The sequence below is a fragment of the Lygodium microphyllum genome, chromosome 2 (assembly GCF_053477565.2).
Source record: "Lygodium microphyllum isolate KBCC chromosome 2, Lygodium_microphyllum_v1.1.10, whole genome shotgun sequence".
Classification (NCBI taxonomy): Eukaryota; Viridiplantae; Streptophyta; class Polypodiopsida; order Schizaeales; family Lygodiaceae; genus Lygodium; species Lygodium microphyllum.
Genome location: NC_141136.1, coordinates 72,765,199 through 72,909,377, shown reverse-complemented (window position 1 = coordinate 72,909,377; position 144,179 = coordinate 72,765,199). Strand labels below are relative to the sequence as shown.

General features: G+C 41.9%; 1 protein-coding gene and 1 pseudogene across 2 annotated transcripts; both read left to right on the top strand.

Moving 5' to 3' along the window:
- The first annotated feature begins 61,419 nt into the window (after positions 1–61,419).
- Positions 61,420–110,340, top strand: RH39. Of its 2 annotated transcripts, none has more exons than XM_087695058.1 (9): positions 61,420–62,049; positions 62,295–62,390; positions 62,465–62,653; positions 63,591–63,731; positions 64,088–64,228; positions 101,705–101,847; positions 108,690–108,819; positions 109,312–109,360; positions 109,509–110,340. In XM_087695058.1, exons 1-9 carry the CDS (start codon positions 61,501–61,503, stop codon positions 109,940–109,942), a joined length of 1,872 nt encoding a protein of 623 aa, XP_087551184.1. In that variant the 5' UTR covers positions 61,420–61,500; the 3' UTR covers positions 109,943–110,340. The 2 variants fall into 2 exon arrangements, with proteins under 2 accessions (XP_087551184.1, XP_087551185.1); XM_087695059.1 differs by lacking the exon at positions 61,420–62,049 and adding an exon at positions 62,123–62,163.
- LOC148039886 (uncharacterized) lies at positions 91,007–93,918 on the top strand (annotated as a pseudogene).
- Positions 110,341–144,179: the final 33,839 nt, after the last annotated feature.

Below are 144,179 nucleotides of genomic sequence, written 5' to 3'. Positions count from 1 at the left end.
GGAAGCGTGCTGCAATCCATTGGAGCGAGTATGGGGGTGTGCATCTCCTTTGACCTGGATGGTGCTGGATCATCCGGTTTGGGACACTGAAGGTGTTGGGTGGCCTTAACCATCACCGTTGCTGGTTTGACATTCCTTGCAACATGTGCTTTGCCTGTGCCGATCTGTCTAGCTAGAGTGGGGCTGCTCAAAGTTGACCCTTTTGGGTGTCCGACCTTAGGCACCCATATCCAGGGGTTACCCTCATAGTATCCTTGCGCTCGCAGGAGATCTTTCGACATCCATCGTGGCGTGGTGGTGCACCCATGTTGATGGCACCTGGGCTGCCTCTTAGGCTGCGAGACGACTGATAGTTTTTGCATTTAGGAGCGTTCTTCTGTGGTCTACCAGGAGGCGGCGCTCGCGGTTTTGGCACCCATTTGTGCATGGGCTCCCTAGCCATGTGGATGGCTTGGGTGGGTTTTCTTCTAGTGGTTGGGGTACAGGGTAAGATATCCATGCCCTTCTCCTTAGGCTTGGCCGTGGGGGTCTCTATCGGTGGCTCTGCAGTTGTAGAAGGTGCAAGATGGCCCTTGCTAAAAGTAGTTACTATGCGCACATTGCCCGTGGTCAAGTGAATGGGGTCTAGGTTGTAGTCCACATTGCAGTTTGTCTGCTTTTTGAAAGTGCGCCCTAGTAGTGATTTATCACCGACCCCTTCAGTGTTTAGTAACACATAAAAGACGACTGGGATACTTCCAGACTCGACGGAGATAGCCGCTTGGCATTTCCCTAAGAGAGGGTAAGTGTTGCCCCCAAATGGGCTAAGTTTCGCGTTTGTGGGCTGTAATTTAGGCTGACCAATGCGTGTCCAATGGTCGTGTGTCAAAACATTACGGTCAGCCCCTTTGTCTATCAGGGCATCAAAAGAATATGCCCGTTCCACAAAGCCCGTGATTCGAAGGTAGGCGGGTGCTACTGCTTCTTCATCTTGATTGGTTAGTTCAGTAATTGTGGCCATGCAGATGGTGATGGGGGAAAGAATTTTGGCATGTAAGACCAAAATTTTAAACGGTCTTTGGATAAGAAATTATGGATGGAAGTAGGCAAGAAAAGCAAGAATTTTTTATGGGAATTTTGTGAAATTTATGAAGCTAGAAAGAACTACGCAAGAACTCCCTCTATGGAAGAGATAGTCAGCTGTGACTTGTGAAGATTTGCAGAGTCTATGTATGACACGGAGTAAGAGAGGTTGAAGTTTATTATGTAAGTTAGTAATGTAACTTGCTTAAAAAGGCTTTAAGCCTTTTAAAAAAACTTGACATTTTAGGACAAGAGGACGTCGTGGATGCTGCCATGGTGTCAAAAAAGCCCCCCTCCCCCCATGAAATCAAAATAGAGCTTAAGCTCTTGATTAAGCTTAAGCAAAGCTTTTAATTAAGCTTTAACTAAGCTTACTAATCACTTGAAAGCTCCAATTCTTCACGAAACATGGCGCCATGATGTAGGAGTGGGTCTTCTTCAATGTCTAGGAAAATAACAGAATTTCTTGACTGTGATAGAGGGGTTTGGGGTTTTGAAGGCCTGGGAATCCATCCGTGTAGTCAGTTCGCGATGAGCAGAGGGCTCGCCTTCACGATGCCAGAGGGTAGGTGATTGAAAGCCCACGAGGTAAGCTAGGCTCTGATACCACTGTTGCGAGCAATGGATGCGTGGTTTGCACATAGCGAATGGAAGAAGTTCCATCTTTCTCTCTTTTACTCATAAAATTGCATACGAATCATGAGAAATTAAAAATAGACTAAAAGAGAAGGTAAAGTAAGATGAAGCGACTCAAGATTGGGTTCAATCTCCCCCCGACATGAAGTGGGTAGCTCCTTTCATGCCGTATTTATAATAATATTATGAAATCTTCTTTGCCCAAGATTTAGGCCCCTTACAATCACTCTTTGCATAAAGAGTGAGTGAACTGGAAAAGAGATAGAGTAATCTGAATTAATGGATGCTAGCAGTTGTGCATCCCGCAACTCTCTAGAACCATTAATATTTTATTGGACATATCTTCTAAAAATCTGTTTTGCTAATAAATATTTACATAGAGGCTATGCGCATGCTTTATAAGAAATAGCAGTGCGTCTAATACAATAATCCAATAAATTCTTGAGGAAATAATCTTTAGAATGCTTGCGCATGGCGTGCCTTTCTAATTCTCCTTGCTCTACACATCAGTTGCCAAAAATTCAAAAAATCATGTTAGAATAATAAACAACTGAATAATTGTAGCTAGCCACATAAATCAATCAATTTGGAATTCCATACAACAATTAATTCACGAAGACATTAATACTCGTGTGGATAAAATGGTACCACCCACGTTCACACTTGCATTGATGCCCAGAAAGGATAGGCATCCCCATTGAGCTTCCGCCTAAGACAATTCTTGGGAACGTGCCCGGCATTGACGGAGAACCATTTAAGGCACTCATCCTGCCAACGTACACACAAAGGAGAACCATTTAAGGTGCTCATCCCTTTGCATAGGTGCCACCTCGCAACAAAGTCCCACTGACTTAACCATGGTTAGATCTAGGTCATTTTGATCTTTTGTGTGGATAATACACACAATTGACTTTGGGTGTTGATGGAATGAACTGAGAAGGGAGCATGTCTGTTACCTTTCCTGTCTGTGTCTGAGAGAGAGAGAGAGGAGTTACCCCGAGAGGCTGCAAGGGAGAGAATTAGCTCAATTCCCTCTATTTCGATCCTCGACTTAGACATCTTCTATTACGCTCTCCCATCTCGAATCTATTCCACCTTCTTAATTTCTTGAGTCTACTTGCGGACGATGGCCTCCAAGCGAAGAATGTCGCGTGGTGCAGATGGCAATCCTACCAGCAACAATGAAGCTTCGGGTGAAGACATCACTGTCAATCCAACTGTGGTTCCGTTCATAAGTAATATATTTCTAAATTGATAGATGATTACTTTGATTCTCACATGAGATACATTAAGCTCCATACTATGATGTACGAGGTTAGGTCATGGGAAGGGATAGGCCTCTTCTCACATATTCGAAAGATGGAGTTTGCAAAGTGCATGTATCAAGGAAAGTTAATTACACTTAGTTGCATATGGCTTATTCGTTGATAGAGCAATCGATCAGGGGTTATGAATAGCATAATCATAAAAAGAATAACATTAGGAATTGCGCATACAAGTATTTAAGTAAATTTTGCATAGAATCGCCCTTTGATCCCAATGGAGAGAGCGAATATGCGATGGAATTATTATCGCGTCTATTCTTGTAATCTTTGGGAAAAATACAATTATTTTGTTGGTTGATTGAATAACATCCTACATGCCTTTGCATTAAACTAATTGTGGGATGTGAATTGGATGATTATTTCAAGTGCTTGTGTTTGATGGTAAATGCATGGCAGGGTCTGTAATGACAAGATGCCATGGGAATAAAGGAATGATCTTCTTGGAAGATGACATTAGGTTGATTGCCTTGATTGTGATTGGTTCTTAATTGGATTAATTAAGGAATGATATTTTGTGTAGGTGGCTCATCTCCAAGGTCACGGCGTGTTTCAACCCGAGAGGACACTACTCGTCGAAGGTCGAGTGGTGAAAAGGCCAACCACGGAAGTTGTGTCTCACTCCTAGGTCGCTTCGGGTCAATGGAGCTCTGAACACCCCTTGCCAAGTCCAGAACAAAGTTGTAAACTGCCATGAGCCCAACGTCTAGGGTGTTGGAATATCCTATTCTAGATAAAGGATGGAAATTTTTGTTCCATGTGATTTGGACCAAGTACTTCTATTGGACAAAAGGGATACATAATTCTCCTGTATGGGCAAGAGACAAAGATTAACTTGAAGATAAGTTAAGGAACTTGTTTGTCAAAAGGACTGCTTGTTTTGTTTTCGTGTGTGTGCACTGTAAATTACACAAACGAATCATGTTCCCTAAAAGGCCTAATTAAGGAAGCTCATTGTGAATGTCATACATAAATGTGATAGGACCTATTTAGAAAACTAAAGCTATCAATGGAAGCAAGTGGGGGCAGAACCCCGATGGTCTTGTCTTATGACAGGGTGTTCCCAGAGAATTGGAAGCCTTCTCACAACGTCTTACTGTCATTTGACCTTTAGGTATTGTTAAGTTAGAACCCGATTCATGCTGTTTTAGGAGGGTGGAATGGGACTATGTCCTATGGGCAAAGAGATTGAGCAACGCATCCCTCTCATTTCCCATTCTCCTTGAACCAAGTGTGGCATGGGTATGCTTCGGATTGGGTATCTCTGCGTAAAGTAGGATGTCCAAAACCCGATGCTAGAATGCTGTCAAGAGACCTTGACAAGTAGGAGCCTAGATTTCAGGTCGATCCTAGTAGGTTCGGCCACAAACATTTCGTTGCAAGGCGGACTTAGGAAACCCTAGGCAACAAACCCCGGAACATTCCATGGGAGTCCCGGCGGTGACGCTTAGATTCATTTCTCGATGGACCACTAAAATGTGCTTGGATAGCCAATAGGCAGGCATGTTACACTTGCTTTTTTCCCTTTTTCTCTTTTTGAACATCCTCCATGGCATGTTCAAGTGTAGACCTAGTAGGAGGCGTAGACTGCTCAAGATCAATCCTACCATCCCCTCTAGTTCCTCTCTTGAAAGTCCCTAGATTTCCATCTTTCCATTTCCTCTTGTCCTCAACAATAATTTGTGTTTTGTAACTTTGCCAAATGTGCATAAATTAAATAAGAATTCACATATGAATCCCACCCAAACTCTTCCTTGATACTTCACCCTACATTATTCAACTTTGTTATAGGAATCTTCCCCTTGCTCATCACAATCTACAAGGATGAGACCAAATTTAAGCTTTCTTGCTTGAATTGGCAATATTATCTAGAACTTCTTCTATCAAGAGACCATTGGTTGCAACATCCAATATTGTATAGGCATTCGATATAGATAAATCATCAAGAATTTTCTACATACCTCCCTTCTTGAAATTCATAGCAAGGGGCAATCCTATCTCACTAACATGAATCTTTCCTTCCTTCCAAAAAATCAGATTCTTATGCAAAGCCTCTCTGTACAAATCACAATCTCTATCATCATGATCTGAACTATCATACCAAATACATCTACATATATTTTTTTCCCTAGGTGGAGTCTTTGGAGCCACTGATCTTCTTGGATCTTCAAGCTTTGCAAGCTTAATCTGTCAATCCTACATATTCTTCACAAGATCATAGATTACATCGTCCTTTGAAGGAACAACAAAAGACAATGTCTGCTGCAGTTACCTTAGCAGTGGCTCTGTCCATGATGGACTAGCAACAGCCCTAGGTATAATCAACTACTCTATTCTTCTACGCCTTTTTAGTAATTTAGAGACTGCTTCTTGAACATTATTGTGCTCCATCTTAAGACCTTGCTTTGATATATCATCCTCCAAGAGTTTTCTCAATTCAATCTATAATGATAGATCCATAAGCTACAAGAATAAAATAATCTTCTCTGCCTCCAGAGTAAGTCATTTTGCAACACTTGATTGGTTCATAATGCTATTCAAATTCTCTCTAGAATTCTAGAGTAGAAAGCCCGTTGGTAGGTTTTGCAAGCCACTCAAGAAAATACTTTTTTGTAATCCTATCAACATCCTTAATGTAACATACTCATATTTTAGGGCTTTCCTGAAATCAGCTCCAAGTCCAACCGTGCTTTGTGTAAATTGGATTCATTTAGGTTCATAGCTCATGAGCCACAACCTGATAAAATACCGCAACACATCATTTGTTAAAACAATGGCCATCTCTATTCTACATGGATACAGAGAAACCTGGATAAAGTCCTTCCATCAAATTTCTTCAACTCTGTAATTACTTCCTACGAAGCTTTGGTGACTACCTCTTCATGTCTGATCATCTCATAAATGCACATAAAATTCCTAAGATCTCTTGCTTTGACAACCTCTTCAATTAGCTCTCCCATCTTTCAATCTTGGAGGATTTGGCCTTTCACATTGAGTTTACCAAAATATCGGGGGATAAACTATTGGGGTTTAAAGAATAAGAATTTACAAATGAGAAACGTAAGAAACTATAGGCAGGAGTGTGCAAGAGAGAAACCACACTATATCATGTATTACTTACAAAGAACCTTTACTTCAATTTCTATACAACTTCAATATCACTTTCAGACTTAGAACCCTATGACCAAGATGATACCTCAACAAAACGATGTTTCCAAGACAAGAGTTTAGACAAAAAACTTCCATCCAAAAGATTTATTAAAAGGAATACATCAATCTTTGCAAAAAACAATGTAAGTAGAGCCTTCAAACAAATTGATATAGCCCAAAGACACATTTGAAGCAAATCAGCCCAAAGAACTATGTATTCACTGAGAAAAGCTTCCAAACTCTTTTATATTCAGATAAAACTCATGTTATCTTTACTTAGAGTAGTAGAAAAAGAGAGATCCAAATCTATCCCCAAAAACCTCATTTTAGGTACTCAACATGTAAGAGAAAGCACGTGAATCAAGGCCAAATCCTCTCTAAACTCTTGGTTCAACACTTGAGTCCTATAAATCTCTACATAATGTTAGTAAAACAATCCTAAATTCAAGGAAGACATGTATCTACAAGCATCTAACAGTCTTCTCTTATCTTCACCCTTCTTTTCTCCTCTTCTTTCTTGAGTTTTTAGCCACACAAAAAGCATGACAAAGCATTCCAACATGTTCTCTTTCTAGAGTCTTTGGCAAATGAGATATCTTATACTTGCTTGTGAAGACTTGACTAATCAAGTTGAAGGGAGAGCTCTACATACTAAGACAACAAATGCAATGTGTAATTTTCTCTTAGAAGAGATCTTTTGTTGGTATGGTTTTGTGGGAAAAATTACAGCAAATAGGAGTGAATTGGATGTAGATGAAGCCCATGATTTCTTTGCACAGCTGGGGATAAAGCTTGCTTTAGCTTCAGCTTATAACCTTGAAGAAAATGGCAAAAGTTAAAGAGGTCATCCACCTATTGTGAAGGCATTGGCAAAAGTATGTAGAGAGAAGGTAAAAGATTGGCCATGATTGCTCCCTTATGCTTTATGGGTTTGACAATAGAACAATTCATAGTGTTGTTATAGGATATATGCCTGCTGAATTGATGTATGGTCAAAAACCTATCATGCCAATAGAAGAGATGACAGTCACATGAACACCATATTGGGGAATATGGAAATTTCCCATAAGTTTGGGATACGTGATCAAATCTTTGGATTTGTCATAACTTGAACACTATAACTCCAAATCGAGCGCTCTATATCCCAATAGATTCCATTTTTCAAGTGCTTTCCAATGATAGGTCACATCATATGGTTTTGAGAAACTTATTGGTATGTTATATAGGTGCCACCTTTTTAGTATTAAAATTTTGGGAATTGGGAGATTCCCAAACTCACTAATATTGTGTTCATGGAGTGTGCTACCTTGGGAAGAGGAGTTGTTGGCCTTACGTAGTATTAGACATTTGGAAAGAAAGTCAGAAGACATAGAGGCAGCTACCATAGTCTAGGATCTTGAGTCTTTTTCTTTAGCCTATTTCTCTCCTAATCTCAAGGACACTTGAATTACTTATTGCATCATAGTGAGTGGCAACAGCTTTTTAAGTTTGTGGGGAAAGTTGAAGAAGAATTGCATGAGGAATTCATGAGCCTCTCACTCCTCCCGCATGTTGAGTTCCCTATCCCAATTGATTGAGATGTACTCCCCTCTCTATGGGAAGGGTAGGTCTAGTACTCATTGGGGTGTGGTGATAAGCCTTTGTCTACTTCTCTCCAACCTCTCCCTTCTTATTTGCATGGCTCCTATAATTCATTCCAAAAGAGTGGGTGCCTTTTTAGTTTCTATGGTGGTTTGGTTGTGGAGATAAGTTCCTCGAGTGCCTCTTGTTTCCAATCTAACTCAATGCAAGTAGTGATGGTGATGGCTCTTCCATGGTTTGAGTGCATTCTTCATTGGCTACCAACCCAATTAGCCTCAGATGTTTTGTTGAGAGTCTAATTTCCCTACATCATAGCACCTTCTCTTCCTTTGTCATCCTATATTCCAACTAGGGAACCCTTATTTTTGAACCACACTTGAGTGCTTGGTTGGTGAGTTGCAACTTCTTCCTAAGTTTGTTCACCATGTCCTTTTCATATGGCTCCATACCTCAAGCAATGTTGTCAAGGGTTGTGTGCTTAGCCACAATCTACCAAGAATCAGCTTCAACAGGATAGGTAAGATGCAAGACGAGAAGTAAAACCGATGCCAAGAAACTCTTTGTATTATGAAGACATTGTATACAATGAAGGAACTCAATATACCTTGTAATTCAACTTACAATGAGTCACCTCATTGGGAAAGAGGCAACTCGGCCCTGCTTAAGACCCTTCACATGATCAATTTCTCTAACTCAAACCCTAATTTATTTTCCCAGGGTTTGAACAAACATATCTAGCCCTTATTTATATACTTTTGATCAAGCCTACCATGTTCTCTTTATATGAGTGCTTTTCATGGAAGCCAAAAGCTTTTAAAAATCCCACTTTTTCTCTTTCTAGAGTATTCCAATGTGTTCTCTTTGTCCCTTACCCTCTATTAAGTGTGCTCTTCACTTGTGAAAGCATCATACTAAAAAGCTCCATGGTATATGGCTTAAAAGCTTGAAGAGCCTTCATCTTAAGTGTTGAAAAATGCAATGTTGTAGCTATTTTGTTGATGTTGACCCAAGAAGTGTGAAAAATCAGTTGATGCCATGGAAGGCACATTCAAAGGTATTGCATGAAATGCGGACTACAGTCATTACAGAGTAGTCATTTTTTAGTAGCTCTAAAAGCTTCATTAGAAACTTCTTACTTCTTCTATTCCCTTAATCATTGCTTAATGAGAACTTTACCATTTTTTGGTTTCATACTAGAACTAGATAAGGTGAAACTAGTTCATATTTTAAGGTTTTCCTAGTGTCTTGTAGTGAACTATATATTTTGAAGCCTAAAAGGCTAGTTCACACTCTTCTTCTCAAATTCTCTTGAAAAAGGCTTGATTTCTTCATGTTTCTTCAATCTTTTTGCATGTCTCATGTTTGATCACTATCTACTCTTTCAAAAATTATTTCTTGGCATCTTTTTCATTTTTTCATGGCCACATAGTTAAACACACATGAATATGGGAACGATTCGCATGTGTGATACACAGAAAATAAAATACACACAAGACACTGAAATCACATTGCACAATGTTCCTCTGAGGTTCGTCATAGGTGGACGCATAGCACCATGAAATCCACCCCCTCTAAATGTGCACATCCTCAAGATGGACCACCATTACCCATTCTCATCACCACCAAGATCCATAATTAACATGATCTCCTCATCATGTCGAGAGATAGGCATATGAACCCTATGTATGCAAGAGTGGATAAGGGTAGCTGGGTGTGAATGAACTAGAGGGCAGGGGGCAACCCTAACCCTAGCCATTCAGAGGCTACATAAACAGCCTAACGGTCACTCTCAATGCAAAGGAGAGTGTACTAGTTGTACTTGTGAACAACTCACTAAGCAAGATCTACTTCTTGTACTTGATCTCTCTCTCTCTCTCTCTCTTGTGCACACTCTCATGCTCTCACTCTAATATTATAACATGGTATCAGAGCCATCTTTGATCCAACAAGCTTCCTCCAGCTACATCCTAACCTAAGTGCACAAGAAAATCTCATTTTTTTCACTTTACCTTCTTCTCCACCATAGCCAGCCTTGACCACCTATTAGTGGAGGACCTGGGGTGAAAAAAGAGAGCATATTTTTCCTTTCTTTCTTTTGGAGAGTTTCTCTCTAACTCAGGATGCTTCAAGATGCCACAACAAATCACAATATTCGGCAGCCAAGAGGACACCATTGCCAAAATTCATGAATCTAGTGTAGATTTTGCTGAGGTCAGTTCAACTTGACAACACAGTCTATTAAGAGCACAATCATCCAAGCTACCATAGATCTTTGTTAGCCCCCTAGTGGGCCATCTTCACCTAAAAGGATTTGGGTTAATTCCCTTCCTACTAGCTGCAGCATGCAAAACCCTAACTGTGGGTCATAGTGGCAACCATAGCCACAAGCTTGTAAGCTTGACCTTCTTGCTTTTTTCATCGTTTACTGTCACCATCAATAGTGATTTTAATCATCGATTCACTGTCTCTAGAGTCAGTTAATGTTCTAATGGTCTTCATGGCAATGATGATTCTTCATTTGGTAGGCATCATTAAGCTTGCCAAGATGGATACTTAACATCTCAAATGGCCTTAACTTTGAGATGAGTGCTTCATAGCACCACAATGCATTTAGTTTTCATTAGTTGCTATTGTTTTATGATGAAATAGAAATATGGATATAATTGAAATCTCCTCTAACTCTTCTCCAAGTGTTGAAGTTCTTGATCGATCTTGTTCAACCAAATACTCATCCACTAGACCACAAGATAGGGAGGAGCCAGAAGTTCAATCAAAGTTCACTTTATTAGAGCCTAGGAAGATAATCAAACCTAAACCAAGGGTTTCCCAAAGGAATGGACCATCAAAATCTTATTTTGAAGTACTCCACGTGTATGACTTTCAACCTTTCTCCTCCTTGTAGTTTTAATCTACATAGTTGTAAGGCTATGTGGCATCTATGAGCACATAGATCATTTCCTTCATTTGGTTTGCACTTATTGGCCATTGTGTAAAGGAATAAACACTGCCATTCCCTAGAGAAATCAATAAGACCTTCCTATCAAGGCCATGGCTTATGCCAATGATGTTAGACCTCAAATTCGTAAGCTTGATGGAAAAGACTTTTCATCCATGGAAAGCACTGGTGAAGTATAAAATGATGGAACGGGGGCTATTGGCCCTTCATCAAAGGGACCAAGGTTATTGATCCATCAAACCCATTTGATGTAGAAGATTATGAATGAGCCCAAGCCACAATAATTCTTCATCTAGATGAACCACTAACTCATCATATTGACCAACTCTCCACTGCCAAGGAGAAATGGGATGAGCTTGAAAAGATTTCTAGTGCTACATAAGAAAGAATTCTAATATATTCCTTAAGATCGAATATTTTAGTCTAGGGAGTATAAACAAGGAGAAGACCTAGATAAGTTCATTTCTCGAAGGGGCTCATGGCATAGCTAGCCTCAGTTCAAGCTCCAATTCATGATGAAGTTGCCATTGCAATTCTCTTGAAGGTTGTAAAGAAGGTATTTCCAAACCTAGCAACTACTCTTACCAATATCCCTAATCCAACTTTGGAAAGCACCATTCAGTTGTGTTTAGATGAGGAGAAAAGAAATCAAAAAGAAGGTAGCACTAGTCAAGCATCCACTTCAACAGCCCGTGACCAAGTCTTGGTTCACACTGTATCCACTAATTACTCATTCTGCCACAAAAAGGGACATCTTGTTAGCAATTGTTGGAAAAAATATCCTAACAAAATGAAGTGCAACAAATGTAAGAAGGCATGGCATATTACCAATAAATGTCCTACCATTCTTGAAGTATCAAAAGCATTGGAGGTCAAGTTTGTCTCCAACCCACCACCTGATGATCGAATTTTCTAAACCTATAAATCCTCTACTTGTAAGCACTCTTGTAGCCTGATTTATAAAGGCATCCCACTTTGTTGAGGGGGGGAGGCATTAACATGTCTTATAGTCCAATGCCACTCTGGCTTTGAGGGGGGTGTTGAGAGATAGGCATGTGAACCCTATGTATGCAAGGGTGGATAAGGGTAGCTAGGTGTGAATGAACTAGAAGGCAAGGGAAAACCCTAACCCTAGCTATCTAGAGGCTATATTAAATAGCCTAAAGGTCACTCTCAATGCAGAGGAGAGTGTACTAGTTGTACTTGTGAACAACTCACCAACCAAGATCTTCTTCTTGTACTTGAGCTCTCTCTCTCTCCCCCTCTTGTGCACACTCTCATGCTCTCACTCTAATATTGTAACACATCCTCTGCATCAAGTCTATATGTTACATCATCTGTTGGATCATCAATGTCCTTCTCTTCTCCTACTACATCTCCATCATGTTGCTCGTCCTCCAGAAAATCCTCAACTACATAGGCCTCATCTTCTCTCCTCTTCTCCTGCTACATCTTCATCATGCTGCTCATCCTCCAAAAACTCATCAATTGCATAGGCATCATCTTCTCTCCTCTTGAAGATCTTTATCCTCTTCCCTACAATAGGCACCATCAATACTGTCCCATCAAGCTTGGCTGATACATAGGTAGCATTGTCATAGACATGCTTCACCACATATGGACCAAACCACCTATTCGCCATCTTACGAATGGAACTATACTAATTCTCTAGGCTATTGTCATATGCCAACACCTAGTCACATTCTTCCACAACTCTAAGCAATAGACAATGCTTGCTATCAAATCTATCCTTATTCCTCAATCTAGCTTCCTTCAATCTCTCCACTACCAACTACACATCCCCTAATCTCCCCTCCAACTACACATCCACAACTCTAAGCAATAGACAATGCTTGCTATCAAATCTATCCTTAATCCTCAATCTAGCTTCCTTCAATCTCTCCACTACCAACTAAACATCCCCTAATCTCCCCTCCAACTTTCTAATGCAAAGAGCTCAAAGTGCCTCTCTAGACAAATCCTTCTGCCAAGGCAACACACTCCAAGTTAATGCACAAATCTCAATGGGCATAACTAGTTTTTGTCTATACATCAACTTTACTAGAATGAATCTTATAGTCACACTTCGAGTCATATGATCAGCCCACAATGCAAAAGGTAGCAGCTTTGGCCAATCCGCAATCCATCCACCACACAGTTTGGCCAATATCTTCACTGTATGGATCGTGAAGAGTCACTTCCAAGTGGAATATGTGATGGATGTGGCAATTGGAAATGGGATAGAGAAGAGGATAGATGGAACCATGGAAGACAAGGTAAATCATTTTTATATGCTACACCACGCCTCCATGGAGAAGTAGCATCATAGGTACGAGGCTTCTAGAATTGAACAAGAGGTAGCACAATCAGATTTTCAACGTATTCTAATAGCCTAGAGGAACTACCATGATTCATGCCTATGTCAAGGTGATTGCATAAGAGATTGACAAAAGTATCACATGAGGGTGAGGTAGTCACAAGAGAGAAGTGGAACTTCTCCAAGGGATGTAGTCCAAAGGTAAATGCATGCTTTTTTCATTGTAGTTTATATTAAGTATAAGTGATGATTAATCCTAATCTTTAATCCACATTACAAAGTCTACAGTGTGGCCCGGTCATGTGGGTAAATTATTGAGTAAAGTGCATCAATAAATTATGCTCGATGATGGATTGTGGTGTCATAATGAAGTTTGGAGGAAATTGAGTACTTTGGCAACTTGCAAAGTGTGATTTCAGTATATTATCATAGCTTTTCCATTATTGTATTTAATGTGCAATGGTTTAAACTAGACTTGGAAGAAGCGAGGGCCACCATTTGTCAACTAGGGTCGCTAGATTCCTAGAGGTAGATTCTAAGAAGAAGTGGAATGGTTTGCAAGATACATTTGTCTTGCCAAGTCATCACAAACATGTGCAAATCCTTTTTTAATCAATTGAAGGCCACAAAAACCTTTTAATAGGATACCTCCCTTCTTGAAATTCATAGCAAGGGGCAATCCTATCTCACTAACATGAATCTTTCCTTCCTTCCAAAAAATCAGATTATTGTGCAAAGCCTCTTTGTACGAATCACAACCTTTGTCATCATGATCTGAACTATCATACCAAATACATCTACATATATTTTTTTCCCTAGATGGAGTCTTTAGAGCCACTGATCTTCTTGGATCTTCAAGCTTTGCAAGCTTAATCTGTCAATCCTACATATTCTTCACAAGATCATAGATTACATCATCCTTTGAAGGAACAACAAAAGGCAATCTATGCTACAGCTACCTTAGTAGTGGCTCTGTCCATGATGGACTAGCAATAGCCCTAGGTATAGTCAACTGCTCTATTCTTCTATGCCTTTTTAGTAATTTAGAGACTGCTTCTTGAACATCATTCCGCTCCATCTTAAGACCCTTCTTTGCTATATCATCCTCCAAGAGTTTTCTCAATTCAATCTATAATGATAGATCCATAAACTACAAGAAGAAAATAATCTTCTCTGCCTCTAGAGTAAGTCATTTTGCAACACTCAATCGGTTCATAATACTATTCAAATTCTCTCTAGAATTCTAGAGTAGAAATCCCTTTTGTAGGTTTTGCAACCCACTCAAGAAAATACTTTTTTGTAACTCTATCAGCATCCTTAATGTAACATACTCATATTTTAGGGCTTTCCTGAAATCAACTCCAAGTCCAACCATTCTTTGTGTAAATTGGATTCATTTAGGTCCATAGCTCATGAGCCACAACCCTGCTAAAATACCACATCACATCATTTGTCAACACAATGGCCATCTATAGTCTTTCTACATAGATATAGAGAAACCTGGATAAAGTCCTTCCATTGTTAGATATGATCAATGCCCCACCCTCATTAGGTGCTACCAATGATCCATGGTGCTCAAAGTTGTAAGGCCCCCATTATGAGGAGAAGCCAAATGTGAGCCCGGACATTGGTTGAGTCCTGACTTGTATATCAGATAAGGTCTATGTGACCGGATGGCAAAAAGGTGACTGTTGTGGGTCTAATCTTTGGTTAAGACTGAATATTCCCGATGGTAAACCACTACTATGGTTAATCTTCTCTGCCTGATGGTAAAGAGAATATTCCCTGGAATAATCCCTGGCCGACTAGTGGAGAGAGTTAAAGAATTTACCGATTCTTCTCTTATATGTTGTGTACTCTCTATCTCTTTCTCAGATTCTGTTCGTTGCGCCGTGTAATATTTTACATGGTATCAGAGCCCAAGGGGCTCTAGAGATCGGAGAGCGTGCAAGAGGCAAAGGCTTCAACAGCAAAGAGAAACTATTCGACTTCCGGAAGCGGTGCAGGAGGTGGTGTTGCTGTACCGGCTATTCAAACATTGAGGATTCGTCCACCAACCTTCAGCGAAGGCAAGTTAGATGGTACAAATAAACCTTGTGGAAGTTCAAAATTACAACTATCCTTGATTCTTATGAGCTTCTCGAGACTGTGCTGGGGACTGACGCAGAACCACAGCCTACCCCTGACCCATCAAATCCTAGTGTGATGATTCCTCCAAATGCAGATCTTCTATGAGCTTGGAAACGAAGGTATGTAGATGCATTGTGTGCCTTAGTTACAAGCTGTTCTGATAGTGTTTTGACTTTGATTCAATATACAACCAAAGCGTCAGAGGCTTGGAATGTACTAAGGAGTCAGTATGAAACACGAAACCAAACAAGGATTCAAAACTTGGAGAATCAACTAGCAGCCGAGAAGGTTGCTGAAGGAGAGACGGTTGAAGCATTCATCACTCGGATTAAGAATATGCGCGACCAGATGGCTGGCGCTGGGATACAAAGCACTAGCGAAGAGCTAGCTCGGAGGTGTCTTCGGATTTGTCCACAAAAGTTTGATGGACTAGTAACTGCCCTTAATACTCAGGTGAGACCTCAAGCTTTGACTTTTGAGGAGTTTTGTGCATTATTAATGGAGGAGGAGTTGAGGCTGAAAGCCCGAGAAGGAAGCAACAATGGAGATGCTGCATTCTCTGCCAATGCAAAAGGCAAAGGTGTTTCCTCCACCAAAAATGATGGTGACAAAACGAAGAAGGGCGGCAAGAAGAAGTTTCAAGGAGAGTGCTTCTACTGCAAGAAGAAAGGACATGCAATTGCAGATTGTTGTGTCAAGAAGGCAGATGAAAAGAATGGTACCCTTAAAAGCAAAGGGAAAGAGACAGCCAATACGGCTGAAGCAGAGCTGGAATTATTCATGGCGACCATTGAGGAAGTATGCTCCTCAGCGCAAGAAGAATCTACCACTGACTCATGGGTGTTGGATAGTGGAGCCTCCCGTCACATGACCAACAAGAAAGGTCTATACAGTTCTATGCAGCCTCTACAAGAATCCATCACTGTGACGGTTGGAAATGATGCTAAATGCCCTGCTGTAGGCATAGGTACTATTTCTTTTGTTGCTACAAATGGTAAAGTCAAAAAGCTTTCAAATGTGTTGTATGTTCCCGAAATCAGGAGAAATCTATTATCAGTTGCTGCCATAACTAATCTTGGTCATGAAGTGAGGTTCAAGAAGACAGGTGCAAAAATTATTGATAGTGCTGGCACAATTGTTGGCAAAGGAGAAAGAAGGAATAACCTGTATGAGCTAAGTGCTCTTACAGCCACCGCTGGAGTGGGCACAAGTAAGCTTTGGCATGAAAGGTTTGGACACATCGGATTTGCAGTATTGAAGGAGATGCAAAAGTAAGGTATGGTTGCTCACCTACCTACAATAACTGAATTGAAGGAACCATGTGAAGCTTATATGATGGGCAAGCAACAGAGAAAGGCATTTCCACAAGAAAGCAAGAATAGAGCACAAGCTCCTCTAGAGTTGGTGCATGCTGACTTGTGTGGTAAGATGCCTACACAGGCCTTGGGGGGATCTTCTTATTTTATGTTGATTGTCGACGACTACAGTAGAAAGATGTGGGTGCACTTCCTTCGTGATAAGGCTCAAGCTTTTGGTAAGTTTAAAGAATGGCTAATACTTGTTGAGAATGAAACAGGGAAAAGTGTGAAGAAATTTAGAACAGATGGTGGTGGTGAGTTCAACTCAAAGGAGTTTGAAGGCTTTTGCAAGAGCAAAGGGATCAAGCGTCAATTGACGACGCCTCACACACCTCAGCAGAACGGTGTTGTGGAACGCAAGAATCGCACCATTGTGGAGATGTCAAGATGCGTGCTAAAGGGCAAGGGATTGCCTAACCATTTTTGGGCTGAAGCTGTTAATACTGCAGTGTACATTCTAAATCGAAGCTATACAAAGGCTCTCAAGGGAAAAACACCTCATGAGGCTTACACTGGTAAAAAACCATATGTCTCACATTTCAGAATTTTTGGATGTGAATGTTATGCACATGTTCCAGATGAGAAGAGAAACAAGTTACAACCAAGAAGCAAAAAATGTATCTTCTTGGGTTATAGTGATGAGCAGAAGGCTTATAAATTATATGACCAAGAGGCAAAGAAGATCATCGTGGGCCCTGATGTGGTGTTCAAGGAGGAGCCGCATACAGTGGAGGAGGGGAAGGCAAGTTCTTCCACTTTATCATCAAGCGAAGAAGTAGTCCACTATGAACCTGTCCCGAGAGTTATCCCTATCCTTAAGGAGCAGGAAGCATCATCTTCAGATGATGAGGAAAAAGTTCACCAACCTGACATCACCCCACCGGAAAAGCCATTGCCGCGCTGGGTGAAGCAACTCTATGACCACAATAATCCTATGCCTGCATCTGTTGAGGAGAAGGCAGATGGACCAACGAGGTCTCAGAGAATAGAGGAGCAAAGGAGGGCTTCTGCTCACATAGTCAATATGGCCTTGATGGTTGAGATTATGAGAGAAGTAAAGGAGCCAACTGACTTAGAAGAAGCACTTGCAGATCCATCATGGAAGGCTGCTATGCAGGCGGAGTATGACAGCATAATGAAGAATGACACTTGGGAGCTAGTGGATCGACCAACAAAGCGGAAGGTTATTAACACCAAGTGGATCTGGTAGGTAAAGTACAAGGCTGATGGTACCTTAGAAAAGTACAAAGCTAGACTGGTTGCCCAAGGATTTTCACAAGTTGAAGGGTTTGATTTTCAAGAGTCATTTGCCCCAACTGCCAGAATGACCACTATTCGCACGGTACTTGCAGTGGCTGCCCACAAGAAGTGGCCAGTGTACCAAATGGATGTTAAGTTAGCGTTCTTAAATGGTGACCTCAAGGAGGAGGTGTACGTGGCTCAGCCACCAAGGTTTGAGGCCCCCCATTCTGAGAACAAAGTGTGTAAGCTGAAGAAGGCATTGTATGGGCTGAAACAAGCCCCCAGAGCATGGTACCAGCGGATAGATAAGTTCTTTTTAAACCTAAACTTCAAAAGATGTGCCTCAGATGCTAACTTGTATGTTTACAGGGATTGTAAAAATTCTGTAGTGATTGTCCTATATGTGGACGACCTTCTTATTACAGGTGACTATGAAGATATGATCAACCAAACTCGAAAGGCTTTGAGTTCTGAGTTTGAAATGACAGACTTAGGCTTGCTGCACTATTGTTTGGGGATTGAAGTCTGGCAAGAGCTAGGAAAGTCTCTTCATGCCTCACCTTCTCATGACTCACCTATCACTTCAAAGAGATAAGAGGGGAAAAAGGAAAGCCAAGAGTCTTCATCTCTCAGAATAAGTATGCATGGGAGATCTTGAAGGCATTTGGCATGACCGAGTGCAAGGAGATAGCTACACCTATGGAGGTGAATGCAAAGTTATCCGTCGAGGATACATCAGCACTAGTAGACATTGGGAGGCATAGGAGGTTGGTCGGTAGTCTGATCTACTTGTGTAACACCAAACCAGATATCAGTTTTGCTGTTGGTGTTTTGAGCAGGTTCTCAAACAAACCTCATGAGAGTCATTGGAAGGCTGGGATGCGGGTGCTCAGATACTTGAAGAAAACTCTTGACTATGGTATCACATACAATTTCGAAACTTCTCTTGTGGAAAACTGTGACTCAGATTGGGCAGGAGACATTGATTCCAGGAAGTCAATTTCTGGTTATTATTTCTCTTTGGGTTCAAGAATTTTCTCTTCGATTAGTAAGAAGCAACCAACATGGCATTGTCTTCTACCGAAGCAGAGTACAAGGCAGATTGTTTTGCTACATGTGAGGCCGTATGGTTGAGAAGGATTCTATGGCATATGGGAGTGCAGGATGAAGAACCAACTGTGCTGAGATGTGACAATCAGAGTTGCATCGCCATTGCCAAAAATCCACTGTTTCATGCATGCACCAAACATATAGAGATCCAATATCACTATGTGCATGATTTGATGGAGGATGGGATAGTGGAATTGGTCTACTGTCCAACAGAGGAGAATGGAGCAGATATCTTCACCAAAGCACTTACGAAGGATCTGCTTCAAGTTCATCTTCAGAGACTCGGCATTGGGCCGAGGAGATAGTTCACCTATGGGTGGACATTGAGGGGGGGTGTTAGATATGATCAATACCCCACCCTCATTAGGTGCTACCAATGATCCATGGTGCTCAAAGTTGTAACGCCCCCATTATGAAGAGAAGCCAAATGTGAGCCCGGACATTGGTTGAGTCCTGACTTGTATATCAGATGAGGTCTATGTGACCGGATGGCAAAAAGGTGACTGTTGTGGATCTAATCTTTGGATTAGACGGAGTGGTTAAGCTGGTAGCAACTCGAGGCGCATTGCATCGAGTTAAAAGGGGCCCCTATTGTGGGGTCCGGGGGCCGTGCAAGCGGCCCCTGGCTGGGGGGTCCTAGGGGGGCTAGCGGCCCCCCTGGCGGGGGTCCGGGGGCAGTGCCCCCGGCCTGATGGTAAAGGAAATATTCCCTTGAATATTCCCTGGCCGACTAGTGGAGGCTCATATGGTAGGTCGGTCTCAGCAGGCCTACCTAACGACCTTCGCGGGCTATAAAAGTTAAACCCCTTCGCAGCCATCTCTCACTCATCTTTCACCCAGTCAGAGTTGTTGTTCCAGCTAGCCTTAAGCTCTTCACCTATCTTCTGTCTAGATTGCCATCTAAGCTTCACATAGTGGAAGCGCACGGGTGGACAGAACCATCTTTGTATCAGTTGTTTGGAGTTAAAGAATTTACTGATTCTTCTCTTATCTGTTGTGTACTCTCTATCTCTTTCTCAGATTCTGTTCGCTGCGCCGTGTAATATTTTACATCCATCAAATTTCTTCAACTCTGTAATTACTTCCTACAAAGCTTTGGTAACTGCCTCTTCATGTTTGATCATCTCATAAATGCACATAAAATTCCTAACATCTCTTGCTTTGACAACCTCTTCAATTAGGTCTCCCATCTTTCAGCCCTAGAGGATTTGGCCTTTCACATTGAGTTTACCAAAATATCGGGGGATAAACTATTGGGGTTCAAAGAATAAGAATTTACAAATGAGAAACATAAGAAACTATAGGCAGGAGAAGTATGCAAGAGAGAAACCACACTATATCATATATTACTGTTTCGTGTCCACCTGTCTACTTGTAGGACACGTCTTAGCAGCCCATCGGGAAGAGAATCTAGAAAGTGCCGCCCGGCACTCCCACAGAATGTCATGGGGTTTGCAATCTAGGTCTTCCCGAGTCTGCCACGAAGCAGAAGCATTCCGACCGTTCCCACTTAGGACCGACCTGAATTAGGGTTTTCCTAATGGTCAAGTTCCTAGAAAGTAACTAGCGTCGAGCTACTTTACGCAGAAATGTCAGGGTCGAAGCGGATTCATGCTACACTTGGTTCAAGGAGAATTGGAAACGAGAGGGATGCAAAGCTTGACCTCTCTACCCATAAGGCATAGTCCCATTCCGTTCCCCTAAAACAACATAAATCGGGACTCTAGTATCCTAGATTCTAGGTCATCGTTCCTTGCTGTCAATTTTCTTCGAGAAAAGTTCTCGGGCAACCAGGACCACCCTTTCGTAGGACGGACCCATGGTCACATCCACTGCACTTTCCTCAGGGTTGCTTTAGTTATCTAATTACCTACCACATTTAGTTTGACAAGCAAAAACAGCTTCCTTAATTAGCCAATTAATCACCGGTTCGTTCACGTAACTTAGCACTGACACAAAAAAACAATGTCAAAAAAGTTCATTTTCAACAATTGATCTTATTTATCAGTCTTTGGAATCCATCATATAATCCAGTCCAAAGGCTAATCCATAATCCGCCCGAAGGCAATTCCACAATCCGCCCGAACACAATCCATAATTCTCAGGGATTACTATTCCAAGTTTCCACCCGTAGACTAGTATGCGGGCCTCGAGATCCAATCTCGAGTCACGTTGGCCTCATGTGCAGGACCCGCAGGCAAGGGATCTACGACCAGAGCCCCCCCTGGCACCCAAGCATCCTCCTGCTCCAAGTAGCACCCACGGAGGGACCTCTCGCGGGTTCGGTCCACGTACCCGCGGCGTGGCTAACAACCCCCTTGGATAGGGTCAGGCAGATAGTCGGGGGTAACTAACGGTGCCTCTCCCTCCAGGCCTTCAACCTGAAGCATTAATTATTTTTCCAGCTTTAGTTCATTGAGCAAAGAAGTACAAACAGTGCTCCTAACTATACAAACACAATCAATCCAATGGTCGTTTGTTTGGCCAACTACTAAGGTGTGAATCCTTCTCTCCGAATGCATCCAACATCCGATCCGGGATCAATTGCGACTTGGCAAGATCCCCAAGGGTTCTATTTTTTGTTTACCCTTTTATCCTTGGGTTAGGGTTTATACCCTGTTAACCCAAATTAACAAACACCTTAGGTTCCTTAAACTAAGACAGTAAATCGTGGGCAACCTTCTTGCCCTAACTTGATTGGTCGATTTCTTACTAGACGATACACAACTTCTCTAACTTGGCAAATCAGCCTCAAGGGTGATGTAGCAGGTTGACTACTCATCCTCTTGCAAATTAATTGTATTAGGCCAATTTACCCTAGAGTAAAAACCCTAGATCGTTATTGTATGGGCATCTTACATTCCGTGAATGTGGGTAGGACCTTTGAGGTCGGAATTATCAAGTCGGTTTTTCGAGTGCGATACTAAGCAGAATTTTATCGCGACTTAAATCCACCTAACGGATTGAGGTAATCATCCTTTTAGTTACACTATTGCAAGCAAATTACCTAATCGATCTAATTGTCTTGCGACAAGAGGTGATCTTTCCTTAGAAGAGATGCAAATACTTTTCCTAAGAGAAGTAAATAAATTCAAGTACAACATTCCATGCAAGTATGCCATTCATAGACTTTTTCCTTCTACGCAACTATAAGATGTACAATGACCATTTCTTTTCCTTGCTGAAACTATAATGATTGACAATTTAGGGCTAACTCATATAAAACCCTACGTTGGTTTACATCAAGAATTACGCTCATAACCCTTCGCTTAATACATTGAATTCTAGCTTTAATATGAAATTTCATCCATTCCCAAATCCAACTTCGATAAACAAAGTCCATGCATGAATGTCATGGGACCATTATTGATTTAATTTGTCCTTCAACACTTAGCCAACCTAGGATGCAATTTTCACCACATGCGATTTGCAAGGCACATAAATCCCTTTCATGCAATGCAACTACTTGGACAACATCTAATGGACGTCAATGATTAACTCATATGAATCACAACTAGGAGATTATTATCTAAATGCATTAGGCCCTATTCTTTTTTGCGAGGAAATCAAGGATGCATTTAGACAAATCCACCTTTTTACTTATGCAATATGCGTTCAGGATTGCAACTTGGAAGTGCAAGCAATGTGCAACATGCAACTAAATTCATTAGGTTTAAGCCAATCCATTCCAAGCAAACACTCGTGGATACCTAGGTTCATAACCCTGAATCTAACTTTCCACCCAGCAAGAATTCCACCTTAGCAGTTTGCCTTGTACAAGTGACCTCATGACCATTTGCTAATTCCACAAGTAAGGTAGGTGCATCTATTGTGGCTATTCCTAATCTTCTTGCCCATACTAGTGAAATGAAGGAATGCGTACTGCCACAATCAATCAAGGTTTTGAAGCTTTTACCTTGATAATCCGATGGGGTTTGAATCATCGAGAATTGGCGATTTGGGCCTTTCTTGTGAAGAGCGGCATGGACTGTTGCCTTCTCAAAGTCTGCTTCCATGGTCGAGTCTTCTTCATCGCACATCTCCCTATTGACAACACTGGCAGTTCTTCCTCCAGCCCTGACGGCAGCTCCTTGGCCACGAATGATTCCTTGGGATAGCCCTTGACGTTGTCCTCCGTTAAGCTTAGGACACTGCCTTTTAAAGTGACCGGGCTCGTTGCAATGGAAGCAACAGAGATTGCGGCCATTACCTTGGGTAGGAACGAAATTATTTACAGTGTTGGTCCTAGCTTTCTTCCTTTGTCCCGGATTTTGGCCTTGCGCCCTCTTAGCTTGAGACTTATACACTCCCTTGTCCTGATTCTTATAAGACCAAGTCTTGTTATTTCTTGGCCTGGTTTGCACCTCCTATATTATGGGCGCAGCTCAAATGAGCGCATCCTAAAGGTCTGTTGGGCGCATTGATTCGAGGCGGGTGTTTACGGGTGGGCTTAATCCGGCACAAAACTTTGACACATGTTGTGTCATATCCATCTATTTCAGCTCATAGAACTCGTTCATCTTCTGCGTGCGGTAGGCAGGTGGTAGATATCTTCCTCGCACAGCTCTTTTAAGCTTCTCCCAAGTAACTGACCCTTCCGAGATCCCTTGGTCTCTGCACCATTGCTTCCACCAAAGTCTTGCTTCGCCAGTAAGCTTTAGCTTGGCGAGCATTGCTTGGTTGGTGGGTGCAGTACCTACTACTTTGAAATAATCCTCCATGGATTCGATCCAGATCTCGGCATCAGTTTGGATGGTCCTTCCCTTACCGTCAAATTCTGGTGGCTTGATTTGTTTGAGAAGAAACTTCTTCTCTTAAATTACAATCGTACTTGGTGTAGGGGTCGAACTAGGGATCTGCACTTGAGGTTGTGCCTGGGCAATAAGACTCTTTACGTTAAAAACTTGCTAAGCATTTCTCACATTACATTAACGTGCCCAGTTCAACTTTTAGCCAGGTGACCTCATCACTTAATTTATTTAGCAACACTCGCAGCCAAGACAATAATTGATAAAAAAAGTCTATTTCATTCATATGGGCATAGCCCTTCCGAGTACAATTATTTTTGGGAAGATGGAACAAGCTGATACATTTGGGGAGAATAAGATTGTGTTACATTCAGCTACAGGAACTGAGTAATAATATGGATTGGGGTCATGGATTTTTAGGAATCGATAGGTCATAGGAAGATTAGGGTATCCTTTCCTTTGATACCCGTCCTTTTCATAACGTCCCAACACCTTGATTCTGTCGGCAGGGATTATTCAAGTCACTTTCTCGTACACATACATGTTTTGTTTGACCTTTCGACTGCCAACATGTAGGGTTACATTTGCGTGAGCTTCAACAAAGATGAACAGCTTCACGATCTTTAAGTCTTCCATCCACTTGATTCTCTTCAAGTTGGTTCGAAGGTACGCAAGTCGGTGGGCAGCTATGTAATAAATTCCTAAATCAACCATCCATCTCCGTTCCACGTACAGGGGTGAAGGATTGTAGATGCAATCTAGGATATTCATCATATCGAGCATCCGTCGATAAGTCGAAGCACGAATTGCAATCATAAACATAACCTGGAACACCAAGAATATGTTCCATGCTTCGCGACTCTACAAGCCAGCATCGATAAGTAAGTAAGGAAATGTTCTTAACAACAACATTTTCTCTACTTCACCTCATTAAGTTTCCTTGAAAATATTGGATCCTCATTGGTTCACTCTGATACCAACTGTAACGTATCCACCTGTCTACTTGTAGGACACGTCTTAGCAGCCCATCGAGAAGAGAATCTAGAAAGCACCGCCCGGCACTCCCACGGAATGTCACTGGGTTTGCGATCTAGGTCTTCCCGAGTCTATCACGAAGCGGAAGCATTCCGACCGTTCCCACTTAGGACTGACCTGAATCAGGGTTTTCCTAATGGTCAAGTTACTTAGGTAGCGTCGAACCCCAGGCAAACTACTTTACGTAGAAATGTTAGGGTCGAAGCGGATTCATGCTGCACTTGGTTCAAGGTGAATGGGAAACGAGAGGGATGCAAAGCTCGACCTCTATACCCGTAAGGCATAGTCCCATTCCGTTCCCCTAAAACAGCATAAATCAAGACTCTAGTATCCTAGATTCTAGGTCATCATTCCTTGCTGTCAATTTCCTTCAAGAAAGGTCCCGGCCAACCAGGACCACCCTTCCGTAGGACGGACCCATGGTCACATCCACCGCACTTTCCTCATGGTTGCTTTAGTTATCTAATTACCTACCACATTTAGTTTGACAAGCAAAAACAGCTTCCTTAATTAGCCAATTAATCACTGGTTCCTTCACGTAGCTTAGCACTAACATAGAAAAACAATGTCAAACAAGTTCATTTTCAACAATTGATCTTATTTATCAATCTTTGGAATACATCATATAATCCAGCACGAAGGCTAATCCATAATCCGCCTGAAGGCAATTCCATAATCCACCCGAAGGCAATCCATAATCCTCAGGGATTACTATTCCAAGTTTTTGCCCGTAGACTAGTATGCGGGCCTCGAGATCCAATCTTGAGTCACATCGGCCTCTTGTTCAGGACCCGAAGGCAAGTGATTTACAGCCAGATCCCCCCCTGGCACCCAAGCGTCCTCTTACTCCAAGTAGCACCCACAGAGGGACCTCTCGCGGCGGGTTCGGTCCACGTACCCAGCGCGACTAACAACCCCCTTGGATAGGGTCAGGCAAACAGTCGGGGATAGCTGACGCTGCCTCTCCCTCCAGGCCTTCAACCTGAAGCATTAATTATTTTTCCAGCTTTAGTTCATTGAGCAAAGAAGTACAAACAGTGCTCCTAACTATACAAACACAATCAATCTAATGGTTGTTTTCTTGGCCAACTACTAAGGTGTGAATCCTTCTCTCCGAATGCATCCAGCATCCAACCCGGAATCAATTGCAACTTGGCAAGATCCCCAAGGGTTCTATTGTTTGTTTACCCTTTTATCCTTGGGTTAGGGTTTATACCCTATTAACCCAAATTAACAAACACCTTAGGTTCCTTAAACTAAGATAGTAAATCCTGGGCAACCTTGTCGCCCTAACTTGATTGGTCGATTTCTTGCTAGACAATACACAACTTCCCTGACTTGGCAAATCAGCCTCAAGGAAGGGTGATGTAGCAGGATGACTACTCATCCTCTTGCAAATTAAACTTGTACTTGGAACCTGCCAACCTTGTTCCAAGGAGTGGTAAATCTATCTTGTGATTTAAACACAAAGCCATGCGACGTTGCAACTTGTTGCATAGGAGTCGCATCTGACTTACAGGATTAGTTCTCTCATCAAACGGTACTCTTTGGTCGAGAATACCTCTCGTCAAGATGTAGGGTTTGGGAGTCCTCTTGACCCAACCCAACCCTAACCTTACTAAGCCAACAACATTTGGCCCTAGGGTTTCTAAACTCAATCGGAAGACTAGTATTAGGCCAATTTACCCTAGGGTAAAAACCCTAGATCATTATTGTATGGGTATCTTACATTCCGTGAATGTGGGTAGGACCTTTGAGGTTGGAATTATCAAGTCGGTTTTCCAAGTGCAATAGTAAGCAGAATGTTATCGCGACTTAACTCTACCTAGCGCATTGAGGTAATCATTGTTTGAGTTACACCATTGCAAGCGAATTACCTAATCGGTCTAATTGTCTTGCGACAAAAGGTGATCTTTCCTCAGAAGAGATGCAAATACTTTTCCTAAGAGAAGTAAATAAATTCAAGTACAACATTCCATGCAAGTATACCATTCATAGACTTTTTCCTTCTATGCAACTATAAGATGTACAATGACCATTTCTTTTCCTTGCCTAAACTATAATGATTGACAATTTAGGGCTAACTCGTATAAAACCCTACGTTAGTTTACATCAAGAACTATGCTCATAACCCTTCGCTTAATGCATTGAATTCTAGCTTTAATATGAAATTTCATCCATTCCCAAATCCAACTTCGATAAACGAAGTCCATGCATGAATGTCATGGGATCATTATTGATTTAATTTGTCCTTCAGCACTTAGCCAACCTAGGATGCAATTTTCACCACATGCGATTTGCAAGGCACATAAATCCCTTTCATGCAATGCAACTACTTGGACAACATCTAATGGACGTCAATGATTAACTCATATGAATCACAACTAGGAGATTATTATCTAAATGCATTAGGCCCTGTTCTTTTTCGCGAGGAAATCAAGGATGCATTTAGACAAATCCACATTTTTACTTATGCAATATGCATTCAGGATTGCAACTTGGAAGTGCAAGCAATGTGCAACATGCAACTAAATCTTCTAAGATGAATGAATAAATGCATTCATAACTTCCCCATGAAAATTAAATGTTCCTAATGCATCCCTTTTATGTGGAATTAATTTTCTAAGAACCTGGGCATTGAGGTTCGGGATGTTGTCCACACGCGAACTCGGATTGGAAGCTCCCACATGTGTGCCTCGTGTCTTTTGTTTGAGGGCCATTGGATGCACTAATTCCGTTCCAACAACTCTCCTCTGAGTCACTCCGCGTATCGAATTTCTATCTGTTATCTCCTCCTTCCGCTTAGGACACTGCCTTAGGGACTTGGTTTTAAATTTCCCGGGGAAGCAGGGGGAAACCAGGCCTATGGAGGCCTAAGAGTAGAAGCTTCTTTGGAAGCTTCTAATGCTTCTGAGTCAGAAACGATCATGGAGAGAGAAGATGAGGGATGGAGGTGATGATGAGGAGGGGTGCTGACGACAAAGAGGAGAATTATGATGATGATGGTGCAAGTGGAGACAAGGGAGCAGCCTGGGTGGCAGTGAGCTGGCGATGGCGGCTTCTTCATGGCGCAGGGTGGCAGGGTCACGTCCCTCTCTCTCCCCTCCCCCCAACCTTAAGGGGGAGGTTATAAAGGCCTTTAAGGGGGGGGATCCACACACATGGAGGAAGGCATGATCCCCTCCCCAACTCCTCTCTACTCCACTTAGCTCCAGCCCTTCCCACACTCCCTCTCCCCGCCATGCATCAACTGAGGGGAGGGGGTTATTATTTAAAAAAATTGCCTCAATTTTAACCATTATCCCCTTTTTCCCCTTTGAAGAGGTGTTCCCGTGCGGGCTACGGGTTTCAAGCCTTGGCTCTTGTGCTCCATGTGGCTAGAGTTTATTGACACGCGCGCAGGGTAAGCACTTAACCACCAACATTTACCGATGCGGGAGATTATTTTAGTTTGCTTTTTTGCACGGATTACGGGTCTTCAATATTTCGAGGCAGAATTATTACAATTACTTACAAAGAACCTTTGCTTCAATCCTTATACAACTTCACTATTACTTTCATACTTACAACCCTATGACCAAGATGATACCTCAACAAAATGATGTTTCTAAGACAAGATCTTAGACAAAAAACTTCTATCCAAATATTTATTGAAAGGAATACATCAATCATTGCACAAAACAATGCAAGTAGAGCCTTCAAACAAATTAATATAGCCCAAAGACATATTTGAAGCAAATCTATTGAGATGTTTGCAATCACACCTACTTTAGTCTCTTTGGAAGGAACAGTGAGGGCTCATGACTAGAATCCCATAAGCACAGTAGGAAAAGTGCTACCATCCGATTTCCTATAAAGCATTGTACTTGCTCTCTTTTCTAATGCAATGTCATAGTACTTTTGTCCTTCAGTAAAGTCTCTATGTAATTGTTAATCTATACACAAGATTGTGTTTATGAGTCCAAGCTTCCATCTTGGAGCCTACTTCACTTGTGTAACAGTCAGTCATGTCAGTGTCTTGATGAACTCACTCTTTCTCTTCCAACCTCCATAGCTTCCGCCTCAAGCCATGTTATAGATCCATGTTTTTACATGGTATCAGAGTAGAGCTCAGCATGACTTATCATGTGTTAGCTCCATTTAACTCTCAGCTCAGCTCAGTTTGAGTGCTAAACCCCATCTCCAACTTCCTTCATTTGCATTCCTACCTTCAATGAAGCTTCCATGGCAGCCATAGCCAGTAGCACCCTATCAGCTTGAAGCCTTCACATCTCTCTCCACACATCAAATCTCTCTAAACTTCCTTCTAGAGAAGCGTTTCTCTACTTCTAGAGCTCCTCCTTGGCACCTCAATCATTGGCATTGGGCAAGTATAGCTTCAGCATTGCCTCTTTTTAGAGTTGTCATACTTGTGTCTATGGACAATAGCACCTACCCAACTTGGAGGAGCTGGATCTCTACATACAAAGCATATATCTTTGAGACTTCTTCTATGAACTTACTCCTCATCTCAAGGTGCCCCTAGCCAGCACAACAAACCATGACATTATTGCTTCATAGGCCCAGCATTATCAATTTTGCAGGTTGTTGTTCCAAACTACACCTAGTTCGTTCGTGCTGCTGCTGCATCTCCTACAAGGCGCAATTCCAGTCATCATCATAGGGCATTGATAGCCCATGAAGTAAGTTCCATTTCTATAAAATAATTTTTGGAACTGATGCACTATACCTCCTGCAATCTATGAAAAACCAGGTTGCCCTGCAAACCCTAACTGTGAGACTGCCATAACTAAGAACTCAAAGCTTTATCTTTCCATTATTTTCTCTTTCCAGACCCTCAAAGCAAGCCTCTGCCACTCTGATCCATTGAATCTAAAGTTTTCCAACACTTTTTTCAACCTCAAATCAAGCAGGGAAGATTCTGAAGGTCTCAAGCTTCGAGCCACAAGCATCAATATCTCTTGATATTATTCATCTAGTGTCTTTTGGCACTTTTGCTTATCAAGTACACTCAAGATCAAGCCTTTTGCTATTGAAATCTGAGAATTTTGAAGCTGATTTGCTATTGATTCTCCAACTCCAGCATGGGCAAGGACTCTCCGATAGTTCGCTTCAAAGGGGTAGGGTTTCACACTTGGCAGACCCGCATAAAGCTCATCCTAATGAAGAAGGGTCTTTGGGCCATCACCGGTGGCAAAGAGAATAAGCCTCGTGATGTGGACCTTGTAGTCACTTGTCAAAAGAATGATGATAAGGCTCAGGTCATTATCAAACTGGAGCTAGACGACAGCTATATCCACCATGTGGATAACTATGATACTTCACAGGATACATGGAAGAGATTTGACACTTTGTTTGGTGCACAGTCTAAGTCATCAAAGTATGGTCTCTTGATTGAATTTTTCAGGATTGAAATGAAGTCCAACACATCACTTGCCACACATCTAAATTACATGAAATGACTTCTTACACAACTTGCAGGAATCAACTTTAAAATGGAAGAAGATGTTTGCATTGGTGTTCTGCTCAAAAGTTTACCTCCTGAATATAATAATGTGTCAGCAACTCTAATCAATATGCCAAACCTTGAGCTTGTTGATATCCAAGCATCACTATTAGAGGAGGAAAAGAAGCTAAAAAATAAGGAAGAACCAAGCACCTCTAGAGATGAACAAGCATTATACGTTGGCAACATATAAAAGGCAAGAAATACCCGTTTTTTTGTGATTTTTGCAAAAGGACCATACACACTGAGAAGTTCTACCACACCAAAAAGAGGTCCCAAAAGGCCTATCTAGTTGCTATTAAAGAATAAGAAGAAGAAGACCACCAGGAGAAGGACAAACCTCATCAGTCCTTCTATTTGGATAGACTTTTTTAGCCTTGTATTGACTAGCCCTAATGCTTTGGATATAAACTTGTAAACTCCTCATGTAGCCTTGTATTACAGCCTTTGTACACTTTATGAGGCCCCTGTTACAGCCTCTGGATGTCCACCATGTTTGTGGTACCAACACTTAGCCTTTTCTATGAGAGCCTCTAGTGTTTTGCCATGTCTATGGTGTGCCCACACTTTGTAGGTGTTGCTTTCACTAAAGCCTCTATATGCTTTGTACTTCTGGTTGTGATTGAGGAGGGGTGTTTAGATGTTTGCAATCACACCTACTTTAGTCTCTTTGGAAGGAATAGTGAGGGCTTAGGACTAGAATCCCATAAGCACAATAGGGCAAGTGCTACCATCCAGTTTCCTATAAAGCATTGTACTTGCTCTCTTTTCTAATGCAATGTCATAGTACTTTTGCCCTTTAGTAAAGTCTCTGTGCCATTGTCAATCTATACACAAGATTGTGTTTATGAGTCCAAGCTTCCATCTTGGAACCTAATTCACTTGTGTAACAGTCAATCATATCAGTGTCTTCATGAACTCACTCTTTCTCGTCCAACCTCCATAGCTTCCACCTCAAGTCATGTTCTAGATCCATGTTTTTACAAAATTAGCCCAAATAACCATATATTCACTGAGCAAAAGCTTCCAAACTCTTGTATATTTACATAAAATTCATGTTATATTTACTTAGAGTAGTAGAAAAAGAGAGATCCAAATATATCCCTAAAAACCCTCATTTCACGCACTCAACATGTAAGAGAAAGCACCTGAATCAAGGCCAAATCCTCTCTAAACTCTTGGTTCAACACTTCAATCCTATAAAAATCTCTACATAATACTAGTAAAGCAATCACAAATCTAAGGCAAACATGTATCTACAAGCATCTAATAGTCTTATCTTATCTTCACCCTTCTTTTCTCCTATTCTTTCTTGAGTTTTTAGCCACACAAAAAGCATAACAAAGCTAGAGCTTTTTGCTGTGAGTTTTTCCCCAGGGTGAAGACTCCTATAATTGCCTAAAAATTTCAAGGGTTGTCCTAAGCACAATAAACACATCATATAGCACTTATATTTTTGTCCTCAACATTAAACTGGCCACTTTTGATATCTGACAAGGATACATTACATATTTTATGTTAACTAACATGTGGAATGACTTTAAAGCTCTTGGCATCTACTGGTAGATCAATTATAACTCTTATAAACAATGACAAACACATCTCATAAACATGCAGTTGTAATCTTGGATGGAATAGAGATCCTATAATGTTTCAACTTGTAGATATGGAGTATCATGACAACACACTTTCCATATCTTTTGCATCAGAAAACTTATCATTAGTCATTGCTTCTTTCCTAAACTCAATGTTCTTCTTGAGAGAATGGTCTAGTTGTAGAGCAAGTTTAGATTGTGCACCTTGGTCTAGTTCTATTGTCTAGCTTCCAAGATCTCTTCGAGGTTTGCACCAGGGTTAGCATGCAACCTATCTTTCAAAAATTCTAGGAACTTCATTTTATTTATTCTTACACATTATTAACTTTATCAACTGCTTACTTATAATCACCCTCATCATCTGAGCAGGGAAAATCAATGGTAGCAAGGATATGTATCCAATCTCTTTCATTGCTAAGACAAGGGATTATTTCGTGAGCAATTGGTCTTGTTTTGGTGTTGCCTTTCAATAGTAAGGCAAAGATGGCATACATGCGGACTAGTGAGGTCTTTCATTTGTCCACCTCCATCCTAGCTACTTCTATCTGGTTTAGGAACATAAGAACATTAAGCCATTACCCTATCCTCAATTGCTCGTATCATTCTCATACAGGGTTGACCAAGTAGAATGTCATAGTCTACTCCCTTTCTGACAATCAAGTTCACTAAGAACCTAAAATATGCAATTTTGATAAGACAATCAAGTTCAACATGCCAAATGGTCTATGACTTTGTTCCCTTGTTCAACATAACATTAAAACATGTAGTTTCCACAAGTTGATTCCCCCTAGCCTACATAACTACATGGTTGAGGACACTAATCCCTACTCCTGTGTCACAACAGTCCCTTTTTGGTGGAGCCTTGTAATACAATGACAAGAAGGACTATAGTCATGACATTTAAGGGAATCGATGTGGCCTCATCATCAAGCGTTTCAACATTAAAGAGTTTGAGTGGCACTGATGGTATGATTATCGAGCTAGTGGAGGGTTTCTTCCTAGGGGAATCAGCATATAGGTGTATGAAACCACATTTTGGACATCTCAAAGTCAACTTTGTCTTTATTTACTTATTATTTTTCCAGGCATCTAGATAATATCTGTCCTAGGGGACTGCACGTCCAACATGTTAGAGGTTCCTATGGTGGTTTCCTCCCATGCCTTGAGCTTGTCCCCTGCCCAAAGCCATGACTGGAATGGGTCTAAAATCCATCAAGATTGGGTATCCTCCTTCATCATAAAAAATTTCATAAGGATTCATGTATATCTCTTCTTACAGTGGCTCTTCCATGAAATGCATGAAAGTATCACTTGATGGATGGCTGACAATGGGTCCAAGTGGTCTAGTATTCCTATCGAATTAATGTTTGCCTTGGGAGCTATAGGATGTTGTTCATTAGGCACGAAAGAGCAAGTGGAGCTCCTCTTCCATAGTTGAACTTTCTATTCATGGGATAGTACGGTTGTGGGCAGGGCTAAGAATATGGCAACCTCCATAGTAAGCGGCAATGCATAGCCTTGTAGCCAATCCTTTAGTAGTTCATGCAAGTGCATGGTCGCGGATCTAAACATTTTGACAAAAGGTGATTACCATTGCAATGGATGCGCTAAATGTGAGGTCTCATGGGCCATCATAGTGTATCCTAAATGTTTACAAGCTCCAGGTTAAGCCATGCCATCTCCTATGTAATCTCTACACCCTTTTCTTTATCCTAATATATCGTCAATGTTGATCATTACAGATCATAGATCTCTCACTGTGGATGGTAATGATGCATGTGGGCTGAATAGCTTTTGCATTTCTCTCCTTTAGTAGAATATCCATAAAAATTGCTTCTTTGAAAACCTTGGCTAGTGTATCCCTTTGGAGATGTGAATTGCTCTACTAGCACTTTATAGATTTCCTCATTCTTGATCCCATTAATGAATACAGTGGAGACCTCTTTCTAAATAGGTTCTTCAACTGTTGGAATCCTCTTGTAGAGGCTCTAGAGGTGTCTAATGTAATCACAAATCTCCTCTTTGTCTCTCTAACTAACATTCATTAGTTTGACAATCAAATTTTATGCATACCCCATTTCGAAGAATCTCTTTATGAAGAGGTCCTAAAGCGTGTCAAAGTCATCACATTTAGCATTATCAAGACCAATGAACCAAGTGCATCCTTCTTCTCCCAAGCATGATGCAAAAGTTTGTGCACATTGGCCAATGTCTTGGAGATTGTTGGCCTCACAGACCTACTCAAACTACTCTATGAAGTTGTAAGGGTTGTCTCTCGCCTTGTACTTTTTGATTTATTTTGTGACTATCAAGATTTTAGTTTGGCTCCTCTTTTTGTGCACTATACCTAATCTAGCTAGGATTGAGGCGGTTAATGATGTACTACTCCACTTTTTGTTGCAAAATTATCCCAGCAACCGCTTGAGGTGAAGAGTTCACTTAGAGTGAGCTCAACATCAAGCACTCTCTCTTTGTCTCATTGGCTCCTAGTCCAATACATAGATGCACTAGACCTGATTAAGCTCCGACCTCTTTCCTTTGCCTATCAATCATTTGTGCTTGTGTAAACCTAGCAACTTGCTATAGTAGGTCTTTCCCTGGCCTCCTTTCTTCTTCTAATTTGGTTATGACCTTTTGTTGACAATCACTCTTTGCTTGGTCCATTGCAACAATCAATTTTATTCTTTGGTAAATCTTTTTGTCCCTATGATAAGATGGTTGTGGCTTAGTTATAAAATTTTGGGTTTTTGTTTTGTTGTTTGATCCCCCACATATGGTCTGATTTTCCTTTCTTTTGAATTTTCTTTAAGTGATAGACAATCTTCAATGCACGATGTGCTGATTGCCTTTCAATCTTTCCCAAGCAATGTGCATGAATACAATGCACTTTTTTAATACCAAAGTGCAATCACACTTTTCAATCATTTTTTGTGCAATCCATATACAAACATCAAAGCTCAAAAACATGTAACATTGTACTCAAGAACTTAACATCAATCTTCAATGATTTTATGCACTTAAAATTACCATTTGACTCAAAGTCTCAACCTCCTTTAAAATCAAGTGTCAGTTCTATACATTAGGTGATTATCGCAAGGGTTTTACGTTCCTACTTTTAGCTTGACTTCCTCACAAACGGTCCAATAGTGCGCTCACAAAGTTTGGTCATTGATCGATTCAGGACTTTATCAAAAGATCTTTGGTATTTTTCTTTTGTTGTGCATGGTCGGTTCCAAGTACAATCCTAGGCTTCTCTCAAAGTTGTGCTAGTGATTCCCCTTCCAATGAACTTTTCCTTGTGGCATTCCTCTCAATTGTACTTGTGGTCCATCTCTACTTCTCAAGGTGACTACCTCCTTTTGCTAAGTAGGTGTGCAGTTAAGTGTATCATTGGACAACTGCTTGGCTAATGCTATGCAAAGTAGCAATTTTTTAGGTAAAGTTTCTCATCCAATCTTGATTAATTTGAGGGGAGTAGAACTTAGTTGAGCTCAGCTCAAAAGAGACAAGGCAATTGATTGGGCTAAGCAAGTGCACTTTGAATATGGTTCTAAAGGTGAAAAGACTTGGGGGATTCACTAAATATAAACCATTTACATCATGGCATTCAATGCCTATTTAAAAATACCATTATCTGTGAATTTTTTCTAAATTCAAGTCACCCTTTTTCTATTCAATCTATGAATAACCCCTTTATTTGGCACCCTTGTGTATGTAAAAAATCTATTAAAAATACATTTTTAAATTCCTTTCTTTTGAATCATCCACATGATAGGTTTACATATTTAAGAGTAACCCCCTAAGCTCAAAAGGGAATAGAAATTGACTAAGTTGTTGGCTCTTTCCTCACAATGGCATGTCTTGATGAAGTCAATTATATCCTTGTGATTTGGATTTTGATGGTTCTAGTGGTGAAAGCCAATAGTTCTACCTATTCTTTGTGCAATCCAAGCGTCTCTAGGTTGAGAGTGGTGTGCCTTAGTGCAATGGGATTCGTATGATCTATGATACTTAAATGACCATAGGAGTGACCTTCTTGTGGTAGCATAAGCTACTTACCTAATAATGGTTATGTGGTGGAGCAAACACACAAACTTCCAAGGTAGCCAAATCCATGTACTAGGGTGAAAAGCACAATGTCCCATAGTGGATACTTGATTATCAACATCGTAAAGATGGCCTTTTGCCCTATAATAGGCATCATCCCAATGTGTTATGGCCACTAGCCAATGGAATGTAATTCCTCTCAAGCTTCTACATATTGTGGTGGTCCTACTTACAGACTCTTATGCTAATTGACACACTCCTAGTTATAGCCTATGTGATGTCTGCTTAGATTATTTGTACTCTTATGATGTGTTGGGGGTTAAAGGCCGCATGTGCCTAGCCACCTACATTTACTTATACTCGCTACCTAGGTAGTGGTCACTCATCACTGTCACTTTATTCTTTATTCTTTCTATGGCAATAGAATAAAGAAAGGCAAGTCACACATTGTGACTATTAGGGTTCCTACACACTATCTTGCTGATGGGACCTAAAACGGGCTGGCACTGGCTCATGCACTAGCCGGACCTCTATCATGCGCTCAACAACCCCACGGCCTCGCGGCCAGGAGCGTTGATGACACATACATCATCTTCCTAAACATCTTGCATTTGTATTACGTCTCGTAGTCCAACTCTAACCCAATTAACACTCCTCAAAGGGAGTCCCAACACATTGCCAAATGGCACGAAGCACAAACATAGGAGGTCCTCCCACGGCTGACTGCCGCTACCTCACTGCGACTCTCCTACATCTTGGGGATTAGCCCCTCGATGCGTCGCTAAACATATATAACACTTCACACATAGTTCTCTCAAGGTACCAATTATTTCGTTCCAGGATGTACCATACCTCACTTTCTTTCCCCTAGGACCCAACGCCTAGCCTACAGCTTGGACAACCTTACTCACTCAACGTTGGTCACGATCTAGAGAAAACCCATCTCATAAAAAATAACATCCCTACTCACCAAGGTCTCCCTGGTAGAGGGATCATAGCATTTGTATGCCTTCTTCTCCTGCGAATATCCAATGAAAATACACTTATGCACTTTTGGATCCAGCTTCTTCCTTTTTTCATCTGGAATATGCACATAAGCAAGACAGCCAAAGACTTTCATGTGACTTACATCTGGCTTATAGCCATACAGCTTCTCAAACGGTGTCATCTCATGAATACATGCAGTGGGAGTCCGATTCAAGATATACATGGATGTCATAACAGCCTCAGCCCAATAATAGAGCGGCATCTTCTTCTCATTCATCATGGCACGAGCAGCTTCCATCAGGACCATGTTCTTTCTTTCAGCTACCCCATTCTACTGAGGAGTGTAGTTGCAGGTAAGCTGCCTACGTATGCCATTTTCAGCCAGAAAGTTGTCAAACTCATTTGACACATACTCCCCACCGCTTATCTGATCTCAAGCAAGAGATATAGTAGTCAAATTCCTTTTCAACCTGGTTTTTAAACTGCTAAAAAACAGCAAACACCTCATCCTTTGTCTTCAGAATGCAAATCCAAGTATAGCGACTGTAATCATTAATGAATGTCACATAATACTTCGAGCCTCCCATGGATGCATATGGGCTGGCCCCCAAACATCAGAGTGCACCAACTACTCTGGCAAGGTAGCATCAAGAGTAAACATTCTACCATTCCTGTGGCCACGAGCTATCAACTTGCATCCATTGCCAAACTCTTCAATAAAGCAACCATGCTTGTTGAATCTAACCTGCAAGTTCTACTCCGTTATTTGACCAACAAACAGTAAGTTCTTCATAATCGAAGAAACATGCAATACATCATGCAAAATTTTCTTTCTGCCATCATGAACCACAAGAGGCACTTTGCCTTTATGCTCAATGTTATGCTACGTGTCATCACCTGTACAGACATAGCCATGTTTTTCAGCCACCATATCAGTGAACCAATCACCGTGAGGAGTCATGTAGCTCGATGCCCCTGAATCAATGTACCAAACTGCATCATCATTGCATTTTTCAACAACTATGTCTTTTACATACTACATGGCAAACAATCTATCTCCTGAAGTATCATCTGCCTGACTAGATGTAGCAAAATGTCCATGTTGTTTTCCTTTCTGATTGCCCTGCTTCTTCAAGCAGTCCTTGGCAATATGCCCATACTTCCCGTAGTAATGACAATCCTTATCCTTGTTCGGATTGTCAAATGGATGATGCTGTTGCCAGGAGCCTCTACCTCTTGGGCTAGATCTCCCCCTGCCTCTAAAGTTTCCACCACCTCTTGCATTCAATACCTGCTGGTTGTTATTGCCATAGGATGCATTTTGCTGGCCTCCTCTACCAGATCCATAGCCTCTACCACGGTTTCCACGACCGCATTGATTGGAACAGAAAACTGCATCCTTGTTTTTAAACCTGCTAGATCTTGTAGCCAAGCCAAGCTTAACCTCTTCATGGATAAGCAATGCAACCAGCTCATTGAAATCAAGCATTTCTGCCCGCACAGACACAGAAGTGTCAAAAGACTTATACTCAGGCCCCAAGCCATTCAAAGTCATAGCAACCATGTCTTCATCTTCAACCTGTGAACCAAAAGATGCCAACTGATCCACAATGGTCTTAACCTCTGTAACATAATCCTGTATAGATCTGCTCTTCCTCTCCATGTTGTTGAACTTCTGCTTCAACTGTATCTTCCTGGCACTTATGGTTGTGCCATAATACTTGACCAAAATGTCCCATGCATTCTTAGGAGAGCTGCAGTTCATTATCTGCATTACCATGGCATCTGAGATACATAAAGAGAGCCAGTGCAAGACTCTACGAGCTCTTTCTGTCCAAGCTCGGTGTAATCGTCCTGATCAGCCGTGAGAGCTCAAGTTCAGCTTCCACTCCAGTCACCAACTCCCAATAGCCTTTCCCTATTAAGAAGTTCTCCATGTGGAACTTCCATATGGCATAATTGTTACTACTAAGCTTTTCCCCCCACTATCTGGGTTATGTTGTCTGTCCTTTCTGCATTTGCCATGTTCTAGACTCTGCCTGACTACCTACAAGCCAAAGTCTTCCAAATAGTTATGTTTTAGCCTGCAACTTTTTATGATAGTTTCTAGCACTCTGTGTGCTCAGACAGTCAGTTCTTTAGCGTGAAAACATCAGTATAATCACCTCCTGACAGTTGGCAATCACTTAGGTATTGCAACTTGCATATACTGACTGCATTCAATGCAAAACCAGCATGTATTTGAGCAACCTGTTCATGTACAGACAAGCAATCAGTAGGCTGAAAATGACAATAAACAGCTACTCCTTTTTTAGCTCAACATAGAGGGTACATGTCCCAAAAACACTTATAGCAATTCAGAGATCTATCCCTGTATATGGGGTTCCAAGCATGTCAATCTGACACCGAATACATCATGTACTGCAAGTACAAGTGCAAAGTAGTCTACCTGCAAATTTCAATCAGCCAAGAACAGGCCAAAAACAATGTATTTTAGTCCATAATACCCTCAAGGTATCATATCCATATGCCACAACAAATGGAAGCCAATGCATAACCCTGCCAATACCCAAGAGTACCCTGTCTTCAGGAGTAAGTGGCATACAAAGTATTCACTGTTTATAAACAGCCAAGACAATTGTAGTACATCTAATTCCAGCTGCAACCATTTGCATTCAACTCCCTTCTTAGTGCTCAAAGCATTTGTAATAGATATACCATGTCATGAAGTACATAACCCTTCAGAGCCAAGTAGTGGACCAAGTAGTGCTTGCTGTCCACAAATTCTTGATAGTTTCCAACCAAGATAAATGCTTCAAATCTGAGTATACTTGATCGGTAATCTTCAACTTACAAGTAAAACATCCACGACATATGTCTGCATTAGCATGTATGTACTTCAATAGACCCTTTTTGGGCATGTCTATGAGCTCAAGGCTCTTTCCAAAGTCATGTACCTACTGAATACTCTCTGTCTACAACAGTTTGGGATAGATTTCAGATCTACAGTCAACTCTCACAGCTCATATCTCATTCCCAGTCAAGCATTAGCATGCCACAAGTCTTTAGCAACCTTGCCAAGAATTGTTTATAAGCCATAGATCAGTTTGTGACCAAGCATTAGCATGAAGTACAATCAATGCATTCAGCCTACATACAGACACAGTTCACGTAGCCTGTCAGGCTCTTCCAGCAGCATGTGGTGAAGATAATGATGATTATCAAGCACTCAAATGTGCTCAATGAAGCCTATCCAATGTGTCAACCAAGTCACAGATCCCTCTTCAAGCAATGGTAAGTCACAATGGTAATGCCTACTTTGTAGCATAGACAATGAAGGAAAATGACAGTCAGTCCTTTGTTCTCTTCAACCTTGGCAATTCATTCTTCAGGTCTTCTTCCCGCATGCACTCCATAGAGCCCAGTCATGGGTGCTCTGATACCATGTTAAGAATCAAAGACAGAAACAAGGGTTGAAGCCAATAGTGTAGAGATGTGTGCTCTCACACACATCCATTATCCATACTCACACATAACTCAAATGACTGTTAACAACCTAAGGTCTCAAGGACCATTCACAACAAAGGCATCTAAGTCCTATCCACCGACTTATTCAATGTCAGCATGTGATACAATTGGACATCCTAAGTGTCGGGTACAGTCATACCAAAGATAGAAGATCGAGCTTGAAGTCTTAACAATGATGGCTTTGGCTTGGGGTGTTCAAGGATACTTTTCAGCTTGTGCACCCACTTGCATGGCAAAGCCTTCTTACCTTGAGGTAAAAAAACCAAATCCCGAGTCTTATTCTTATGCAACGAGTCAAGCTCAGACTGCATAGCCCTCTCCCAAGAGTGACAATTACCCCTGCGCATAGCCTCATCATAAGTAAGAGGCTCTCCTGCATCTGTAACCAATACATAATCCATAGAGAGCATAAAACGGTCAAGAGGTCATCTATCTCTTGTAGAACGCATCAACCCACGCTCTACTGCCTGATTGACATCAACATGTCAATCAGGCAATAGAATGCCTCAACCCATGCTCTACTGCCTGATTGACATCAGCATGTCAATCAGGCAGTAGAACGCCTCAACCCACGCTCTACTGCCTGATTGACATCTTGTCTAACATCAACATGTCTAACATCTCGGCCATGAGCATCAGGTGATGCTGCACGCTGTCTAGCTGGCCATGGAGCGGGCTGAACGGGAGCATGTGGCTCCTCTTGAAAGATAACTCTGTATACCTCAACCACTTTTTCAGGCTATATATGCATTTTGTCCTCATGAAAGATGACATCATGGCTGCGGATCACTTTTCGCACCTGTGGATCCCATAGACGTAACCCATCTCTCCTACATTTCCATAGCCAATGAAAATGCATTTGACACTCTTAGGATCCAGCTTATTGCATTTGTCCTTGGACACATGGCAGAATACCTCACAGCCAAAGACACACAAATGATCATAAGAGGGGGGTTTGCCTATCCACACCTCATCTGCAACCTGAAAGTCAATGCCACTGCTAGGCGATTGGTTAATAAGATGCACTGCAGTAGTAATTGCCTCAGTCCAAAAGTGCTGCAGTAAGCTAGCCTGGCTAAGCATGCTACGGACCCTTTCGTGAATGGTCATGTTCATGCGCTTAGCCATACCATTCTGGGGTGGGGTGTAAGGGGCAGTCAACTGACGCTTAATACCCCGCTCATCACAAAACTGCTCAAAAGCACATGAGACATACTCACCCCCATTATTTGACCATAGGCATTTGAGCCTTTTCCCGGACTGGTTCTTTGCCAATGCAAACTAACGCTGAAATGTGTCTAAGACATCGGATTTTCTCTTTATAGGATAAGCCCAAACCTTACGTGAGTAATCACCTATGAAAGTAACAAAGTACTTTGCCCCACCAAGTGATTAACAGGGCATGGGCCCACATACATCTGAGTGCACAAGAGCCAAGGGCTCACCCATGCGTTCCTTGCCAGACTTTTTATGCGTATTTCTAGTTTGCTTGCCATATAAACAATGATCACAAGAATCAAAATGCAAAGAGTCAAAAGGCGGAAGATACTGCAAAGCATAGAGCATTTTCATTCCTTTATGAGACATATGCCCTACACGAGCATGCCAAAGGGATACATGGGGAATAGAACCCACAGACAAAACATGATCCAATGTAGCTCCTGATACAAGTAAGTGATAGAGGCTGCCAGACTTGGCACCTCTTGCAAGTACAAGTCTACCACGAGTAATCTTCCATGTAGAGTCTCCAAAAGACACAAAATACCTTGCATCATCAAGTTGTCCAATTGACATAAGGCTGCGAGTCAACGCAGGTACATGGCTTACATCATGCAAAACAAAAGAGTTGTCAAAAGGAAACTACAGCCTAACATCTCCAATGCCCACAATGTCAAGAGACCTGTCATCACCAAGACGATAGGTATGAAACCAATCTCGACAGGGTGTCACATGAAAGGACGCACCCAAATCCAAGAGCCAGCACTACATATACATAATAGAATGTATCTCAGAAGTCTGTAAGGCATTGCATGAAGAAGCTACAAGTATGTAATCATCATTTGAATCAGTGGCCTGTGTGACATTAACCTCTTCTATCTTTACACTAGACTTTGCAAGTACTATGCTACGCTCAGAAGACTTTTCTTGCACTTTATCTTTTCCCTTTTCCTTGCACTTATCATCATGTATTTTATGGCACTGTAGCCTAATATGTCTTGCTTTCCCACAATAGTGACAGGTAAGATCAGACTTCTGTCCACGGGACTTACTGCGACCACGTGACTTGGACCTGGACTTCTGAGAGTCTCTGCCCTTATGATCATTATCATGCCTACCATTTTTGCCACCTCTAATAGTCAATGCATGTGAAGAGCGGGAAGCATCATTGTTTCTCCTATTGATTTCGTCAGTCAATAAAGCACTCTCAACATCTTTGATTTTTAGCCCATCAAGCTTGTTCGTGCATATGGCAGTACGAAATACATCCCATGATTCAGGAAGGGTGCCAAGCTGAAATAATGGGTGCAAGTTATCGTTGAACTCAATACCCTGTGACAACAGATTCTTCATGATAGCATGAAACTGACTAAAATGAGATGATAGGGATGACCCCTCCTTCATGCGAAGGTCCATTAACTGCTTCAGCCAAAACATCTATGACGTAGGACTCTGCTGCACATAGAGCTCCTGCATCTTCTCCCGTAAATCCCATGCACTCTGATTCTCATCTTCAACAGCATTATGATGGACCTATTCTGAGAGTGACAAAATAATGGTAGACTTGCATAGCTCATCAACTTCCATCCAAATATCATCATCCATATCCTCAAGTTTGACACCTTTGAAATACAAGGGTTTAATCTGTAACTTTTGTACCAAAATCTGCCATATGTGGGACTTTCGATACCCATAGCTAGTACCATCCAACTTGGCAATGTTAAAGAGAGCTGTGTCTTTCAGATGACTAGCCATACTAACCCAAATCAATGCAAAATGGCAAAATTGCATGTTGTTGTAATTAGCAGAAAATGCACTAAAACCATTGCTAAAACTAGCTGAAAGAGTGGATTTTACCAAGAGAAGCACCTGTCCATGGTTGCTAAGGGTTTTAAGGAGGACCATGGTGTTGACTTTGATAAAGTCTTTTCTCCTGTGGTCAAGATGACCACCCTACACTTAGTCTTGGCCTTGGTTGCACAGCTTGACCTGGACTTGTACCAGATGGATGTCAAGACGGCTTTTCTACATGGGGACTTGCATGATGAGATTTACATGGAGTAGCCTAAGGGCTTTACAGACCCTAGTAGGGAACACCTAGTGTGCAAGCTAAAGAAGAGTCTATATGGCTTAAAGCAAGCACCTATGGAATGGTACCATAAGTTTGATGCGTTCATGTAGTCACAGGGCTACAGTCGCAACGCTATGGATCCATGCTTGTATACGAAGAAAGCCCGTGATAGTTCTTTACTGATTTTGGTACTCTATGTGGATGACATGCTTTTAGCAGGGACATCTCATGAGGAGCTAGATGATCTTAAGACTCAGCTCAAAAAGAGCTTTGAGATGAAAGATCTGGGACATACCTCTCATATACTTGGTATGCACATTACACGCGATTGATCTCAAGGACTACTCTATCTGTCATCACAGAGGGAGTACATTCATAATGTCCTTGAGCGCTTCTGCATGCAAGATGTTAAGGCTATTGGCTATCCATTACCTTCTCATGTGAAGGTTTCACAGGCTGATTGTCCTCAAACAAATGAGCAGAGGGCCGAGATGGCCAAGATTCCTTATACATCAGCCGTGGGTAGTCTTATGTATGCCGTGATAGCCACCCGTCCAGATATAGCTTTTGTAGTTGGGGTGGCACGTTATATGGCTACACCTGGCAAGAAACATTGGGATGCCATGAAGGGTATCATGAGGTACCTGAAGGGCACAACAGATATGTGTCTTTGTTATGGTAGCCAGGATACACAAGAGTTGTGGGGTACACTGACTCTGATTATGCCGGACATGCAGATAGTAGGAAGTCCACTTCTAGCTATGTGTTCACCTACGTTGGAGGGGCTATCTCTTGGATGTCCAGGGTGCAGAAGTGTATGGCCCTTTCTACTACAGAGGTCGAGTATATTGCAGCCACAAAGGCTTGCAAAGAGGCTATATGGTTAGGCTGTTTGATTGCAGACCCTGGTATGATAGATGCTATGCCTACATTACATTCAGATTCTATGAGTGCCATTCAATTGGCCAAGAATCTAGTCTTCCATGCGAAGACGAAACATGTTGAGGTGAGGTATCACTTTATTCGCGAGGTCGTTGAGGACAGGTTTGTTGACCTTATCAAGATTTCGACTGAGTAAAATCCTGCAGACTTGCTCACGAAGAGCCTCACTACTGAGCGCTCTACCTTCCTCAGGAGATTCATGGGCATTGGATGAGATGACATCTTTTTCCTCATCATGCTATGCATGTGTACATGTTGTACTATCTTTTCTTTTTCTCTCTCTCACTGGGGCAGATTCGCCTTTAAATGGGAGGTTGTTGGGGGTAAAGGCGCCTCCACCTAGTTGCACGTGTATTACTACACTAACAATACCCGCCACTACACATTGCAGGTGGCGGGCACCCATCACAGTCACTTATTCTTTATTCTTTTAGTGACAGTTTGAATAAAGGAATGCCCGACCACACATTGTGGCTGTTGGAGTTCCCATTTCTTATCTCTCTCTTTCTTACTCTTGCTCTCCTGCCATAGCTCTCACGTGCAAGCTTCGATCCTTCTCACCTTTCACATCCCTCTGTCGGTTTGCTTGGTGTGTTTCCTCTTCAAGGCCTAGTGCATAGACCTCCTGGGGGACTAGGCCGGCCATCAATAAGTACTTCTGTTGATCATCAAGGCTCAACCCCACAACATCGAGTTGGGATGGCATGTGCAATCCTGCTTGCAGGGCCCTACAAGCTATGCTTAGTTTCTTCTTTGCCACCTTGAGGGACTCCCCTACCTTTAAGTGGGTGGTATCCATTAGTGTATTCTTCTATTGAGTGCTGAAGGCTACTTGGGCAACCTCTGCTCTACTCTCTGCGAGGATTTTCTCTTTTTCCATGAGAGCCAGGAGACACGCCAAGGTCTTCATCCTCCGTTCATTCTGTCCCGCCCATTCTTCGACTCTCTTTTTCATTTCCTCCATGCCTTCCTCCTGCCTTTGCACCAGAGCTATGAGTCTTTGCTCCTAGTCTTTCAATTCTTAGCTCATTCTCTCCTGCTCTTTTCTTTATAAGTTCAGCTTCTCAGTCATGGTCTCCATCTCCTTGTGATATTGTTCTTCCTCTTGCTTCCTTTCCTCTTCTTTGGCAGCAAACTTCTCCATGCCTCGTTCGATCTGATCAGTCTTTGTGGTTAGCTCTTCATGTTGCATGATCAAGAGTTTATACTCCCTCTGCATTTTTACCAACTCCTGATTCTCATCTTTCAATCGCTGCCTCCAGCTTTCCTCCATGTCGTCCTTAGCCTTCAACTCCTGTTTGAGATCAAAGATCGCCTTTTGTTGCATAGCTATCTGTCGAGTCTCTTCAAGCTGAAAAACAACTACAAACTCTTTTTCCGCAGCTAACTCAGCCACAGCTATCTTCCTCTCCTCTTTAGCTTTTTCTAGTTGAGAGAGCAATTCAGCAACATATTCGTCATAATTAGCTGGAGGCATCATCGTCGTGTGGATCGAAGTGGTTGAGGCCTCCACTTTCTGGCATTTTGAATCTCGTCTAGATTTGGCATTTTTGGTCGGCCTCTTCTACCCCATGGCCATGGTTTCCATGCTCTTCCCTTGGGCTAATTCTTTATTGATGAAATATTGCATCCAGGCCACAAAGTTTGAGATATCCGCACTAGTGGGAATGCTTAGGGTGAGGGTGGCTGCTTCGGCGGTAGGCACCATGAGGGTCAGGATAGGATGGATGGGGGCTTTACCCTTGCCTTCAGTGATAGCTGGTGATATGATCTCCTGCACCTGAGTGCTTGAGCCTAGCCCCTCCTCCCTCGGTGGGCTTAGAGCTCCTAGGTCATCTGCCCTGCTTTGTTGCTCTATAGACCGACATGTGGCTTCGGCCATGTCTTCCTCCTCCTTCCTTCTCAGCTCCTCCTCTTCATCAACAGCCATTCTCTCCCTCTCTTATTCTGCTTTCCTAGATTCTTCCTCCAATTTATCTACTTCTTCTTTTTCTTTCTTCTTCCTCTCTTCGACATCCTGTTTTGACACCTTCTTGGATTTCTTGGCTTCTTCCTTCGACTTTTCTGCTTCTTGTTTCTTCTTCTTCTCCCTCTCTTCCGCCTCTTTGAGGTATTCCCTTTTTGCCCTCTCTAAGTCCTCCTCCTCCTTTTTGCGGCCTTCATCCTACTTCTTCTTTTGTGTCGTCCTCTTCTTAGGTTTCTTTACTTCCTTTTTACTTGACTGTTCCTTCTATTCTCCCCCTTCTTCGTCACTTTCGGTCTTATTGCTAGATAACTCTTGGTCATGGTGAGGGGGCAATCTATCGGGTGTTTCTCCTTCTCCTTCCTCTACATCCTGTGCCTCTTTTACTGCCTCTTGGATGAGGGTAGTCAAAACACTTCCATAGCCGATGAAAGAGGCTTTGGATGATGCTTTCTTCCTCTCAGTGCTTTTGGAGGCTGGAGACTCCCTGCCTACTGGCTTACTTCCTAAAGCTAGTGCTTTTGCTACCTGGTCTATGGTCTTGCATGCATAGCTATTCCAATGAACCTCATCCAGGGTGTGAGCTGCCATGTTCTTCAGCACATGCACGCTGATCTAGTGCATGCGGGAATTGTAGCACTGGCTAGAAAATAGTGAGTGCACCAATTTTGCATGCATGCGGGCTTCAGCATCAGGGATATCCTAGATGCTAATGCCGTCATTGGTTAGCACCTCTTCCCTCTTCATCTTAAGCATGGCATAGACGTCTCTTTTCAGCTTCTTCTCCACCTTAGGCTCTAACCCTAGTGCCTTCTCCACCAAGGTTGGGTTCAAGGGTACATGTACATGTTTGGCCTTCTTCCCCCTTCCCACTGTTACAGTTCCACATTCCTGATCTGGATTGTAAGTTCTAAGGAATTCCACACACTTTGTGTGGTCAAGCTCTTGTGCAAACTTCTTGAGGTAGTTAGCGAGGTCGCACTGCTCTACGACCCTCTTGGTTACTTCCTCCTTGGCCACTACTTCCTCAATGTTATGGATGGTTTGAAATTTTAGTTGGTTGTAGGCACGGCTTGCCAAGGAGATGCTGTAACGGGTCCTCTCCTCTTCCATGAACCATAATTCCCATTAGTGCTTTTAAAAATAATAATTTGTTGAAAAGAAAGTCTTCATGTTTGTTAAATGAAAGCATTAAGATCCAACATTGATTTTTCCCTTGAAATTTTTTGCCTTTTATTTCAAAGCTTTTGTGGCATTCCTCCTACATCACCAGTTTCTTATGTGTTTATGTGTTTGCTTGATCTTGATTGGTTTTAATTAGATTCACCTTACCCCCTCCCCTTCCAGATTGAGAAGAATCCTTCCTAGGATTGAAGGTTAGGAGGTCAAGTGCATTCAGCATTCAGATATAAGGGTTACTTGCGCATGAGCCAACTATAGAATTCTGGGTTATACTCCAGCTGAACCTTGTGGTCCAGATTAAAGGGTCGAGTACTTACGTGTGTGATATGAGTGAGGACATCCGTTAGGAAATCACCGAAATCAACATGGCTAGCGATGTGTAGCTCTTCTTTGATCAGGAGATGATAAAGGTATGGGTGTCCTTTGATGTGCTCTTCCATGGGTCGGCCACAAAGAGTGGTTAACACTCTATATGAGGTGGGTGCGACATAGGTTGGGTCATACTCCGATGTCTTGATTACGTGGTGCTACTCAGCATTGGTCATGATTTGACATCCTTCGAGTTCCCACTGCAATCACAGAGTGTACCAGTTTCGTAAAAATGGGGAGTCAGTGTCAACTAACACTTTCAACTCCTCGACTTCTTTGTCAATGATGGAAGAAGTCACATGCTTATTGTAGGACGTAATGAGGCATTGTTTGATGGCTTATTCTCTTGATATCTTAGTGCGTAGCAACTTGAAAATTGAGTGCGATTTTTTGACAAATGCGAATTCTAATGTTTCCCAGGAACAAGGCATCATGCGAACTTCAGTTGCTAAAGGCTCTTACAACAGGCCTAAGTCCAAGTGATCATAACTTAGAGCCAGCGACATGAACGTGGCATCTAAGCATATAAGATAAGCAATAACATCATCCCCTGTGTCTTCGGTTAGGTCTACGACCAGAGTTAAGAATGATTTCCGCTCTAGGAGGGTTTAAGGCCTACAGGTGGCTGGGGTTTGATGGGGCTAGAAGGCTTGGCGGCAGATGGTGGCAGTTGGCCATGAAGTGGTGGTTGAGCCTCGTGGATGAGCATTGGAGTAGTATCTGCTACGGATGGGATGCTACACTTGGATTGGTTTTGGCAAGTCTTTTTGGCACTAGCAGGGGTTGAAGTGTGTAAAGGTGTTTGTGGTTTGGGCCGATAGGCTTGCTCAACTCTTCTAGGCTTATGCATGGGTGAGCTTGTAGGAGGTGAGTCTTGGAAGCACTGCAACTTCTGGTTCTGAGGTTCAATGGGGCTCGGGGTGATCAAGCTTGAGGGCGGCATGTGAATAGTGCCTTGGGCCATTCGGGCCTTAGGGATCCATATTTAGAGCTTAAGCTCTTCTAAGGACCAAGTGAACACATCTATATACTCTCACAAGAGAGCAATAAGACTCGTCTCCTCTTCCTTAGTCAAGTCATCGGTAATAAAGACCGGTCGAGGTGTCTCCCCTTCCTATGCTAGGTTCACCTCCTTGACCTTGGCTAGTCCCTCGATGGGTTCACTCGTTTGCCCTTGCTGTTTGGCACCCAACAGGATTACTACCCTGTCACCCTTCTTGAATTTCGTAAATCTCTTTGGGAGATCCTGTTGCTTTCTTTGCTCTTCCATTTGCGTGTCCCTAGGCTGTTTTGTCCTTTCTTCTTTCAATCGTCTGCTCCTCTGGTGGATGAGTAGGTCCGCCTTGGTGCGTCTGGTCTAGGTATTTCTGGGTTACTATCTGAGTTTACTTCTGACTCAGAAATCAAACTCGTACCTAGTTGGCTTAGGCCTGCTTATTCAAAATCTATGGCTCCTATGTGTTCCAACCAAGCGCAGTCACAATCCATGTGCATGACCCCTCACTTGACACTATTTTTCTATGGCTTAGAGTCCGCTCGTATTTGTTCTATTTCTCGTCCCTCAGTGTTGTATTGCACCGTGTCTTTCTCACTCTCACTTTCGTCCACTGAAAGAATGACAGTCCTCCTACTCGTCATCGGAGTCATCTTTGTCCGACTGCTCATCATCTCCTAGGTTTTGGTATATCTCTTGTCTCTGATCGGGGACTACTGCCCAATTGTACATGAGGTTTAAGTCATGCACCCTAGTCCATTGCCACATTGGTTCATCTAACAGATCTTGGAGTGGCTTGAAGTTTGCTGCTGGATTGCCAACTAGCTTGCCAGTCAAATACTCCAGAATCTCTTGGAGTTCCCTCTTGTAATTTGGCACATGGAATGTGACAGGTCACCCACGAAGGGTTTCTACCATCGTGCAAACTGGTACGGAGGGTGCATCTTTTGACTTGCCAATTGTCCTAATGGCTTGCTATAAGCCTCATGATCCGAGAATGGCAAGTCGATTGTAGCAAGGACATGCATCCAGTCTCGCTCATCCTCCGAGCATGGGATATACTTGGTCAAGGGCCCATAGGACTTCTTGACTTGAGTGTTACCTTTAAGCATTGCGGAGATGGCATCCAAGTCGACCGGTGAGGTCTTCCAAAGTGTCCATCTCTACCCTCACAGCTTTCGTTCTATTGCCAATGAAGATTAATCCATTACCCCAATCTTCGATGACTCTGGCATTGCGCATCCATGGTCATTCTAATAGGATATCATAGTCCCCTCCCTTCATGACTATAAAGTCAATCGAGAACTGGACGCCTGTGATTTTCACCGGCCAGTTTTTAAGTACCCTAAATGGTTTCACTCTCATACCGTTCACTAGTGTGACATTGAACCTGGCGGTCTCAACAGGCAGGTTTTCCCAAGTCTAAAGCACTGCATGGCTCAGTACACTAACCCCCTGCTCCTATATCTACAATCCCCTTTCTCATTGTGTCGCCTAGGGCTAAGACAGGTAAGACCTCATGCATCTTGGTGCCTTCCAAGAAAGCATTAACGCGCAAGGACTTAAGCACGAAGTGTAGCGTCAGACTCGGTATTTGTGTCTCTGCATCATGATCATGCAGGTCTATAGCAGCTTGCTCTTGTGATCCTTCAACCCACAGCTTCAGGTCTTGCCATAGGGTGGAATACTGCCTAAGCGGGTCTCCCAAGCTCAGCGTCACAAAGGTGGTCACTAGTGTGGTAAGGAGGTCATTGGATGCTCGTCTTTCTCCTATTCCAGATTGTCCTGGCCAATGGCCGTGATTGATTTGTTGGCTTGTAGTGTCAAGGCTTTGCCTAAGTGGTACCGCTTGCGATGCAATTGCATCTCTCACTTTCGGTCGAGGGGGTGAGACTGGCATGCTTATGCTAGAGAGATCTTTGATCTCTTCCTCCAGGATGGGCTCAACATCTCTTAGGTGCTCTTAGGCCTCTTTTACCCATTCCTTCACTTTCTTGATAGCCTCTGGTTGGCGCTTCGGATGCGAGTATTCCCCTACCTTAACACTTCCCTTTTTAGCCGTCTTAGGAGCTGAGGTTTCTGTCTCTACGTTAGTGACCTTCTTTCCAGCAGGCAGAGTCGTAGCACTCTCAATTTTCAGCATGATCTTAGCTTCAAGTTTCTTCTTTCTCCGTCTACGGGTCTTCTTCTTGATCGAGGCTACATCGAGGTTGCTAGGACTTGGCAAAGATATGCCAGCTTGCTTCGTCTGTGCTCAGGTCATGACACGCAATGGGATAGGTGTGGCCTCCCCATCGAGGTTCTCGACATTGAACAGCCCCAATGGGACATATGACATATTGGCTGAACTTGAGGATGGTTTTCGCTTGGGACAGTCAATGAAGAGGAGTGATTCCACACTCAGGGCACCTTAGGTTTGCCTTGTCTCTATTTGGTTGCTCCCTTTTAGGACAACATAATGAGACGTGCCCTGGATGACCGCAAGTCCAACATATGATGGGATCCTGCATCTGCCCCTCCTAGGCCTCTACATTGGCCTCTTCCTAATGCCATCACCGGTACTGGTCGATAGTTCATAAGGACTGCGTTGCCCTTGTCGTTGTGTAATACGTATGGGTATACGTAAGTCTCTTCCTCATTTGGCTCCTCCATGTAGTAGACTAGAGCGTCAATTGGTGGATGGGTCAGGTAGGGACCGAGCGGTCTAGGTATACTTGTAGGGTTTATGTCTATTCTAGGAACAGCTGGTTTAATGTCGTTAGGCGTAGGAAGGACCAATGGGGCTCCCCTTCCGAAGAATTGTTGGGGTCTTCTCACTAGATATGGTTGGCCGTATGGTTGTGAGTACGGAAGTCTTCTTGGTAATCTGCAATGTGCGACATCGTGACCGAATCTACCACAATTAGCGCAAAGGTCATGACCTAGCGTCTTGACACTCAGCCGGCAAGTGGTTTTCGCCATAGTACACGCATTGGACGTGTGGGCATGTTGGTTGTCTCAACATATCGTGCAGTTTGGCTATCTCCATTTTTACCTCAGCCAAGTCTTGGTTTGCCTCGATGGCTTTCCCTTTGTCCTAGGCCATTGGACCTAATCGTTCACTAGAGACTGACGCTCTCTTTGAACTCTGCAAGTTGGTCTCTTCTGAATTTGAGCTCTTGGAGCTCCGCTCTTTGAGCTGGTCATCTACTCGAATGGCCTCTTCAAACACCCTAGCTAGTGAGTCTCGCTACAAGCTCGAGTTGCCTACCAAGGCCTTATACAGCTCCTCACTCTGTATTCCACTGATAAACACGGTGGACACCGCTCTTTCGGTAGGTCATTCACCCATGGGGATTCTCTTGAAGAGGCTCCTCACGTGGGTGACATAGTCATGGATGTCCTCTTTCTCTTTCTGCTTGACATTCATCAATCTTACTAGCAGATTGTTAGAGTATCCGGGCTCGGAGAATCTCTTGATAAAGAGGTTTTTGAGGCCGTTAAAGTCCGCTTGTTCTCTGGCATCTAGACTCGTGTACCAAGTCCTATCCTTGTTGCCTAAGCAAAGCCCGAATGCTTGAGAGCATTGAGTCAAGTCGATGAGGCCGTTGGCCTCGCAGACTTGCTTGAATTGCTCTACAAAGCTATATGGATTGTCGTGGGGTTGGTATTTGTCGAGTTGCTTTGCAACAATTGGGATTAGAGCCTTGGTTTGCTCCTAATCCTGCTAGTAATGATATTGCTAGTGTTGTAGCACTCTACTCTGCTACTGTGTTATCGAGTAGTCTTTTCATGAGAAGCTCACTCAATGTGAAGTCTTCTTCCAGAGCTCTCTCATGATCGATCTGATTCCCACCTGCTAGGTTCAGCACACTCGTTGTACCTCGTGCAATTCTGCGTTCTGCCGTAAGCTCCTAGCACGCTGGTCTTGGTTGTATTTCATTATGCCTTGTAGTGCCTTGTGGGCTAGCTTCTGTTCCTCTTCCAAGTCTGTTATGATGGCCTCTGATGTTCTGCCACGGTACTCATACCGAGCGTGCACATCGTAGCTGCTCACTAGCTGTTGAATTACCTCTGGAAAAACTCCTATGTCAAGTTCCTCATTCGGCCTGCGGTCTGAGGTTTCCTGTGTCATGACCACGTTCTCGTGCTCCACCAAGCTGTCGATCAGATTGAGCAAGTTGGTCAGATCCACTTCCCTAGAGTCGCTTGCTTGGTCCTACTCTGTACTTTCGTCGTCCATTTATGTCTTGGGATCTTCTTCTATTGGTGGGTTCTTTGAGGTGTTTATCTGAGTGAGTTCCTTGACTTATTGCATCCAATCCTCAATTTATCTCTACTCTGTGTGTGTGTTCTCTTTCCCGTGCACTTGTGCTCAATCAGGCTTTCAGCTGTCCAGTGCACTTCAAGTGCAAAAATTCAGGGTCAGTGCGAAAAACAAGTATCTAAGCGGCTTACGTACTGTCGCTTTGTTTTAGGCCTGATAGGCTTATTGAGCCACTTCTGGCCGTCTTGTCACATGTTAGGATTTCTCACTACATTGTTTTACCCATTTTAGGTTTGTTCAGGGTCTTTGGCTCAGTTGGCTATTGCTAGGACTCTGGGTCTCACAATAGCGTACTCAAGCTGCTAAGTGGCTACGTCCTACAAATTTGCATATTCCCTATACCAGGATCGAGTTCTGTGCATCGAGAGGACTCACGAAGGTTTATGCGGCCGATTATGGTCTAATTTTTTGAAAATTTGGAAAAATCCTAACTCGGCCCAACTCGTCCGAATTGCAGGGGCCGAGTAATAGAGTCGGACGGGCCGAGGGCCGAATGAAAATTGTGGACCGAGTGTGTTGCTTGGATGGGCCGAGGGCCAAATGGAAATTGTGGGCCCAGTGTGTCGCTCGGACGGGGTGATTCGGATAGGCCGAGGAGATTCACTCGGACGGGTCGAGGGGGTCTTTTTGGACGAATTGAGGCACGTAGAACAAGGGCTAAGTTTTGATATGGCCGAGTGAACTTTTAGCCGAGTTGGCTTGTTTGGCCGGTGGGCCGAGGGCCGAATGGGATAGATTGGCCGAGGACCAAGTTGTGAGTGGGCCGAGTAATATTCTCTAGGAACCGACCACTCAGACGGGCCGAACGATGTGCGACGACGGCAGCAAAGGCACTAATTTGCTCAAATCTTACGATACTTGCAATCATATCACACAAGAGCTTCCAGATCAGTACCAAGGCATAAGGAGAAGGGCTTGATATACCTGGAATGCACGATAGACTCCCTGGCGACAAGATCGAATCGAATATCCAATAGCTCTCTCTCTCTCTCTCTCTCTCTCTCTCTCTCTCTCTCTCGATGTCAGGGTATGAAATGAGCTCTTCCTTGACCTCTTGGACACCCATCCCTTTTTACATGATCGGCCATTGTGGCAATGTCCCTTTTTCTAATTCCCTCTTCTTGCTTCATACCCTAAGCCTATACCCGTCTATTCTTTTACAAATGGCACAGGAGGGAGCCTGGTACTCTTTTACAAGAGTCTTTAGAGTTTTTTAAGGTGCCTTTCATTTAAAATTGTGCTTTTTGCCTCAGCTTAGCTTTAGGGGCTGCCTCTACGCCTTTGCTTTTTTTCCATCCTTTTTTTGCTTTTTTCTTCATTTTTTTGCCATCTCGAATTGAGGTTAATAGAGAGTGCTCAGGTAAGTAGGCTTCCGTTCTCGTTGGTAATATCTATCATAGCTAGTTCAAGTTTGTATTCATTAGATAGAGGTATTGGGACATGTTTGGTTACCTCAGGTTATCATGCATGTCCATTGTGTGGGCTACAGTTAGACTCCCGAAGGTCACGAACCATGAAAAAGATGGTATATGAAGGACACACTGCTTTCTTATCAGAGGGCCATGAACTCAAGGAGGGTTTTCTTGGACAACCTCCAGCACGTATGAATGCCCAAAGTTGGTACGAGCCGAAAACGGTCCACACGGAGTCACATCCAAACAGAATACGATAGTTCTCAATTTTCTACGAGTTGCCATATTGAACCCACTTACAAATCAACCACTTTGTTGGATCCCATGCATATTTTCAAGAATGCGGGCAGCTTACTATGGGACCACATCACAGGAAAGAGAGACACACTGTAGGGGCATGAATGGATTTGAAGGAGGTAGGCAAGATGGAGGCGCTTTGGCCGTAGTTGAGTGCTGATGGTCGCTTGCAGCTACCTTGCGCTCCTTGGGTTTTGTCCACTAAAGAAGAGCGCATTGTGAAGCAAATAGTCAAGTCTATCCGCACTCCGACAGGTATGATGTGTTCTCTCATGTCTGCGTTTTCTAAAGAGGACCAATTATGAAGGCTAAAATCCCATGATTGGCATAAGACATGTCAGGTTTGTACTACGAATGGATTGTAAGTGACCTGCATATTTTGCTATTTGGAGTGTAGTCGTTGTTCATAATGCTTCCTTGTTTGTGGCAGTTTTTACTACCGATTGCGATTGCAGGATGCCTTACTCCAGAAATACGTAGGGCAATTTACAGGTTATCAACTTTAGTGCAATGGATCTCACAGAAGGAGATTAAGATGTCCCCTATTGAATCCACAAGGCAGGGAGCAATGGAGACGGCCTGTCTCTTTAAGAAATACCTGCCTACTAGCATGCTTACGATACAAAATCCACCTTCTTGTGCATCTTGTAGATGAAGTGGAGATTACTGGACCTGTCCATACGCAATGGATGTTCTTCTTGGAGCGCTTCATGAAAACCCTGAAAGGCTTTGTGTGACAACGAGCTCGGCCAGAAGGTAGCATGGCTGAAGGTTGGTTGGTGTTTGAGGCGTTAGTGCATATTTCACAATGGCTACCAACAGTGGATTCAGACAGCAGTTTGCTATGGTTGTTGAAGGATGATGATAGACTGACCGGAGATGTGGTGGTTGGAAATGGGGTAGAAAAAAGAATGGATGTTGCAATGGAGGAGAAAGAGAATCGCTTTTGTATATTGTATCATGCCTCCATGGAGACGTGGCTCGCTAGGTACAAGGAAGCTAGGAAAGATCGGGAAGAAGCGCGATCTGAATTTCAACGTAGTACACGCCATCAACCGATTCAATATCCCGAGGCCATGGAGAAGATGTCGCGGTTTATGTCAACGCGATGGTTGCATGGAGCTTTGACCGCAGCATCTCGCAAAGGGGCGGAGGTCTCAACCGAGGAGTGGGAATTCTCGAGGGGATGTAGTCCAAAGGTGATGATGTGTTTAGGGTTTGTCGTATCTATATTTTATATGCGACAACTAATTGAGTGTTTCAATGTACAGTACAAAATATATAGTGCGGCATGGTCGCACGGATGGCATTTCCGCATGGAGCGTATTGACAAAATGTGCTCCACAATAGATTGTGGTATCATGGCAAAGTATGCCCTTTGTCTACCTAGCAGATACCTTGTTTTGCTAGAACGGATGTGCTGCCTTCAATTCTTTCAGAATCCTCCATAAGCAAGAGAGGTGACGACGAGCAACGGATCCAAACATGGTTATAGATGAGATGGAGTATTTTGGGAACTTGCAAAGTATTGTCACGGTGGATTACTGCAGCTTCTCCATGATCCTATTCGATGTGTAGTGGTTCAAAGTGGTACTTGAAGGAGCTGGAGTAATAGTTCGACGAGGTCCATCTGGATTTCTCGAAATAGATTCCGAAAAAAGATGGATGGATTTACGCGATACGTTTGTGTTGCCAATCCATTGTGAACATGTGCATGAACTTGTAATTAAAAAAAAAAAATTATTACGACATGGTACATGTCACAAAAGTTAAATCTCTCTTGTACGTGATTTTGGATATGTAATTTTCTATCCAAACCCTTGACAACCTCGATGGTGGTTTGTTATACCTTCAGCTCCCCGAAGTGCGAGAATATATAATCAAAGCGATGTTCCAAGCGTAAATGATGACAGTATGCAAATAGAGGGGTCGATATTGCAAGGGGTGGAGGCCGCCGAAAGCTTGAAGCATGTAGAGGAGCCAGAATGGGGTAACAATGATGGAAATACAGGAGCCCAAAAATTGTTTGAGAACGAGGTGAACTCATCCTTTTGTGGTGACATATCTATCAATCTTCCAATGTATGCAGAGTTGTGTCAGGAGATTGACATGGGACCATAGGGTACTTCATACTTGGAGCATCCACCTACTCAATTGGTTGACGAATCGCTTATAAGGATACATAAGATATGCATTTTAAGTAAGATCATTTTTTAAAGATTTATATTATGGTGCTTTGTATGATTTATATTGATTATGCTAACATTAATTTTTTTTATGTGTAGGTAATCTTTGTGGATATTTAGATCCACATGATGAGTCGAGAGATGAGCGATGAGGAGCTACAGGAGATCTTCACGCGTATGTCCCCAGATCAGATGGCTTGATTCAGAGATATGGCAGACCAGTAGCTGTCTTGGACACCATCATGCCATTCTGTTAGATCTACTTTGATGCGCTCTGATGCTTCAGTTCACAGTAGATGAGGTCGACGCTCTAGACTTGGGCCAGACGGAGGGAGTGGTTTTGGGGGATGCTATGGAGGCATGGATATAGTGAGCTACGGTCGGCTTGGGATATAGGTGCTACTCCTCTCTCTCGCGGCCATTCGAGAGAGTGTGGCTCAGGTGGTTGTTGTGGAGGTACCGATGTATTGTCTCCATCTCATCGTTCTACTAGAGTTGCGTCACCTATGGGATTTGTCACACCTGTGGGGACGTCTACTCCAGTCACTCCAGCTTTTGCTTAGCCTTTTGCAGGTGGCACCCCTATGGGTGTTACTCCGAGAGATACTACCCTCGTAGTAACACTAGATGTATAGGGGTCTCTTGGATATGCCCAGGAGCGTGGTCGCAGGTGGGAGAGGACACATCTTAGGTATATCCCAGAGGGGTATGGATACCTTGTAGATGATAAGACATGAGCCATCATCATGAATGATGAGGGAAGAAGGGTGATGGCTAGTATGAGAGAGTTGTGCCAACAAGTTTTTCGGCACAACATTTTGGATCATTGGAAGAACATACCGGAGGGGAGCAATGACTATATAGTAGCATCCTTGCATGAGGAGTTTCTGGTATCTGCCGCAGCAGATAGGTTTTCCACTGGCTGGATGATGGAGTGCATGCATGTGTACATGTCACACAGATGATCGGACATAGGCAAGACACTTAAGAGTGGGGCCTCAAAGCCCGAGTGACTAGACGCAGACGATTGGCGCCGACTCAGGGAGGAGGCTACAGATTCTCTAGGATGTTGGAGACAGCAACGCGAGGTGGCGAGGGCACGATTGGAGGCAAGAGTGGTCCATCATCTTGGGAGTGGCGGGCCACAGGATATATTTGGAGGACTTTGTAAGTTTTTCTTTTGTTCTATTTGCTTATTTTTTTGCAATATCCCTTATACTGACAATCGTGTTTCTAACAATTGTATTTTGTTTTCTTTGCAACACTCCTTTACAAACCGCGATCCCATCGGCCTAGAGACTCGATATGCAGAGAGACATGGTCTCGCCACATTGATCGACCGATTATATGGACGCGACGGCCCTGTAAGTCACTCGTCTTTCTTGTTCGTAGTTACTAAATTTAATTAAAATGCATTATTGTATGGTGAACTGATATGTAGTTGTTTCTTTTTTTTGCAAAGTCCGTTCGATGCTCCTTTATGGCGGGACAAGGTTTCGAATGGTGAGGATCTATAGCTTGCCCTTGGATCCGTGGAGCTCACATACTCTTTTTTTTTGTCAGGTGATTTGTGTAGGCATTTTCTATGTAGTAGTAGTATCTTGCTATGATTATACTGTCACTTTCATTACGCGATCATGTATTTATTTCATGTATGAGTGTTATGATTCAAGTACACTTTGCCTTCATTTACACGAGCATTGTACACATTATTGAAACTCTTTTGTATGGCCCAAATAAAGCACATATAGTGCTATTTGTGGCACACCACAAATTTTTTTCCGTGTTATTGTTGCTATTAGCGTCGCAAATTTATTGCACATGTCACTATTAGCGTCGCAATATATGTCGCAAAGCATCGTTATCTGCGTGCTGATATTGATGGAAATAGCGACATTGATAACGACGTTGATATCGACTGTTCTATGGCGTCGCTAATACTGATGTTTTTTGCGACGACGAGCAAATTTCTTTATGAACATTTTCGTCGCTTTGAACGTCGATATAAGGCCTATATCTTATAGTGTTTCCTTCTCTCTCTCTCTCTCTCTCTCTCCTGTTTTTCTCTTTTTTTCCTCTCTTTCTTTTTTAAATTTTATCATTCCTTTATCTATAATTCTCTCTTTTCTCTTCTTTCATTTCTTCTCTTTTTATATATTTCTCTCGTTTTTTTTTCTCTATCTCTTCCTCTTTCTCTCCCCTTATTTTCTCTCTCAAATTATATATTTCCTTTCTCTCTCTCTCTCTAAGTAAAAACTATGTCAAAAAAGATTTAATTAAAATAAAACTACTCTCTTTTCTCTTTTTCCCCCTCTCTATTTCTTCTTCTTATTCCATCGCTCTCTCTCTCTCTCTCTAACTTTTTCTTCTATCTCTCTCTAAAAGTGTGTGAAAAACTATGTTAAAAAACTTTAAATTAATTTTTTTATAAAAAGATAAATTTAAAAAATTAATATAATATTGAGAGAGAGAGAGATAGAGACCTTTGATTTTTAAAAAAAGTTTGATTTGAGAGAGAGAGAGAGAGAGAGAGAGAGAGAGAGAGAGAGAGAGAGAGAGAGAGAGAGAGAGAGAGAGAGAGAGAGAGAGAGTATAGACCCTATACATGAGATGAAGAGAGTGCTTTTAATTAAAAAGGGGAAGGACAAGAGAAAATGAAAGATTATACACGAGAGAGAGAAGGGTATTTTAATTAAAAACTAGGTTGACATGTGTAGCTCAATAAAGGAGTTTGAAGTTTTATATGCAATTCTTGCATGTTTGTTATGTAATAGTTTTACCGATGGTGTTTAGACATGCATTGTGTTTCGAAGAGAAGTAGATTCATAATTAAGTTTTTGTGTTGTTTAAATGCATGGAGGATGTCGAAAGGAGAATATGTAAGCATATGTAGTTCGAGTCACTAATTGTGATTTTGAACGTTCACGAAAAAACATGCTATACTTTGTAATTTCATTAAAAAAGATAGTTTATTTTTTCGACGTGCAAGGATAATGATTTTTCTTCTTCTTAATAGTAATTATAGTAAAATAAATAAATAAAATCAATTAACAATAAGAGTAATTCAAAAACTTAAAAAAAAAACTAAATGAAATGAGAAAACATGCTATATAACATGCCGAAGAGTTGGTACAAATCTATTCATAATTAAATAATTATGGGAGAATGTGCCATTCCCTTGTCCATTCAAAATATCCAGTTTGTTGAAGTTTTACTATTTTGTTTTTTTTCAGTACGTTCGAAAGTTCGTTACGCTCTCGTTTTTGCCATATGTTCAAAAGATTAATTTTTTTTCATTTTCGTTTTGTTACTATTTTCTAATCCTAAAAAGAACGAATGACGAATATTTGAATTGAATCTTAATAAACTAAAAAGACGAAGAACATGAAATGAGAAAACATGCTATATAGTATGCCGAAGAGTTGATACAAATCTCTTCATAATTAAATAATTATGGGAGAAGGTGCCATTTCCCTATCCATTCAAAATATTCGATTTGTTGAAGTTGTATGTTTTTGTTTTTTCAGTACATTGGAAAGTTTGTTACACTTTCGTTTTCACCATATATTCAAAAGACCGTTTTATTTTATTTTCGTTTCACTACTATTTACTAATCCTATAAAGAATGAAGATTGAGATTTGAATCTAACTTTAATAAACTAAAAATATCAAGGACAAAATTGTTTAAACTAATTCTAAAAAGAACGAATGACAAAGATTTGAATCTAACCTTTTAGCTTGCAAACTCTATGATCTAGGAACTAATGTATGTGCCTCCACACACTTGTGTATGACCTTTCTCTCTCCTCAAATAAGAGACAAATTTCGTAATGAAAAGAATGACCCCTTCTACTTAACTATCCCTTTTTATATAGGCTTTAGTAGTTTACAAACTTGGAAAACCTAAAAGCTTTCAAACGTTCAAGCTTTTCTTCAATTTTTGGTGTAAGCATATATTTTTCTTCTTTAACCTAAAAAATAACAAAAAAAAATACAAAATGTCACATAGTTGCCCTTGTAATTTTTTTTTTTGAAAAAAGAGGTGAATTCATGAACATTGAGAGCCTACGAAACTTACAAATAATATAATATTAAGATAAGATAGGTTTTAGAGGCAACTTCTTTAATATAAAGAGGATAGATTTTAAGGTTTTACGGGAGATCGATTTTCTCAAAGGTTCTATAGAAGATGGTGGTAAGATTTTTCTTCAGGGTCTGAGAGAGAGAGAGAGAGAGAGAGAGAGAGAAGCATGGCAGTAGGATTGACGCTTCGAGCGATGGCGATGGGCAGAAGCGGACTCTTCTTACACAGCTCAGTGGACGCACCCCGTTCTCTGCCTAATCTGTGTCCCGTCCTGTTCAGGACGTACTCCACTCTTGCCTCCCAGCAGCATCGGCGGGGGGCTCGACTCAACCGAGTCGCCCTCTCCCCTTCCGTAAGGATGAGAGCATCCAAATCAGAGCACTCAGGTGGACCCTCGTACCTCCACAAGCTCCGATCACGGCACCTCCAAGACAGCGTCGCCCGGCCCGGAGTCCCCAAGGACGCTACAACGGCCAAGAAGAGGACCCCTCCGAATACCTCGACACCTGTGCGAGAAGCCTTTGTCATGGCATCCTCCTTCAAAGAACTCCCTCTCAGCGATGAACTGCTGGCAGCCGTAGAGAATCTTCACATCACAGCGCCCACTGAGGTGCAATGCCGCGCTATACCAGCAGTTATCGATGGCCAGAGTGTTGTTGTGGCGTCTCATACGGGCTCAGGCAAGACCTTGGCATACATGTTACCTATTGTGCAGGTATCAGTAATTCAAGAGCCTGCACCAACTTTTGCAGCATCTGCACTGGTTGCCCGGTCTTGACACACTTCTGCAATCTTTGGAATGCTTTGTATAATGTGCAAGTTTGCCCTGGTAATGGTGCAATGTGCAATTAAGTTTACATGCTTGTGAGTTCCTACATTTTGGCAGCGGAGTGTTTGATTTACATTTGCACAAGAGTTTTGCTGTCTACATTTATGCATGATCAATTTGATGCTCGATAGTGTCTGAGGAAAGATGAATTGGAGCATGGGAAAGCATCAAGACCTAGGCGTCCTCGAGCTGTAGTTCTTTGCCCGACAAGGGAGCTTGCAGAACAGGTCTGGAAAAAATACATTGCTGTTTTGCTCTTTGACAATCTATCATTTTTAACTATGATTATGCCTCTTGACAGGTATTTCGAGTTGCAAAGTCACTTTGTCACCATGCTCGATTTCGTGCAGCATTGATAGGTGGAGGTGTTAGGATGAAGCCCCAAGAAGATGCACTGAACTCTCCAATTGACATGTTGGTTGGGACACCTGGCAGACTGCTGAAGCATATAGAGGATAAGAACATGGCTTATGGAGATATCAAGTATGTGGTGAGCCTTTCAAAACCTTGCTTTTGCAGCTTCTAGGTTTGTTATTCCATGTTTCGCACAAGGGGTTAGAGGGAGGATTGAGCGATCCTAATAAAATAATTGTTCCTTTATGTGCGTATTCGACATACATTAGGATACCATGTCTAGTTGGTCTATTGTCTCCGTTTGCATGGTGAAGTGCTCCCTATTTGTTGTGATGTTCCACTCATTAATTATAAGTAACACCAAATACACCTGCATTTTAGTTTCAAGAGAATATAGAAAAAGTGTGTGTGTGTGTGTGTGTGTGTGTGTGTGTGTGTGTGTGTGTGTGTGTGTGTGTGTGTGTGTGTGTGTGTGTGTGTGTGTGTGTGTGTGTGTGTGTGTGTGTGTGTGTGTGTGTGTGTGTGTGTGTGTGTGTGTGTGTGTGTGTGTGTGTGTGTGTGTGTGTGTGTGTGTGTGTGTGTGTGTGTGTGTGTGTGTGTGTGTGTGTGATTTGCACAAGGGAGGCAAGTTGGGCGTGAGGGCCAAAGTCGGTAGAAGATCTATTTTATAGAAGGCATAATGATTGGTGTATTGTCGTTGAAAAGCAATAGGTTGGGAAGCTGAAATTCTGTACTCCCTAAATCTGGTAGCATCATTCTAGCAAGCTAGACTGTTGCATGATGCATGATCACAATAACACAAATTGAGAGAAGACACCAGCAGAGGGGGGACTGGGCCCACAATACTTTTTTCAAGGAAGCAGGTAGTGGATATGAAATTAAAATTATAGAAAAGACTCCGCCGCATGGGAATGAGGCTCAATAAAGTATTGAACTTTGGATGTTTTGAAATCAGTTCATTGCAATTTGGGCTGCTTGACCTGGTGATGGATTGGCTTGACCAGGGGGGAGAGCTAGAGAGGGATAAATGCCTGTTCTGTTTGCTGATTCATACCGTGTGTTTGTTGATTCAGGTGCTAGATGAGGCAGATACTATGTTTGATCGTGGGTTTGGACAAGATGTGCGGAAGTTCCTTGGTCCTTTACGGAATCGTTCCAATATGCCGGAAGATCCAGGATTCCAAACCGTTCTTGTTACAGCAACAATCACCAAAGTAAGTGCATGCTCAGTTCGATGGATTTACTTCTTCAATGTAGTGTGTGGTCAATTTTGGTCTGTGAGGTTGGAAAATGGCAACTTTTTGTCTTCACATCCAGTTGTTTCGAGTTAGTTGGGTCTATAAAACTCATAAGTGAGATAACCTGCGTTATGAATTCCTTTGAAGACTTTGTTCACTAATTAAATTTTAATGCAAAGGTTACGGTATTGAAGGGCTTAGTTTACTGTAGCAGAATTTACTCAGCCAGAAACTTTGGAGACTCCCATTGAATGTGTGGTAGCTGATTGCAGTGTTTTGGATGTCACACCTAGTCAATAGTAATTGTAACTTTCTGCCTCTGGAACTTGCAGGCAGTGCAAAAACTTCTGGATGATGAGTTTCCTGGAGTAAGGCATATTCAAACGTCCACATTGCATAAAAAAGTTTCAACAGCAAAGCACAGCTTTATCAAACTAGATGGCTCTGAAAACAAGCTGGAGTCACTTCTCCAGGTGTGTTTACTGCCTTTACCTTTCACACCTTTGTATGCATGCCCGAAATCAGGTGATGGGAGATGTAAACTCAGAAGATTGCCATGGCTACAGGCTATTCGTAGTCAGAGATGCAGGATCACATACACTTATGCTCTCTTTCTACAAGCTGCTCACTGAATCTGTATGATACAACCAATTTGTTTCATGTCAAGCTGTCTTTTCCAAACATTTTTTATGCTTGCCATGCTGTCCATCTAGGATCTTTATTTCAAGTTTGCCCAACAAATTGGGCTCTCACACTTTGTTCTATATTCTTTAATCTGTGAGATTGGTGCACTACCTCAAAATAAAAGGCTACTAAACCTCAAACATATTGTTGCAAAGTGGATCATGTGGTAAATTTAACATCAAATTATGGCATTTTGGCATTACCATCACGTTTAGAACGCACCAAAACTCCCTAAACAACTTTGAAAGCTTTGAATTTTGAGTCCGGATGAGAGAGAAACAACAAAACTAAGTTTTTACCCGGTTCTTCTGTTTTGTGTGCGATCTTGTTGCTTTTGTAAAGAAAGCTAGGAAAGCTTTTAAAAAATGAACCACATAAATAAATAACAAAGTATCCCATGAATAAAGCTTATTTTAATAAAAGCATATCTTAAATCTATTGTTTTAATATTATTTATATTAAAGAGATTAAATCAAATAATTTAATAGTGAAGACCAATGATTACTTTAAAATTACTACTAAAGAAGCTTAAACTTGTAATCCACAAATAAACTAGAAATTTTAATAATATAAAATATCGTATGAATGTATATTATTATGCATTATATGTCAAAAGATGACGTACCAGCAAGACAGTAGGGTTTGTGGAGAGGAACACGGAGTGAACTCGGCAAATATGGAGAAGAGAAGAGAAGAGAATAAACTGTGATGAATGGAATGAATGAAGACCTAAATCATGGAGTGAATGTGATACAAGGGAACAAGTGTGCCGTAGCACAAGGAAGATGATGATGACAGCCACAAACCACGAACCGCAATGTCCTCCTGAAGGGGTGTGAGGGTAGTGGAGAGGCTGGAGAGAAGAGGTGACGGATTGAATGAATCAGCCATGAGGAATGAATAAGGGAGTGGTCTATAAATAGACAAATAGACAAAGTCAGTCTAGGATGGCGCCCCTTTTTGGGGCTACAAACCCTAAACGCAAAACACAGAAACGCAAACTGCGGGTGAAGGGTTTCTCAACACCCCCTCTCACGCCCAAAAAAGGGGAACAAGAGAAGAGTGACGTGGAGATGCAATGCTACATGCTGAAGAATGCTCATGCAATAGGTGCCACTTAGACAGTGTCCCTCGTGGAAAAATTATTCACTTGCCCAAGCGCCCTAGTACAAAGATAAAGAAAACATGCAATGCATAGGAGGAATGTCGGACTTTGTGTGGTGTTAAGAATCATAAGGATATGCCCGTACTCGATCTCGGGAGGTGGCTCCATGCTGACCAAGGGACGAAGGCAAGAAGAAGAGGAGGAAAAAGATGTAGAGGATCCCGAAGATCCAAGATTTCCACTTGAAAGGTAACATGCAGTAAATAACAGTAGACAGAGTGAACTGGAGAACTCGAAACCAAACCTCGGGAGAGAAGCCACTAGCTCCACGTATCCATGCTGGATGGAATATGAAGGCCTCGTCACCAAGTCGCGGCTGAACCTCCGAGGTTCCGATCTAGGTGGTATTTAAAGATCCTGGGTATCAGTAGAAGAGATGACTGGTCAAAGACAGCCACCCCAAGAAAGTAGAGAATGGGCGAAGAACTTCATGTGGAGTAGGTTCCCTCTCTGAGATGAAAGGTGAAGAGGCCCCCGCTGAAGTCGAAGAAGTAAATGTCTCTTGTGAGGGCAAAGAAATAACATTTCCCTTTGAATCCCTCTCTGAAGTAGATAGGAAATCCAAAAACTCATGGATCACGGACTCCAAAATGTTTGATGACGAAGAAAGTGCCATCGGTCGTGTTGAAGAAGGTATCTGGGGTGCCGAAGAGCTTCTAGAGATAGCCTCTAAAACTTGAGTAGTTGAGGGTGTAAAAAATTACATGGCGTAGCGAACAGAATCTGAGAAAGAGATAGAGATAGAGAGTACATAACAAATAAGAGGAGAATTAGAAAATTTCTTTAGCTTCAAACAACTGATATAAAGATGGCTCTGTCTACCCGTGCGCTTCCACTGTGAAGCTTAGATGGCGATCTAGACAGAAGATAGGTGAAGAGCTTAAGGCTAGCTGGAACAACTCTGACAGGGTGAAAGATAGATGATTGATGACTGTGAAGGGGTTTAGCTTTTATAGCCCGCGAAGGCGGTAAGGTCGGCTTGACCGACTTACCATATGAGCCTCCACTAGTTGGCCAGGGAATATTCCAATGAATATTCCCTTTATCGTCAGGCTGGGGGCGTTGCCCTCGGACCCTCGGCAGGGGGGCCACTGGCCTCCTTGGGATCCCCCAACCATGGACCCCAAAATAGGGGCCCCTTTTAACTCCCTTACTCTGCAACTTGATGCAATGTGCCTGGAGTTGCTACCAGCTTAACTACTTAGTCCAACCCAAAGATTAGATCCATAATGGTCACCTTTTTGCCATCCGGTCACATAGACCTCATTTGATATACAAGTTAGGACTCAATCAATATCTGGGCTCACATTTGGCTTCTTCTCATAATGGGGGCCTTACAACTTTGAGCTCCATGGATCATTGGTGGCACCTTATGAGGGTGGCACATTGAGCATATCTAACACCCCCCCTTAATGTCCACCAGTAGGTGAACTCTCTCCTCGGCCCAATGTCGAGTCTCTGAAGATGAACTTGAAGCAGATCCTTTGTAAGTGCTTTGGTGAAGATATCCGCTCCATTATCCTCTGTTGGACAGTAGACCAGTTCCACTATCCCATCCTCCATGAAATCACCAACATAGTGATACTGGATCTCTATATGTTTGGTGTGCGCATGAAACACTAGATTTTTGGCAATGGCGATGCAACTCTGATTGTCACATCTCAGCACAGTTGGTTCTTCATCTTGCACTCCCATATGCCATAGGATCCTTCTCATCCATACTACTTCATATGCAGCAAAACAAGCTGCCTTGTACTCTACTTCAGTAGAAAACAATGCCACTGTTGGCTGCTTTTTACTAATCCAAGAGAAAATTCCTGAACCCAAAGAGAAACAATAACCAGAAACTGATTTCTTGGAATCACTGTCTCCTGTCTAATCCGAGTCACAATTCCCTACAAAAGAAGTTCTGGAACTATACGTGATACCATAGTCAAGAGTTTCCTTCAAGTATCTGATCACCTGTATCCCAGCTTTCCAATGACTCTCATGAGGTTTGTTTGAGAACCTGCTCAAAACACCAACAACAAAACTGATATCTGGTCTGGTGTTACACAAGTAGATCAGACTGCCGACCATCCTTCTATACCTCCCAATGTTTGCTAGTGTTGATGTATCCTCAACGGATAACTTTGCGTTTACCTCCATAGATGTAGCTATCTCCTTGCACTCGGTCATGCCAAATGCCTTCAATATCTCCCATGCATACTTCTTCTGAGAGATGAGGATCTTTCTTGGCTCTTGCAAGACTTCAATTCCCAAACAATAGTGCAGCAAGCCCAAGTTTGTCATTTCAAACTCAAAACTAGCCTTTCGAGTCCGGTTGATCATATCTTCATAGTCACCTAAAATAAGAAGGTCGTCCATATATAGGACAATCACTACAGACTTTTCTGAGGCACATCTTTTGAAGTTTAAGCTTAAAAATAACTTATCCGTCCGCTAGTACCATGCTTTGGGAGACTTGTTTCGGCCCATACAATGCCTTCTTCAGCTTATACACTTTGTTCTCAGAATGGGGGGCCTCAAACCCTGGTGGCTGAGCCACGTACACCTTCTCCTTGAGGTCACCTTTTAAGAACGCTGACTTAACATCCATTGGTAAATTGGCCACTGCAAGTACTGTGCGAATAATGGTCATTCTGGCAGTTGGGGCAAATGACTCTTGAAAATCAAACCCTTCAACCTGTGAAAATCCCTGTGCAACCAATCTAGCTTTGTATTTTTATAAGGTACCATCAGCCTTGTACTTTACCTTCCAGATCCACTTGGTGCCGTTAATCTTCTGCTTTGCTGGCCGATCCACTAGCTCCCAAGTGTCATTCTTCATTATGCTGTGATACTCGGCTTGCATAGCTGCCTTTTATGCTGGATTTGCAAGTGCTTCTTCTAAGTCAGTTGACTCCTTTACTTCTCGCATGATCTCAACCATCAAGGCCATATTGACTATGTGAGCAGAAGCCCTCCTTTGCTCCTCTATTCTCTGAGACCACCTTGGTCCGTTTGCCTTCTCCTTAATAGATGTGGGCATAGGATTATTGTGGTCATAGAGCTGCTTCACCCAATGCGGCAATGGCTTTTTCGGTGGGGTGATGTTAGGTTGGTGAACTTTTTTCTCATCGTCTGAAGATGATGCTTCCTCCTCCTTAAGGATAGGGATAGCTCTCGGGATAGGTAAATAGTGCACTACTTCTTCGCTGGATGATAAAGTGGAAGAACTTGCCTTCTCCTCCTCCACTATATGTAGTTGCTCCTTGAACACCACATCACGGCTCGCGATGATCTTCTTTGCCTCTTGGTCATATAATTTGTAAGCCTTCTGCTCATCACTATAACCCAAGAAGATATATTTTCTGCTTTTTGGTTGTAACTTGTTTCTTTTCTCATCTGGAATATGTGCATAACATTCACATCCAAAAATTCTGAAGTGTGAGACAGATGGTTTCTTACCAGTGTAAGCCTCATGAGGTGTTTTTCCCTTTAGAGCCTTTGTGTAGCTCCGATTTAAAATGTAGATTGCAGTATTAACAGCTTTAGCCTAAAAATGGTTAGGCAATCCCTTGCCCTTTAGCATACATCTTGCCATCTTCACAATGGTGCAATTCGTGTGTTTCACAACACCGTTTTGCTAAGGTGTGTGAGGAGTTAATTGACACTTGATCCCTTTGCCCTTGCAAAAGTCTTCAAACTCCTTTGAGTTGAACTCACCACCACCATATGTTCTAAATTTCTTCACACTTTTCCCTGTTTCATTCTCAACAAGTTTTAGCCATTCTTTAAACTTACCAAAAGCTTGAGCCTTATCATGAAGGAAGTACACCCACATCTTCCTACTGTAGTTGTTGACAATCAACATAAAATAAGAAGATCCTCCCAAGGCCCGTGTAGGCATCTTTCCGCACAAGTCAGCATGCACCAACTCTAGAGAAGCTTATGCTCTATTCTTGCTTTCTTGTGGAAATGCATTTCTCTGTTGCTTGCCCATCATACAAGCTTCATATGGTTCCTTCAATTCAGTCATTGCAGGTAGGTGAGCAACCATACCTTGCTTGTGCATCTCCTTCAACACTGCAAATCTGATGTGTCAAAACCTTTCATGCCAAAGTTTACTTGTGCCCACTCCAACGGTGGCTGTAAGAGCACTTAGCTCATATAGGTTGTTCATTCTTTCTCCTTTGCCAACAACTTTGCCATCACTGTCAAGAATTTTTGCACTTGTCTTCTTGAACCTTACTTCATGATCAAGATCAGTTATGGTAGCACTTGATAATTTCGGGAACATACAATACATTTGAAAGCTTTTTGATATCACCATTTGCAGCAACAAATGAAATAGTACCTATGCCCGCAGTAGTGCATTTTGCATCATTTGGTTTCTTACCAGTGTAAGCCTCATGAGGTGTTTTTCCCTTTAGAGCCTTTGTGTAGCTCCGATTTAAAATGTAGATTGCAGTATTAACAACTTTAGCCCAAAAATGGTTAGGCAATCCCTTGCCCTTTAGCATACATCTTGCCATCTTCACAATGGTGCAATTCCTGTGTTCCACAATACCGTTTTGCTAAGGTGTGTGAGGTGTCGTTAATTGACACTTGATCCCTTTGCCCTTGCAAAAGTCTTCAAACTCCTTTGAGTTGAACTCACCACCACTATATGTTCTAAATTTCTTCACACTTTTCCCTGTTTCATTCTCAACAAGTTTTAGCCATTCTTTAAACTTACCAAAAGCTTGAGCCTTATCATGAAGGAAGTACACCCACATCTTCCTACTGTAGTCGTCGACAATCAACATAAAATAAGAAGATCCCCCCAAGGCCCGTGTAGGCATCTTTCCGCACAAGTCAGCATGCACCAACTCTAGAGAAGCCTGTGCTCTATTCTTGCTTTCCTATGGAAATGCCTTTCTCTGTTGCTTGCCCATCATACAAGCTTCATATGGTTCCTTCAATTCAGTCATTGCAGGTAGGTGAGCAACCATACCTTGCTTGTGCATCTCCTTCAACATTGTAAATCCGATGTGTCAAAACCTTTCATTCCAAAGCTTACTTGTGCCCACTCCAACGATGGCTGTAAGAGCACTTAGCTCATATAGGTTGTTCATTCTTTCTCCTTTGCCAACAACTTTGCCATCACTGTCAAGAATTTTTGCACTTGTCTTCTTGAACCTTACTTCATGACCAAGATCAGTTATGGTAGCACCTGATAATTTCGAGAATATACAATACATTTGAAAGCTTTTTGATATCACCATTTGCAGCAACAAATGAAATAGTACTTGTGTCCGCAACAGTGCATTTTGCATCATTTCCAACCGTCTTAGTGATAGATTCTTGTAGAGGCTGCATAGAACTTTATAGACCTTTCTTGTTGGTCATGTGATGGGAGGCCCCACTACCCAACACCCATGAGTTAGTGGTAGATTCTACTTGTGCCGAGGAGGACACCTCCTCAATGGTCGCCATGAATAACTTCAACTCTGCTTCAGTCGTATTGGCTGTCTCTTTCCCTTTACTTTTAAGAGTACCTATCTTTTCATCTGCCTTCTTGACACGACAATCTGCGATTGCATGTCCTTTCTTCTTGCAGTAGAAACACTCTCCTTGAAACTTCTTACCGCTCTTTTTATTTTTGTTACCATCATTTTTGGTAGAGGAGCCACCTTTGTCTTTTGCATTGGCAGAGAATGCAGCATCTCCATTGTTGCTTCCTTCTCGGGCATTTAGCCTCAACTCCTCCTCCAGCAATAATGCATAAAACTTCTCAAAACTCAAAGCTTGAGGGCTCACCTGAGTATTAAGGGCAGCTAGTAGTCGATCAAACTTTTGTGGACAAATTCGAAGACACCTCCTCGCTAGCTCCTCGCTAGTCTTTTGTATCCTAGCACTAGCCATCTGGTTGCGCAGATTTTTAATCCGAGTGATGAATGCTTCAGCTGTCTCTCCTTCAGCAAACTTCTTCGCTGCTAGTTGGTTCTTCAAGTTTTGAATCCTTGTTTGGTTTCACGTTTCATATTGACTCCTCAGTACATTCCAAGCCTTTGATGCTTTGGTTGTATGCTGAATCAAAGTTAGGACACTGTCAGAACAGCTTGTAACTAAGGCACGCAATGCATCTGCATTCCTTCGTTTCCAAGCTCGTAGAAGATCTGCATTCGGAGGAATCATCACACTGGGATTTGATGGGTTGGGGGTAGGCTGTGTTTCTACGTCAGTCCCCGGCATAGCCTCCAAAAGCTCATAAGAATCAAGGATAGTTGTTATTTTGAACTTCCACAAGGTATAGTTTGTATCATCTAACTTGCCTTTGTTGAAGGCTGATGGATGAATCCTCAATGTTTGAATAGCTGATATAGCAACACCACCTCTTGCATCGCTTCTTGATGCACCAGAACTGCTTCCGGAAGACGACATTGTTTCTCTTTGCTGTTGAAGCCTTTGCCTCTTGCGCACTCTTCGATCCCTAGAGCCCTCTGGGCTTTGATACCATGCAAAAAAATTACACGGCTCAGCGGACAGAATCTAAGAAAGAGATAGAGATAGAGAGTACACAACTGATAAGAGGAGAATTGGAAAATTTCTTTAGCTCCAAACAACTGATACAAAGATGGCTTTGTCCACCCGTGCGCTTCCATTGTGAAGCTTAGATGGCTATCTATACAGAAGATAGGTGAAGAGCTTAAGGCTAGCTGGAACAACTCTAACTGGGTGAAAGATCGATGATCGATGACTGTGAAAGGGTTTAGCTTTTATAGCCCGTGAAGGCGGTTAGGTCGGCCTAACCAATTTACCATATGAGTGTCCACTAGTCGGCCAGTGAATATTCCAAGGAATATTCCCTTTACTATCGGGACAGGGGCGTTGCCCCCGGACATGGTTGTCATGTCCAATGATGTCCGATTAGTACAGTCTGATGCTAGTGCGGTACTATTCAGACTAATAAATCTTGGACCTACGTTCGATGAAAGAAAAAATACATATAATTTTAAGTTTATGCTTAATGTTTAGACTTACAAGTTAAAACATAAACTTAGAGATTCAAGTCAAAAGTGAAAAAGAGAGTTGAAACAAGAGTTAAGACTCGAGAGTGTACTATGTAGCATGAATAATGAAACCAAGAACTTTATTATGAGCCAGATGTGCAATCTCATACAAAAAGTGTACAAAAATGGATTGAGATAAAAGCCATCATCCATGGGCCATTGCTCAATCTGAATCAAGATACATGATTACTCTAGGTGCTCATATCACTCTCGGCTTCGAAGGTGGAAGCATCCTCGTCACCGCTTGAGGAGCCATCACCCTCCTCAACAAAATCACCCTCACTAATGACATTTCCCTCGTCATCATACTCGGGCTCTCTAGGCTCTAGGTGAGAGGCAGTGATGTTGGGATATAAAAGCCCGGTGACCTTCGTGTATATAGTACACGCACATTGTACATGTGAACGCACCCTTTACATGCCCTAAGTATAAATACATTTTATTCTCTGTGTACCAACACATTGTTGGTACACTCTTATTGTCTCGTACTTTCACTCTACTCAAACTCTCTCTAGCCGTCACACTTATACGTTGCTCAATCTCAAACTCTCTCAGTTGTGTCCTTCCAGTTCCTACAATTGGTATCAGAACCAAAGGTCTCGCACGCTTCCCAAGATTGACAAGTCTGGTTTGACCTGGCGGGATCAGCTGACAAGAGCTAGGCGTAGCTGTCAGGTTGACGTGAAGCACCAGGCGGGACCAGGATCAGTTGAGGTGCTGAGCGTGTAGCTGATGACAGGCAACAACAGCGTGACAGCTAGGCGAATTGCAGACGAGCGTCGAACTGTAAACGGGCGGTGACTGCGCGACAGATAGGCGACTTGTCCAGGCGGTGTGCGACTGGGAATGAGGCGACTGGCAGGTGACCTCTGCGGGCGGTTAGCGACTGGACAGGCGGGCGACGTTTGAGGGGTGATGTGATGCGACGGGGGTCAACAGACCCCCCCCCGGTTAGTTCCTTTGTGTTTTCCAAAAAAATCAAATTTTTTCTCTAATCCCCTCATTACCACTTGCCATCGATGGGAGTTCACACGCCAGAAGCACAGATCACAGAGCTGTGAGGATTCCAGCCAGAAATTTTGGGGCTTTTCCCAGATTTGATATAATGCATGCCTGTTAGTGACTTTTGAGTCAGAAATTGCAGACATCGCGAGCGGTGACCTCAATTAATTTGGGGATTTTGCCAAATTAGTCAAAATTTTGTCCCTTTGAGCAAAATTTCTTGACATTGGATCCCAGAAATTTGGGGCTTTTCATGTATTGGCAAAGCTTTACTCAGCCGGGTCAGATTGTCTGACATTCATGCAACTTTGGACTTGAGATTTTGAGGATTTGCGCAGAATTTTGGTAAATTTCTGCATCTTTTACCCGTGCAGTGGCTGGTTAATGTACAAACAGCAGAGATTTATTTCTGGTTGAGGAAAAACAATAGGGTATTTTGCTGGTTCAGCTTGTGCTTTCACAGATTAGTGCATTTACTCTTGTGTTCGTGATAAAATGGCTGCAACTTCTTCCAGTTCAGACATCAAGAGTTTGATGGAGATCAAACGGTTTGATGGTCATGTCTTTGACCTTTGGAAAGACCGTATGTAGGGCTTTTTGTTCCTGAAGGATTGTGAGGATGCTTTGCAGGAAGATAAACCCGCACTAATGTTTGATGCAGATTGGGCCAGAGTGAATAAAAAGATTGTGGCTTACATAAAGATGGGTGTCACTAATGACATTTTGACAGACATTAAGGGTTTAGATACAGGTTATGCAATATGGGAGAAGCTTAAGACTACTTATGAGATCTGAATCTTGGGAGACCTTGGTGGTTTCACTCAGCAATAACCCCAATCTCTCATATGATGGGGTGAGGGGTTCTATCTTGAATGAAGAAATTAGACATATGTCTAGTGGAGAAGGCAGCAACTCAGCTTATAATGTAAGAGGCAGGACTGAAAAGAAAAATGCATATGCAGGGCAGAGAAACAGGAGCAAGAGCAAAGGAAAGGATAGGAGCGACATTACATGCTATCATTGTGGTCGGAAGGGCCACAAGAAACCTAATTGGAGGTACTACAAGAAGGAACAAGAGAGAAAGAAGAATGTAGGAGATAAAAAGAAGAAGGAAGAAAAGACAGATGCATTGGAGACATCCAAAGGCAAAGAAAAGGCCAATATGGCCTCTAGTGTGGTCATAGAAGAGCTTTCAGATATAGAGGCTGATGTATTATGTGCAATTGATTATGATGTCCTTGTGTGTCACATGCAGGATATGTAGATTACCAAGGCTCATACGATTGATGCACTCTTGTCAGTTGATGATGGTGTCACTCAGACTTGGATTGTAGACTCTGGTGCATCTTTCCATGTAACTCCTTGCTTGGAGTGTTTTGCTATGTTCAATGCAGGCAGTTATGGAAAGGTGTACCTTGGAAATAACCATGCTTGCAGCATTGATGGGATTGGCACCGTACACTCGTCTTTAGACAATGGTCAAGAGCTTGTGTTGAAAGATGTCAGATATGTGCCTGGCATTAAAAAGAGTTTACTATCTGTTGGTCAGCTTGACTTGCATGGCTACACCACAGTGTTTGGTGGTGGTTTGTGGAAAGTAAAAAAGGATTCCATGCTAATTGCAAAAGGAACCAAGAAGGACACATTGTATTGTTTGCATTGTAAAGCCTTGAATGGCAAGTTTCTTGCAGTTGCTGAAATTTGCAGCCACTTGGAGTTATGGCATAAGAGATTAGTCCATATGAGCCAAAAAGGACTTGATGTTCTTACCTCTGTGAAGAGGGTTGATGGAAAAGGCTCTAAACTTGATTTTTGTAATGAGTGTCAATTTGGAAAGCAAATAAAAAATTCCTTTTACTGTGGTGTCTCTCGTAAGTCCAATGTCTTGGACTTAGTGCATTGTGATGTATATAGTATGCCGGTGAAATCATTGGGTGGTGCTGCATATTTTATCTCCTTTATCGATGATTGTTTCAAGAAGATTTGGGTGTACTTGTTGAAAAAGAAAAGTGAAGTGTTTGCTGTTTTTAAAACTTTTCATGCATTTGTGACCACTCAGATAGATAGAAAGCTGAAATGCTTGAGAACTGATAATGGGGGTGAGTTCACATCGACTGAATTCAAGTCATTTTGTGACTTACATCGTATTAAGAGGGAGTTTACAGCCCCTTACAGTCGTCCTTCAAATGGGGTGGCTGAAAGATATAACAGGACTTTATGTGAAAGAGTGCGGTGCATGCTGTCCATGGCTAATCTTTCTCATGCATTTTGGGGAGAGGCGCTCAAACCGCGGTTCACATTTGCAACCACTCTCCAAATAGGTCCTTAAATAATGGCATCCCTGAGGAGGTTTGGTCTGGCAAATCGGCCTCATATGACCATTTACGTATATTTGGATGTGATGCTTTTGTACTTGTTAGGGATGAGTTGAGTAACAAACTTGACCCAAAATCCACCAAGGGCATTTTCATGGGCTATGGTGATGAGGGTGAATTTGGCTACAGAGTGTGGTTACCTCAGTCCAAGAAAATTATTCACAGCCGTAATGTTGTGTTTAATGAGGCAAAATTGCTGAAAGGCTCTTTAGCCTCTAATGAAGATATGAAAAAGGTGAAATTTCAGAGTTTGCAGCCACCCATAACTTCAAAAAATGAACCTCAAGGTGCTGTATCACAGGCTGAAACTGATGATCAGCTGGTTAGTTTTGAGCTAGATGATGATGGACAGCAAATAGAAGCACAAGGAGGTCATGGATAGCAAGATAGGCTTGCTGATTATGAAAATGCAGGTGCTGGAAATGAAAATGAAGGTGCTGAACAGCATGCTGAAAATGGTTTATAGCAGCAAATGAATGCTGAAAATAATATACCTCCTGATGTAGACCCAATTCCTGAAAATGTTGATCATTGGATATGCAGGTCTACGCGCGTAAGAAGGCAACCACATAGGTTTGACCCCTCCTTGCATTATGTGCTACTTACGGATGAGGGTGAGCCTCTTACATACAAAGAAGCCAAGTCATGTGAGTTCAGTAGTAAGTGGGAGCTAGCTATGCAGGAAGAGATTAAATCTCTATATGCAAATGATACTTGGGATCTTGTGTTATTGCCAAAGGGAAGGAAGCCACTTCCAAACAAGTGGGTGTACAAAGTCAAGACAGTTGATGGGAAACCCAAGTACAAGGCAAGGCTAGTTGCCAAAGGTTATGCACAAAAGGAAGGGATTGACTTCCAAGAGGTCTTCTTACCTGTTGTGAAGATGATCACTTTACGTGTGTTTTTTGCTCTTACTGCTGTTTTGGATTTAGAGCTGTATCAAATGGATGTAAAAACAGCTTTCTTGCATGGTGACATTGATGAGGAAATCTACATGAAATAGCCCGAGGGCTTTATAGTTCCTGGAAAAGAGCAGATGGTGTGTAAGCTAAAACGCAACCTGTATGGGTTGAAGCAAGCACCACGGTAGTGGTACAAAAAGTTTGATACTTTTATGCTATCTCATGAGTTTACATGCAGCCATGCAGATCATTGCTTGTACATGAAAAAGGATACAGATGACAGCCCCATAATACTTGTTTTGTATGTGGATGATATGTTACTAGCTGGGAAAAGAAAGACTAGCTTGGATGCTCTAAAAAATGAGGTGAAATCAGCTTTCTCCATGAAAGATTTGTCGAATGCAGAGCATATTTTGGGCATGAGGATTCGTAGAGATAGAATGCAGAAATTTCTGTTTTTATCTCAAGAAAAGTACATTGGAAAGGTACTGGACAGATTTAACATGGCTGAAGCTAAGCCTTTTGGGATACCCTTACCTCCTTATCTCAAGCTTAGCAAAGCCAACAGCCCGAAAGATGACGTGGAAGCAAATGCTATCCTGGCAAAGCACATTGGGAGGCTGTCGAGTGTATTCTTCGATACCTTAAGGGTACACAAAGAAAAAGTATTTGCTATGGGCAGGGTACACTTAGTTGGCAGGGTTATTGTGATGCAGACATGGCAGGTGACTTGGACACTCGTAGGTCCACCAGTGGGTATGTCTTTACAGTTCCTGGTGGGGCTGTTTCTTGGTGTTCCAGGTTGCAGAACATTGTTGCACTGAGTACCACTGAAGCTGAATACATATCAGCTCTGAAGCTTATAAGGAAGCTATATGGTTGAGCAGACTTGCAGATGATCTCGGCATGTCTATGGGTACTGCAGTTTTGGGCACTTCATCAGACAGATTTTGGAAGATGGTCAAATCACATTGACCAAGATTAAAACACAAGATAACCCTGTAGATGTTCTCACTAAAAGTCTAAGCAGAGCTCAGCACGAGCATTGCATTCGACTAGTGGGAGTTGGTCAGCTAGAGGTTTATATCGGACCTTTAAGTGGGAGGTTGTTGGGATATAAAGGCCCGGTGACCTCCGTGTATATAGTACACGCACATTGTACATGTGAACGCACCCTTTACGTGCCCTAAGTATAAATACCTTTTATTCTTTGTGTACAAGCATTTATTTGCATTTATTTGTAGCCATCAATTCCTTATGTCGTGCATCATTTTTCCCACTCTTTCTTTGCTATCTGTTCCTCTCTCCAGCCCTATTTTCAGATCTGCCCTGATTTTCAGCCTTTATTTCAGATCTGCCCTTTTTTATCAGCCTCTTTGACATGTGACTTGGCATCAATGTCCTCGAACCGTGCATAGTTTCTGTGCAGCAATGCATCAACTGTAGGAGCAGTTTCTATGAGTTGAGACATGCTAGAAACAATGGACTTTATGCAAAAATCCCGTTTACCCTTTGGCAAACCACAAACATATTTCTCCACTTGCTCATGGAGGGGTATTGATTGATAAGAAGTAACTGGCAGCAAAGCATCCCAAAACTTCTTATTGAACGGATCCAAGTTCTTGCAATCCTTGGAATCCAATTGATTGCATGTTGTCATAATTTCTACTTCAAAGGTGCTTGTCAACCAATTTGAAGCAAACATTTGCTTGAAATTGACCCAAGTTGTAGGTGCCTTTTCTTGAATGAGAAGTGTAAACAACAACTGCAATGCATTTCCCTTCAAGAATGTGGTTGACTTGCATATCTTAATACCTCTGTGAAATTGTCTCAAAAATAGGCTGCATCAAACTGCTGAATAAAAGTAAGTGCTTTCAGCCTATCTTGTGCACCATTGAAAGGCTCAAACTTCACACTTTTGCCACCTTCATCATAGTCCTTTGGCGGTCCTATGTCAAATTATCATATATTGCAAAGAGGGTGCCTTTGCTGTATTTACATGAAAACCAGCACTATCACGTACACTTGCATGACCAACACCAAATCCTTGTGCTCCAATAGTCCCTGGGGGCGCAGATACATGTCTATATGCCCCACTTTGTGCCCTAGGCATCATGCCTGTGTTGCCATACATGGGATTATGCATTCCTCTTGCATTACCCGAATACATGGGCGTAGTGAGCCATGCATTATCTGTTGCATGCCATAGGGATTTATGCCATGATTTCACGTAGACGATGCTTGTCCAACCATAGCATGAAAAATGGTATCTTCACGAAAGTATCCTTGCTGCTCCATGCTTACATTTGCATGAATACCTTGCTGTCCATACTCCCATGGATTGGCACTACCAAGTTGGCCATGCATCTGCACTTGTGGTCCCACGGATATCAACTATTTGTGCTTATCAAGCTTTTTGGGCTCTTCCAAAGAAGGCTTAGGCATCTCCTTGGGTTCTTCGGACTGTCCCGGAGATTTTTAAACGAGGTATTCTTCTCTTTGCCTGTCCTTCCTTGGAGCATTCAAGAATCGAGTAAATTGGGAATCCTTTGTTAATTCAGCAAAGAGTTTTGCTATTGTTCTCATCTGATCCTTGAAGCTATCATCGAATTCTTTAGCCTCTTGATGCATAGAAGTGCCAACATTTGGGTCATTTCCCATGTTTTCAGAACCATGTCCAACATCAATCATTGCATTTTTCCCTTCACCACATGAATGGCCAAGAAGTGATGCATCCTCTCCACTTGATCCCGTATCACCATGTGAAGATATGCTTGTTGTAATGCATTGCTGAGAGCAATTTCAGCAAGATTGGAATGATCCCAAGTTGCAATTAAGTGCCACAGGCCCCGATTCAAAGGATTTGATGGCATCCTAGCAATGGAACCATGAAATCGGCCTTCCTTCAGTGGATGGGTGGTAATTCCCTGATTACGACTTAATTATAGCACCAACATTTATGGCAAAACTGAAAACACAAATTTACCTACTAATCTTTGGACAATGGACACCCGGTTGGCCCCAAAACCCCCTTTTGGTATTTATTTAGCTTTATTCAAGTAGAAGTTGATTGACAATGGGATTCTCCCAATCCCCTTCGCAATCTAAACTCCCCTTGTTGTCCAAAGTGACCAACAAGTCTTCAATCTGATTTGCCCCTAGAATTGGGCAATCAATAGGTCTTCATACACTTCGAGAAGAGTGGAAAGGCCCCAAATTTGAATGGTTGGTTGGTTCTCCACTTGGTGTCAGCTGAAAATCACCTTCAGCCCTGAATAATTCAAGACTTGGAGTCTTCAATGTATGGCATGCTTCCTAAGGCAGCTGCTAAACACTAGTTTCCACTGTAAATTAGGGTTTATAGTAGAGAAAACTGAAATTCCTCACCCTTCAATGGTCCAAATGCTGAGATCTTCGAAGCAAGGTTGTGAAATGGCTGGGGAATGAGAGAGAATGCTGAGAAGAGAGAAAATTTAGAGTTTTGTCGCCAGAAATGATTGAAAATTAGTCAAAAGCAGCTACTGCCCTGACCCAAATATACTAACGCCTTCAGCATGGGGCTGTCACCCAGTTACCTAGGATCTCATGCAGCTGTTCGCTACTCCAAATCTGCAAATGCCTACTGGTAATGGCTAACTCAGCTCATGATGATTGCTCTTGCTCCTCACGATGTGTTTCTAGCAAGGATGAATGATCCACTCTCTCTCTCAACCTTTGTTTTTGCTCTTCTAGTCTTTGCCACGTTTTTCCTAGCCTCCCTTTGGAATATTTAACAAATGGCAGCCTTTCCAAATGAATTTCCAGCACTATCCACATTATTATATTAATTTTTAATCTAAAATGATTGAAAATTAATATAATAATTATTTTGGTGCCTAGAAAAATAGTTTGACTAGCCAATAATTAAATTGGCTAGGCCACTTCATCTTTGGAGTGTCCTTAAGTACCGTTAAACGCCACATATCTAATGTCACCAATTGATACTTATGGCCAAGTAAAAGCAAGGTTGTGAAATGGCTGGGAAATGAGAGAGAATGTTGAGGAGAGAGAAAATTTAGAGTTTTGTGATCAGAAATGACTGAAAATCAATTAATCAGTCAAATGCAGTTGCTACCTTGACCTAACAACAATAAATGTTGTCGCTTGCACCTGGAGACCCAAATTTTGTTGTCGCCTTCAGCGTAGGTTTGTCACCCAACTGCCTAGGATCTAGTGCAGTTGTCAATTGCTCCAAATCTGCAAACGCCTATTGGTAATGGCTGAAACTCAGCTCACGATGGTTGCTTCAGCTCCTCACGATATGTTTCTTGCAAGAATGAACGATCCTCCCTCTCTCTCTCTTTAAAGCATTCGTTTTTGCTCTTCCAGCCTTCCCCACATTTTTTAAAGCCTCCCTTTGGAAAAACTTAACAAAAGGCAGCCTTTTCAAATGAATATCGAGCTTTATCCACATTATTGCATTAATTTTCGGTCTAAAATGGTTGAAAATTAAAATAATTATTATTTTAGTGCAAAAAAAGAGTCTAACTAGCCAGTAGCTAAATTGGCTAGGCCACTTTATCTCTTGAGTGTCTTTCTGCCATTTTTGACCATCAGATCGACGTTAAGTACCGTTAAACTCCACATCTCTAGTATCATAAACTGACAGTTATGGCCAAGTAAATGACTTAGGCCAATAATTGGCACTAGATACCACCTAGTATCTGTGTGACATAACTAATTGCAACTTTCGCCTTTGACATCCATTGATTCCCTTGGGTCTTGGGCTCATTAATTTGTACTAATCTTAGTCGCATTTGACTTATGCAAATTTACTTAAATATGTGATTAAAAATTAATCCACATGTTAAGTGAGGCTTGCAAAATACATATCCTCATGACATCGGCTAGTTTTGGAGGTTTTTAGTTATTTATAGTTGACACACTTGGTTGGGCAAATCATTCACTCTTTGTCTCATAGGTGCTTCGTCAGGTGGCTGCAGCCTTCTTCGTTGATTCCCTCGGGTCTCGAGCTCATTAATTTGTACTAATCTCAATCGCACCTCACTTATGCAAATTTACTTAAATATGTGATTAAAAATCAATCCACATGTTAAGTGAAGCTTGCAAAATACATATCCTCATGACATTGGGTAGTTTTGGAGGTTTTTAGTTATTTATAGTTGACACACTTGGTTGGGCAAATCATTCACTCTTTGTCTCATAGGTTCTTCGTTAGGTGGCTGCAGCCTTCTCCGTCTCCTTCCTGGATAGTAGACTGTACACTCTTTGTCTTCATCACCATCTCCGTCTCTCTTATCGTTGAAGGTGTTGTCATCATTATTCTACCTAATCCGTTGTGCTCACTAACACCTTGGGTTGCATGTAGGTCTTCTTTGTTCAATGTAAATCAGACTTCTCTTTTTGTTTTCTCTTCTTCTATTTTTTTCTCTCTATGTTTGTGATTCTCTTCTGTTGTGCACTCTCACACATATAACGATGAACATCAAAATGAACCATGGATACCCAAGCAAGGGTGATCAAGCCACCACCAAGGTGCCTGAGAAAGAATTTGATGTTGATGTCAATCATATAGCTCTTGAAAAAAAGAAAGGAATTATAGGAGCTTTCTATGCTTGTCAATAATGCCTCTGTAGTAGCATACCTAACCATCCTATCAACAATGCCTCTATAGTAGCATATATGACCAATCATGAACTTGGATGTCAATCCTAGCTCCAAGATTTCAAACCTACTAGATTTAAATTGATGCGGAAGGAAAGCCCCTCTCTAGGTCCTTTATACTTGACCCTCTTACACTCCTTCTCTAGCAATGGAGAGCCATGAGGGATGATGGCATCACCAACACTAGAAGAAAACGAAGGAAGGGGTTGCTATGCCCATAGTTGCCAAGAAACCTGTTTCATAAGGTTGGGAAACTTGTTTCATGCCTAGGCGTTTCATAAACATATGAAACACCTATTGTAAACTTTAACAAACGCCATACTCTACATGTCTTGGGACTTTTGTAATTATCGTTTATTATGGATTTACTTGACATGGATATTGGCATTGATTGCTGGAGTTTTGTTTTAAGTTGTTATCCATGATAATTGCATATATTGATGGCCCCTTTTATAGTTGAAGTCGATGTTGGGCATGGATAGTGGACCACGATGCATATAAATATTGATGCTATGTTGAATGTTCATTTGTATTATATAGAATATGAATAATATCAATTTGTGTTTTCTACGCCACATGAGTTATACTATATATGCATATAAAGCTTTCATACTTTTTAATATCTTGAATGAAACCCGTTTCTAACATTTTACGAAACTTGTATGAAACCTATGAAACTCCTTTCATACCTCACGTTTCAGAAACCCTTGGTAACCATGGCTATGACCTTCCTTTTCATTGCAAAAGATGAGCCCTTCCATGCCTTGGTCTTCACTTGTATTGGAGGATCTGAATCGAAGTTGGAGTCAAAGGAAAGCAATGCGATAGAGGGAGTTTGTATCTTGCTTCTTCTCCTCCTCCTTCTGTGAGGCCCCTAGCTCCTTGCAATTCTTGCATAAATGTTCCGTCTTAACATTGGGCCTTCGTCTTCTCCTCTTATCACCTCTCTCTAAAGCTGCAAAAGCCTTCTCATGGCCACCATAGTACTCCCTTGTAACCTCAAAGAAGTCTCATGCTCAAGCAACGTGGAGAACATACGAGTAAAGCTAATTGGTGTCAATGTTGTTTGTGCCTGTAGAGCATTGACTACTCCATCAAACTCGGGAGGGAGCTTATAGAACATAGTTCCCACAAGAAGATGTCTCTGGAAGGATAGATTACATGTGCCGAAGCTGATCGTGTACGTGTGTAACATGAAGTGGAAAAGATTAAATAGTATCCTTTGATTTGAACTTAATTTGATAGAGCTGACCATAAAAGGTCATAGCTTGCATGGTCGATGGAGCCTGGTACAACATTTGTTACTTCTCCCATACATTTAAAGTTGTCATATAGGAGGTTATTACATGAGTGTTGAGAAACCCTTCACCTGTAGTTTTGTGTTCTGCATTTTGCATTTAGGGGTTCACAGTGGATAGCTCCAAAAAGGGATTGGGCTTCCACACTGTGGTGCCACCCTAGACAGTTGATGCCCTCCCTTCGAGCACCACCCTAGACTGACTATGCCTATTTATAGCCCACTCTCATTCATTCCTTATGGCTGATCCTTTAGTCTGTCACTCCCACTCTCTCTTCGTCAGTCTTCTGACATACTCTCTCTATTCCATCATCTCTCTCTCTCTCTCTCTCTCCTCTCCTACCACCATCTCCACACTCTCCTGGCGGCAACCTTCATCTCTAGTTGGCTGCGTTTATGGTGGCAGTGTGCTCCTCTTCAGCTGGCATCCATTCTCCATTGTTGGCGAAAGCATCTTCTATGCTTCTACACCTTGCGTTTGGAGTCTACACTCTCTTGGCGTCAGCATCCACCCTATCTAGCGTCATCCTCCACCCTTCTGGTGGCTCCACCTTCTTGCGTTTGGTTGCCAGGGAGGTTTCTCACCATCTCGCATCTCTCTCTAGCAGGCGTAAACTTCATCAGAGGCAGGTGCACCTTGCGTTTGGTTCTTGGCTGCTTCCCACCCTTCTAAGTCACTACAGCAGCTGGTGCCACCTTATCAGGCTTGCGTTTACAGACGGAGGCTTCATCGGCTGTCTCCCTGCTCGTAGGTATCACTCTTTATCCCTGTGTTTGTGGATGCAGAGGCTTCTCACTCTTCGATGGCAGTCTCCTTGCTCTAGGCAACACCTCCTCGTCTTGCGTTTGCAGACTCAGCAAAGGCTTCTTCGGCAGTCTTTTTGCACTCTAGGGCTTTCTTTGTGCTACGGCACCCTTGTATCAGATTCACTTCATCCGCATGATTCATCTTTCATCATCTTTTGTGTTTCTTTTCTCTCTTAGTGTTTGCCATACACACTTTGTGTTTTCCCTCGCAAACCCTATTCTCTCTTTGGTCACTTAGTCATTTTGACATGTTATCAGAGTGAGAGGTGCTCAGAGAGCCACAAAGATCCTCCTCATCTGAGAAGACAACGACTGGTGACGGGTTTGGCATCAACATTTGATTTCTCTATCGTTTCTGCTGCACATTGGGAGATATCCATTTTCTCCCTTCCACCCTTTCTTCTCCAGCTTGCCACCTCGATACCACGGCTTCTCCTCCGACAGATTGCTCTTCTACTTGGTGCTATTACTGCGGCATGAACAATCATCCCTCCGAAGATTGATGACTTTGACCTTTGCTCCCCATCCCCCGGAGTATACGTGTCTCCCACCTGGCACTTTCTGTGCCACCTCTCCTTACTGGGCCACAAAGATCATTCTGCATCCGCTATCGCAGTATTATACTCAAGGCAATAAGCCGCATTCGATGCGCACTAAGTCCTTTCCGGCACATAGAGGCTCTAAGACCTTACGAGGTGATAAGTCCTCTTGAAGACCACTCCACTGCACGGAGGTTTTACCCACCTACTTCTAGGTATAGTGGCTTCCATAGCCCACATCTCCTCCACAGTTCACTCTCCTGAGAGCCTGTGACTATTCCCCACCCTTACCTCATCTCGAGCCTCCTTTCCCACCCTCTTCCACTCAGGTTCGAGAGGTCACTTTTGGGTGTTTTTCGGCTTTTTCTTTCGAGCCCCAGATACCGTCTTCGGCACGACCGGTGGCATTTCCTTTGTCATCAGATGCTTTGCAGTTAGTGAGCCATGAGTGGTTGGATTCCCTCTCTCTCTCAGACTGGGATTCAGAGGGGGATTTTCTTACTTCGCCCTCAGAGGGGGCTTCCAATTCTTCTTCGACTTCTAAGGGGACTCTCACTTCTACTCCTTCCGATTCAGAGAGGGACCGTATGTACCATGAAGTTCTTCACACACCACCACTTATCACTTTCTAGGAGTGGCACCGACATTCCTCCTATGCATTATCTTTGTACTAGGGCACTTGGGCAAGTGAACAATTTTCCCACGAGGGACACTGTCCAAGTGGCACCTGCTGCATGCGCATTTTTCAACATGTAGCATTGCCTCTCCACCTCACTTTTCTCTTCTTCCCCTTTTTGGGCCTGAGAGGGGGTGTTGAGAAACCCTTCACTTGTAGTTTTGCGTTCTGCGTTATGATTTAGGGTTTGACAGTGGACAGCCCCAAAAAGGGACTGGGCGCCATAGTTACGTGGAACAGGGAATGGGAACGGGAACGAGACACCTTGGAATGGGGGGAATGTCCAAGGTGTGGGGACGGGAATGGGAGGAACGACTCATGTCTTAAGTGTCCCAAATATGCCCTGCATGACCCAAGTTGCCCCAAAAGAATGTCCCTCTAATTGCCCCAATACCCCTCAATGCTCCAAATCGACCCAAATATCCCAAAATTGACTGAATTACCCCCATAGTTCCAAATTACTTTGAATTGCCTCAATTATCCGAGTTTTACTTGAAATTAGACAATATAAATGGATGATTACCTTAGAATTGAGAATAGGCTGAAATTTGATTGTGATTTGCAAGAGTTCATAATGCATCAAATTTGAACTTTGCATGGACTCCTGATTGGCTTGACACTTTGAATCTTGAATGAGAGAGAGAGAGAGAGAGAGAGAGGGAGAGAGGGAGAGAGAGAGAGAGAGAGATTAGGGTGTGCACATTAGGCGATGGAGATGGGTGAACATGTGGTAGTAGCGTGATACAAGCTAGAAAAAAACGTAAAAAACGTAAATTTTTGGTCTACAGGCCTGGAACAGCAGTTCCAAACAGGGAATGACAGGGAACGGTAGGGCACAGCCTTGGGAATGTTCCTTGGCCGTTTCACCTCCTCCGAGGGTCTAGAACGTGTTAGACTGTTCCTATATGCCGGAACGGCCGTTCCTTGTTTCTATGCCGGGCACCCACAGTGTGGTGCCACCCTAGACAGTTGATGCCCTCCCTCGGGGCGCCAACCTAATTTGACTGTGCCTATTTATAAGCCACTCTCTCATTCATTCCTTATGGCTGATCCTTCAGTCCGTCATTCCCACTCTCTCTTCGTTAGTCTTCTGACACACTCTCTTTCATAATCTCTCTCTCTTCTCTCCTACCACCATCTCCACACTCTCCTGGCGGCAGCCTTCATCTCCAGTTGGCTGTGTTTATGGGGGTAGCGTGCTCGTCTTCAGCTAGCGTCCATCCTCCATTGTTGGCGACAACATCTTCTGTGTTCCTACACCTTGCGTTTGGAGTCTACACTCTCTTAGCATCAACATCCACCCTATCTCCACCTTCTTGTGTTTGGTTGCCAAGGAGGTTTCTCACCATCTGGTGTCTCTCTCTAGTAGGCGTCAGCTTCATCAGAGGCAAGTGCACCTTGCGTTTGGTTCTTGGTTGCTTCCAACCCTTCTAATGTCACTACAGCAGTTGGCGGCACCTCATCAGGCTTGCGTTTGCAGACGGAGGCTTCATTGGCTGTCTCCCTACTCGTAGGTATCACTCTTTATCCCTGTGTTTGCAGATTCAGAGACTCCTCACCCTTCGACAACAATCTCTCTGCTCCAGGCAACAGCTTCTCATCCTGCGTTTGCAGACTTAGAGGCTTCTTCGACAGTCTTTCTGCACTCTAGGGCTCCTTTGTGCTACGACACCCTTGTATTAGATTCACTTCATTAGCATGATTCATCTTTCATCATCTTCTGTGTTTCTTTTCTCTCTCAATGTTTGTCGTACACACACTGTGTTTTTCCTCGCAAACCCTACTCTCTCTGGTCACTTAGTCATTTTGACATTGAGGAACCTCTTTAGATATATTTGAGAAGAGGAGAATAAGCACATGCATAATCCAACTCCCATGTAAGAATTGCTTCCTCGTAGTTGTTGTGGTTCCAACTTGGAGGAATAGGATCTGGGATTTGGGGATGCATAATAGCTTTTGAGACAATGCTCCATAAGCGTTGTTGCACAAACCAAGATTTCTGTTGGGTGTAAAGTCCCTTAATCTTCGTGTATAAATTTACAGGTGTGAACACACTCTTATTTGTACCCTAACATATAAATACATTTTATTCTTTGTGTACTGACACTCAATTGGTATACTCATTTTGGGATTCTCTCACTCTCACTCTCAACATTGATCTTGCTCCATTTCTGTCTCTCACTTCATGGCGCACTCATCCCAACAAACTGGTATTAGAGCAGTGGCAAAGTGTGTGCGCTTCCCAAGACAGGCAATGGTCTGTTGACAGTGTTTCATGCTTGTTTTCTGCTCACACTAGTCAGGTTGTCATTTGTTGGACATGTGTGTACCATGCGAGGTAGCCGATAGGTCAGTTTTGACTAGACAGACTAGGCCACAGCAGGTGATAGGTCAGCTTTGACCAAGCGGACGAGGCGATAGGTCAGGTTGTGCAGGTGACAACGTTTCAGGCCAGCAGCAGTCAATCACAGGCAGGCAACAGGTCATCGGCTGGTTCCTCCTCACGTTTCAGTCAGGTGCAAGCAATGCAAGGGAATGGCTGGTCTTTTTCGTTGCGTTTTAGGTAGATTTTCTTCATTTTTTTAAATTTTTGCAAGCAGCCCCCCTACTCACTGACGGAGGTTTGTGCGTGTAAGCATGGTTCTCAGATTTGTGCATATTTGTGCCCGAAAATTTGGGGCATTTCCCAGATTTGATGCTGTTCATGCATAACAGTGACATTGGATCCGGAAATTGTAGAAATTGTGCACATTGGCCTTGAAAATTTTTGGGCTTTTCATGTATGAGTGAAATTTTGCTCAGTTGAGCCAAATTTACTTACATTGATGCACATTTGGACCTGATAAATTTGGGGTTTTGCAAAATTCTGCAAAATTTTGCTAAATTTGCATGTTATATGCTCTCGGGAACATGCATTAATGCGATTGGGGTAGATTGGTCAGTTAAATTTTGGGGCTTTTGTTGAAATTTGTAAATTTTGGCAAAATTGATGTGTGAAATGCACATTGGGGACATTGCTGAAGCAATCTTGGTGCTGTAAGCAGTAAAATTCGAGTTTATTATCTCTCACTTGTGAGATTTTGAAGAAATCACAGAGAAATCTGGTATTCATGTGTATCGGAAGTGCATTTGGGCACATATGTATGCAGTACACATATGTGGCAGCTCCCGTTGAGTTGATATATTGTTGAATATTCATGGTGCAGCAGTCTTAGTGATCACTTGCGGATTTGGGATTGTTGCAAATGTGTTTCTAGTGATATTGCTGAAGTGGGAGTCACTTTGTAGTGATGTATGCATGGATTACATGTTGAAATCTCAGTTATATTGTTGAAGTCCTTTTATTACTGTACATTAACTTGGATCAAATCTTGCACTTATCTCCTGACATTTTGGGCTGAAATTAGCTGAATATTCAGCCTAATATTTATTGTCATAAAATACAGCATTGGTACTTGGGACTTTGCTGAATAATGGTCACTAATGCTTCTAGTAGCAGTGACACTAAATCCCTTCTTGAAATCAAGAGGTTTGATGGCACTGGCTTTGACTTGTGGAAGGATAGGATGCAAGGCATTTTGTTTCTCAAGGATTGTGATGATGCTCTCTTGGAAACCAAGCCTGCAACTATGATAGATGAGGATTGGCTAGACTCAATAAGAAGGCCATTGCGTACATTAAAATGGCTATGTCTGATGATATACTTACAGACATTAAGTGTCTTGATACAGCTTATGCCACATGAAACAAGTTAATGGACACTTATGAAAACACAACTCCAATGAATCAAGTGCATACATGGATGAGTCTAAGTCAACATTTGAGCATTTGAGGGCTTTCACAAGGATTTTGAGTCAGTTATGCAAGACTCTGGTTTGCAGCCCTTTAATGATAAATTGAAGGCTATTTTCTTGTCGATGACTTTGCTTGATAGTTGGGAGTCTTTGGTTGTTTCACTAAGCAACAACCATGCTTTAACTTTTGATGGTGTTAGGAGCTGTCTTCTTAATGAGGAGATTAGAAGAAAGTCCAGTGGAGAAAGTAGTGGTTCAGCCTATCATCTTAGAGGCAAGTTAGAAAAGGGAGGTAATGCAAGAAATAAAGGCAAAAGTAGGAGTAAAAGCAAGGGCTAACAATAGGATGTTACTTGCTATCAATGTGAGCGTAAAGGGTATAACAAACCTGATTGTCGGTACTACAAGAAAGAGCAAGAAACAACAAGGTAAGAAAAAGAAGGATTGCAAGAAAGATGATGACAGCTCTCTCTCAAAAGAAGTTGCCAAAGGCAAATATTGCATCTAGTGTGGTCATTGAAGAGCTCTCTGACACTGGGGAGATACTTGTTGCAGCCAAGGTTGTCCACGTCCGACGAACGGGTCAACTCGTCCGACCCGTCCTGTCCCGTCCTTTGCGTCCGGGACCCGTTCGGTTGTTTCCTGCGAGCCGTCCGAGTGTGCTCCGTTACCCGTCCGGTCCACTGTCCGTTCCCTGCGGCCTGTCCGACTGCGCCCCGTCACCAGTGACCGTTACGCCTGGGCCTTGCGGCTAGTAAAGTTGTAAACGGTTACTTTTTTGACTGTTTTCAGGCGGCCAAGGCTGAGTCCCGTTTTTCTTTTCATTCTTACGTTTCTTTTTTTTTTCTTTCTTATGTTTTTTCTCTTTTTTACCTTTCTTTTTCTTTTCTTCCTTTTCTTTCTTTTTTTTCTTTTCTTTCTTTTCTTTCTTACCTTTTTTTTCTTTCTTTCTTTCTCACAAAGACTCAAGAGAAAAGATTAAAGATTCTCTCTCTCTCTCTCTCTCTCTCTCTTTGCCAAGGGCCAACCCTAAACTCCAAAGCACTCTCCCTTTCTATAAAATCTCCCCTCCCCCACCATCTCATTCATCCTTTCAAGTTTTCTACCCCTCCTACTCCTTTCAAGCTCTCCATCCTTCCTACTCTCTCAAGCTCTCTCCTTGAGTCTTCCCTTAACCTCTCAACCCTTCCAAGTTCCAACCTCCTCCTTCATCAAGGTATAGCGCCTCTCTCCTCCCTCAAGCTCTCTACTTTTTCCGCTCCTTTCTTCAATCATCTCACCCTCCACGCGTGACCCTCAAGGATCTCTCTATATATCATAAATGACACCCCCTCTCCATGAGGCTTTTCGCTTGCATTATGCCTACTTCGAAGGAGTGAAGGAGAAATCCAACACTTGCAATGGCAATGCAAGTATTGCCCAAAGCTCCAAATCTCATCCGTCACTCGCCTTCTCATCCACCTTTGCAAATTAGGAGGGGAAGCCACACCATGTCTCGGTATTCCCGACGATGTCTATGAAGATTGTCGTCGGAAATACTTGCCATTGAAGCGACGCAAATGCCTTTTAAGGGCAAGTGAGGAGGTGGTCTGTCCCGATCATGAGGTCTCGGATGTGGAAGATGATCCCTCTCCAACTGTCTCAATTTCCTCCGTTGGAGGGGCCTCTTCTATCCCTTCTAGAAAAAGCCATTTGAGTGGTGCACCTATGCCCAAGAGACAAGCCACTCTTGCCCAAGCAACGGAGCAAGTTTCCAGTCCTCTCTCCTTTCTCAAGGAGAGGCAAAGGCAAGCAGAAATAGAGATTGCACGCACTACAATTAAGTGCAATCTCTCTTTCCATATTCTCAAAGTGGATCGATGGAAGCGGATGGTAAAAGCCATTGCCATTGTTGGTCCATGCGAGGGATGGTACGGTGTTACGTACAATGACATGTGTACCAAGAAACTCGATGAGGAGAGAGAGAGGATTGATAAGTCCCTTGAGCCTGTGCGTGCCGGTTAGGCGAAGTATGGATGCTCTATCCTATCCGATGGATGGAGTGACTGTAAAAAAAAGGAGGATCATCAACATTCTCGTCTCTTGCCCACTTGGCACATACTTCCTATGAGCGCTGGATGCAGGCACAAGGGGAAGGAGAACCACGGGCTCGTTTATGTATTGACACATACGGCAAGCCATCATTGAGGTAATGCTTCTAAATTCATTATTTTGTAATCTCTTTTTTTAATCTTTCAAATTTATTCTAATTTCATCGTGTATAATCTTGTAGGTTGGGCCATAAAATGTGGTGCAAGTTGTCACGGACAACGCCTCGAATTGTGCATCTATAGGGCGGAAACTTAAGGCCGAGTTTCCGTCCATAGTATGGACACCATGCGCTATACATTGTCTAGATCTTCTTATGGAAGATATAGGCAAGTTGAAGTGGGTGGCGAGCATTGTCAACGATGCTTGCACAATTGTTGGCTTTGTCAACTCCAAGGTTCGAGTTTTTGCGATATATCGCTCATACTTGGACTTGGAGTTGAAGAAGCCCTCAAAGACTCGGTTTGCGGCCATGTGGCTTCTCCTCGAGCGTCTATATGACGTTCGCAACAAGCTACAAAAAACAATTGTGTCAGATGAGTTTAAGGAATGGCTTGAAGGGGAGTCCACATCAAGCCAAGTGGAAGCAAAGGCCGTTTAAAGACTTTGCTTAAAGGAGGAATTTTGGATGGATGTGAGGGGCATTATCATTGCTGTTACTCCCATCTACAAGGTGCTTCGCATGACGGACATGGAGGGGGCTACTATTGGCCTCCTCTATCATCTTATGGCGGATGCGATGGAGGAGATGCAATCATCGACCATCTTGGATGGGGAGGCCTTTTCTTCATGGTATTGTTTTTATTTTTATTTATTTTTAATGATTCATGCTTCTTTTTAGTTTTAGAATCTATATTTCATATTGTCTCGCACTTTCTTTTTAAATTTCACCTCTAAATCTCCCTCTAAATCTCTATCATCTTACACCTACTGTAGTGATATCTTGGATACCACCCCTAAAAGAGATGACATTCTCTTTTTGACAAAGAAAAGATGGAAGTGGATGAAGCGACCCATACATGTGTTTGCGGCACTCTTGCATCCCGCCTTAAAAAAACCCTCTCTTTTCAGGGATGCCAAATGTCCTGGCCGATCGCGATGTCTTTCTTCCAAAGGCTTTGGTGGAAGAGTACCATGGTGCCTTTCTCCAAGAGCTCATTAATTATAGCGATCAAAGGGGCACCGCTTTTGCATCTACCATTTGTTGGAAGCAGGAATCGTTGGTGAAGCCTCTTTTTTGGTGGGAGTCATTTGGCTATCAATTGCCTCACCTCCAAAGAGTGGCCTTACGCATTCTTGCACAGGTTTGAAAATCTCTTCTTTTTTTCATTTAATTCTAGTTACAACTTACAACTTGCAAACTTAAAGTTTAAACTTACTTTTTCTTCACATGGTTTAGGATTGTTCGTCGGGTGCATGTGAGAGGAATTGGTCCGCCTATTTTCTCGTGCACACCAAAATTCGTAACAAGCTTAGCACACGACAATTGGAGTGACTAATTTACTGTCGCTCCAATTTACGCATGCTACGCAATATGCATGAGATGTCTATGGCAAGACAAGTATCATATATCTAATTTTTATACTTTTTAGTTCATAACTTTATTCATAGATTATGAAATATATTTAAAGAATTTTCACTTGTTTAATCTAAGTTCTTCATTCTTTAAATGTATAGATAAATGTGGATTCACTCAAGCTCTCCGCTAGTACACTTAAAAGTGTGACTCGTGAGAGAGACTTGGAGGAGGAGCAAATTTTTAGGGAGCTTTACCTGGAGCTCAAGGAGATAGACCGGCGGGTCTCTCGCACTTGTGCACGGCGTGTCCGTGTTGTTATTCACCCTCGCGCCGGTAGCAATGGAACTTCTACTTCGGCATCGACATCGGCTGCTCGTGATGCTTGTGGGGCCCTTAGATGCTACACGAGGCGTGGGAGTGGCTCGAGAAGCACTCCTAGTTTGGCCCAAGAGAACATACCTATCACTGCCTCTCACCTAGAGCTTAGAGAGCGCGAGTATGATGACGAGGGCAATGTCATTAGTGAGGGTGATTTTGTTGAGGAGGGTGATAGCTCCTCAAGCGGTGACGAGTATGCTTTCACCTTCGATGCCGAGAGTGATATGAGCACCTAGAGTAATCATGTATCTTAATTCCGATTGAGCCATGGATGATAGCTTTTATCTCGATCCATTTTTGTACACTTGTTGTATGAGATTGCACATTTGGCTCATAATATAGTTGTTGGTTTCATTATTCATTTTACATAGTATACTCTTGATTCTTGTTTGAACTCTCTTGTGCACTTTTGGCTTGAATCTCTAAGTTTATGTTTTAACTTGTAAGTCCAAACATTAAGCACAGACTTATATGTATTTTTTATTTCATCAGACGTAACATCGAACGTAGGTCCAAGATTTATTAGTCCGATTAGTACCGTACTACCATCGGACCGTACTTATTGGACGTGACAACCATGGTTGTAGCCTTATGCAATGATGTAGAGATTATGGTAGGAGTAGATGATATACACATCACCAAAAAGGAGGTGATTGATGCCTTACTTTTAGCTCATGATGGCCTGTCCCAATCATGGATAGTGGACAACGGTGCTTCTTTTTATGTTACTTCCTCTTTGGAGTCGTTTTCTAAATACACTTGACGTTGCCTAAGCAAGGTTTACTTGGGCAACAATTATGCACTTGAAATAGAGGGTGTAGGTATCATTCACTTGGCCCTTGAAAACGGCCAAGGGCTGATTTTATAGGGTGTTAGATATGTATTCGACATAAAGAAAAGTCGATTGTCAGTTGGGCAGGTTGATACAATAGAATACTTTACTATGTTTGGTGGTGGATCTTGGAGGCCCACAAGGGCTCTATGCTGATTGTTAAAGGTAGCAAAAAGGGGAGTTTGTGCTATTTGCATTGTAAAGCATTACCTGGCAAGTTTTTGATTATGGCTGAAGTTCATTCACAGATGAAACTTTGACATAGAAGACTTGGCGATATGAGCTAGAAAGGCCTTTAGGTTCTCTCCTCTTTAGGGAGATTTGATGTAAGAGGCTCTGGTCTCAACTTTTTTAATGATTGCATATATGAAAAACATGTGAAGTCTCCTTATTACTCTGGTGTTTGTCAAAATGACTAAGTGATCAGAGAGACAGTAGGGTTTGCAAGGGAAAACACAGTGTGTACGGCAAACATTGAAAGAGAAAAGAAACACAGAAAATGATGAAAGATGAATCATGTTGATGAAGTGAATCTAATGCAAGGGCGCCATAGCACAAAGGAAGCCCTGGAGTGCAGGAAGATTGCCGAAGAAGCCTTTGAGTCTGCAAATGCAGGATGAGGAGGTGTCGCCTTGAGCAAGGAGACTACTGTCGAAGGGTGAGGAGCCTCTGAATTTGCAAATGCAGGGATGAAGAGTGGTACCTACGAGTACGGAGAGAGCCGATGAAGCCTCTGTCTGTAAACGCAAGCTTGATGAGGTGACACCAGCTGTTGGAGTGATATCGGAAGGGTGGGAAGTATCCAAGAACCAAACGCAAGGTGCAACTGTTTCTGATGAAGGTGACGCCTGTTGGAGAGAGACGCTAGATGGTGAGGAACCTCTCTGGCAGCCAAACACAAGAAGTTGGAGCTTCCAGAAGGATGTAGGATGATGCCAGATAGGGTGGATACTGATGCCGAGAGAGTGTGGACTCCAAACGCAAGGTGTAGCAGCACAGAAGATGTTGTCACCAACAATGGAGGATGGACATCAGCTGAAGAGGAGTACACTATCACGATAAATGCAACCAACTGGAGATGAAAGCTGGCGCCAGGAGAGTGTGGAGATGGTGCTAGGAGAGGAGAGAGAGATGATGAAAGAGTGTCAGAAGATTGACAAAGAGAGAGTGAGAGTGACGGACTGAAGGATCAGTCGTAAGGAATCTATGAGAGAGTGGCTTATAAATAAGCACAGTCAGTCTAGGGTGGCGCCCCTTTTTGGGGCTGTAAACCCAAATGCAAACCCTAAACGCAAAACGCAGAAACACAAAAACACAAATTGCGGGTGAAGGGTTTCTCAACACCCCCTCTTCGGCCCAAAAAGGGGAACAAGAGAAGAGTAAGGTGGAGATGCAATGCTACATGTTGAAGAATGCTTATGCAGCAGGTGCCACTTGGATAGTGTTCCTCGTGGGAAAATTGTTCACTTGTCCAAGCGCCCTAGTACAAAGATGATGCATAGGAGAAATGTCGGGACTTTGGGTGGTGTTGAGAACCATACTCGATCTCGGGAGTTGGCTCCATTTTGACCAAGGGACAAAGAAGATCCACCTTGTAATTTGAGAATACTACTTGAAAGGAGACCTTTGAAGATAGTCAGGAGATTGGATGAGTTGTAGAACTTGAAACTCAACCTTGGGAGAGAATTCACTAGCTCCGTGACTCCATGCTGGAAGGAATACGAAGGCCTAGCCACCAAGTCATTGTTGAAGGACCAAGGGCCTCGATCTAGGTAGATCCTCTAGATTGCGGGTATGAGTAGAGGAAATGACTGCTCAAAGAAGTGCCAATCTTGGAAAGTGAAAGATGGTGGTGCGTGAAGAACTTCATGGCACATAGGTTTCCTCTCTAAATCGGAAGGAGTAGAAGTAAGAGTCCCCTTTGAAGCCGAAGAAGAATCAGAAGCACCCTCTGAGGGCGAAGTAAGAAAATACCCCTTTGAATCCCAGTCTGAGAGAGAGAGAGAATCCAACCACTCATGGCTCATGGACTGCGAAGCATCTGATGACGAAGGAAGTGCTACCGGTCGTGCCGAAGATAATATCTGGGGCTCAGAAGAAGAAGCCAGAAAGCACCCAAAAGTGGCCTCTTGAACTTGAGTGGAAGAGGGTGGGGAAGGAGGCTCAGGATGAGCCAAGGGTGGGGAGCAGTCATGGGCTCTTAGGAGAGTGGATTGTGGAGGAGATGTGGGCCGTAGAAGCCACTGTACCTGGAAGTAGGTGGGAAAAACCTTCGTGCCGTGGGGTGGTCTCCAAGAGGGCTTATCACCTCGTAAGGTCTTAGAGCCTCTGTGTGTGGGAAAGGAGTTAGTGCACATCGGATGTGGCTTATTGCCTTGAGTATAATAATCTGATAGCCGATGTAGAACGATATTTGTGGCCTAGTAAGGAGAGGTAGCACAAGAAGTACCAGGTGGGAGACACATATACTCTGAGGGGTGGGGAGCAAAGGTCGAATTTGTCAGTCTTTAGGGGGATGATCGTTCGTGCCGTAGTAGTAGCACCAGTAGAAGGGCAATCTGTCGGTGGAGATGCCATGGTACCGGGGTGGCAAACTGGAGAAGGTAGGGTGGGAGGGAGAAAAAAGATACCTCCCAATGCATAATGGAAATGATAGAGAAATCAAATGTTGATGCCGAACCCGCCACCAGTCTTTGATTTCTCTAATGAGGAGGATCTTTGTGGCTCTCTGAGCACCTTCGGCTTTAATACCATGTCAAAATGACTAAGTGATCAGATTGTGACTATTGGAGTTCCCATATTGTATGTGTCTCTCTCTCTCTTGCTCTTGCTCCTTCCACCATAGCTCTTGCTTCCGTTTGAGACAGTAGGGTACCTCGTGAGGGAAAATACAGTGTGTACGGCAAACACTGAGGGAGAAAAGAAACATAGAAGATGATGAAAGATGAATCATGCTGATGAAGTGAATCTGATACAAGGGTGCCGTAGCACAAATGAAGCCTTGGAGTGCAAGAAGCCTATCGAAGAAGGCTCTAAGTCTGCAAATGCAGGATGAGGAGGTGTCGCCTAGAGCAGGGAGACTACTGTCGAAGGGTGAGGAGCCTCTGAATTTGCAAACCTAGGGATGAAGAGTGGTACCTACGAGCATGGAGACAGTCGACATCTGCAAACGCAAGCCTGATGAGGTGACGCCAGTTGCTGTAGTGACGTCAGAAGGGTGGGAAGCAGCCACGAACCAAACGCAAGGTGCAACTGCCTCTGATGAAGGTGACACCTGCTGGCAAGAGACGCCAGATGGTGAGAAACCTCCTTGGCAGCCAAACGCAAGAAGGTGGAACTGCAATAAGGGTGGAAGATGACGCCAGATAGGGTGGATGTTGATGCCTAGAGAGTGTGGACTCCAAACGCAAGGTGTAGGAGCATAGAAGATGTTGTTGCCAACAATGGAGGATGGACGCCAAAATCGAAGAAATGCAGCCAACTGGAGATGAAGGCTGGCGCGAGGAGAGTGTGGAGATGGTGGTTGGAGAGGAGAGAGAGAGATGATGGAATGGGGAGACTATGTCAGAAGACTGACTAAGAGAGAGTGGGAGTGATGGACTGAAGGTTTAGCCGTAAAGAATGAATAAGAGAGTGGCCTAAAAATAGGCACAACCAGTCTAGGGTGGCGCCCCTTTTTGGGGCTGCAAACCCTTTAAACGCAAAATGCAGAAACGCAAAAACGCAAACTGCGGATGAAGGGTTTCTTAACAGTGACATCAAGAAGACCAATGCTCTTGACTTAGTTCACTCTGATCTGTGCACTATGTCTATTAATTCACATGGGGGTGCATGGTACTTTGTCACTTTTATTGATGATTTTAGTAGAAAGTTGTGGGTGCATATGTTAAAGAGCAAAAAGGAAGTGTTGGATGCTTTTAAAAGGTTTTATGCCTTTGTTACCACACAAAAAGGGCTTAAGTTAAAAGCTATAAGAACGGATAATGGGGGCGAGTATGTTTCTAATGAGTTCAAAAAGTTTTGTGAGATGCATGGCATTAAGAGGGAGTTGACAGCCCCTTACAATCTTGCATCAAATGGTGTGGCTGAAATATATAATTGCACACTTTGTGAGAGAGTTTGTTGCATGTTGTCCATAGCTAATCTCCCGCAAGTGTTTTGGGGAGAGGCTCTTAAAACTGCAGTTTGTTTATGCAATCACTCTCCCAATCGTGCAAAATTGCATTCCTGAAGAGATTTGGTCTAGTAAACCTACTTCATATGATGATTTGCGTGTCTTTGGCTGTGATGTCTTTATGCATGTTCTTGTAAATTAGAGGTCTAAACTAGACATGAAATCCATCAAGGGTATCTTCATGGGTATGGAGATGAGGGAGAGATGGGTTATAGGGTTTGGCTTCCTCAGGATAGCAATATAGTACGTAGCTGAGACGTTGTATTTAATGAGGCAAAGTTGCTGAAAAATGCTATACATGGTGACCTTGACAAAAAGAATGTCAAATTTCAGCATGAACAGCCAGCCATTCGACAACCATTAGGTGAAGATTCTGTTCCTTTTGATATTGAAAATGAGCAGCAACCTATTGTGCTACAGCCAAAAGATAATACCTGGTTGGTTAGATGCTATTAATAATAATAGCAACTCATTATTTTTCAGTATTGGACTTGGAGGTTCACCACACAGCAAATAGATGCACAGGGTGGAATAGGACAGCAAGTAGAACATGCTAAAAATAGGTTATAACAGCAAGAAAATGCTAAAAATCAGCCACTAGGTGATGGTGTGCACATACTTGACGATGTAGGCCCATTGCCTAACAATACGGATCATTGGGTAAGAAGGTCTACATGTGTCAGAAGGCAGCCACAGAGGTTTCTATCATCTTTAGATTGCATTTTATTAGCTGATGAATGTGAGCCTTTGACATTTAGAGAGACAAAGTTATGTGAAAACAAGGAAAGTGGAAGCTTGCTATGCAGGAAGAGATGAAGTCTTTGTATGGGAATAACACATGGGAGCTTGTACCTTTGCCCAAGGATAGAAAATCTATTCCTAATACATGGGTTTACAAGGTGAAATGTATTGATGGAAAGCCCAAGTACAAGGCATGTTTGGTTGCTAAGGGCTATACATAGAAGGAAGGCATAGACCTCTAGGAGGTTGTTTCAGTGGTGGTGAAGATGACTACGCTCCGTGTCTTGTTTGCTCTCATTGCATCCTCGGATTTAGAGTTGGATCAGATGGATGTGAAGACTGCTTTTCTTCATGGTGACCTGGATGAAGAGCTGTACATGAAATAGCTCGAAGGTTTTGCTATTCTAGGGAAAGAGCATTTATTTTGTAAGCTGAAACGTAGCTTATATGGGCTGAAACAAGCCCCTAGACAGTGGTATAAAAAGTTTGATACTTTTATGCTCAGCCATGGATGTAAACACAGTCATGCAGATCATTGCTTATATACTAAAAAGGCTGATGATGGAAGCCTTATTGTGCTGGTCTTATATGTGGATGACATGTTGATTGCAAGAAAGTATAAGAGTACTTTAAATGCTCTTAAAAGGCAGTTGAGTTCAGCCTTCTCAATGAAAGAGTTAGGGGCAGCTGAACACATTTTAGGCATGCACATTAAAAGAGATAGAGGGCAGCACCCATTGTTTCTCTCACAGGACAAGTACATCAGCAAAGTACTTGACAGATTGAATATGGCTGATGTTAAGCCTCTTGGTGTGCCTTTACCGCCACATACAAAGTTTAGCAAAGTTGATTGCCGAAAAGATCATATAGTTGCTATTGCTATGAAGGGCATATCTTATGCATCAACTTATGGCTCTTTGATGTATGCCAGGGTTGCAACTTATCTTGACATTGCTTATCCAATGGGAGTTGTTAGTAGATTCATGTCTAACCTTAACAAGCCACATTGGGAAGTAGTGAAATGTATCTTTAGATACTTAAAAGGTACATAGGAAAAGTGTATATGCTATGGGAAGGGTACACTAGATTTGCAGGGATTTTGTGATTCGGACATGGCAGGAGATCTTGACACTAGAAAATCTACTAGTGGGTATGTCTTTACTTTGGTTGGTGGGGCTATTTCTTAGTGTTCAAGGCTGTAGGAAATTGTGGCACTGAGTACTACAGAGGCTGAATATATTTCAGCCATACAAGCTTCTAAGGAAGCTATTTGGCTTGGCCATTTGGTCAAAGATGTTGATCTTTCTTCCCGTACTCCAATGCTTGGTTGTGATAGCTAGAGTGCCGTATGTCTAGCTAAGAATGCCATGTTTCATGCACGTACCAAACACACAGATGTTCCGTACCACTTTATATTCGACAGGTCTTGGATGATGGTCTTGTCACACTCACTAAGGTCAAAACCCAAGATAACCTTGCAGATGTTTTCACTAAGAGTCTTACAAAGGCTCAACATGAGCATTGCATCCGATTTGTGGGAGTTGGCTAGCTTAAAGGTACCACTTTGGGCCTTTAAGTGGGAGGTTGTTGGGTGTAAAGTCCCTTAGTCTTTGTGGTATAAACTTACGGGTGTGGACACACCCTTATTTGTACCCTAATTTATAAATACATTTTATTTTGTGTACCGACACTCAATTGGTGCATTCATTTTGGGATTCTCTCCCTCTCACTCTCAACACTGCTCTTGCTCCATTTCTCTCTCTCACTTCATTGTGCACTCATCCCAAAAATTTCATAACGGCACTCCAAGTGAGATAATTAGGACTATGAAGCTTCTCATTAGTGGAACAATAGGGAGGTGCCATTGGAGAGGATAGAATGAGAGACAGATTGGATGTTGGTTTTGCATATTGCTGTCAGACACAATCACGTGTGTGTGTGTCCACCATCCCACCTTCCCCTCTCCTTTTGTTTGTTTGATCTATCAAAGGATCAATGTAGGACTAGATACTGTTTAATTTGATTAACATGTGCATATAATACAGATTGGTATTATGATGCCACTCAGCTGATCATTAGTTGCCTCTTTATGCTAGCTCTAATTTGATTCAATGGTTTTTCAACGTTTCTAAGTCTATATTATGTTTCACATTGCGTATGGAGGCATGCTTAGAGTAGTATAATGCTTTCTTTAACTCAACTTGCTTTGTGTTAATGGTTGGGTAAAATGGGAACTTTTTGTATTTGAATCTAGACTTTGGAATGCCTCATGCAGGTTTTGGAACCAAGCCTTGCAAAGGGCGAGCGAGTGATGGTTTTTTGCAATACTCTGGACTCTTGTCGTGCTGTGGATCATTTTTTAAATGAAAACAATATCAAGACTGTCAATTACCATGGTGCAGTGCCAGCAGATGAAAGGTGCTCTTTAAGTTTTTAAAAACTTAGTTGTCTGTTTAAAGTAGTTTTTGCTATGTTCTTTTCCCAATATTGAATCATATTGGCAGGGTGTCCTTGTTTTGAATGCTTTCAGTCTAGTACTGTTCAAGGTAGGGATTTTATCATTATGTGGCTAAAGTGGCTATGTTTGGAGCTTTAAAACATTGCTAGTTCCAGAAAACTTTAGGTTTCCGTTTGAAACTGTTGAGGGGGGCTCTAAAGGCAGTGTATGCTGGAAACATATAAAGATGGGGCGATTAATTCAAATACACAACTAATGCAAGAACTTATAGCTTATTGTGTTACTAAAACATTACAAGAGTTGGCTGGTTTATTTTAAAAATGGTTGTTGAATGCATACCTAAGCTTAATGAATAACTGGACCTAGACGCTTCCATAGAAACATGACCATATCTACCAAGTCGCTTTATGTGGGACTAACTAACAATGAAGAAGCTTTACCTTCATGAAGTTTGAGATTACATTCCACTTCATGTTTGTGCTTGGTAATGATGACATCCCTAGATGTGTTAGAATGACAAGATGTGAAAGTGGAACACAAGATCGAAGAGCATGGAGATGAAACAAAAACAACATGAAATCATAAAGAAAAAATGAGCGCAATGGAACTGAATCCACTATTAAGCAACCAGAACAAGTACAACAGCCATTATCATAGCAAGGAAGCAAGAAATGAGCAACCTCTCTCTGTATTTAAGAGCAAGGATTTCATACCTAAGGACATCCGAAGTGGAACACAAGAGTACAAGTGACCCCACAAAGGGGGAACGGCACATATATATGGGTGCAACCTAAGTATGGATGCCCCACAAGATGAATGCAAGTGGCCTGAAAGAGTGGTTGTTTGATCCTCTTACGGTGGGCACACATGAGGCATAATCATTATGTCTAATATATTTTCTTGGCTCATAGTTGGAACATTGGAGAGGAAGAAAGTGCACTAGGGATATTCCAGCATAAGCCCTTGATAAATAGTAAGATGTACATTGAGCCTAAAGCACCACTGGTAGGTCTAGTGTAGGGAGAAGATGTACAAGCCATTGCACACTGAAGTTACGTGAGCTGTCAATAGAGTTTGCCACGTAATATTTCTATTTGCCAACTACTCCACCAGAATTTGGTCAATAAATGGTAGTGGATAGTAATCTTTGACCATTTGTTTATTGAGCTCCCTAAAATCTATGCAAAGCCGGATTTGATTATTATCCTTTTTCCTGATAACTACCGGCGAATACCACTCCGTGTGTTGTATATGAAATATCAAGCTAGCCTTACGCAATTTTTGCAACTCCTCAAATAGTCAATCCCTTAGTTCAAAAGGCATATGCCTCACTTTTTGTCGCACAGGGGGCGGCTACCTTCCCTCAAGGGAATGGTATGCATAGCTAAACTAGGAAGGATACCCCTCAACTCATCATAACTCCAGGTGAAGATGTCACGGAATTCTTGGATCAAGGACACGCAGTCCTTTCTTTCTTCCGAACTAAGCATAGACTCTACTTTAATTGGTCGTGGAGAGAAGAAGAGCAAGGCACCATACCTCGAGACGAGTAGTGCACCTTAGCCATCAAATGGCTAAGGAGAACAAAGGATGAAGGAGCAAGCCATTGCCTCAACAACTTGATGATGCTAGTTATGTCACCGCCAAAGAAATGTCCACCATGGTTGTTGTAATAGAGAATTCTCCATGATCAAATAAAACAAGGCTGGAATTGCTACTTAAACCCCACAACTGCAAAAGACAAAGCAAGCCAAATAAGCTCATGTAGATCAAGTCAAGCACTGTAATGCTGAACTAAATCTCCATGAGAGAGGTTAGACCGAGATTGAAGAATTCAATCATAATGTAGTCATGTGAACAAGTATAGTGGCAATGAGAGAAGCATAAAAGGAGTTAGCTCTGTGGAAATTCTATGCTTGAGATAGAGAATAGGTTGCATAAAGCAAAACTGAAACACTACAACACTCAAGTGTACATCAACAAGTGTTGAACGAGTTAAAGCAGTTCAAAATGAAGTAATGCAAGTGATCAGGGGTTTAGACAAGTGCAATATAATAATATTAAAATGTGAGTAAATGCATGATGCACAAGTCAAAGGCATGTGATGGAAACTACTTGCAAAAACACAATGATCAAGGCTAGTAAGCACCACATAGTTTTCATGCTCAAGAGAAGTGGAGACCATGATGCAGCAGATGCCGAAACCGGTCTTCCTTCTTCGAAAGAGTGGTAATAACTTGATTAACACTTAATTACAGCAAGAAGCAAATTCACATGGATTCACTAATTGCAAAGGGAGCATCAAAGGCTGAAATCTTCGGGAGAAAATGCATTCGCAGCAATTGCGAGCTTTCCTTGGTGAAGAATATGTAGTTGCCTTTACCAAAATGGTCTCCAATAGTTGGGAAATGGCCTCAAATCCAGACAATAACATTCCAATGCCTCTTTCCAATGGCTCAAAAATGCAAAAGCAAGATTTCCTTTTCCCTTCAGCCCCAATTCAGCTTTCCCAAATTTGCATGGGCAAGTTTTGCCAAGTGCCAATCCTCTAAATTGAATTTGTAGCATTATCCAGCCTATTAGATTAATTTTTAGAATATAACTTTTGAAAGTTAATTTAATAAATATTTTTGTGCCTAGAAAAATAATCTAACCAGCCAACAATTAAATTGGCCAAGCCAATTTTACCTCCAAGTATCTCGGAGCACTTGTTAGCCTTAGATTAGCATTAATTAAATGAATTGAGTCAAGTTTGTAGTGTCACCATAGACACTTATGGCTAATTAAAGTGTTCTAGGACAATATTTGACATGAGAAACCACCTAGAACCAAAAAAATGTAACTTGTTACAACTTTTGCCATTGACAGTGGCTTATATTTTGGGATCCTTGACCTGCCACCGTGAAATAACTTACTTGCACATCACATGTGCATCTCACATTTGCACGTTCGATTATTAAATTAATCAAACATTAAGCAAAGCATTCAAATTTTACATCTCTGTGATAGACCTCTCTAATAGTGTGGTAAATAACTTGATTAGGCACTAATTACAGCAAGCATAAAATTCACATAAATTGAAAATGCAAATGCTACCACTTAATCTTGGACATCGGACACTTGGTTGGCCCCAAAACTACACCTCTTGTGGTATTTCTTTAACTTGTATTGCTATAGGTTGAAGTCCTTCAATCTTTAATATATCTTGCTGTCCATAGCAACCAACATGCCTTCAAACCAATTTGCCCCTTGGTTTGCTTGGGGATTGGCCTTCAATCTGTTCCTTGGATGACAATTTTTGGCCGAAACTTAATGTTGGTTGGTTGGCCTCTTGAAATTCTATGAAATCCCCATATTTCAGCAGCTTAATTTCAAGTATTAGGCCTTGAATTTTGAGCACTCTTCCTAGGAGTCAGTTGCTCTTGTGAGCCCCAAATGTGCTATCACTTGCTTGTAGACAACCTATAGGGTTGTGAGTTGCCTCCAATGGCCTCTTGATCAGTTGGGGGCAGCTCTTTTACAACTTGCAATGGTTTGGAAAATTGCAGCCCCCCCCCCTCCCCCCCCCTTGCGCCCATGTATCAATTTTCAGAATTAAAAATCTGAATATTAATTTGATTATTAGATCTTGCCAAAAAATTTAACTATACCAACCAATAATGAAATTGGCTTGGCCAATTTTTCAAGTATTCTTGAGCAGTTAATAGCCCATGAATTGGCATTAATTAATTAACTAATGCCTAGTGCCTAATGTCACCATTGGCATTAATGGTTAATAAAAGTGTTTAAGGCCAATATTTGATGCGAGAAACCACCTAGAACCTAACAAACTTAACTTGTTACAACCTTTAGCTTTGGCACTGGCTTATATTTTGAGGTCCTTTGCTTGCTACCATGAAATAACTTGCTTGCACATCACATGTGCATCTCACATTTGTGCATTTAATTATTAAATCAATCAAACGATAAGCAAAGCATTCAGATTTCATGTCCCCGTGATAGATGCCATTGAGGCAAATAGCTATGGATCAAAAAGGAAGAAGCAACACAAGGGAAAGCCGGTAGGAAAGTGTGATGACAATAGGCAACACAACCACATTGGCACATGATAACAACAGCCAACACAGCCACATAGGACAATCAACATGGCCATGTATGTCATTCAGAATGCATCAAGGTGCTGCAGAATCCAAACTAGATATGTGGGTACAAGATGCCCAGAAAATGCAGGCAATGCAAGAAGGTGCCATGGCCTGCTGCACAAGTGCTAGCTAGTCAAAAACATATGACGACAAGCCACAACAAGCCACATAACACCACAACCACAGAAAACCTGATACAGCAGGCAAAACACAATTAATTAGAACACCAAACAATCTCAAAACTCAGTGCACAAAGGAACAAACAAACTTATAATGCTTGGTACTGTGTCAAAACACAGAAGTGGAACATGAGATTGAAGAGGATAGAGATAAAACACAAGACACATGAAAGCATAAAATATACATGAAAGCAACAGAATTTCATCCACTAGCGTGCAACCAAAGCAAACACAACAGCCATCACCATTGCAAGGATGAAGCAAGAAAAGAGTAGCCTGTCTTTGTGTCCAAGAGCAAGGATCTCATGCCCAAGGACATCCGCAATGAAATGCAAAAGTATAGGGGAGGGTGCATATATAGTGCCACAAGTGGAACACAAGTGGCCCAAAAGAGTTGTTGCCCGGTCCTTATTCGGTGAACATACATGAGGTGCCATCACGACTTGGAACAAGGTGTATTGTCTATGAGTGCTCTTGGCAATGCAGGTCTACAACATATGCAATGCAAGAATGCATATCCAAGTTGGCCAATTGCAAAAGAGCATCTAATCTTTACCCTCAATTTCCTCTTTGCCTTGAGCATGTGGGGTTGATGTGACATCTAGGATAGACTTAAGTCTTAATAGTGTTTGCTGTATCCTGATTGGCATTTGATGATTCGGAGTCACAGTTGTATTTAGGCTGTTCTTCTCCTCTTTAGATTTTTAGCCTCTTCCTTGCTCTTCTTGGAGACTTGGACCCCCTTGCCACATGATTAACACTGAACCTGCTTCTCTTTGACACCCCAAACTCCTTATCAAGGAAACCAGATTAGATGATCAAAAGCCAAGCTCGAAAATAAAGAGCCAAACAACAAGAACTTGCCAGGTATGTTTTAGCATAAACTAATATTTTATATTTAAACTTCTATGAATGTGTTTAGATTCTTGTCATCACTATTTGTTCACGAGTCTGCCATAATGTTATTAATGATTGGCTCTGAAGCAGGCAATTCCTGCTCTTAAATTCAATGCATGCATGTAATTATCAACAGATACCTTTCATTTATATGAAAATAAACACGTGACACAACACAAACAAGAGCAGGTTTACATCATTCCCCTTAAGTTGCAGTGCGTGATCTTGATTTAATTCTAAGCCTATGGGAGTTGATCAGTTGTGTTCCAGGTTGGTTTTCATGGTTTAGCATATCAGCCTACTCATTAATGATTGGCTCTGAGGCAGGCAATTCCTGCTCTTAAATTCAACGCATGCATGTAATTATCAACAGATACCTTTCATTTACATGAAAATAAACACATAACACAACACAAACAAGAGCAGGTTTACATCATTCCCCTTAAGTAGCAGATGCAAGGGCATCAAAATTCAAAACTGAGAATGAATAGTTAGAGATGCAGCAAGCTAAGAAGAGTCACAAAAGGGCCCCTTTAGAAAGAGATGCCCATATACAGGTATCAATCAGGTGCAAAATGTGGCATGTGTGAACCTCTACTATGTCAGAAGCTGTAACCATGAAGGAAGGTGTGTTTGCATAGGCATAAGGAATTTGGAGGGAGGGAGGGAGGAAGCGGGACAGGGAGGAGGAAGGAAAGGGAGTGAGAGAGGGCCCGGGGGGTTTTCAGCCCTGTAGGTTAGGGTGCCTGTGAGCTTGTGAAATGTCTTCTTAGTAGAACCACCATCTGAGTTCAGGGTTAAGAACTTAAGACTAATCGGATTAGCACTCAGAACGCAGAGAGACTTTGCCTCTTATCCAGAATGCCAATATTGGCTTGTTTAGGTGCACGATTAACTGGACAGCCGTTGGTTATTGCAACCTTTGAACTTCAGAGACCTATGGCAGCAATGAGTGACAGATTAGGTGCACTTTCCAGTGCATGATCTTGATTTAATTCTAAGCCTATGGGAGTTGATCAGTTGTGTTCCAGGTTGGTTTTCATGGTTTAGCATATCAGCCTACTCATCTTGAGAAAGTGAAGTTTGACTACAGTTTAGCTGCAAGATTAACTGGTCAGGCAGTGGTTATGGAGTAATGAGACCGACAGTCTGGGTACAGTTTCCAGCCTGCTTGCAGGTAGTTTGGGATTGTGAGGGCAATGGTTTCAGCCTGGAGGATTAGTTTTTAGTGCATCCATATTAGTTCAACCTAGAGCAGCAGCATCTCTACTCCTGTCTGCAGTTTGTAGCAGCATTCCAGTAACATTGCTGGAACAGATCTAATAGTGCCAGGCAGCATTGATTTGCATCATTCATTCAGAGCATCCTATTTGCGGACATATAATGCATTCATTTTCAGCATTGTAGAATGCTGTTCAAGGGCATTAAGCTGCCTCACATAAGTAGTGTCAGTTTAAGCATACGCTTACAGGGTGCATTATCTTTGTTTCAGTTTACCATTTACAAGTTTAGTAAATAGTATTACATGCTTCTATTGGTACTGGGTGTGCTATGAAATGTGAAAACCATGTGGTCTTTCTATAGGGTGGAGGTTTTGGAGAAGTTCAAGAACGAGGATCGGAACTGCCCAGCATTGGTATGTACAGATTTGGCTGCTCGTGGGTTGGATCTTGTCGTTGACCATGTGCTCATGTTCGATTTTCCTCTCAACTCGGTAAGATCAGCTTAGGCCGCTCTCTTGTGATCTGAATAACATCGGGAGGGAGTTGGAGCTCTGTGAGAAAACGAAAATTGAGTGTATGCATCTAATATTCTGTATTTCCTCTAACCTTGTGATTGTAAAAAGTAACGTGTTGCTTTGTAAAGAGAAATTGATAACTTTTCCCGCAATACCAGTTTTGGCAGTTATGTAGGGTGATCATTGCTCTTCTTGGTATTTATAAGCCTTGCTTTGCTTCATAGTTGGCATTCATTTGCATGTTAACTTGAGTATTTGCAGCATCATCAGTAACAATTAGATTGTAACAAAGTCAGCACGGCATGTTTCATGCTGTTTTATTTTTGGTGGGGGGTGTGTGTGTGTAGAGAGAGAGAGAGAGAGAGAGAGAGAGAGAGAGAGAGAGAGCTTGTTTTTGGAACTTGTAATGTCTGTTGAGTTTTTGTTTTCTTGAAATTTATGTTTGAGCAATTGTCTCTTATTTTGAAGATTGACTATCTCCATCGTACTGGGCGAACAGCACGAATGGGTGCCAAAGGCAAGTTCTGATATTGCTCATCTTTCTGTTTACATTTCTGTGTCTTCAGTGTTGACGAGTGATACATCTTCAATGCATTTGAGTGAGCGCTGTGTTCTTTGGACCCTGCCTATGATGGTGTGACTGGAGGGCCTTTTGTTGATTACAGGTAAAATCACAAGCCTGGTTACGAAGCGAAGCTTGTTCTTAGCTCAGCAGATTGAGGAAGCAATACGCAAAGGGGAGACTTTGGAATGTCTCCCTTCACAAAAACCAGCAGTCCAAACAAATTCAGGATTGACAAAGTCGAAACAAAAGGAGAGTGGCAAGGGACGTGTAGTTACCAAGACTACTTCTAAAGCAAAGAGTGTTTCTGCAAAGAAGTTAAAACCTGTCACTTCTGCTAAAAAGTCCCCTGTAGTGCAGGTCTTAAAGTCTAAAGCTGCAACCTCTTCAGTGCGATCTCCCAACTCTAAAGCTATTCGAGTTCCAAAGCCTAAAGCTCCTAAAGTCAGAGCCCCTGCCAAAGCAACCCAATCAGGGTCCAAATATGGGGCCAGAAAGGCATCTAGTAAAGTCCTGAAAGTGTCTGGTAGAAGGTGATGATTGCATTCAAAGGGTCGATTGGTTTGGCACATACCTGGTGAATGGGTTCTCACTATGATTTTCATTGGTGGACTGGGTATTTCAGAAACGAAAATGCTCCCAATGCAATTGACTCACTTGTAAAGGGGTGCTGAACTCCATGTAATACTTCCCAGACTCCTGCATTAATGCTGTCCAAGCGCATGCCTATGGTAATGTGAGGGTTTCCATCATGGACCTTCCCAAACGGTCATGCAAATGTAGCCTGAAATGTACTGCTGGTTTCACGTGCAGAGGCCTTCCGTTGATGTCCAGGGCAGCACGATGTTATGACAACATGGATAACATATCCTGTTGCAGGAGGTTTTGAATGTTTCTCTTAAATTCCCCCTCTACATTGAAGGGTTTATCCGTTTGGTCAGTATCAAGTGAGTTTTTGTTCCATTGGTCTTTTTCGTTTTCTGAGGACCCATCAGTAAGTATTGGAAGAAAAGTCCTTTACAAGCATGTCTCTTGAGACATTAGATCTGTTTATGGTGATGAAGGTTCTTTCCATCTGTCAGTGCATGAGTTTTGGTGACCTGCAGTTGCTCCAAATTGTGGAAAGCGTTGATAATTGTCTGCAGTCGGAGATAAGATGGATCTGCTGCGGTTGTGGGGAGAAAAGACGGAGCCTAAGAGCTCTTCGACACTTTGGGTATCAATTTAAACCCCTGGGGAGGGGCAATTCTTGCCATGCACACGTCTTATTTATCATTATTTGATGTTTTGGGTATAAATTTGATTGCTATCCTAAGGCCATGCCTGAGTTTATGTAGACCCCCAAACAAAGGCGCACATCGAGTCTTTCAAGTAGGCGACTTCAATTTGTACACTATTTTATAAAACCCAAATAAGGTCCTTGGTGAGATCTGACCATATCTAGTGTCACATGGGATTGAGGAAAGATTGTTAGAATCATCTTGAAATGATATCTGTTGTCCCCACGAGCTATCTCCATTTTGTACACCTTATGACTTTGGATCTTGAGCCTTATAGGTGGTTAAAAACTTATATTGAGCATGCCTCTTATGTGTCTTGTTGTTCTTTCATTGTTTTATTTTCCTTTAATGATCGAATCTTGTTAGACCTTACACTTGCATTGAGTGGGAAATCCATATTTTCTTGCACCTAATGGTATATCAATCAATTACATGGTAATGGATTTTATGAAAAGGCTGAATCTATACTGTTATTGCTGCATGGGCATGAGGTAAAGTTGTTAAGCTAATTCTTATTGAAAATTTGCTCTTTGAAGTGCAAAATACACAATGTAGTGAAGTGGTTCATAAATAAATTTGAAGCACTATTTTTGTTTGTAGAGTAGATCATTTCAAACAGAAGCAAAAGGCTAAATTCCATGCCATTAATGTTTTATGCGAATTGTACTGTGCTGATAGGGTTGTTTGTAGTACAAAGTATAATGCTAGATTGTTAAATTAGTTTTTATAATTTTTGCACACATTTCTTTTATGCAACTTCATGGTTGTACATAGTTATGTGGTTGCTAGTTGCATGTGTTTAGGATCTTTTGTAATAAGAAATTTCACGGTTTTTTTGTTGTACAAGCATACAATTGTTTGAGGCCAAAAATTAGCATGGTTAGACAGGGTGGGGAGCTGCCCACGAGTATGTCGGTAGGCACACCCCTTAACGTGGGGGAAGGCCACATTGAATTTTCTTGGTTGCATTTAGTGCCTTGTCCATTTCCTCTAGTTCTTTTTGGCACGGGACCTTCTTGACCCATGAGTTGTCGATGCATGTTTTGGTAGGGCCCCGGATGAATTTTACCAATCATGTACGTGTTGGCAAGCCAATGTATAAAAACCATTGAACATACATTTTGACATTTTTAAGTTATCCACTGACTAGGGAGTTGTCTATCTAGCCTAATATGTCTCTATATTTATTGTCATTTATACTTAGTTCATTATTTCTTCAACTGAATAGGGCAGTATTGTTTTGGATTGCAGCGATTACAGGAATTTTGGATAGCTTGTAAATATGATATTGGTATTATCCTTGGCCATACACATGTATGTTGGCTATCCCCAAATCGTTCATCGTCTTGTACACCAAGCCTCCACATCATCCTTAGGATTCATCTATTTGCAGCCTATTTTTATGAGAAGATTAATCTTTGAGTTTTTAGCACTTTTCTTCATCAGCCTTTGCTCTGACTTTGTTACACTTGGGATTTCGTCTTTAGTGGATGATACACATTGACACCTCCCTCCCTCTACTCCCACGAGAGCCATTGGTTGTTGGATAGCTTTTCCCTTGAGCATTCTTTAAATTCTCTCATTTATTTACATAATTGATCCATTCACTTGAAAGTTTTCTTTCTTCTCTATTTGTGTTTGTGTTTGTGTTTGTGTTTTTGCATTTTGCATTTAGGGTTTGAGTTTTGCACGTCACTATTTGAATTTGTGTTTTAGTTGTGGTCGTGCTTTCTATGTTTCCTCAATGCGAATCCTATCATATCTTCACACACCCATCCATTCCTTTTCTTTGGCCATCTCATGTAGCTCTTGAAATTGTTGATTCTCTAAGTTCCAAATGTCCAATCACTTGGTAATACTTTTATGATAAAATAATTTAAAGATCCTTGTTTCTTGTGTTGCTAGAACTAGATGGTCTTTATGTGCTCCTAAGAAGAGTCATATTTTTTTGAAGGCAATACAAAATATCCTCTATAGCTTGTTTTGTTCCGCCACTCCAATTCCTTGATAAGCTCTTACTAGTGCTCGTAGAGGACATGAATTGATGATGTTTGAATTGTTGTCAACTTGCAACTGACAATTGCCGTTTATATTCCCAAGTAAGACTTGTCCAATAGCCCTTGGGTGCTTATGAATGTAGAAATAGTGGTTTCTTATTACTATCCAAGGTTGGGATCATAGAGGGCCATTTGGCCAACCTTTCAAACCTCTATAAAAGAACTCTTAGAGACTTCTCAATGATAAGCCATTGCATCATGGCCATTAAGAAAATGGTTGTAAATAGGTTATAATAGTAACAAAAATGACTAAGATTCTACCTCCAAAACTTAAGGGTTCACTACAAGGAAACAAGGGTATAGTGAGGGCGTTTGCAATGCAAATTAGGAGCGTCACTATTTGAGTTGCAAATGCGATGCAAATGGCAACACAAATAGCGACGTTACTCTGAGAAAAAAAAGGTGGACGAAACACGAGTATGGCATTTTTTCTCAAAGAGTTTGAGAGAGCGAAAGAGATCGTGGCTGAGAGAGAGAGAGAGAGAGAGAGAGAGAGAGAGAGAGAGAGAGAGAGAGAGAGAGAGAGCTTCTCATCGCCACTGTTGCCATCGCCATTTGCGAAGAAGAGTAAGAAGTGCACGTAGGAAGAAGAGGGGTTGTCGCAAAGAGGAGATGAAGAATCCATCCTGAAGCCTTTGTGGTGAGTACATTGCCTCCTCTTGGTTTGTTCTTGTTCTTTCTTCTTTTCATTTGTTTGTTTTTCTTGAGAATGAGGTGCATTGAGGAAGAAAGAGAATAAATGAGAGAGGGAGAAGAAGAAAGAAAAAGAAAGAGAATGAGAGAGAGAATAAACTTAAAATTAACAAAGAAAGAAAGGGAGGGAGAGAGAAGAAAGAGTGAAAAAACAGGAGGGGGTGGAGAGAAACAAAGAGGGGCAACAAAGAAAGAGAGAGAGAGAAAGAAAGAGAAGGGGGGGGGGGGGGAAAGAACATGAAACGAAGAGTGCAGAGAGAGGCGGATAAATTATGTTAGGTTAATTAGACAACTAAAGCTACTCTTCAAGGGAAGGGGGTGTTTAAATTATCCATGGCTTTTTTATACAACAAAGTGGTCTTGGTTAGCCAAGATAATTCCATTAATAATTTGAAATGCTAGATTAGGTCAAGTTAGGAATGATCGAATATCAACTATCCTAGTGTGTCATCCTAGATCCAAATCAATGTTATTTTAGGGGGACCTGATTTGAGACTATACCTTATTAATAAAGTGGTTGATACATATTAGTCCCCCTCATTTCTCACTCTCTTTAAACTAATGCAATGTTCTACTTAAGTTTGAGAGATGATAGCAAAGTAGTTATCTTAAGCTAATATTAAATAACCCATGGTAGGAGACTATAGTTACGATTAAATCTTGCTTTAGGTTGATTCTTCTAGGGTTGAGGTGGAACTTTCCCTATGAGTTAGACTCAAGTAGTTTGAGGTAATGTGGTTTGATTATTACAAGGGAGTTTTGAGCGGAAGTTACATTGATTACCTCTTGATAAATTTGTGCCATTAGGATTTGGTGGATAGACATGTTACAAATATAGATATGCATCTAGATATGACTATAGTCTCTAGATTTGCAAGGCCATGTACTCTCTAGAATTTGGATGAAAAGGGATCAATTTGTGCACACCTTAGATTGACTTTATGATCTGTCTAAATTATGAAAGGTATTGGATATGGAATGACATGTATTGCTTTATCAATGCCAATCATCTTTCCTATATTAGAACCAACCCTAAGTAGATATAGTGGATGGAAAACCTAAAAGTTGTTTAATGTTTATTTTGAAGGAATCTATGGTTAACCATTCTACTTATGTATCTAATTTTCATGGATAAATCTTTATAATAGGATTCTTATCATGATGTAATGTCTTTTATCTATTGAAAAACGTAAATAAAAGATAACTCTTTGCTTTCTACTTTTGTAAGCTCAATAGCTTCTAAAAATTTATGTTAAAATGTAAGAAAGTTTATATAGAATCTTTATAATGTATATTAAACTAGTTTGTTATGTGTTGTAAACTAAGATGTTCTCAGTTGACATTAATTCTATTGAGTTACAAGAGAAGAAATTCCTTCTCAAATAAATTAAAAAAGAAAAAGAGAATGAAAATAAAAACCAATCGTTTGTTGTAACATAGACAAAATGAAAAACAATGATGACCGTGATGTTCAAGATCGTGAGGCGTATCTTAATCAGCGTGTCCTGTGTCCTTACTCTCAATGCAAGCTGGCAATCAGACGGAAGTGTCACTTGTCTATAGAACACGTACGACGCTTCGGCGAGTTCCAATTGGAGATCATTGATCATGCAATCTCAAACTTTGAGAAAACGGTAAGAAAAGTGTATATCAATCATACCTTACATTTGCAACCTAATTGAATATCATATACAAAAACAGTAGATATTGAAATACACGACTCAGTGTATACCGTCAATACCAGAGGAAAGAGGTAGCCTTTCGCACCTTCTTTCAATCTTGGAGCTTGAGAGATGGAGAGAATGATCGATGCATTAATGCCCATGGATGCTGAGACATCTGATCCGCTAAGAGAGGAAGCATCCATACCATTATATGATGGGTGTCGAGTATCTCGCCTGAAGACGTTGCTTGCACTCCTAAGTGTATAAGCAAAATAAGGGTGGAGTGACGTGAGTGTGATCGAGTTGTTCAAGTACATTCTACGTACGCTTTGTTGATTTCTTTTCAGCACCATTATAAAAAGTAATTGTGTTTTTGAAAAGGTGTTTTATGATTTTTTTTTAGGTTGCTAAAGTATCATATATTACTACATGAAGATATGATGTTTGAGTCTCGTGATGATGCACAACATGTTTTATGAAAGCTTGGCATGGGCTACAACAATATCCATGCATATGTCAATGATTGCGTGCTGTTTTGAGGAGAGTACGAGACTATGGAGACATGTCCAAAGTGTGGTGCTTACAGGTATCAAGACTTGCAAGGGCAAACCATCCCTCAGAAAGTTCTTAGACACTTTTCACTTATCCCTTATATACGTGACATGTTTTGTACGTTGGGCATGGTGAGCTTGACAACGTGGCATGCACAAAATAGATCCATAGATGGAGTCCAACGAATATCAGCGGATTCATGCGCATGGAGCCACATTGACTCTACCTTTCCAAGCTTTGCATGAGAACCAAGGAATCTTTGACTTGGTCTTGCTATGGATGGCGTGAACCCATTTGGTCTCTAATCAACTTCTTACAGTGTGTGGCATGTAGTCCTTGTTAACTACAACATCACACCACAACTTTCTTCGAAGAAAGGACACTTGATCCTTAGCTTGTTCGCTCCTAACTGCTACAAAGTTAAGAATATGGATGTCTATCTACGTCCATTAGTCGATGAGCTTAAGATTTTGTGGGAGGAGGGGATCGTCATGGAAGATATGAGCAAGCGCGATGGTTCTCATGTGAACCATGTATAACTTTTTGGGATTCAGGGAGTGCTCAGGTAAATAGGCTTTTGTTCTCGTTGGTAATATCTATCATAGCTCGTTCAAGTTTGTGTTCACTAAATAAGGGCATTGGGACAGGTTAAGCGATGTGTCCTTGATATACCATCTTCTTCATGGTTTGTGACCTTCAGGAATCTAGCTATGGCCCACACAATGGACATGCATGATAACCTGAGGTAACCAAATCTGTCCCAACACTCCTATTTACTGAACACAAACTTGAACGAGCTATGATAGAAATTATCAATGAGAACGGAAGCCTACTTACCCGAGCACTCTCTGAATCCCAAAAAGTCATGCATGGTCCACATGAGAATGGCTCATATATTGGCAGATCGTCGACCATCCCACTTGCTCATATCTTCCATGGTGACCCCCTCCTCCCACAAAATCTTAAGCTCATCGACTAATGGATACAGATAGACGTCCATATCCTTGACTTTGTAGCGGTTAGGAATGAGGAAGTTAAGGATCAGGTGTCCTTTTTTCGTAGAAAGCCATGGCGTGATGTTATAGTTAACAAGGACTATAGGCCACACACTGTAAGAAGTTAAGTAGAGACCAAATGGGTTCATGCCATCCATAGGAAGACCGAGCCGAAGATTCCTTGGCTCTCATGTAAATCTTGGAAAGGTAGAGTCAATGTGCATTGGCTATTTTATGATGGATTTAGCCATTTCTTCTCTTGGAATGTTCTAACCTCTTGCGGTTAGGAGGGCCTGATTCACTTGGCATTATTCTTTCTTCTTCAAGGAATCTTCACATATTGATAGTTTCACATGGAATCTTCTTGTCTCTCAAAAGGATGGAGGACTTACATAAACTTGGCTCCAATTTGGTGTGTAGGGAGGCTTTACATTGTTTTCAACATGCTCGGCTACTCTTTTGATATTGTGTGTGCGACCATGCCTTCAGGTGCTCAACTATTTTAAGATTATTTTTTAAAAAACATAAAGAAGGGAAAGACAATGGTTGTGTTCTCAAACATAGGCAATGGGATCACAGAAAAGCTAAAGGTAGCCTAAGTCTTAATTTATAACTAGGTTGACATGTGTAGGTAGATATACCTATTATAATAAAAATTTAGGTGCTTCTTTTTGAGTGATTTGAAAGAGTGTCCTTTTTATGTTTGGAAAATCCATGCACTAATACATAACTACTATTAAAGACTAATAACACTAACTAATTGAATGACAACTAAGACTAATAACAATTATTGATGTAATACTAATTAATCGAACTATGCACTAACCTTGAACTAATCTATAACTACTAAGACTAATCTATGCACTAACCTTGCACTAATTACATAACTAGCAAGACAAATAACACTAATTTATTGAACAACAACTAAGACTAATAACAAGAATTGATGGAACACTAATTAATCAAAATCTAATACAATCAAAATCAATTATAAAATCAAATACAATCAAAATATAATCTAACACCACTAATTAATGTTGATCAAATGACTAGTTACTAATAACCTATTACTAATAATTATCAAAATCTAACTAATTAATGCAAATCAAACAATTATTACTAATAATTATCAAAATCTAACAACTAATCACTAATAATGATCAAAATCTAATATATTTGATTTATTAATAATCTATTTGAAATCAATCAATGCTAATGTTAATCAATAATCAATTAATGCAATTAATCAAATGACTAACTAATAATGCATCCAATAATGAAATGACAATGATACAATATCAATGCTCAATGCTAATGCTAAGGCTAATTGAATGACTAATACTAATTAATGCTAATCAAACCATTATTAACATTGTTAACTAATGCTAATTATACTAAGGCCTTAATTAACACTAATTAAAGATGTCTAAACTAACTCTAATTAATATCATTGCAATTAACATCTTACACCAAAGTCTTAACTAACACTAATCAATGTCGTACGCATTGTCACTAATGGTAATATCACTAATAATGATACTAATTAACGTCTACAAATTAACTCATAATTCCAAACATCTTAAATACTAATTAATATCATAATGCCACATGTCTTAACTACTAATTTACACCATAGCATTGCTACTCTACTGCTAATCAAATGACTCACAATCACGATTTTCTGTCTGTCCTACACTTGACTCACTGTGTCTGTTTCTTCCACTCGACTTGCTATTGTACTTGAGTCACTCTACTTCATCTCTCTTGACGATGCTACACAACACGATGAAAAGACATGATGACACAACTAAAAAAAGATAGAGGAGATTCAAAAAACATTCTCATAAAAGATTTTATGTGCATTGTGATTATTGTGACTAAAAAAAGATAGAAGAGCGAATTTATCTTCATTAAAGATATTTCATGCATGAAAGAGGTAAAATATTAAAGAAAAAACACTATTAACTACACGTGCAACACATGGTGGCAATGAAGAAAGCTATACAAGTTACTGGGAGAGGTGACTAACATAATAAAATGGAGCATTGTTTCAGAGAACAACCATTGGCATTACTACAACATAGTGGGGCTTTGCATGAAGTAGCATAGAGGTTGCTCTAATTAAGATGACTAGAATTTGAGAGGGGAGGTTGGCATTAAGAAATTGGTAGCTTGAGTTAAATTTCTTTCAAGGAAACGTTGACGCATCTTCACAATTTCTGGACCTTGATGTACCTTTCCTATCTATCATAATGGGAACTTTCATTTTGTGATGTGTGGCCAGAAATTGTACTAAGAATTGTAACTGAGCTTCATTGTTTATTTTAACTTTGAAGGTGCATTATTACTTTTGTCTCTTAATTTGATTGGTGTAGTGTGAAATAAATTGTTGGTGATGAGATTATATTGTCTTGTTGTACAATTGTGTGTCCTTCTGCTTGACTTGAGGTGTTGCCTAGAACTATGAGTATTGGTTCGTGAGAAATTAAATGATTGAGTTTGTTGGGGTAAAGGATAATGGACAAAGGCCAAGTAGACATCCCTTGTACTAATACATACTATATGGACATGTGTAAGTGAAGATAATGAAGAATAAGGATAACTAAGTACCCAACAAAACTTTGTGTATGGTTGCCCCCCCTCTCTCTCACCCTCTTGCACTCTCATAGCTTTGATTACTACATCCCACCATTGATTCCCTCTCAATCGGTATTAAAGCCTCTTTTTAAGAGCTTGTGATTAGAGCAAGGAGCATGAGGAGTCAAACTTTTTGCAAGGTTGAGGATTCAAGTTTCTTTTGCAACATTCATGCTTGTTGTCTAGAGTAGGAAGAAGTACCAATCTCACTATTTAGCGCTTCATTTAAGTCAAACATGTGTTCTGATTTGGGGAGCCATTGAGACTCAACTTAGGGGCCAGCATAGCCCATTTTTGGAAGCACTTTGATAGCCAATGGTGGATGGACTCAAGGGAAAATAGTTTGGTTTTGGATTACTTGGGAAGAGGTTTTGGTCTATGTATTTGATATATGCAAGTGTAGGGGTTGTTATATTAAGCTATATTAAGTAGGAGGCTTATTAAGCTAAGGGATTTCTTGTTGGAAATAGAGGGTTGAGCTTCTTATAGAGAAGAGATGAGATTGAAGATTTTGTCGTTTATATGTCTTACAAAGGAGCATTCAAAGGCTCACAAACTCATTACTTGGTTGAGTATTCCCTCATTGGAATTGGTACCATCATTTAGTATGTGGAGGGGTTGATCTATTTCATGCTTCTTGCAAAAGAGTCACCCCCCAAAGCTATTAGTTAAAGGCTAAAAGCCTTATTACGAAGGCTCTAAATCACTATCCACTCTCCTTATGTTCACATTATGGTTGGTTTATTGAACTAGTTTGAGTTGGAATTGGTTTAATAGAATCGATTTTACATTGGGAACTAAAAATTTTAAAGGCTAGTTTCACATTGCAAATTTTTTGAGAAGTGGTTCAATTTGAGCCATCTTGGAAAATATTGTTATATTGTAGATGATGGCAATTGACAATTATTATGTGGGCTAGGTGATGATACTATTTTCACTTTGTTTGAAGACTTGAACATGATATTTTGCAAAACTAGTTCAGTTGTATTCTATTTATATTGCAAATTTGAATTTGGTTACATTGGAGACATAAAGGGCTATTCACGTGCAATAGTTTTGAGGGCTATTTTATGCATGAAAAATAGCTAAAAATTTCCAAAAAAGGCATTGAATTCATATGCATTGGGAAGTGTTTGGACATCATTTTGGCATCAATATCGAGCTGTTTTTGATGTTGCATTAGCCATTGCTTGGCCATTGTAGTAGCACTTAGGTTACATCTATATATATCTATTTGTTCTTGTGGTTGACAATGTCTTGATTACTTGGTGTTTTGCACATATTGTAGTGATTGTGGCTTTGTCCTTTACTTTTGAAAATGCATTATTTAACATTGGAAAGTTGGATTGTATGAATTTGTTGTATTGGAAAGAGCAAATTGACAATGTGTTGGTGCAAAAAAGGGAGATTGAGCTAATTAAATTAGATAGTGTAAAGCCTAAGGATATAAACATAGATGCATGGGATGAAATATATGAGCTAACACAATCTATCACCATGTTTACTCTCTCTAAGCTAGTGTATTTCAATGTAAAGGATCTATAAAGTAGTGCATTTGGAGTTTAGAAGTTATGTGACTTGTATAAGAAGGAAATTGCTGCATCATAGTCATACTGATTGAAGAAACTCATTGATCTTTTCATGGAGGATGAGACATTACCTAAGGGTTGGGATGAGACTTCATGGAGTATGAAACTACAATAGAAGGGTCACACCAAGAAAGATAGTTTCAAGTGAAAGAGAAAGAATAGACAAAAGAAAAAAAGTGATGATGATGGCAATAAAAAAGATAAACAAATGTCAAAGATTGAAGAGGTCAACACCATAGGTAATGATGATGATGATGTGCTTTATAACTCTACACTTTAGGATGCATTCTTGGTTGATATTAACGATGGTATCTGTTAAGATTGGATTCTTGCTTCTGGTGCATTAATTCATGTTACTCCCCACATGGAATGGTTTGTTGCATATGATGCTAGAAGAAAGGGATACATTTGATTGGGAAATAACTTTGCTTATAGCATTGCTAAAGTGGGACATGCGCACTTGTCATTGGCTAATGGTTCCTCTTTTGGACTTAGGAATGTACATCACAAAATAGAATTAAAGAAAATTTTGATAAGTATTGGACAATTAGATGATTATGGTTAGTGTGTGATCTTTAATGATTATGCTTGGAAGATGTGCAAAGGGACCCTTGTAGCTGCCAAAAGGGGCAAAATTTGGCACAGTGTATCCCTTGCATGTTAGTATGAAAGACAACATTGTAGTTGTCATGAAATAGCCATTTATGCCATATGTCTATAATCGAAATGAAAGTCCTTTCACATTTGAAGTATCTCCCATCTTTCAACTTTTCTGATCTTGGAATGCGTGAATATTGTATGTACATAGCAAACAAAATATAGTTCTTCATAAAAAGAGTGTTAGTAAAGATCCAAATGTTTGGAATTGATACATAGTGATATATATGTGCCTATCGCCTAGGGTTTATTTGGTTGGAGTATTGTAGTTTGTAATTTCATTGATGATGCCACTAGGAAAGTATGGTTGTAATGGGAGCTCTCGCTCAACCGCTAAGACCCATGGACTGCTTGTTGTTCAAGCATTTCAAACGAGAATCTATGGCTATCTCTCACCTAGGCAATGCACCTTCGATTCTACCACTGTGTAGTGAGCTGACCTCCATGCCCGATCGAGTTGCCTCCTCTCCCGATCACTCCGATAGCTCCACAACCCAAGTGCAAGCTTCAAGCGACGAGCTGGATCCTCAAGCTCCACGCTCTAAGCTCCATTGCTGGAAGTAAGAGAAGAGAAGAAGAGAGGAGAAGATGGAGAGCTTCTCCATCATGGTCCCTCACCCTCACACATTCACTCCCTCACACTCTCACACTCCCTTTCTCAAGCACAAGCTCATGAAAGGAAGAAGAAGAAGAAGAAGAAGAAGAAGAAGAAGAAGAAGAAGAAGAAGAGAGCTACCTTTGGCCATACACAAGAATGAGCTATCATTTAGTGTTTGAAATTTCTATACATGCCCTAAAATCCCATGGGCACCCATCCCCTTTTTTACATGATAGGCCATTGTGGCAAGGCCCTCTTTTCCATTCCCTTCTACTTGGCTTATTTCTTGTCTATGCTCATCTACCCTTTTACAAATTGCATAGGAGGGAGCCTAGCACTCTTTTAAAAAAGTTTTGGGGCGCCTTTCACTTAAAAATGTGCTTTTTCCCTTAACTTGATTTTAGAGGCCGCCCTTGTGCCTTTGCTTGTTCTCCATCTTACTTCTTCCATTTCATCCACATTTCACTTCTTTTGCTTCCATCTCGAGCTGGGGTTAACATTACCCCCCTTCTAGACGAGTGCCAATTCCATGGCACTTGCGGGGCTTTGTTATTGAGGGTTTGGTGATCCGAAGGGTGGTTGCCTAAGTGGATGATGGGTCCTTGTGTTGATTGGTAGTGGTTGAAAATCTTGGCAATGATTGCGTTGTTGGAGACTGAGGATATGTTGAGTGGATCGCGGGGCCTTTAATGTTGGTAGTTGCAATATCCGAGAGTACGTGAAAAGAGAAGACATGCTCTACCTAGGGGAAGTGTCTACCTCACTGTGTGGTGCATTGTGCTTGTGCTAGTGGAATGGGGAGTTGGGTCAAGCTTGGGTGATATCCCACACTTGAGGACCCCGTGCATGTGGGAGTGAGGTGTAGTGGTTGCGGCTTAGGGAGACAAGTCTAACCATAAGCAAGTGTTACCTCCCTAGGTATGCCCTGTCCTTGAGGTGCCCGAAGTGTGTGTAGTGGGGGATTGAAAAGGGCTAGGGGGTTAGACACGAAGGTGATCGCAACCTAGGCCACCAGACATGCTTAACTTGAGAACCCCTAGGTGCAATGAGTGTGGTCTATGTGTAGATCACTATGTCTTCGTGTGATTCTCTCTTTTCATTTCCATTATGTTTGTTTTTCTTTTTGTTTTGTACTATCTTGCCTTGTCTTTCTTTCTTTCTTTCTCTTTTTCTTTTTTGAGTTACATAGTCATGACAGAAGCTAGGCTTCGTCATCGGAGTGAGGTCGAGAAGGAGGCTTAATAGATTTGTTAAGGAATTGGCGGATTTGGAGATACTCCTTGAGGTCTAGGCAGACTTGAAGGGTGGTGGTGGAGAGGAATGGATGATTGCAACAGGTGAAGCGGCTATCATTCATGTCCTCTAGAAGAGCTAAGCAAAATCCACTCCTACCCTTTGAGGGTATGGCATGAATGTTGGGTTATTCCTTGAAGGGTTGAGTGTTGCAAAAGGCCATCCAAGTGTCCATGTTGACGTCACAGATCCACCTTCTCCATGTAAGTTGGCATTTATAACTAGGCACAGAGGTTGGCACTTCAAAAACTTTGTTTCCCAAAATTTAGCACCTTTAGTGTCCCATAGAGTGGGGTTTTGTTCTCTCTCCTTCAACCATTTCTCCCCTATCTAGATGCCTTTGATATTAATCACCTCCTCCTTTACCTTGATGGGAAAAAATCTACGTAGGGTAGTGGGGAATCGAAAATTAAAATCAAAGGGGTTCCTGGCCGTTTTTTGCCATTCCTAGATCACATAGTTGACGTGGAAGCTTGCTAAGGATTTGTCCTTGCATGGTGGGATAGGTACATGTGGTGCTATTACTCCTCTGGCATTCCATCTTCTTCTTTTTTCCTCCACCATTTGTTTTCTCCTTTCTCTCAGTGTCACCTTTCTTTCTGCGGAGGTATCTACTTGTTGCTATTGCTCATTTGGTCATGCAGAAGGAGGTGGTGGGACAAGCTCTTCCTCATGCAGTTCCATTTCAAAGTTCATTTTGGCCGCCTCCTCCTACCTTGACTCTTGTTGTGCCCCTTTTGTGAATCCAAGTGTGTCAACTTCTTATGGGGTTAGGCCTGATAGTGGCGCTGCTCTTCAAGGCTAAGGACAACTCCCATGGGTTATGGTGGCATCTATAGGCCTACTCTCACTGCTATGTGCTATCCCTAGATCCTTCTTTACAGTTTCTATGGATTCTCCTTCCTCTACTTGTGTGACATCTAGTCAGGTATTTAAAAAGGCATGTTGTTGAGTTTGAAAGCCCACTTGGGTGGCTTTTGCTCTGCTTTCAGCGTACTTTGTCTTTCTCCACTTGAGCTAGACAGCATGCCAAGGTTTTCACCCTCCTTTCGTTATAGGTTTCCCACTCTTCTGCTCTCTTTGTCATCTCCCCGAAGCTCTTCCTCTGCCTCTATGTTAAGGGAGTTATTGCTGATTCTTGTTCTTTCCACTTTTGAGTTATCACCTCCTTCTCCTTTTCCAGGTGCTCGATCTCTCTCTCCAACCTCTCCTACTCATCTATCTCTAGCATCACCCTTACTACTAGGTCTTCGAACTCTTGGTGATGATCTTCCTCTTCTTTCTCTCTTTCTTATTCTCTTGCAGCGAGCTCATCCATGCCCAGTTGGACTCTCTTGAGATGAGCTTCCAAGTTCTCATGCTAAGAGTTTATATTCACGTTGTAGTCTAGTTCTTATCTTCGAGCTATTTTCTCTAGGTTTCCTCCTTTTCTTCCTTGTGGTATTGAGCTTTGCTTTTAGCTCGCTAATCTCCTTTTGGTACATGGCCACCTACTGGGTTTTTTCCAGTTGGAAGGCCATCACACTTACTCTTTCTTGGCTTCCAACTTAGCCATCGCTATTCTCTTTTCCTCTTTGGCTTTCTCTAGCTGAGAGAGTAGCTCCATGACATACTCATTGTAGTTTGCGGGTGGCGTCATAGTTGTGGGGATGGGAGTTGTGGAAGTTTCAAACTTTTGCCGCCTAGGGTCCTGCCTTGACTCGGAGTCTGCTCTACTGCTACTGGTATCTTTTTCCCTACAATTGGGGTTTTCACACCTTTGCTTGAGCCAGTTCCTTGTTAACAAAATACTGCACCCAGGCCATAAGATTATTGGCATCTACCATGGCCGAGGTGCCCTGGGTAGGCATTGCTGTTGTGGGGGTAGGTACCATGAGGGGTTGAATGGGGTGGATGGGGGCTTTGCCCTTGCCCTCTTGCACTGCAGTTGTTGGCGTGCCTTGAGGCACCTATGTGCTTGAACCCGGGCCCTCATCTCTCCTCAGCCTCAAAGTGTCCATCTCTTCTTATTCACTTTGTTGCTCTATGGACTTGTGTTTTTGGCCAGCTCGATGTCTTTGTCTTCCTTCTTCCTCAACTCCTCCTTTTCACTGGACTTTCTGTTCCTCTCTTCTTTGGCTCTTTTTGACTCTGCCTCTAGCCTCTCAAACTCTTCTCTCTCTTTCTTCTTCCTTTCCTTCGCCTCTTTCTTCGACTTTTTCTTGGATTTCTGCAAATCCACTTTCTCTTTTTTCTTCCTTTCTTACTTTTACTTTTTCTGTGCCGTCTTCTTCTTAGAATTCTTTGATTTCCTTTAGCTGGACTGAGCTTCTTACTCTCTCTCCTCTTCACTAGTTGTTCTCTCACTTGATTTTTCTCTGTTGTGATGGGGAGGTGACCTCTCACGTGTTTCATCCGCTCCTTCCTCTCCATTTCATGCCTCCTTTATTGCTTCTTGGATAAGAGTGGTCAAGATTTTTCCATGACCAATGAACAAGGCTTTGGCTGAAGGGTTCTTTCTCTCAGCTCCTTTTGACACTGGGGACTCTCCACCCACCGATCGGCTTCTAAGGGCTAGTGCTTTAGTGGATTGATCAATGGTTTTCTGCACATAGCCACTCTAGTCCACCTCATCTAGCGAGTGAGCCACCACGCTCTCCAGCATGGGCACACTAATCCTATGCATAAGTGAGTTGTACCTTTGGTTGGAGAAGAGGGAGTGGATCACCTTAGCCTACAATGTGACTTCTTAGTCAGGGATGTCTTGAATGCTTATGCCATTGTTTGTTAAGGCATTCTCCTTTTTCAACATTAACATGGCATAGAAATCTCTCTTTTGCCTCTTTTCCACCTTTGGTTCCAATCCTAGTGCCTTCTCTACCAAGGCCTTACTGAGCAGAATCTACACTTGCTTGGCTCCTTCTCTACTCCCCACAGTTATAGTCCCACACTTCTTGTCAAGCTCATATGTCCTTAAGAATTCCACACACTTAGTGTGATTGTTTGAACTTTTCAATGTACTTGGCCAAGTTGTACCATTCTACAACCCTCTTGGCAGCCTCCTAATTGGCCACCATATCTTCGATGTTGTGAATGCTCCTGAATTTGAGTTGGTTATAGGCCCGCTTTTCAAGGGAAAGGCCATACTTTGCTCTTTCCTCTTTTGTGAAAGAAAGGCAATGGGATCGATCTTGCTGTGACATCTTTAGCTCCTGTCATGAACCATGGTTCACCATTAGTGCTTTCCAAAACAGTTACTTGCTGAAAGAAAAGACTCCATGCTTGTTGACTTGAAACATTTTGTAGTACAGAAATAGACATTCCCTACAAGCTTTATTTAAAAAATTTGTGACATTTTCCTCAATCTGGAGTTGATGTTTTCCTTCCTTCTCTGTTCTTAGGTGTGGATTGAGGCTTTTAAGGTATGCTTTTCCTTTTTTCTTTCCTTGTGTATTTGATTTGATTTTGATTCACCTCACCCCCTTACCCCCTCCTTCTCAAAACTGAGAAGAATCCTACCTAGGATTGAAGGTTAGAGAGTAGAGGGCATTCAACGCATGGGCATATTGTTTTACTTTGGCATGAGCCAAGCATAGAAGTTTGGATTATATTCCATATGAGTGTATCAGTCCATGTCAGAAGGTCGGATGCCTACTTGGGTGATGCAAGTAAGGATATTGAGCAAGAAGTCACCGGAGTCTACGTGACTAGCAATGTCCAGTTCCTCCTCGGTGAGGATGCGATCTAAGTAGGGTGTTCTTGAATGCGTTCTTCCATGGGTCGGTCAGGAATGGTCGTCAATACCCTATAAGAGGTTAGAGCAACATAAGTTGGGTCATACTCTGATGTTTTGATTGCGTGTCATTGCTCTGCATTCGTCATGATCTGACATCCTTTGAGCTCCCATTGAAGGCAAAGAGCATACCATTTTCTCAAGAAAGGGGAGTCATTGTCAACAAGTTGTTTCAAGTCTTCTATTTCTTGATCATTGGCATAAGCTGTGCACCTATCATATGAGGTGATGAGGTATTGTTTCTGTGCTTTTTCACGGGAGACGTCGGTGACAACAATTATCTCCTCAACTACCTCGAAAGCCTTGACAAACACAAATTCTGATTCTTCCCAAGAACAAGGGAATGTTTGTACTTTCATTGCTATAGGCTCTTCCAAGAGTCCCAATTTTAAGAGGTAATAGATTTTAGTGAGCGACATGAAGGTGGCATCTAGGCGTCTAAGACATGCAATCAAGTCATCACCAGTATTCTCTGCTAAGTGCAAGGCCACAGTCAGAATCGATCATTGCTTATAAAAGGGTCAAAGGCAGGCAGGGGGTTGGGGTTTGACAGAACTAGAGAGGTCAGCAACAATTGATGGGGGCCGCTTTGGTTGTTCCCGAGCTTGCGGTTGGGCCTTTTGTACAATATGCTGGGCGTTGCTGCTGACGATGCAGTGCAACATTCGCGTGCCATTCCATGAGTTTTAGGACTAGTTAAGGTATGTATGTGAGTAGTAGGATGTGTTTTGGATCAATAGCTTGTTCAGTATTCACTGGTTTGTGTGTTTGTGATTTTGAAGGCTTTGAATACAGAGGCTTTTGCAGAGCCTTGGCATTGGATGTGTCATGTGGCCTTGTGTGGTCAAGCTTGAGGGCAGCATTCAATCAGTGCCTTTGGCCATTTTGGCCTTAGGGATCCATATCTAGGCACTACCCTCATAATAGCCTTGTTCTTGAAATAGGGTCTTAGGGACCCACTGTGGCTTGACTACACGTCGATGTCTATAGTTACGTTTTGGCCTCCTAGGGCGTGAGGTGGGGTTCTTAGCCTTGCGGGGTTGTGGGCGTCTGCTCCTAGGTGGAGGTCCTTGCAGTTTAGGCATCCATTGAAGCTTTGTATTATGGGCCTTAGTTTTGACTTCAGTGATTTGCTAGTCTTGAGGCTTGGTGGGTTGTGACGAAGCACTACCCCCCTCCTTAGACTTGGCGGCATGTTTCTCTATCGGTGGCTTTGCGGACTTGGAAGGAGTCATGCAACCCTTGCTGAAAGCTGTAACTATGTGGATGTTTCCCATGGCTAGGTGGATACGTCCTGACTCATAGTCAACATTACCATGAGCTTGCTTCTTAAAGGTTCATCCTAATAGCAACTCTGTGCCTGCATCTTTAGTGTTGGGCAACACATGGAAGATCATCAGCATGCTTTCAGACTTGATAGAAATTGCACTTTTCCAAGAGTGTGTATGATCAACCCCCATACGGGCTGAGTTTAGCGTTAGTGGGCTGTAATTGCAGTTTGCCAATTTGGGTCCAATGATCATGAGCTAAGACATTAAAGTGAGCTCCCTCATCGATCAATGCATTGAAGGTGCATGTGTGTTTGGAAGTGACCGTTGGCAGTGATTGTTATGCTTAGGTAAGCTATTTTTATAGCTTCTTTATCCTCATCATCTATCTCAGTGATAGTGGCTACTCATACATTGGCAAGGGACACTAGCATTGGAGGCTCATGTAGTGGATACGTGGGTGGGCAATACTTCTTTATGCAAAGCATATGCCCTCACCTTCTAGGGTTTCGAGTTCTACGTTGCCAGTTTGGGTGATGGCCCGAACTTTGAAAGGTCCTAACCCCCTAAAATTCATTTTCTATTTATGTCCCTTGACTGACTACAACAGTACTAAGTTTCCTTGTTCAAAGTCTCGCTACTTGACATGCTTGTCAAACCAGTTTTTGTGTCTTGCCTTCTTGCATATTAGCACATGGGTGGCTAGAAGCCAAATTTTTGATAAGCATTTGAGCTCAACTAGGAATTTTTTCCATGCCTCCTTCCCATCCCATCTCTCTTAGGGCTATCCTCAGGCTAGGAAGGAAGAACTCTAAGGGTAGAATTGCCTCAGCAATCAATGCATAGTTCAATACAAATCACTGATAATACCTTGTATGGCCTAAGAAGCATTGAATACCCTTGTAATAAGTTGGGGGTAAAAGATCGATAATGACCCTGACCTTCGAAAAGTCCGTGGAAATGCCATTCTTCAACACTACGTGCCCTAGGATGCATTTGTGCTTTACCCAAAATTGGCACTTCAAGGGGTTCAATGAGAGACGATATAGTTGACACCGTTTAAAGACCGCTCGTTCCCTCCAAGTAGAGTGAATACACAAGTCAACCAGGAAGACCTCTAACTCCTTCCTAAGCGTATCTTTGAATATAGTGCACATAAGCCATTGAAAGGTAGCTAGCGCATTAGTCAACCTGAAAGGCTTGACTATGTAGGCAAAGATGCCCCACTAAGTGGGGTGAATGCGGTCTTATGCCGATCATTAGGATGCACTTACACCTAATTGTATCTAGAGAAGCCGTCGAGAAAAATGTAGGCCTCTTTTCCAGCCACTCTCTTGAGCATGTTCTCGGTGTACCGCAATGGATAGTTTTCTCTCTTCGTAGTACCGTTTACCTTCTTGTAATTTACACACACTCTAATATTTCCATTCTTCTTCAATATGATGATTATGGGCGAAACCTAGTCTTTGTCCTCAATTTTGTAGATAAATCCTGCTCTCATTAGCTTGTATATTTCTTCCTTGATGGCATGGGCGTGCTTTAGATTCATGGGATACGATTGTTGCTTGACCACCAGTGTTGCGCCAGGTGTCATGGGTATGTTGTGAGTCACTACACTCAGGTCTACCCCTTTGAGCTCTTCTAGGGACCAAGAAAGGATGTCTGTATACTCTCGTAAGAGAGAAATGAGACTTGCTTCCTCTTCCTCAGTCAAGTCATCGGCTATAAAGGCAGGTCCGGGTGTCTCTTCTTCCTTGACTAAATTGACCTCCTTGACCTTGGTGGGTCCTTCGATTAGTTTGCTTGCTTACCCTTGTCGTTTGGCTCCCAGCAAGATCACTACCCTATCTCCTTTTTTGAATTTCGTGAATTGCTTTGGTAGATCTTGTGATTTTCGCTACTCTTCTGCTTGCGTATCCTTAGGCAGCTTTCGTCGTTGCTCCCTTAATCGTTGGAACCTTAGGTGGATGGGTAGGCCCCCCTTGGTGTGTCTAGTCTTGGAAGGTCGAGGCACCTTAGGATCACTATCTGAGCTGACTATAGACTCAAAATTGAACTCTCCATCTTCACTAGAAGATGGAGTCTCTCCTAGTGGCCGTAGCTCGGAATGCAAGTTTGTTCTTAGCAATGGTGCAACACTTGGTTGGCTAGCCCTTCCTACTCGTAGTCAATTGCACCTATGTGCTCCAACCAGGTTCGATCGCAATCCACGTGCATGACTCCTCTCTCTAACCTATAGGAATTTTGTTTGCATGGTCTAGAGTTGGCTTGTATTTGGTCAATTACACGTCCCTTAGTGTCATATTCTATAATGTATATTTTCCCTTCGCTCTCATCATTGAGGGGATAATAGTCTTTATATTCGTTGTTGTTAGAGCTATCTTTGTCAACCTGCTCATAATCTCCAAAGTCTTGATACATCTCTTCTCATTGGTCGGGGACCAAGGCCCAATTTTACATCAAGTTTAACTTGTGCACCCATCGCCACTTAGGCTCATCCAAGAGATCTTGGAGTGGCTTGTGATTTATTGTTGGATTGCCAGGCAACTTGTCAGTCAGATATCCTAGGATCTCAGGGAGCTCTCGTCTATTGTTTCAAACTTGGAATGTGACAGGGTTGAGTCTTCTGTGTAGGCTTCCAACCATCATGTAGACTAGTACTAAGGGTGTGTCCTTGGGCATGCCATTTGTCTTGATGGCTTGTTCATACTCCTCACTGTTTGAGAGAACAACAGGTCGATATTAGCAAGATGCATCTAGTCTCGCTCGTCCTCAAAGACACGGGATATACTTGGTTAAGGGCCCATAGGATCTCTTAAGCTGGCCGTCATCCTTTAGCATGGTGGAGATGGCATCTATGTCAATCGGCGTAGTCTTCTATGATTCTCGCATTGCACATCCAGGGTCCGCGACCTAGTAGGATATCGTAGTCCACTCCCTTCATGAATATAAAATCAATAGAGAATTGGAATTCTATGATCTTCACTGGCCAATTCTTTAACACACCGAATGATTTAACCTTCATTCTGTTAGCTAGTGTGACGTTGAACCTAACAGTCTTGATGACCGGTGGGTTACACCAAGTTTGGAGTACTGCATGGACTAGCATACTAATTTCTGCTCCTGTGTCTATGATTCCCTTTCTTGTGACATATCCAAGAGCTAAGACTGGCAGGATTGCATATATCTAGTGACATGCAAGGACTTAGGCACAGAGTGCAGCATCAGGCTTGGTATTTGCATTTCTGTGTCATGCTCATGCAAGTCTGCGAGCTTTCTCATTTGATTCTTTGACCCACTGTTTCAACTCTTGCCATAGTGTTGGGTGCTGCCTAAGCAAGTCTCCTAAGCTTAGAGTCATAGGGATGGTCACCCATGTATTAAGGAGGTTGCTAGTTGCTTGTCTCTCTTCTAACTCTGTGATTCTTGGCTAATGACCTTGACTAATTTGCTGGCTCGTAGCATTTAGACTTTGTCTAAAAGCGGCACTGCTTGTGCTATAGTTGAATCCCTCAATTTTGGTGGTGGGGGTGAGACTGGCATGCTTATGCTTGAGAGATAATCGATCTCATCCTCTAGTATGGGCTTAGCATATTTTAGGTACTCTTGGGATTCTTTCACCCACTCCTTTAATTTCTTGATGGCTTTGAGTTGGCACTTTGGGTTGGGGTACTTCCCGACCTTAGCACTTCCCTTTTCAACCGTCTTTGGAGTTGACGTTTTTGCCTCTACCTCTGCATCAGTGATTTTCTTTCTAGCAACCAATGTCATGGCACTTTTTGTTTTCAGTGTGAAATTAGCGTCTGGTCTCTTCTTCCTCCATCTCTGACTCTTCTTTCCGATTGAGGTTGTGTCGAGATTGCTAGGTTGTCTTGGCTCCCGTGGCAATGATATGTCGGCTTGCTTTGTGTGCGCATGGGTCATGACATGCAATGGGATAGGTGTGGCCTTCCCATTGGGTGTATTGATACGGATTCCGATGGGTAATTTTCCTAGAGGGCGGCTTCTGTCTAGGGCAACCGACAAAGAGATGAGTGATTCCACACTCAGCGCATCTTAGGTCAGCCTTGTCTCTATTTGCTTGCTCCCTCTTGGGGCAGTGAGAAGAAATGTGTCCTAGGTGACCGCAAGTCCATGGCTCTTGTGTTTGCTCTTCTAGGCCTCTGCCTCTCCCTTTACCTAATGCCATCATTGGTACTGGTCGGTAGTCCATAAGGACTGCATTGCCTTCTTTGTTACACTTTACGTAAGGGTGTACGTAAGGCTCTTCGCCGTTTGGCTCCTCCATATAGTGGACTAGAGTATCACTCGATGGATGGGTTACGTAGGGTCCAGGTGGTCTAGAGATACTCGTAGGGTTTATCTCCATCCTAGGGATGGTCAGTTTAGTGTCATTAAGTGCTAGGAACGCTAATGGGGCTCCCCTTTCAAAGAAGTTCAACGGCCTATTCGCAAGGTAGGGTTGACCTTAAGGCTGCAAGTATGGGAGTCTCTGAGGTAATTGACAATGCATGGCATCATGGCCGAACCTATCGCAATTAGTGCAAGGTTGTGACCTAGGATCCTGACACTCGACTAGCATGTGGTTTTTGCCACAATACACACATTGGACATGTGGGCGCGTTGGCCATCTCATCATCTCTTACAATTTGGCTATGTCCATCTTCATCTCTGCTAGTTCTTGTCTTGAATCAGTGCGCTTCCCTTTACCTTAAGCACTTGGGCTTGATCTCTCACTCGGCATTGACTCTCTCTCAAAATTCCTAGCATAGGACTCTTCTCTATTTGAGCTCCTGGAGCTTCTCTCCTTGAGTTGTTCATCCACTCTAATAGCTTCTTCAAAGATCCTTGCCAGTGCATCTCGCTATAGGCTCGAATTGCCTGCTAAGTCTTTGTAGAGCTCTTCACTTTGTATTCCATTAATGAATACTGTGGACACTTCTCTTTTGGTTGGTCTCTAGCCCCTAGGGATTCTCTTAAAGAGACTCCTCACATGGGTCACGTAATCTCGGATGTCCTCTTTCTCTCTCTACTTGATATTCACATGAGTTGCACTAGCATGTTATCGGGGTATCCAGGTTTGGAGAATCTCCTAATAAAGAGACTTTTTAGGCCATTGATGATGCCAGGAGGCATATTCCACGGTGGATTCCGTGCCACGGTGGATTCCGTGAGGTTTTACGGTGGATTCCGTAAACTTAGATGACTGGGGCTCATACACAAAGAGGATTCTTTGTGTGAGAAGTTGATGGGGACGCCTGTCCTTTTCGGGCGTTTCATTAATTTAGTGTGTACATGGGTGATTTCATAGCGGGCGATTCCGCAAAATGCATATTAAATTAATAAACGTTTATGAGTTTAGAGTGCGCACTCCTAATAAATTAAGGTTAGGATTTATTTCTAACCAGTTGATTTATTTATGTAGCTGAAGACTGCTAGGTATTCACTTTTGTCGGTTTAATTGTATTATTTTACTAACGATTGTGAATGCTTTAGTTGATGTGTAGAGATAGTAGCAGTGGCGGAGGAAAGCATTGGAGTCTAGCGAGTATTCGATCTTTGGATTATATTTTGATAGGCGCCACGCCTACATTTTGTTATGTCTATTGAGACATTGATTATTGATTATTATTTTGTATGCGCCTATGCGCACGGATATGTTATTTCTATTTGGACATTGAGATTGGGCGTGCCAGACTCTATGGGCACCGTTCATTAGCTTTATTTTCCTATTTTTGTAGAAAGCAAACTCAAAAGCTAAAAGCTTGTCATATTTTTGTAAATTGGGCTATTATTGAGCATGAAGATTGAAATATACATAAAATACATGCTTTGTGAAGCGCTCACACAAGGCATGGGGGAGATTGAACCCAATTGGTCTCTTGCTTCTTGTCGTTCATGCTTTTACATTGTTTTTTGTGCAAAAAGATAGAGTTCATTGTTCTTGGAGACCTTCCGGGATTCACTATGTGAGCATTCTGCGATCGATCTGCGCACCAGTGGTATCAGAGCGGAGCTGAGATCAAGAGCTTCCAATCGCTACCAATCTCGAGCGAAGGCGGAGCTCCAGGAACGATCGGGCTCTACAGTCAATCTCATCACGAACCGTCGATACAGGCAGACTTCTGGCGATCAAGAACCCCTGTTTCTACTGTCAGATCGCGAAGGACCAGGCTATGTAGGCGGAGGACCACACATCCATCTCTTTCATCAAGTCGTCAAGAAACAGTGAGCAAACTTCATAATCCATCTTTTTCAAAGCTTAATTGTTAAGCTTATAAGCTTAAAAAGAAGCTTATTGCTTCAAATCTTCAATCGCGAGGTTTCTGAGGACCTCCGATTTTTTCGCGTGGCGGAAAAAACACCCCCCCCCCCCCCCGAAATCTGACGACTGATTGTTAAGCTTATTAAGCTTAATTTCCTTAAGTCAAGCCAAGCTATTCAAGTCACACAGGGCAACAAAGTCACCAAACTCCGGGTCCTGCGCATCAAAAGTCAAGTTCTACAAGTCAAGTGGAATCAAGTCCTGCAAGTTCATCAAGTCGGCCTAAGTTCTGCAAGTCTGCAACTCTGTAAGTCGGCTAAGTCTGCAACTCTGCAAGTCAGACTAGTCAATTGGAGTCAGAACTGACTAGTGCTCAAAACTCCTAGAAGGCTTGTTCCTATGCAAAAACTCTGAACTGGAAAGTTGTTCGTGACAAAGTGTTCTACCTATCTACAGGTTCGTTGAAGTATTTTCAGTAAACGAAGACAGAAATATTGCAGATTTTCTGAAAATTGAGGAAGAAATACCCAAAAATACATAGCCTTGTAACCCCGAATTTGAGCTACGCTCATCCCGCTAACCTGATTTTGAGTGAGAAAGGTTTATTGAGTTTTACAGGACGACAACCCCACATATGGATGATCCTATGGCTGAAGAAGACTTACTTGAGCCTACCATGGAACAAAAGTTGGATCTAATTATGCTGCAATTGGAAGAAGAACGAAGGGCTAGGCAAGCATTGCAAGTGCAATTGACAAAATTACAAAGAGCGTCTACCGACAAAGAAGAACCTCAAGCTGAAGATTTGATTCGACGTACCATTGACGCCACTCTTGAAGCACAAACCATTCGCAAGGAATCCAAGATAAGTAAACGAAGTTTCAAGTTTCGCACTTTCAATGGCATACGAGAAGGAAAGACTGTTTTATCATTCATTAGCCAGTTTGATGACTATTTCCATGAGGAAACCTATCCAGAAAAAGATAAAATCAAGTGTGTTACTAATCATCTGATAGACAGAGCATCACTTTGGTGGACTGTAGTACGCAAGAGCATAGAATGTCTTGCTACTTGGGAAGATTTCAAGAAGAAGTTCATGCAGAATTTCCTTCCACTGCAATTTCATGAGAAGGCTATCAAGCAATGGGATTTACTTCAACAACGGGATTGTGAGCCTATTCCAAAGTATACAGAGCGTTTTTGGAATGCACTCCTACAGCTACGCATGGTTGAAGACATACCAGAGGCGACACATAAGCGGAAGTATATGTCTGGACTTCTTGGACAATACTACGCTGAAGTGAACATGTTCAAGCCTGCTACCCTTGAAGACGCCATCTCACTAGCTCACGACACTGAAGATAAGTTACGCGGAAGAGACAGACGACCACAGCAATTCCAAGCCAATGGTAATTATGGATCTAAACAATTCAATTCCAATTTTGGAAGGTTTAATCCAGGTCGTTTCTCTTCACCATCTTTCCGCAAGAATTGGGCTAAACCTCCTGCATTACCTTCCAATGTCAATCCAAATCCTAAGCCTATTCCACAAGCAAATCCAAATGTACCCAGACTTCCAGCCATTGCAAATAATGTAACCAAAGCCAAGCCAATAGTATGCTACAAGTGTCACCAGCCTGGGCATCTCGCAGCAAATTGTCATTCAAAGAAGCCACCAGCACATATCAACTATCTTGGAGCCATGGACGAAGACGAGCATGAGGATATGCTTGATTTCACTGAAGATGAGGATGATCCTACTACTACTTCCGACACTTTACCAGGTATGCCTACTCCACATTCATTGTTGACTATGAAATGTTTGGTGCATGGAAAGGAAAGAACTATCTTGCATGATGACGGTAGTACTCATGACTTTATTGCAGCAAAATTGGTAAAGGAATTGAAATTACAGATTGTACCTAAATATTATCGCATAAAAGCTGCATTTTTAGACACTAGGTACAATGGCACACAAGAAATACAAGATTTAGAGATTCAAATTGGTTCATATATTGAAAGAAGAAATTTCTTAGTTGTTCCATTACAGTTAAGCGAAATTATTTTAGGAATGCCTTGGAGACACCAGCATAATCCAAATATAGATTATTCCACGCACACAATGAATATTAATTTTCAAGGAAAATCTATTACATTATATGGTATGCATGCCTCTAATATTTTTCCACTGCTTTCGCATATTCAAGCAAAACGTGCATTACAAAAGAGTACTAAATCATATCTCATTTGGGTGAATGAATTGCAAGCAAAGGAAAATCATATGCACCCTAGGCATAAGGAATTTCTTGCATATTTTAAGGACTGTTTTGCAGAAGACCTACCACCAGGTTTACCTCCTTCACGTCCAGAAGACCATAAGATTGATTTAATCCCTGGCACACAACCACCTTGCAAAGCACCATATAGGCACAATCAAATAGAGCAAAAAGAAATCCAGAGTCAAGTTGAAGAATTACTAAATAGAGGTTTAATTCGACCTAGTAGTTCTCCATTTGGTGCACCTGTACTCTTAGTCAAGAAAAAGAATAATACTTATCGTATGTGTATTGACTACCGAGCATTAAATAAGATCACTGTAAAGAATAGGTATCCTATACCTAGAGTTGATGACCTTATGGACAAACTACAAGGATCTTCTATATTTAGTAAAATTGACCTTAAGTCTGGATATCATCAAGTGAGGTTAGATAGGTCTGACATATTTAAGACTGCATTCAGAACACAATTTGGCCATTACGAATTCTTAGTCATGCCATTCGGATTGACTAATGCACCAGCCACTTTCAGTAGAATGATGAACCGTATCTTTCTGAAATATCAATATTGTGTGATTGTTTTCTTTGATGATATTTTGGTATTTAGTCAAAGTGAGAAGGAGCATTATGAGCATTTATCATTAGTTTTTCAATTACTGAAAGAAAATCAATTGTTTGCAAATCCTGAAAAGAGTGAATTCTTTAAGACAGAAATAGAATATTTAGGTCGTATTGTATCAAAAGAAGGAATTAAAGTTGATCCTAAGAAAATTGATGCAATATTGCATTGGCCTGTTCCTAAAAATGTACATGAATTACACTCATTCCTTGGTCTTGCTAGTTTCTATAGGAAGTTTGTACGTAATTTTTCATTACTTGCTTTACCATTAACCAAACTTCTTAAGAAAGGAATTGTTTATCAATGGACTGAAACTCAACAGAAATCCTTTGACTTACTGAAACGTGCATTAACCAATGCCCCTGTTCTACAGTTGCCTGACTTTAATAGACCATTCTTTCTAGTTGTGACCGATGCTAGCGGATCAGGAATAGGAGCCGTACTAATGCAAGACAATCATCCAATAGCATATTCTAGTTCTAAGCTGAAACCCTCTGAGCTGAAATATTCCACTTATGACAAAGAACTATTAGCAATTGTACAAGCATTAAAACAGTGGAAACACTATTTAATGGGTTCAGAATTCATGATAAAGACCGACTAGCAAAGCATTAGACATCTACTTAGCCAACCTCAAATTTCTGACCGGTCATATCAAATGGGCTTCCTTCATTCAAAGTTTTCATCCTATCATTCAATATCAACCTGGAAAAGAAAATGTAGTTGCTGATGCATTGAGTAGAAGACCTGCAATTCATAATATTTCTGTCATATCTTTTGATTCTTTGATTGCTATGAAAGATACATATCACCAGGATATTACTTTTCATTCTGATTGGCAAAAATTAGTTCAAAATAATTTCATTCCTGTTGATTCATTGTCATATAATGATGGATTTATGTTTTTTGAAAAGAGACTGTGTGTTACTATTCCATTCCGATCTTTTATTTTGAATGAAATTCATTGTCCCCCATATCAAGGTCATAGAGGTATCATATCTACATTACGCATGTTAACTGAAGATTTTTATTGGCCGCATATGGATCCAGATGTATCTAATTTCATTTCTAAATGTTTGATTTGTCAAAGAATAAAGAGACATCATGGTAAATAGTATGGATTACTAATGCCTTTGTCTATTCCATCTAAACCTTGGGAACATATTTCTATGGATTTCATTACTGGTTTACCAAATACTAAATCTAATCATGATATGATTTGGACAATTGTAGATAGATTTAGTAAGCAAGCATATTTCATTCCATGTAAGAAAACTTTAACAGCATCACAAGCAGCACAGTTATTTTTGAAAACTGTTTTTACTAACCATGGATTGCCAAAAGTGATTATTTCAGATCGTGATTCTAGATTTTGTAACAATTTTTGGATTACACTGTTTGCAAATCTAGGCACAAAGATTGATTTCTCATCTGCATTTCATCCAGAAACAAATGGACAAACAGAAGCCACAAATAGCACCATTCTAGATCTTTTACGTGCATATACTATCTCTAAACCTCAAACATGGGACACTCATTTACATTTATTACAGTTTGCATACAACAATACACCGCACACATCTACAAAGAAAGCACCTTTTGAAGTCATTTATGGATATAGATTATCTACACCTGTTGCATCTTTGTCTAATAGAATTCAGAGTGATGATGATATTGCTACTATGCATAATAGTATTTTTGATGAGGTTAAGGATATGATTGCTAAAGCCCAACAATCATATACCAAACAAGCCAACAAGAAAAGACAAGCTATGAATTTCAAAGTTGATGATTATGTTTGGCTGAGAATAGAAAAACGTAGACTGCAAAGTGTAGATAGACATCCAGTTGTCAAATTAGCTCCTAGATTTTATGGACCATTTAGAATCATTCATAAGATTAATGATAATGCATTCAAGTTAGAATTACCATCTCATTGGAAAATTCACAATACATTTCACATTAGTTTATTGAGACCATTTAGAGGTCAATTACCTATCCACCCTGTTTATGAAAACCCACCTTTATTAGAGGAAGAGACTGAAATACTTGAACCAAAAGCCATCATAGACACTGACTACATGACCACTAGAACTGGCCAAAGGTATTCTAGATATCTAGTAAAATTTAAGAACCATCCTGTAGAGGAAGCACAATGGATAGAGACTTAAATGCTTTCCCCACTCTGTTAGCTCCACATTGAGCTAATAGCAATTGAGGTCAATTGCTATCCCACCCCGGGGGTATGATGCCAGGAGGCATATTCCACGGTGGATTCCGTGCCACGGTGGATTCTGTGAGGTTTTACGGTGGATTCCGTAAACTTAGATGATCGGGGCTCATACACAAAGAGGATTCTTTGTGCGAGAAGTTGATGGGGACGCCTGTCCTTTTCGGTCGTTTCATTAATTTAGTGTGTACATGGGTGATTCCATAGCGGGTGATTCCGCAAAATGCATATTAAATTAATAAACGTTTATGAGTTTAGAGTGCGCACTCGTAATAAATTAAGATTAGGATTTATTTCTAACCAGTTGATTTATTTATGTAGCTGAAGACTGCTAGGTATTCACTTTTGTCGGTTTAATTGTATTATTTTACTAACGATTGTGAATGCTTCAGTTGATGTGTAGAGATAGCAGCAGTGGCGGAGGAAAGCATTGGAGTCTAGCGAGTATTCGATCTTTGGATTATATTTTGATAGGCACCACGCCTATATTTTGTTATGTCTATTGAGACATTGATTATTGATTATTATTTTGTATGCGCCTATGCGCACGGATATGTTATTTCTATTTGGACATTGAGATTGGGCGTGCCAGACTCTATGGGCACCGTTCATTAGCTTTATTTTCCTATTTTTGTAGAAAGCAAACTCAAAAGCTAAAAGCTTGTCATATTTTTGTAAATTGGGCTATTATTGAGCATGAAGATTGAAATATACATAAAATACATGCTTTGTGAAGTGCTCACACAAGGCATGGGGGAGATTGAACCCAATTGGTCTCTTGCTTCTTGTCATTCATGCTTTTACATTGTTTTTTGTGCAAAAAGGTAGAGTTCATTGTTCTTGGGGACCTTCCGGGATTCACTACGTGAGCATTCTGCGACCGATCTGCGCACCAATTGAAATTGGCTTGCTCACCAGCATCTAGACTCATGTACCAGGTGCTACCCTTATCACCTAAGCATAGACCAAAAGCTTGCGAGTGTTGAGTTAGATCACTAAGGTTGTTAGCCTCGTAGACCTGCTCAAATTGCTCTACAAAGCTGTATGGGCACGGTTGGTGTTCATGGTAGAGCAGAGAAAGAGGCATCAAGAGGAAAAGCGCAAGGCGAAAAAAAGGAAAAGGCACCTCACAAGAGAACCGGCCTTGAAAAATCTAAAAGTCTAAGGTGCAACCAGGGAAGCTGCAAAACTGCCAAAAGCAAGAAGGCACACCTTTAAATATCAAGGCATAGCCAAAATTTTTGTAAAAGAGTGCCAGGTTCCCTTCTCTACAATTTAAAACCATGGACAGGTGGTAGGACTAAGCTAGGAAGTTAGGGCAAAGGGAAAAAGGGCCTAGGCCACGACCGGCCATGTAAGGTAGAACGATATGACCAAAAGATTGTGAGAAAACAGTAAGGTTTTGCTGCTGTAAACAGGGCACAACCAGGAAAAGAGTTAGAAAAAGATGGGCTTTTAGGCCTACTGACTAAGGAGGGTGAGTTGGGAGGTAAGGACTAAGTGGGGCAGGATCCTAAAACCCCAAGGATAGGGAAAACGAGTTCATTTCTACACACTAAGAGTGAAAGAGAGAGCTTGAGAGAGAGAGAGAGTTGCAGGTCAAAGAAGAGATCACACCCATTGATTTGGAGTTTTTCGACCACACCAAGTAGATACAAAATTTTCATCTTGTGTATTTGCTTGATCTAAAAAGTCTTAGGCTGTACCATGAGCTGTAGGAGCTAGAACGATAATTGCGCTACAAACTATTTTTCCACCGACGGGATCAAACCAACACCCACTCTCAGAGTCAGATAGTCAGATGGTCTGACTATTGGAGTTGGACCATCTGACTGGTCCAGTCACACCACCCATCAGTCGGGACCCACGTGATCACCACCTGTCCAGTTGGATGCTCTATTGAGAGTCAGACCAAGCCCTTTGGTCCGATTAGACTAACTATTTGATCGTGTCTAGTCAAACACACACAGCAATTGGACCACTCGATAGTCGAACCCAGTAGGAATCGAATAAGCTGTCCAATTGGACCACTTTTGGAGTTGGACCAGCCCACTTGGCAGACCGTCCGACTATGAAAGTTGGACATTGGATAGTCTGATTCTGGGAATCAGACCAGCAAACCACAACAAGAAAACACAGACCCAAGACTAGTACCACAGCTCAGAGCTAGTCAGCTTAGATCCCAAGATAAGTTGGCAGAGACCAAAACTGTAGAAAACCGTGACCCTATGACCTAGAGGTAACCATGAATCTTGGTTGACACGACTTGTAGCCCAAAATTGGCTTTGAGACTGCACCTCAGCCCTAGCAGAGCATAGAGTGAGCAGCATAGACCCCGAACAAACCTTAGGAGCGACCAGAGACTATGCTTAGAACCATACTAGGTCGTAGACAAGCCAAGGGGGTAGCCATACATGTATGATTTTTTTGTTTTGTTTACACACCTCATAGTGATTTCTATTACACAAGTGCATTAAATAAATGGAAAGTCTAATTTTTCATCGTGCACAAGAGAGCACCTAAGTTGAGGACCGTTTTCAATAACAAGGAACACACTTAGACATAATAACTTGAAGGAACCCACCAATAGGAGAAGACCCCCAGAACATAGTTGGGTGCCTCAGAGTCCCATTGATAGGACCTTTGGAGATGGCGGCATGAGCAACATGGCATCAAGATTTAGGGAAAGGCGCTACCAAAGCCACTCGGACTAATCGACAACCTCGTGGAGCGGAAAGTAGAGACAATGTTAGGAGCAAACATAAACCAAGGAAACGATCATCTGGACTTGGGTGAATTCCCAGCCATGGTTCAAGGCATGGTCTAGGAGTAGGACGTGCTGACTAGAAAATTAATCCACGGTAGGCCAGTAGAGGAGGTAGTGGCAAGCCTAGAGGAAGAGAGGAAAGAAACTAGGAAAGCATTGCAAGGCATAGCCACCTACAACTGTGAGCAGAGAGCTAGGAAGATGCAGCAGGACATAGATGTGCACGAAGATCGACGCATGCTAGCATTAGCTGGTAGGAGCAAAGCAAGACTAAATGTGGAGAGAGAGAGAGAGAGCACTTGAGGCAGACCTCACACTGAGCGAGCTTGTGACCAAGCAGCTCATGGACAATGTGGCTGCCAAATAGAGTGTAGCAATGCTAGTGACCTCGCTACTCTCAAGCCTAAGAATTACTCAGGGGGTGAAGAGCCAATAAAAAATCCTTGCAGTAGCTAAGCAGCTAGACAAGTACCAGCCTAGTAGCAACCCGTAAGCTTCATAGAGCAGTTTGATCAAGTTTGTGAGGCCAACGGTCTCATGGACCTTGCACAACATTCCCGAACACAATATTAGCGAGTTTGGGAATCTCCCAATTTTCATTTTTTGAATACTAAAAAGGTGGCACCCAGATAACATGCTCATAAGTTTCTCAAAAACCATAGAATGTGACCTATCATTGGAAAGCTCTTGGAAAATGGAATCTATTGAGCTGTAGAGCACTCGATTTGGAGTTATAGTGTTCAAGTTATGACAACTCCAAAGATTTGACCGCGTGTCCCAAACTTATAGGAAATTCCCATATTCCCCAATGTGGTGTTCCTAGGATTTTGGGCTCTGCTTAGGTGATAAAGGTAGGACATGGTACACCAACTTAGACACAGCTAAGCGAGCAAACTTTACCTATCTGAAGGACCTTTTTATCAAAATATTCTCAAAGGCAGGGCACTCTGCTAATGTCATAGTCTGATTGATGAATGTCAATCAAAAGGACAAGGAGGATATAAGAGACTATGTTACTATGTGCGCAGTCTTTTCAAGAGAATCCCAATGAACGAGTGGCCCAATGAAAGAGCTGTCTCTACCATGTTCATAATTGGAATCTGCAGCAAGGAGTTGTACAAGGCTTTAGCAAGTAACTCTAGCTTGTAGAGTGAGATGTGTTAACTAGGGTCTTTGACGAAGCAATTAGGGTGGATGACCAACTGAGAGAGATAAGCTCTTGAAGTTCAAACCGCCACAACTCTAGTTAGAGGACCTCAGAAAGGACCACAACCTCTAGCGAGAGATCAACCCCTAGCACATAGGACAAGGGGAAGAGTGTAGATCAAGGCCAATGAGGTGAGAATGGAGCTAGCATGACTGCAGGAATTGGTGAGGAAACCAGTACAACTGCACATCCAATGTGTGCATTGTGGCGGAAACCACCTTTTGGCCAAGTGCCAGAATCCTAGATCTAGGCCTTGTGGAAATTGTGGTAGGTTATGCGGTGCACTACTGTAGGTTGCCTAGGAGATTCCCTTATGTCCTGTAGTACAATCCATCATACCTAGGGAATAGGCTGC

Coding starts and splice junctions, on each gene's coding strand:
- RH39 (XM_087695058.1), top strand. CDS start 61,501: ATGGCAGTAGGATTGACGCTTCGAGCGATGGCGATGGGCAGAAGCGGA. Junction 64,229..101,704: donor AGCTGGAGTCACTTCTCCAG/GTGTGTTTACTG, acceptor TGCCTCATGCAG/GTTTTGGAACCAAGCCTTGC. Junction 108,820..109,311: donor TCGATTTTCCTCTCAACTCG/GTAAGATCAGCT, acceptor CTTATTTTGAAG/ATTGACTATCTCCATCGTAC.